We start from the raw sequence: 143,929 nt of genomic DNA, 5'->3' as shown, positions 1-143,929 counted from the left end.
CAATTGAGAGCCAGTTTGGTGCAGTGGTTAAGAGCCTGGCCTGGAAATTGGGAGACTCTGGGTTTTAATCTTGCTTTAGACATGACTAACTTTGGGCCAGTCATTCTTTCTCAGCCCAAACCACCTAACAGGGTTGTTGTGGGGAAAACAGGAGGAGGAGGGAGCATTGGTGTGCTTGCTGCCTTGAGCTGTATATGAGAAAAAAAGGCGATATAAAACTCAAAAAAATTGCTTGACAGTCATAGTGTCAGAGTTCAGTTGTGTCTGTCAGAGGTGGAATTGGAACTGGAAGTTCTATCGAGTTCTATCAATGCCTGCAATGAGAACTTTGGAATTCGTTGTCCTCTTTTCAGTTAACATAAAATTCTTCCCACTAAATAAACATGCCTTAGTTGTTGTATGTGCCATTTATCCTCAACACATTTAAGTCATTTAAGACAACTAGATCCACCATTTAAGTTTGGATGGCAAGATGCCTTTGCCTATCAAAAGCATGTTTTTAGTCTTCTGTCTGAATATCTGCTGTTTCTAGCCCTTGAGAAATGAGGAGCTGGAATATTTCCAAATCACAACAAGTGGGAAAGCTACATTGTCTGAAATAAATAATGGGATGGGTCAGAGGTTAAAGAGACTTTGTGTCAAGCAAATGTTGTTGGTGCCTTGGGGAAACAACTGCTTGGTCTTTTCCCTTCTTGGCTCTACCTAATGGCATAAACTCTCTATCTTTTGCTTAACTTTTCAGTCACCATTGCTTTCTCCAGATGTTGAGACTTCTGGAACTTTTGGAATAGGTCCAATTTAGAATAACCCCACTAGTGTGTGTGTGTGTGTGTGTGTGTGTGTGTGTGTGTGTGTGTGCGTGTGTGTGCGTGCGTGTGTGTGTATCAGTGGTGGGTTTCAAATTTTTTAGAACCTCTTCTGTAGGTGTGGCCACTTTATGGGAGTGGCTTGTCAGCCATGTGACTGGGTGGGCATGGCCAACTTGTAAAATGTTGATGAAACTCACTTAACAACGCTCTTGCTTAGCATCCAAAATGTTGGTTCAGAAACTCTGGCATTTGAAGCACGCAAGTCTTAAAGCTGTCAAGTTACAAGACCCTTGCACCCCTAACCCTTTAGGGGAAAAAACCCCAGGGGTGTTCAAACTTGACAGCTTTAAGACTTGTGGACTTCAACTCCCAGAATTCCTCCTCTCGCTCTTCATGTTGATGATGTGCGGACGGGCAGGGGGAGGGAGCTGGAACCGGTTCTAAACGGCACTGTAGATTTGTGAAACCTCTTCTATAGAAGAGGTTACAACTGGTAGGAACCCCCCCTAAGATATACACACACACACACACACACACACACACACATATATATATACACACACACACACACACACACATATACATATACATATATATACACACACACATATATACATATACATATACATACACTACAGTTTAAAATGAATTCCTATAAGTCCCAAATCTAACTGAAGCTATTTGCAAGCTTCGTATGGGATGAATTTGCCTTTTGACAATGACTTCCTGTATTTCAGAGCTAGATTTGTAATTAGTTTATGGCTCAGCAGCTCTATTATTCCTCCAGAAACAAAACAAGGTGGAATAATGAGGGTCACAAGATGGATCCACTCCAATAGAAGTGTATCTGTTCCTCCAGTTTTCTTTTTAACAGTTTGTAAGCACCAGAACTCTGCATGAAAATAGAGTGGTTGGGAGGAGGATTTACTTCTCTCCAATCCACTTGTACAGCTTTGACCCTGTCTGAGCAACCATGCAGTTTTTGTTTTGTTTGCAAAAATCCAGAATAGAATAAAATAAACAGGAAGTGTTGGAAAACAAACCCTGCAAAGTTTGCTGGGACAGCTGCCAAAAAGGAACCAGACTTGCAAATTGCTGTCAGTCAGAGTTTGCAGTGTCATCTGTGGCCTGTGCAAGTGCCTTAATTATTTTCATGCTAGGCCATGTGTAACGGCTGCAGTCTCCTGTTTTCTAATTGCTGTTTCTGGTGGTTAATTGCTTGTGATGCTAATCTCTCACATCTTGACCAGTTGCAATAGCAAAGAACCTTCGTGTAAAAAAATCTTAGAAATGTATTGATTAGTTTATGCCCAGCAGTAAGCCATAACATAGTTTGTTTGAATAGGGTTAGAACAAACCAGTGGTGGGATTCAAATAATTTAACAACCGGTTCTCTGCCCTAATGACCAGCTGGGTAGGTGTGGCCCAGTGGTCATGTGACCATGTGGGCGTAGCCAACTCAAAGTCACTCACATCGATGGATGCTTTGCTTTAGCTGTTCTAATGTAATAAGGGTTAACCAGAGAGGCAGTTTCTGTGAGCAGGGCAATAAAGATTAGGCTAGAAACAATGCCAGAATGTTTCCTTCCTGCCTTCCTTACAGGATTAGCCCTGTAAAAGTGGAAAAAACCAAAAGGAGATTTCTTCCAACAACCGTTTCTCCAAACTGCTTAGAAAGTTAACAACCGGTTCTCCCGAATAGGTGCGAACTAGCTGAATCCCACCACTGGAACAAACAATGTACAATTCTTTCAATACATAAATAAATCATATTTTAGTGTGATTGTCAATTAAGTTATTAAACCAATACAATCCATACAGATAGATGCATCTGGATTCCAGTAAACTCCTTTGTTTTTGTGTGTCACTGTTTTCTTTTGAAACTTAATCCAACCAACTTGGTTTAAATGAGCTAATCTAAAAACTTCTAACAATGTTTTTAAAACTGCAACTGTAATTCTTTATTACAGAGTAAATAGCAACTATAAGTAAGAACCTTCACTTTCAGACTGACTGAACTATAAATATTTAAACTGTGTTGTTCAGTGTGCAATCGATTCAGATAACATGCTGCACAAAAATGTGGTTGTCTGGTTGTGTATTATGTCAATGCCACCAATGTAGTAGTTTGCAGCTCAGTGTGTTGTGCAAAACCAGGTAATTTGACTAATGCAGCAATTACAAAGTTCCAGTGACCCGACAAAAGCGCACCTGACAACAGCGCACCGACAAAACCGTGGTGATAAAACCACAACGTCGACAGCATGCCCACAAAGGCGCGCCGACAAAAGAGCGCTGACAGAAGTGCCATTATGGTTAAGGTAAGGGTCGGTGAACCGGTTAAGGTAAGGGTAAGGGTAAGGGTAAGGATTAGGGTTAGGGTTAGGTTTAGGGTTCGGGTTAGGGTTAGGGTTAGGGTTAGGATTCAGGGTTAGGGTTAGGGTTAGGTTCAGGGTTAGGTTTAGGGTTAGGTTCAGGGTTAGGTTTAGGATTAGGTTTAGGGTTAAGTTTAGGGTTACGTTTAGGGTTAGGTTTAGGGTTAGGGTTAGGTTCAGGGTTAGGTTTAGGGTTACGTTCAGGGTTACCTTTAGGGTTAGGTTTAGAGCGTGCTTCTGTCGGCGCGCTGTTGTCGGCGTGCTTCTGTGTTCATTCTTCGGCACAATTTTGAACTCGCGCTTTTCTCCCCGTGGTTTTGTCGGCACGCTTTTGTCGAACGTGCATTTGTCGGTGAATCCAAAGTTCCAATAATTATGGTTAGTGGATTTATAAAGTGTCAATGTGGGAAGCAATTTGGATATTTTTATTCTTTTTAAATTTAGAAGAAAAAAACCTCGAAAGAATGGAGGAGCTAATAAAAAATTGAAAGGGGAATTCAATAAGACAGTACATATGTTTTAAAGACATTCTAAAAAAAGACATCACAATAAGAAAGGCAGGTTTAAATTCTGCTGAATTCAGACTTTATAGATAAATCAGAAAGGTTTAAACTAATGTTATCTTGTTAATATATTATATTTGATTACTTACAAATTATAAAAAATATGCTGACATTTTGTCTCACTAACAATTTTGATTTATTTGTTGATGGCTGCACACTCATTCCTTTGTTTATCTTAGTATAGATTTACACAAAATTTTCTCATCTAATTACTTCAATTTTGGTAGAAATGAAACAAGACTTAGACAGATGTTCTATAATTACTTTAAGTATTTGGAAATGAGATAAATATGATTATAATATATTGGAGGTTGACTTTTATTTTGAAAGATCTTCCTATTTTTATTCCCCCACATTATTTTAAGAAAAGCAATATGCGGTTAAATAACTTACTTTCACAGTGTTGGAAAGGACTATTTAAGTCACTGAGCCTAATCTCCTGCTCAGCGCAGAAATCCAATTTAAAACATTTCTGACAGATGGCTGTCTAGCCTCGTTTTGAATGCATTCAATGAAGGAGAGGCCATAACCTATCTGGGTAATTAATTCCACTGTCAAGCTGTTCTGTCAGTTTTCCCCCTAACATTCAATTGGGTTCTGTCTTTCTGCAGTGACTCCATGGCTTGCTCTCTCAGTTGAGAGGATAGGTCTTGGCCTTGTTCTGGGTGACACACTATCACAACCCAACAGGTACTGGTAATTGCAATTTGCAGAGGGAAAAACCTGGAAGTTGAAAAATAGAGGTTCTTGGCTGTTATAAAGAACTTAACGTGAACAATAGTTAACTCAGTGAATTTGTCCCAAATGACTCATCACACCATGGCTGCACACAGTTGCATCCTTGTTCCTTTAGGTAGGAGTCCCAGCAGTGACGTGCGGTGAGGATTACGGTTGGTGAGGCAAGAGCCCGGCAGTGGCAAGAACGTCCCCGCTGCTGCCACGCTCCCCCACCTCGCCTCCCACCTCTTTTCTTCAACTCCTGCCAACCTCCCTGCTTCCCCGCGTCTCCATTTGCATATGAATCGCGCCCACACGAAGCGATCCCGCTGCTGACAAAGCCATAAAGAAGCCGGAAAACAGCCGCCTCCATTCAGGGCTCAGCCAGTTGCAGGAAAGCCCCCGCCACACGCCCTCTCCCCATGAAACCCGCTCGGGGCGCCCTCGGTGCCAACCAAGAGCCAACCCAATTAATTCCCCTTCGCCTCCATAGCCCATTAAAACCTCAGTCGGTCTGGCATTTCCCCCTGGAACGTTGCTCTCCGCTTGGCAATGCCATCCTTTATTTAAAAAAAAATAAGTAAAAAGGGGGAAACTGGTTGGAAGTGGGAGGTTTTTTTGGAGGTAGTGGTTGAGAGGTGGAGAAGCGTGCCTCAAAAAGAAAAGCAGAGGTTGAATCATGCCGTGGCTGGTGGGAGCCCAATTCTTTGCTAGCGGCTGTTCATGAAATGGCTTGGGGGGGAGGGAACACCCGCAGCGGATGGGGACGGAGGAGGGGGGGTCTAGGTGGGGGAGCGCAGCAGTGGCAGGGACGTCCCTGCCTCTGTGTCCGCCAAGCGTCTCACATTTATGCCTGCCATAAATGCAAGACGCCTGTCGGACACAGCGGCAAGGGTGCTGCTTCTCGCCGCTGCCACGCTCTGCCGCCTCGCCCTCACCTCCTCCATCCCCCCTCTGTGTCCGCCAGGCATCTCACGTTTATGCCCATCATAAACGCAAGACGCCTGTCGGACACAGCGGCAAGGGTGCTGCTTCTCGCCTCTGCCACACTCTGCCACCTCGCCCCCACCTCCTCCGTCTCCCCTCTGTGTCCGCCAGGCGTCTCGCATTTATGGTGGGCATAAATGCGAGATGCCTGTCGGACACAGGGGTAGGAGTGCAGCTTCTCACCACTGCCGCGCTCTGCCGCCTTGCCCTCACCTCCTCCACCCCCCCTCTGTGTCCGCCAGGCGTCTCGCGTTTATGCCCACCATAAACGCAAGATGCCTGTCGGACACAGTGGCAAGGGTGCTGCTTCTCGCCGCTGCCGCGCTCTGCTGCCTCGCCCCCACCTCCTCCGTCCCCCCTCTGTGTCCACCAGTTGTCTCACATTTATGGCAGACATAAACGCGAGACGCCTGTCGGACACAGTACGGGGACGGAGGAGGCAGGCGGGGCAAGGTGGCAGCCGGTGAAGAAAGGGGAGAGGGGAGCAGGATGGGGCTCCTGGTGGGGGGGAGAGGGCTGCTCTCTTCTCAAACAAGGCTGCCCTCCCTGCCTCTGCCCCTTCCCTCTCTTCTCAAACAAACTCTCTCTCAAATTGAGAGAGAGTTTGTTTGAGTGAAGTGAAGAAAGAAAAATACACACACACAAAGAAATTACTCACAATAAAACATTACTTACAAATTACAATAACTTTGAATTCCTCCCCCGTGCCCCCTCCCTCTCACCCACATACCTTCCAGCTGCGTCAAAAATGCAAGATTTGGTTTAGCCAGGGCCAGGCAGGCTAGGATAGTTGCTGCTAGAATCACCATGTGGATGACTCTGCTTAAATGTTTTTAAAAAGCTTCTAAGCCCTCTGCAGGAGGAGGCGAGAGAATCACGTGCCTCATTTGCATAAGAAATTTTTCATTTTTTAACCCTTGCTTAACTCTTAAAAGGCGAAAAATTCCTTATGCAAAGGAGATCCATAGTTCTCTAGCCTCCACCTACAGTTAACACTAAGCAGACTCCAAGTCACTGTGACTTGGAGTCTGGCAGCAACTATCTTGGCCTTTTTAATTATTTTAAAAAAATCTTTCCTTTTCTTCCTGAGACTGGTGAGGCCCCGCCTCCCCTGCCTCCAGTGACTGCACGTCCCTGAGTCCCAGCAACCCTTTAATGCAGAGTTCCCTAACCTTTCAGGTTTTGTGGAACAGCGGGATGGGAGGAGGGGATGATTCAGGGGTGAGTTCCTGCCAGTTCTAACCTCTTCTATAGAAGAGGTTCCACAAATCTACAGTGCCGTTTAGAACCGGTTCCAGCTCCCTCCACCCTACCCGTCCGCACATCATCAAGATGAAGAGCAAGAGGAGGAATTCTGGGAGTTGAAGTCTACAAGTCTTAAAGCTGTCAAGTTTGAACACCCCTGGGGTTTCTTCCCCTAAAGGGTTAGGGGTGCAAGGGTCTTGTAACTTGACAGCTTTAAGACTTGCGTGCTTCAAATGCCAGAGTTTCTGAGCCAACATTTTGGTTGCTAAGCAAGAGTGTTGTTAAGTGAGCTTCACCACATTTTACAAGTTGGCCATGCCCACCCAGTCACATGGCTGGTAAGCCACTCCCACAATGCAGGCCACACCTACAGAAGAGGTTCTAACAAATTTTGAAACCCACCACTGGGATGATTTCACACGAGTGGTTGGCAAGTGCACACAACTCCATTTGCATGAATGGCGTGTGTGTGCACCCACCATTCATGCAAATGGAGCACATATGCATGCGCTCACCTGCTGTTTCTGCAACCCAGTTGCAAACTGCTCACGGCCCTCTAGTAGGCCATGGCCCAGAAGTTGGGGACCCCTACTTTAATAGATTGCTCTCCAGAATTTCCTCTTTATTTTATAAGTTTTGCAAACTTAAACAAAAGATTCTTACCATGTCTTAAATTGTCCTTCTAAAAGATGAAGAGGTTGGGATCCTGCTTTTATGAGACAAGGTTTCAGAATTTGTGTCTCTCTAGCTTATAAAAAGGATGAATCAGAAAAGTATAAGATAGAACTCTGAACAGTTAGTGCTGGATGAGAAGTAAATAGACAGAGAAAGGTTTTCTCCTTGAGTCATTATGACAGCTCAGAATCAGGCAATGGAAAAAGTTATGAGAAAATCCAAATAGATTAAAAGGAAGTGGATCTCCACACCATTAAACAATGGAATTCATTAACATATTATATGCTATGGTGATAGCCACCAAAAGGTGTAGAAATGGGATTATAATGTATATAGGATTATACATTCATAAAAAATAAGGCTAATCAGTGGTGGTTGGTCATGAAAGCTATATGCTAGCTCTCAACTCCAGGACAATATGATTCTGAATACTAATCAGAGCAATACCACATCAGGAGTCAGGTACTATTCTCCTGTCCTCATTTTAGAATTCCTGGAGGTTTTTGGCTAGGTACTGTGAATAACAAAAAGATGGGCTAAATATTATTTGGTTGCAGTCAGGATGCTCTGCTCTGAACCTTGTTTATGTTGTTAGGCATGTTTCTTCTCACATTAATAGATTTCTGCAGTTTACCTCCTCTATAGTGTTTTAATCATCAGATAAATTTGGTTGAGCAATTATCGAAGTTAATGTTCCTTGCATGTGAACTGCGGCGTTCTGAACAAATGTTAAAAAAAGGGTTCTACTGGTTTTATTTCAGTAAATTGCCTATGAATTATAAAGCTCTCTTCTTATAGAGCTAGTTTCCAGACTACATTTAGAACCCCTGGGGGAGACTCTGCAGACTGTATGTTCCTGGCACACCAATCCAATACAGAACAGTAAATGAAATAAATGGAAAGTACCTTTAAAATAATAACCAAATAACTAAGTAAAGTGTGTATTCCATGACCTGGGAAAAAATGAACAAAGAAAATTACAGGTAAACATTTCTCCTTTTTGAAGTATATGTTCTTTTATCTATGCTACCTGTGCACAATACCTAAAAAGATCATCTAATATATTTATCATTTATTATCCATTTGTTTGATAATACCCATTTTGAATGTTTAATTATTTTAGTGCAATTATATTAAAAGCAATAAGTTTTAATAACAATGATAGTGTACCTTAGTAGGTTATGTATTAAAAGCAGGAATGTAGGTGAAGATATTGTAAGATCTGCAAATGCTGATAGAAAGGAAGTAGGAAGTATGTGATATGTAGCAACAAATGTATGTTTGTTGAAATAAACAAAACTGGCTGTATATTACAGCATGCTTCTTCCCAGCTTCTTACATGGAAGTAACAAGTCACAGGAGTTGGGTTTGTCAGGAGAAACATAAAATGTAAATTAAATGCAAGTTATGTATATATTAAATGGGATGGTAAAGAAACGTGCATGCTAAAACAAAAAAGAGATAGCATCATGACTGGTACAAATATTGAGGCAGGTTAATCATAGTGGGAGGATAAAAGAGAAAGCGTGAATGGATGAATCAGAAGTGGAGGACTGAGAAATAATGGTTGTTGCTGATGAGATCCCCAAAGAGAGAGTTGAGAAACTTCTCAAAGGCAATAAATATTTTGATGTACGGATGTGAAAGAAAGGATAGTAGGAAAGGATGAAAAGGTATAGAGAATTATACTGAATCGTGTTAGTGCAAATAAGAGTTGCAGTTTTATTTTTTCCTTTTAGTTCATGCTTTAAGTTTATTTGGTTTATTTTTTACTCCCTTTTTGTGCCTTGCATACCATTGCTTACCTCCAAATGGAATAATGTGCATGTCGTATTATTCATTACCATTTTATCCCATAATCTTTTGCCACTCAGAAGCCATCTAACTAACACAATCTCACCACAAATGCACATTAAGTTCAAAGGCCTGAATCAGCTGAGGAGCTGTCCAGCAGGAACTAAGTTTATAGGGAGCTGTCTTCCCACAGCTCTTACAAAGCATCTAACCAGCTCAAATAGAAAACTTTCAGAGTGGGGAAGGTCTCTTTTTGAAGTTCAGATCCAACCCTTGTTTCCTTCAAGGTATGAGAGAAAATCCATCAGGGCAAGTGTAGGATATCAGTGATAGCTTTCAGATAAAAGTAAAAATTGTAGCAAACATTAAAATAAAATACAAAATAAAGAATAATAAAAATATAATCATATTTAAAAATTGTTCAATTGTCAATTAGGAGCATTTAAGTGATGGGCAGATTGTGCCAACATGCAGTAACTTACAGCAAGAAACAGCATCAAATATCATTAACGAATAAAAGCTTCAAAGAAAATTTAAAAAATAAATGATAGGAATAAAAAGCATACAGAAAATTGAGAACAGAAGTTATAAAGTGCTAAGATGAAAGAGGAAGTTCGTGATTATAAAAGTAGGCTCTCAATTTCTCATCTAATGAGGATGGAAATTCACTGCTCTGGGAAAAAATCCTGGACTTACCAGTAATTGTATCTAGATGGACATTCTTTCTAGGTGGCTCCCATATTAAGTGAATAGAGCTGGTACAGTATTCCCTGATGGCATATAATGGGAAATCGTTCCTTTAGGTAGGCAGGATGCCACCTGTAAAGGGGTTTTTATGTCAAAGCAAGTACTTGGAAAGGGACAGAAAACAATGGAAAGCCTATCCAATCTAGCAGGACTGTCAAGATATTTGATGGGAAATGCCCAACAGAATCCTAGTTGCTGCATTCTCGACCCAATTTTTGCAATATAAGTGCATATGCTTTAGATTTGTCCAGTTCCTTCTTAGCTAGATAAAAATAGTATGGTCAATGAGATTTGTAGGGGGAAAAATAAAGTTTAACAATGTTACTATGGTACCAAATTATATCAAATACTGGATTTTTTTCTATTTAGGAAATCAAATATATAGAATTGTCTGTTTAGGGAGTTCAGTCACCCTTGGTTTGTTGAGAAAAAAAATCATTATATATTTCTGGGATAAAGTACAGAATATATACCAGACTGTAAAAACTGCATTAGTAAAATTTGTTAACTTTTTCTATGAATAGAATGAATAGAAAAGCCAGATTAAATAATAAAATAGACTAGGTTTCATTTGCTGTTTAAAAACAAATGAATAGTAATAGTTTGTATGATCAAAAATTGTTATTTTCTTGTCATCGAAAAATAGTGACATTTGTAGAAGGTTTAATTATTGATTTTAAACTATTATTGTTGTTTTTTTCTATTTTCCTTTAAAATCTTTCTTCTATATAGTTTCTCCTTTAATAGGTTAAAATAAAGATTGTACTTAATTATTATTTTCACTGCTTAAACATTTCAACACTATTAAACTAGCAAGTTCCTGGATTCCTTTAAATAGATTTTAATAACCTATTCAGGAGGTAACTAGTGTGTAGATCATGGAGGCTACATCAGTTTTTGCCAGCAAAGGTCAAAGTTGATAGATAATGTACAGATGAAAGAAGGTGCCATCATTCTTGTGCTTAGCTGAGTTCTCGGGGTGTTAAGAAGCACTCCAAGCTGTGAATCCAGTCTTTGAGAAGGGAATGCATTCTCATTCAGAGTTGGTAAAGTCCTCTCCAGTCAGATAAAGCTATTGCTAACATCCAACACTTCTTCAGATTCAGTTTTAGTGTATTATCTCTTGTCCATATGGCAGTCTGCAACCAACACCTTGTGAAGATGGAAAAGAGAAATAGATCTTCGTATCACTCTTGTAAAGAGCCAGTTTGTTGTAGTAGTTAAGGCATCAGGATGGAAACTGGATCAGTCATATTCCCCCAGCCCTATGAAGGAACAATGGAAACCAATTAGGCACAAAGCCAGTAATCTGTCCTTGGGCCAGTCATATTTCTCAGCCCTAGGAAGGAGCCAACGGCAAACACTTCTGAAAAAACTTGCCAGAAAACTTCAGGAACTTCTCCAGGCACTCTCTATGAATTGGACACAATTGAACAGAAGGAAAAGAAGATGTTTCCAGCTGCACACTCCTTGTCAGTTACTCCGTGTAAATATTGAAATGTGGGATGGAACAGAATTCTACAATATCCACAGGCCAAAGATTTTAGGGAACAACTGCAATCTCCCAGTATTATCATCTAAAACCAGCTGATAGGTTTGGAGCAAAACCATCTGAAAGCAATGCTTCCCTGAACTACTTTGAGATGATTACATGGGTTGGTTGACTGATTCTATGAAAAGGCGCAAAATGAATCAAACAGAATACCCTCCTCTCCTACATTGTGATCTTCCAATAGATTGCCCTTTAGAACAGTCAAAGCTGCCTTTGTGCCATATCCTGGTAAGAAATTGACCTGCAATATACCAGTATTATCCAGGAGTGCTTTGAGTTGTTCAGCCATGCCCATTCAACCATCTTGAAAAAGAATGGTAGACTAGAAATTTGTGTATAACTTCTAAAAACATATTTTTTCCAGCGGGAGATAAAGAAATATGGCATCATCCCCTGGGAAAGGGAGCCATAGAAGATAACACCTCTCTCAATAGATCTTTCCCAGTTAGAACTAGCCAAACTGCACCAATAGCAACAGCACTTAGACTTATATACTGCTTTCACAGTGCATTTACAGCCCTCTCTAAATGGTTTACAGAGTCAGCATATTGCCCCCCACAATCTGGGTCCTCATTTTACCAACCTCAGAAGGATGGAAAGCTCAATCAACCCTGAGCCTGATGAGATTCGATCTGCCAAATTGCAGGCAGCTGGCAGTCAGCAGAAGTAGCCTGTAATACTGCACTCTAACCACTGGACCACCGCTTCTCCCCAGATCCAATAATAAAGTAATAGCCTGAATTTACTGAAGCACCTTATTTACTTTCAGGCAAAACCTAACCCAATAAGGCAATACATTGAAATCCACCCTACCATTTTCTCTAATGGTATCTTCAGTCTGCTTGTGAATGTAAATGACTTTAAGAATAATTTCAAACTTATCCAGTTTCCTGCTAAGGACACAAGACGGTCTTCTGTAACTGTGACTATATTAATCCCTGCAGCACAAGTGGCTCTCTTGGGTAAATTTCAGCAGATGAAATGATGGTAGAGAAGAATCTGTAAACCTGGTTAAGTGCTAAAGACCAGAAGAAAGCAAAGGTTGCCATTATCTTCAAAAAAGAGAAAGAAGAGGATCCAGAAAATGATAGAATGGTCAGCTAGATAACTTGAGAACATCCTTGAGTGGATTATTTGAAGCATGTTTGTGAGTACTTGCATAGAAACGAATCAATAACAATAGCCAACATGAATTTGTCAAAACAAGTTGTATCAGTCTAACCTCATCTCTTTTATTCATTCCCATTTGATGAAATCATTAACTTGACAGATCAGGCAGGGGGATGCCATGAAAATACTGTATTTTGAGTTCATCAAAACATTTCTCAAAGTCATCATACTGTAAATATTAATGAAATGGTAAAGTATGACAGGGATGGATTCATAACGGGCTAAATAGCCACATCCAGGGAATGCTCATAAATTATTTTATGTCAACAACACAACTATGGAAAGTGATATTAAGGGCAATGCCCTACATCCTGTGCTGCTTAAGATTTTAATTAATTAATGACCTGAATAAATTTCAGTAAGATTGAGATTAATTATCAGCTTTGCAGATCTTGGCAGGTTTCAACATGGCTGAAATGAACAGGATGACATTCAACAGGGATGTAATACAATACCGTATCTTGGAAGAAAATATAAAAGGGCTAACAAAGGATAGATGAGACTTTGTCTGACGATAGTACATATGAAAAAGATCTGGATATTTAGTAGCGCAGAAGTTAAACATGATACAATAGCATGATATAGAGATGAAAGAGACAAATGCTACTTTGGAATGTATTAACAGAAACACAAGAATCCAGATCATGGGAAATAATTGTCCCACTCTATTCGGTCTTATTCAGGTCCCACTTGCAATATTGTGTCCTTTTGTGGCAGAGTGGGTTCCTCCTGGTACGGTACACCAGAAGAGGTAGTAAAAAATTGGCATACTGGATAGGACCTGGCACGCCCCTGAGCTTCGTCAGAAACTTTTTTTAAAAGTTTTTTTCCCCTGCTGGTTCAGGCAAGGGAAAAAAAGCTTTAAAAATAAAAGAGGGAGAGCGGTGGAGGGAGGGAGAGAGGGAGGGAAGAAGGGAGGAAGGGAAGGGAAGGGAGAAAGAAAGAGAAAGAAAAACAGCACAGCAATTTAGGGCTAGAAGGCTACTCAGAAGTCATCTATTCCAACCCTCTGCTGCAGTAGGAAACCTTACATTGTCTGGATTATTTTGGTTCCTCTAATAGAGAGGAAAATTGCCAGAAAGGAAAAGGAGTTTACTAGGACAAGGCTGCCATGCAGAGGAAGGCAGAGATAGTCCTTGACTCATGACTACAATTGAGCCCACATTTTTGGTTGCTAGGCAAGGACGTTGTTAAGTGAGCTTCACCACATTTTACCCAATCCATGACATCTCTTGGTGAGTGACATCAAGTTGGCCATGCCCACCCAGTCACATGACCGCCAAGCCATGCCCACAAAATAGGTAGTAAAATTTTTTGAAACCCACCCCTATTTTGTGGTTATTGCACTCTAAAAGGGACATTGACAAACAGAAGTGATCTCAGAAGAAGGCTAATAAAATGGTTAGGGGAATGGGACATATATCTTTTTGGAAATAGATAAAGGATAAAGGAATGGATAAAATAAATGAATATGCAAAAGAAGAAGAAATAAAGGGTGGTATAAGCACACGTTCTACTACAACTTTTTTCAAATAATGTACCTCAACAACTTCATCCTAAAAGGGACATAATTTTACTTCTACTTACTTAGAGCAACTTAAAGATGCTGTAACTTTATTATTGCAGCAGCAATAAAACCATAGTAATGCTTGCCTATCCAACAGATACAGACTGCAACTCTCTTTAACCTGGTATTGATTGGCCAGGCCCTTAATTCTAGACAAGCTGCCGACTGCTATGTCTTTCCCTTTATGTCAAGTGATGTGCATTTGCCTACAATTAAACTGACTACTGCAGCTTACCTCATCATGTAGAAAGCTTTGTCCCGTATGTCTGAATCACAGGAATCATTAAATGTTCCTAAAACTAAAATGTTCAAAGCCTGCCAATCTTTATGTAGTCAAACTAAACAATTCACATTTAAAATGGTGTTATCTGTAGGTTCAGGGAAACCCTAAAGCAGTGTTTCTCAACCTTGGCAACTTGAAGATGTCCGGACTTCAACTTCAACCAGCTGGCTGGGGAATTCTGGGAGTTGAAGTCCGGACATCTTCAAGTTGCCAAGGTTGAGAAACACTGCCCTAAAGTTTATGCTCAAGAAATGAGGGATGCTGGAACAGGGGTGAAATCTAGCAGATTCTGACAGGTTCTGGAGAACCGGTAGCGGAAAGTTTGAGTAGTTCGGAGAACCGGTAGCAGAAATTTTGAGTAGTTCGGAGAACTGGCAAATGCCACCTCTGGATGGCCCCAGAGTGGGGTGGAAATGGAGATTTTGCAGTATCCCTCCCCTGCCACACCCACCAAGCCATGCCCACCAAACCACACCACGCCCACCAAGCTATGCCCATAGAACCCGTAGTAAAAAAAATTGAATTTCACCACTGTGCTGGATGGAACAGAAAAAAGAATGAAATAGGTGGAAGAGGACTTGGAATTAAGTGCAAACCAGATCGAAGCATTTCACACCACATATGGGCACCCTCAAAGGGGCAGACCTTTGATCATATTGGGTTTTTTTTGAACCCTTGTGCAGCTGCTTCTGACATTCCGAGTTTAAAGTGAGAGTGGAAATTGACTCCTGAAATTGTGCCAGATTTACTTTGCTGAACCATATAGATTAGTGAAGCCAGTTCCTTGTTGAAGAGGGGTAGGGGGAGCCAATGTTTATTCTCTCTTTCTTGCTTTATTTTATTTTTTAAAAAAACTGCTTTAATTGAATCCCGTATAACCAAAAAGCCTTCTTGATGGATCATTGAAAGCAAACTAGTTATTGATCTAGGCCATGTTTTATTTCTTAAAGCAAACATTTCTTTTTGGTTGTTTTGATTTACAAAAAATAATATTGTGGAGGGTTGGGAAAATTAAACCTGACAGCATTGGCACCCAGCACTCAACAAATGTTGAGAAATATTCTTGGCTGATAACAGGAGGGACAGGATCAAACAGGTGTCAGTTGAAGGCCACAAAAGCAGAGAGGGGGCACGTGACTGCTTAAGAGAAGATGGGGGGGCTCACCCACTAGAAGAATGCTTAATGAACTGCAATCTGTTAAAATGTCTGAGGTAGCCTTAACAATAGGACTATTCACCCATTATGTTCTCCGGCCTTCTGTGTCAACCTACAGAATAGGTTGAATAAGGGGAAAAGCAGACAAAGGGAGTTATTTGGGCTGACTCCCAATGCAGCAAGTGTTTGGGCCCTTTTAACAAGTCTCTCTGCATTTATAATATAAGAAGTAAGCAATCCCACCCTTTGAATAGATCCTTTACACATTATATTTGCACCCTTTATAAAATATTGTTGCAGAAAATGACAGGCTTTAGACTTCTCAGGATACAGAAGTTTATTTGACAGCTAGGTTCAGAAAGTTAGCGAAATAGCTAACATTGCAAATTCTGAACAACCTTCATTATTGAAGCACGCGTTCTTATACATTCTCAAAGGCAGCGTAACACGGAAACACTTAACTCATTTCTTATTGGTTACCTTGAGGAGAAAGCCTTATAAGGAGATGGGGTCTTATTTCTCCTTTTGTCTTGGGTCAAAGGTACTGAGTACGTGTCTCTAAGTGAACTTTAGCTGACCCTTGTGGTCTTGTGAGACAATTGAACTCTGCGGTTAGGCACTTGCTTCCTGTTCTTTTGCAAGCTGCAACTCTGCCTATGTGGCTTTTTAATATAGAAGTAAAGGGGGCCTGAGAGGCTGTCCAGCCTGACCCAGTAGGTTTCACACTTAATGTCCAAATCTCACTTTACACCATACTTTATCATCCCCAGACAAAACATCACTAAGTGAACTGGTTTCGTTATTTCTTTACTTCTCCTGAGTGCCCTGATCTACTTACTTCATTTTATTTTTTGTTAAAAATACTTAAGACTACAAGTTGTAATGAATAATAGACAGAGACTGGTTGTTCCATTGGCTGTTTTGAATCTAGAGTTAGGCAGAACTTGATTAACTTCTTTTGAATGGAGTGAACTTGGAGATTCCAGCTGCATCAGGTTTAGCTGTTGTAAACTTTGTAAACAGTAGCATAATGTTTCAGTTTATGTATTTTCCCTTTACATTTTGATGTGCAATTAAATAATATTGACATTTTCAGCCAAAGATAGACAGCAAATGCCTATAATATGTTTATTAGAGCTTATTTATTAAATGCATGTCTCCCCTGTCCTTCAGGAGTTCAAGACTCCCAAGGGAGTGGGCGGCATACAAATCTTATTAAAGTTGAAAGTAGTGCAGATGGCAATTCCATCCTTCAATGTTTCCTACTAAAAAGGCCTGTGAGGTAGGATGGGCTAAGAGAGAGAGAGGCTGGTCCAAAATAATGGAGTGAGCTTTAGTGAGCTTTTAAATTCAATAGACTTGAATTTGGGCTTTCAGATTCCTGTTCTAACACTTGAACAGCTGTCCTGACTTCTGGTTGGCTAAGAGTGTTATTTCTCTGCAAGTAGCATGGCTACACATTATCTACAGTGCTTAACTTTGAGGAGCCTTGGCACTGAAATTCACCACAGTGGTTTGTTCTTGCAAGAAGAAGCAAGCAAAAGGAAACTGAAACACAACTTGGGTTTCTGTACAGGCTTGTTCCAGGTGCAAAAAGTCATCCTGCCATATTCAAATGGTGCAACAACCTCCGAAGCCACAAGCAGTTGCAGCTTTTTCCCTCAGGAGGAGGCCAAACAAGCTGATCATGTCATCAGAATAAATATGACAAGTTGCAAAATGACGCTGAAACTGTGGCCTTTTACACATATTTAATTTTTATTAGTTTATCAAAATATAAAATACAAAGAGAATGAAAATGAAGGAATAGTAATGGGAAAAAAAAAGGGAAGAGGAAAAGTGTAGAATAAAAGGAGAAAAGGGAAGAAAAGCATAGACTTCTCTTTTTAGCGTAGTAGAATTAAATAATAATATACAGCATCAACATTTTGCTTTTACATCATAATATATACTAGCCATCTCTATAACAGCAAACCTCTTTAATCAGCAAAATCCAAAATTAAAGTTTTATTTTTTCTACCTCAATTACAAAATCCAGAAGCGGAGACTGTGATCTTGATTTTTTGTCAATTTTATGCACTGGCCAAATGCTAGATTTAGGATTTCTATTAGAATCTCTATCACTTGGAAATTGTTAGCTTCTAGAGCAGGTTCTAGTTATGGAAGAGAGCAGTGATTTCTGATGGAGAATAAAATTGAAAATACATTTGCCAAAGGATGCGGTTTATTCAGACTTATTTTTTATTTGGGTAAGCTTTAAGAAGAAAACCATATGGTATCATCAAGTAAAATTCTTTTCTTTGCTGTTTACAGGCTTTTGAGCTGTCCATGAATCAGGCAGATTCTTGATGACTCCAAATTCTGTAAATAGTTTACACAGGCTCATTTCAAGATTACAAACAGATTGTTTTCATCCCAAACAACCCTATTCTATTTGTCACATGAGTTAAACACTGAATAGCCTAAGTAGATAGTCTCATAGCTGCTGCCTTACAATTCATTCTGGACCAGGATAAAACAGATATAGTAATGAAAGTTAATGAAAGAAGTTCCTATTAAAAAAATAACAGTAGTAAGCTTAGCCTAATGTAAATCATGCTTATAAGAAAATAAGTTTCACTTATTGGGTATTGTGGATGTCATTCACATATTCAATGAAACATGATAATTTAATTAAAACTAACAGAAATTGCTAAAAATTTATATATCTTATATGTATGTTTCATTACTAAAATGCATATTTAGCCATTGATTAAATTTTATTAATGATCATGAGAGTATATTTAACAACCATTAGGTCATGGTAGAAATTACCGTATTTTTTGGAGTATAAGACACACCTTTTTCCCTTTAAAAAAAAGGGTAAAAATCTGGGTGCATCTTATACACTGAATACAGCATTTTTGGCCTCCTGGGACCCTGCCTCCTTTGCAAAAACGGCTGTGCATAGCCTTTACAAGGCTTCCAAAGTGCTCCTGAGGGCTGGGGCGAGCAAAAATGAGCAAAAAGCAGACCGTTTTTTGCTTGTTTTTGCCCCCCCCCCCCGAGCACCCTGGAGCACTCTACAAGCCTCCTAAAAGTTATTCATGCCATTTTTTGTCAAAAAACGGGCCTATTTTTGTGAAAATCTTCAGGTTTCTATGTAGAAAGAGATTATATAATTACAATACATTAAATTAGCACCATTAGATTAAATAATAATACAGACAGCAATAAACACTTTGCATTATACAAAATTCTTTTCAGAGAGATCTAGAAATGTAGATGCCTTTCAAAGAGGAGTAGACAATTCGTAGAAGATGAGTTAGCAATGGCCGTCCATTGTTATTTTCTTAATTAGTTTATTTATTGGGGCCCTCAATTGCTGATGCAATGTTATGCAGCATACAATGATACATAATTAAATCTCAGTTATTGGGGAGAAATAACAGGAAAGAACTACTCCTTACATGACTCTCCAAAGAAATAAATTGGCCACTCTGGGAAAGGATCCAGGACTTCAGTCTGATCCTTTAGCATTAACTGTTATTTTATTTAGGTAGGGGTAAAGGTTCCCCTCGCACATATGTCCTAGTCATTCCTGACTCTAAGGGGCAGTGCTCATCTCTATTTCATATCTGAAGAGCCTGCTCTGTCTGAAGACATCTCCGTGGTCATGTGGCCGGCATGACTAAACACCAAAGGCGCACAGAACACTGTTACCTTCCCACCAAAGATGGTCCCTATTTTTCTACTTGCATTTTTACATGCTTTCAAACTGCTAGGTTGGCAGAAGCTGGGACAAGTAACGGGAGCTCACTCCATTATGCGGCGGTAAGGATTCGAACTGCCGACCTTCTGATCGACAAGCTCAGCGTCTTAGCCACTGAGCTACCGCATCTCATGTTATGTTATTTTATTCATATTATATTTATATAGCTTTATATAGCTTCCTGTTCTTGCCATCACTATTTCTTCAACTGAAGTATATAGAACAAAATTTGAAACTCATTTTTTCCCTTATGTTTTTATACTTTGGTTTAGTTAGTTGTGGTTGTTTATTTGGTTGTTGATTACGGACACAGGATCTATTACCAGCAGGCATTTCCAAATTTAATTGAATTCAGCAGAAAAGAGATGAGACTCTGACGTATGTTTTCTTTCTTTCTCTCATTAAGATTACACTTTTTGAGCAAAATATTGTTTCTGGTGCATTCTAACATGACGAACGAAATTTACAAAGCCAAAACAAACTTCTACTCCTATTTTTTTTCCTGTTTACACATAAATATCCCATTATGTGATTAAACTGTTTTGTGACCCAGGAATGTGAAACAGTTGTATTCACAGCAGGGGGCAGTGCTATATGCACATTGCTAGTTTAACTGTATCAGACATTTTAGTCACAAGGATTCTCAAAGGCCAAATGCAGAAAATGAAAATGGATAAATCATTCCATTTTCACTGCCTTTTAACTTGCAGCGGTGAGAACAGTTGTGCTTTTAAATCAAAATTGATCTCAAGAAGCAAATCGCACTTCATCCACTAAAGTATTTTACATATATTTATAAGAATGTTCCCTCCTGAAGTGATGTTAGCTTCTCATATGCAATAGAAACTGTCAGTTAACATAAGGCACTGTGTTCATCTATGCTGGAAAAATTCCCATCACAAACCAGGGAGATGCAGCCTTTCACTGCTTGCAAACAGCTCTTAAAACAAATGATGAAGGACTGCAGCACAAAAGTGGTTACGTAATGAAATCCGGCACATGGTTGTAACTGGGATGTCTAGGATGTTTTGAGGATTTAAAGCATAGTGGCTGAGGAATTCTGGGAGTTGAAGTGCATACATCTTAAAATATGAAAAAAAGCATTGGTTTAGATTTTCTGAAAACAAGATTCCTCGAGTTTTGAAAGGAAAAAAAACAGACTATTTTATATATGGAATTTTTAAAAACTTTAAAAAGCAATGCTATTATGTACAGGTATAATGAACCACTCTACACAATTTTAAGCATCATACTGGTATAGGAAGTTATCACCCAGCCCTCTCCCAGAAAAATGAAATATCCTAGGAAATATTGAAAAGGCAGAATATTTCTCTGGATATGAAAAGGAAGAAACATGTTTTAAAAGACAGAATAGCTCCCTGTAGCTTCCTGCCCAGCCCCATTTTGTCAATGGGCCATTAAGAAGGCCAAGCCAGTCCCTTTACATAATAAAGACTTCTCCACTTCAGCTCCAGGGGATGGGATTAAGGCATGATAATATTGGCACTTTACCCAACTCACCACATGGCATCTGAGAACTCAACCAAACCTGGATTCAAAACGCAGCCTAGAGAGTTGCCCCTGCATGGCCCCATGGGAGTCTGACAATCCATCAGAATACAAGCTCAAGATCAAAGGCCAGAGAGGGCATAAAACCAGGGACTCAGCATCTCAGTTCTTCCTTCTCCTCTTCTCCACCAACATTGAAGCATGTGATCATCTTTTCTGTTCAGGGCTCAAGCCATGTGATCCTGTCCACCATTAAAACCATCTTTCCAAGCAGCCTCCATGTCTCCAGTGTCTTTTTCCACACTTGGAGCTGAACCCAGAAGGACATTTCTTTCATCACTGGAAAACAATGGGCAGATTTGGAAAAGGTGCAAAACAAAAAATAATTACAGGGCTAGAGCAGATCTACGTATATAAAGAAACATAGACAGGGGCTGAAGGGCAATAGTCATCCATTGTTCCATAGTATCTGGTATTTGTGGTGTTCTGTCTTTGGAGTATACAAAGACCAAAATAGCAATAGCACTTAGACTTTATAGTGCTTTACAGCTGTCTCTAAGTGGTGTTACAGAGTCAGTATATTGCTACCACAATCTTGGTCCTCATTTTACTAACCTTGGAAGGATGGAAGGCTGAGTCAACCTTAAGCGTGGTGGGAATTGGACTGCCAAATTGCAAGCAGCCAGCAGTTAACAGAAGTAGCCGGCAGTATTGCACTCTAACCACTGAGGCTCTAAATGAGTAGCTATTGATAGTCTGATCCTCCTTGCTTTGTTCAACTCTCTTTTAAGCCATCTAAGCTGGTGGCCATAATCACCTCTAATGGCACCAAATTATACTTTAGCTAGCCATTGTGTAAATAATTGTTTTCTGCATTTAGTTTTGAAATGAATGTCTAACCAAGGTCCTAAACTCTTCAGCTCATTGACATCTTTACAAAGTTCCAGATTGCTTGTCTACCCCATTTATGAGAATAATTTAATAAATACTACATTAACTATTAGCACTATGAATAAGAGTAACAGTAATAATAATTGTGTGACAGTGGTGAGTTCTGGATCCAGTTCCAACCAGGTTGGAATGGGCCCAGCAGTGTCCACATGGATGCGCGCGGTGCATGCGCATGCACACACATGCACACATGCATCTTAGCGCCTCTGCGAGCCTCCGCGATGCTCCAGCTTCTCAGCAGAGTGTTGCGCAGGTGCTTTACACGCCATGCGCATGCACGGAAGTGCCAAGTCTTAAAAGACCAGTGGCACAAAATGTATTTAAAGGGGGTTTATGGTGAAGGAAAGGTCGAGAATCAATGGCTCATGGCATTTCCCTTTTCTTAGCTCTACAACAGTAACCTTGTAGGCAAAGGCTTCTTTCAGACTAACCTCCTTCCCCCACACATACACATTATACCTTTATAAGGAAGTAAAGCAGACATACCCCAGCTCCAGACACCTTTCCCCTTGAAATTTTAAAGCAGCTTTGTCAGTGTTTGGTATTAAACACCATAGTGTGGTGGTTACTGGGTGTTTATAGATTTACAGATTCACAGATCTAATCCATGCATTGCTTTGCTGACTCTGTTATATTGCTTTACAGAGACCATGAGTAAAGAACCATTTATGTTGGTTTCCTGACATGACTGTGTTGTTCAGAGTGCCTCAGCAATGCCACAGAGTAAATGGTGTCTTTTGCAAAAATTTCTGGGAAAATATAGAAGAACTAATTGAAGGACCTATTTAACCAGCATAATTAGCTGTGAGACATGGCAGCACTTGAAGACTTTGATTAAACAGGTTTGGTCCTGGTTAGCATTTAGATGCAAGGTTACATGGAAATATCAGGGTTTTAGGCTAGAGTGGGAAGTCAAACAGCATATGGGGAAAAGGCATTTTCTGTACTGTTGCCAAAAATCTGCACAAATGTGCCCATGAAATTATAGTGTTGAGCCTAACATTAAGGAGACTACCTTATTAATTAACCTTTCAAAAAGCACCAGGACAGCCTTCCTCTTCCATCATAATTCATGGCTTGGAAGGGACTTGTTTCAAACAAATGACAGTGAAGAGTAATTACAAACGAGATGGGAAGTTGCACTTAATCAAAATTAAAAACAAACATTTTCTAGATCCCCCTTCTGACACAAAAAAGAGAGAAACAGTAAACTTTAGGTACAGTATGTATACATACATACATACATACATACATACATACATACATACATACACTCTTCTCCTGGTCTGGCAGAGATCTTCGCAGATGGAGAAAATGTTGGTTACAGTGCAGTTTGTTATCCTATCTAAATGTAACCATTTTAATTATGGTTAGTTTGTAACAAGCCATACTATGGACTAGGCAACAAGATTGCTGAAAGAGATGCTTCCTTAGTTTAGTTGATGACATGCTAAATCAGCCTTCCAAAATCTAGCACACTTGAAGATGAGTGAACTTCAAGGGCCATAATTTTGAAGTTTGAAAACGACTGATCAAGCATATGGTCTTCCAGATGCAGTTGGATTGCTACTCTCAGAACACATCACTAGCGGAAACTTCTTGTGCTGATGGTAACTTTTGGTAGTTGGAATCCCAATGTATCTAGATGGCATCAGGTTGGGAAAGACTGCATTAAATTGTGATGAACTGTGACTGGAATGGGAGGATTACCTTTTAAAAGACTAGAATCAAAGGGAAATGACCCACTTGTTTATTTCATCATGCTAAATAAGAGAAACACATTATTTTTCTCTTCAGAATCACAATCCTATAGGAATAATCTTTTGGGACAGCATTGCATGCCAATGGGGTTGGGCTGAAGGAAGTAGTCAGTGAGGCTACAGTAAAATGACTGAATAGCAACTGCTTCACAGTGCTTTACAGCCCTCTCTAAGTGGTTTACAGAGTCAGCATATTGCCCCCCCTTTTTTTTATTGTTAGCCGCCCTGAGTCTCTCGGGAATAGGGTGGCATACAAACCAAATAAATCAAATCATTTTATTGACCTCGGAAGGATGGAAGGCTGAGTCAACCTTGAGCCTGGTGGGATTCAAACTGCCAAATTGCAGGCAGCCGAGAGTCAGCAGAAGTAGCCTGCAGTACTGCACTCCAACCACTGCACTACTGTGGCTCTTATGTCCTATGTCTCCATGTCCTTTTTATCAGGTAATGTACAGATTCCTTCAAGTCAAATTTCAATGCAGGGAATTTTATAGACATTTATTTTTGACAACAACATGGAAATATCATTTTCTATCTAGTTGTCTTTGCACTGCTTCCTATGGTTTTCCACCGGAATATTCAATAATCTGATCCTTCTTAGTTATTCAACTTCTTTTAAGGTCAATCAGCTATTACCCCTTCACTGGCTATTTCTGATATAGCTTTTTTAAAAATTGTATTCTCTCTTTCAGTCACTCTCTTTTCTTTTTTTTTCTCGTCATATAGCAGGCTTTCAGGGAAGAGACAGATCAGTGTTGCTTAGTGGTCTGAATGGGGAAGAGCTTTTCAAATTAGTCTGAGACCAGAAATTTCCCACTGCCTATGCTAAATCGTAGTTTGCCTAAATGCAGCCGTTGATATGCATCAAGCTGGTATTGTCATAATCTCGCTGAAAATGTACTAAATAGTAAAAGATTTGTTTCACTAGCCGATGGATATTATGAAAGTTTCCAGAGATGGCCATTCTGAAAATGTCATACAGCATTCACAAGAATGGAAATGGAATGTTGTGAGGCTGAAGATGAAATGACTAATCAGAAAGACTGCTTCAGACTAGGAAGACAATAAGGAAAAAACAGCAAACCCAAATGGAAGATCATACTCATAAAAAGATCCATTAGGAAAAACCCTCACAGCTAGGTCATCTTAAAATAGAACATTTACTTCTGGAACACTGATACTTTGAAGGGAAATTGGTATTAAAATATGGGACGTTCTGGGAGAATGTCACTTAACCAGACATTATAGAATGCTACTTTCACCACAAACAGTCAAAGAGATCCATCAGGTTATGTTTGTCTGCAATCCTTCCGGACTAGAACCAATCTCATTTCTTGCTGTAATCTGGGCTGCTAGAATACAACAGATTACTCAGATAACAATGTCACTAGGCAGTTGGGCAAAGAAGGCAAGGTATAATTAGGCTCAACTCTTGCTGATCTCCATGGGAACAGTCCTCACTAAAACACTATGTAAAAGAAAACACTCTAAATGTCCATTGTACTCTTGACTCTAGTAAATCGTTAGTGATTTCTTTGGTAAACAAAGGGGAATTCACTGCAGGTAAAATCCTAACTTTTGTGGTCAAAGCCAAGGATAAGGAAGTAGAGGTCAAATGTTTGCTAGGACAACAGGACTTGGATATTACAAATAGTAATACCGTTTATGTGAGATAATTGCTTGGAAAATGAAAAAAATATATTTTGTGTTCTGCTAGGGGTCTCTGCAATCTGACTTCCTAAAGCTTCAATTATCAGAATAGTTGGGGAAAGGTCATGATAATTCAAACAATTTACCTTTTGAGAGGTGAAGATTATTGTTATTATTGAACAAAGATTCTCTGTTTCACTTCAGAAAATCAAAATGAGCTGTGGGCTTATGCTTTCTCTCCCCATTTTTGTTGAATGAGTATTTGCATTGCAGTTTATTCCTCCTTCGCCCTCCCCCAGTTTTTCAGCACAGTGTCAACTGAAATAGCAAGTAGCAGTTAGTGTTTGCCTTGGAACTCAATACTGGACACCACATTGGTGATTTGGACAGAATAAGGAATTCTGCTTAGCAACACCAACATCCCAAAAAAACCTCACCCAGTGTGATCCCATCATGCAAATAACATTGCTCTAGAGCATGAGCAAATAATAAAAAAAAAACTGTAGCTTGCCAAACACTGACATTCTCCAGATATTGTTTATTTGTGTAGTTGTTTATAAGCCATCCCTTTCTTTGACAGACTCAGGCTGTTTTATTGTACAGCACAAATAAAAACAGAAAAGATGAACAAAAAATTATACTACCAAATTATACTGCCAATTAACCAGATTAGATATATCACAAAACTCACCAACATAAACACAGCAAACAAGAAATGAATATAAGTAATCCCTATAAGATTTATAAAGATAGCCCAGGTGTACTTTTCTAGCTGAAAGCTTGCCAAAACAGGATTGTTTTTTTCACCCTGTGAAAAGTGGAAAAGGTAGAGGCATTCTATATCTATGGAAGCAAGTTGTTTTATAAAACGGGAATTGTCAACAAGAAGGCACATTTCCAGGCCCCCATTCACATCAGTCCACAAACGTTGAAGACCCTCTACAGATCCTCTTTTTATGAATACACAAGGCAGACCGAGTCTGGGTGGAAGAGACAGTTTATAAGAACACAAATGCCAAGCCATACTTCTTGAATGACAATTCCCATCTTCTTAAAAGATAGGGCTTTGCTGGAGAGAATAGCGGGCATTGGTGCCCCATAACAGGATGCCAACTTGAAAAGGGCTCTTCTAGTAGAAAGCCCAAGTAGTCATCTGAATAACTGAACATTCAGAGGAATAGCAGGCCATTCAGAGATTAAAGGTGGATCATAATAGGACTTTTGAAGCAGCAGCATATTAAACAGAGGATAAATAAAGGGAGAACTGCTTTTGTATAGGATAAAGCAATCTTCTTTATAGACAGGAACAATATTTTCGGTTATGTGTTATTTCTTAGTGTCTCGATCCAGAAGAGAGTTAGAAGTTTACAAAAATATATGTTTTGTTTCTTTTTTGTTTATAGAAGTACAGCCTATTTGAAGGAAAGTATAAATGATTTTTAGCAGCTGCCAATGAATTTCATGCAAAAATATGTGAAGTCCTTGTGGGTATTATGAAAAAGATTAGGAATCACATGGCAGCTATGAGCCATAGGTTGCCCATGTTAGTTCATTCTTGCTTTAGCATCAAGGCTGAATTTTACAACAAAGAAGAAACCATTAGATTCGATAACCACTTCCTTTTCTCCCCCCCCCCTCTTCCCTACACCTGAATACATAAACAGCTGAAATATATCTTCCAATAAAACTTTCCTTTTCATTAGCACATCTTAAAGCTAAGCAGTCCCTGGGATCCGACGTGAAATGAAAATTGATTTCTTCACACATTGCTGTCACAACATGAACAGCCCTGGAGGAGTTGAATGAGGTCATCCTGGCACATCTTCCCACTGCACACCTTTCCTCTCTAAAGCTAGATTAATATCTAGCTGTTTAGCAGGGAAGGATGGATTTAACCTTTATTCTCAGGGCTTGCACTGACACTAGGAGCATATTTACAGCTAGCCTATTATAAGGTGACCTGGACATTTATTAAAGTCTTCAACTGGCCTGTGCAGCTTGTGCCCTTCCAATTTGAAGGCAGGCCACCAAGTCAAAAATGCCACAAAGTTTGGGAAATTTTCCAACATGCTCCAGAGAACTAGCATGGCTGCCAGGCTCTTGTTTTATTCCTCCTCAGGGAATGAATATTAGTTGCTACCTGTTCTCTCCCAATAAGATGTCCATTGATTATCCCAGTTGGTCTACTGTACTGGAGTATGCATCACATTCTACTATGGAATGTAGTATTCAGAAGTGTTTCACGAGAAGAGTACTCCACTCCTCTGCTCACAATAGAATCCCTTACGCCACCAGGCTCGAAATTTTGGGCTTAGGCTATCTGGAACTATGCCACCTGCGGTCTGACCTAAGCATAGTACACAAAATTGTCTGGTACAACATCCTGTCAATGACTCCTTCAGCTTCAACCTCAATAATATGAAGAACAGTTGCAGGAACTGGGTATGTCTAGTTTAATAGAAAGAAGGACTAGGGGAGACATGATAGCAGTCTTCCAATATCTCAGGGGTTGCCACAAAGAAGAGGGAGTCCAGCTATTCTCCAAAGCACCTGAGGGTAGAACAAGAGGCAATGGGTGGAAACTAATCAAGGAGAAAAGCAACTTAGAACTGAAGAGAAATTTCCTGACAGTTAGAACAATTAATCAGTGGAACAGCTTGTCTCCAGAAGTTGTGAATGCCCCAACACTGGAAGTCTTTAAGAAGATGTTGGATAGCCATTTGTCTGAAATGGTATAGGCTTTCCTGCCTAGGCAGGGGGTTGGACTAGAAGACCTCCAAGGTCCCTTCCAACTCTGCTATTGTATTGTATTGTATTGTAATACACGGGAAAACAATAGATACAAATTCAAGGTAAATCGCTCCAAACTTGATTGCAGAAAATACGACTTCAGCAACAGAGTGGTCAACGCCTGGAATGCTCTATCTGACTCCGTTTTTACAATTTCAAATCCTCGCAGCTTCAACCTTGAACTGTCTACCATGGACTTCACCCCATTCCTAAGAGGTCCATAAGGGGAGTGTGCATAAGCGCACCATCGTACCTACCATCCCTGTCCTACTATCTCCACATATTTGTAGTCATTTCCTTTGTTCATGTCCATGTTTATACTTATACCTGTCATCTTGTACATGTTTGACAAACTAAATAAATAAATAAAATAAAAATAAAATAGAGTCATTGCATGAACCCAGGTCCCATTTTTCCAATCATTACATGGGATTGCTAGGGAAAAAAATGGGATCTATCTAATATAGAAAATCTTCTATGGAGATCTCTTCCATGGAGATTTTCAATTATCCAGATCTTGGTTGTCCCAAAAGTGCTTTTCAAAAGGTAACTGTACCTTCCTTTTTTCTTTCTTTTTAAAAACATTTTGCTTCTCCTCCAAGAATGAGAAGCAAAATGTTTTCAAGGAAAAAAACAACTAAAAAGTCTAGTTTCCTTTTAGAAAGCATCTTTGGGACAATCTATCTAACACGGTAAGTGTCAGGCATGCCTCCATCAATAACCAAGAAAGAAAACTCCCAACTCCATTGTTCGTGGAATTAAAATACTTTTACTGGTTATGAAAAGATAGCAGAGAAAGTAAAGCAAGATATGAGCCAGAAGGGCACGAACAAATACATATCAAATGATAACCCAGCCCCCTCCTTCCAATGACCCTACCCCAGTGTCCAATCTGCAACTCCCTTAGGTGTCATGTGGATTGCATCTCCAAAAGGCATCATCATGTTGGTATGCAGGACGGTTGGCCTTGACCAGGTCCAAACACCGGCCACCAGCATGCACAGAAGATGTTGAGAAGAAAACCCCCTTCCCCATATCACCTCCTGTACCCTTTATTCCCATCCCAAATACCATGCCCCCTCCCTGTTTCGATGGCAGCTGATAGCAAGTAAGCAAAGCAGAGGCTGACAGTAAGTTTCGAGCTTTCAGCTTGTCTCTTACAATAGCCTAAATACTGCAGAATTGTAAGCTGGCTAAATATTGCGTATGAATTCTTAATTTAGTTCAGGTTTGTTTCACATTATGCTCCAAATGCAGAAGATGCAGTTAACTTGCCACAGCTAATCTGGTTGGCAGCCCATCTGGTATTCTGTGTAAGTCATTCTGAGTTTTATGAATGAAGACAATAAATGGCACATCAAAAGGCAACCTATTATAATATCCAGTGGAGAAATTTGTTTTCAGCACTGTTTTAGTATAATTTTTATGTTTTAGCACATAATGTTTTAAAAAGCTACCATCAGCTATCATTTTCCTTTTGGCTAAATTCCTCTAAGTGCATTCTGACCATTTCCACTTGACTGCACTTTTTTCACTCTTGCTTCCTTCTGAGAGGGCAGAAAAGAATATGAGCCAAGAATGCATATGGTAGGCTGCCGCTCACGGCAGGCACCACAAGGCTCATTGTGCCAGTGCTGCCACTCGTGGAAGTATGCCACAAGGCTCATGGCAGTGGCGGCAGTGCAATGAGTCTTGCGGCATCCTGCCGCAAAAGGTGGCATTGATGTGATGAGCCTCATGGTGTCCTGCTGCGAGAGACAGCACTAGCATGATCCACCATGCAGCCGAAGCTAAGTGGGTGCGGGGCGCGTGGGGCAGCTCCACCCCTCACCCCCACCTTAGCGTTATTTTTATGCATATGCCTCACTCCACCTCATACAACTGGGCAGGGCTTAACTAGGGTTTATTTTTAGGGTAGAGCTTATACTAAGCGCATGCGTGAAAGTCAGGCTAGACTTGTTTTCAAGGTAGGTCATATTTTTGAGGAAACATGGGTACTATAAAAAAGATGCAGTATTTTATTGTCCTGTGTTCTTGGGACCTAAAAGCAAAGCTCCTTCATTAGGCTCCTAGAATAACATCTCCGACTATTTTTATATGTGCTGCATCCCTTAAATTGAAAATATGAAGGCAAGGGGTAGAATGAAATTGACTGAAGTAATGAAATTAACAACCCTTTACAGTCTCTGAAAAGTTAATTACTACCAGCAAATGATAGTAATTAACACATTCTGAAGGATACTGCAGCTAAAAAGCAATTAAGCAGTTTGCAGAGAAACATGTTATAAAAAGAACAGGGCTAGAGGGCTTTTTCATCTTTGTAAGGCTGTGTGAGCACTCTGAAGCAATCTTTTTTTCCACCAAGGACCCGCCAGACATATTGCATTGCAATTTCTATCATTTGCTGGTGCAGCCATCCTAACCCTGCAATTTCCTTTGATTTAAATTGGTCTGGTTCTCAATTCTCAGCAAAGGCCAGGGCTGGAAGAGCAGAGACCCAGTAATAGGTGCTATTTTATACAAAACATGCACCGTTCTCACTGAGTACTATGGGGCCAGTGCTTACAGTATACAGTAAGGCTTGAAAAACTTGTTGTACTGAGAAGGGTATATCCCTGAAGTGCTGAGGTCATTTGAGGTGACTAGCATTGTAAATCTTTCCAGCTACCTTGTTGTAACTTGTGATCTCTGAGGATTACATTTCTTAGAAGATTTCTCATTAGTGTTACTACTGTTGTGTTACTAGGGACTATTAACGTGGAAAAAAGTCAGGGTAGCATAGCTGTTTCCTGTTAATATCTGCACACAGCTTAAGTGAGAAAGAAAATAAATGAAACCATGGGCCTCATGGTCATTCCAGAGATACACTTTATGATTATGAATCAGTTTACAGAGAAAAATGTTATTCTGCAGTAAAGGAGAAGTAATTTATCAATCCAGTCCATAGGGATTAACTAAAAAGTTCTTTACTTTTCAGTATTTGCTGTTAAGCAAGTGACTGGGTAGAATACATTCAATTTTATATAGATTTATTCAGAAGAAGAAATTAGAACTCACACAGGCTTTTAAAATTAAAAGAAACCATACACATAGAAATATAAAGTAATCAACAGGTTTAAATGGACAATATATTTCTTTCTAGTTGGCAGAGTTCCTTTGTGTACTGTTATCTTAACAAATAACAGTATCTAGGATAGCAATGTTCAAGATTTTTATTAACTATAAAAGTTCTTCATTTATGTAGCAGATTGTAGAAAATATAAAACTATTGTTTTTTAACACAGCTATCTGAAAAATCTACAAATATTGTACCAATGTTTTAAAAAAACAGTTTTCTATTTTTTATACATAGGGTTCCTTCTCTAGAAGATACTAGATATGAAACATTCATGTATGTTTCTTGCTTAATAACTGTGCTTTTTAGCTAGAAATTAATACTTGTTAAAATATGTTTTTGAACTATTGATTTCATGTTTTACTTAATATGATGTCTGCCCCCATAATTATGAAAGAATCTTACCTTTCCAATGTATATTTATTCAATTAGTCCTACTCAGCAGTTAGCTCTGTTCCCTCTAAAATTGTCGTTTGAGAATTGGAAAGCAGTGTGCTATAACAGTTGATAAGGGTCTGATTTATGTTCAACCTATAAAAGCCAACATGAGTCATGTTGTTGATTTGAGATCCCTCCATACACCACCATGGGCTCTCAGAGGAAACCCAGGATAGAAATGGATGGACATGGATGGAAATTAATCAATGAGAGATACAACCTAGGAGGAATGTCCAGCTAGAACAATTAGTCAATGGAACAATTTGCCTCTAGAAGTTGTGAATGTTGCAACACTGGAGGTTTTCAAGAAGAGATTGGACAACCATTTGTCTGAAATGGTATAGGGTTTCCTGGTTGAGCAGGGGGCCAGACTGGAAGACTCCCAAGGTCCCTTCCAATTCTGTTATTCTGTTAAATATTTTAAAATAGTGGGATATCAGTATTTAAAGGTAGTTTTAGTGGCTGCTTCTTTGCCCTTTCATTTTAAAGTTATTTTGCTCTTCAGTTCCTTTTGCTTATTTATCATGGCCCTGGTGTTACTTAATGATTCTTAATAAAGAACTTGAACATTCTTATTTTATTGCATTTGGAATTGCAAAACTATATTCTTAAAATCATAAATTTATCAGCAATTAATAAAATGTCTGCTGATAACATGGGAGAAACAGGAATTAAATACCACCAAACTGACAATTAAAAGCTACCTTCAGAAGATATAGCAAGTGATCCAGAAGTAATCAATAACATATTCACAGGTCTGATTCTGCAATTACATTTTATCTTTAAAAGAGCCTTTTTTTTAAAGAATCAGGACCACACTGGAATTGAATGAATTGTCCACAGCATTGTCTGATAATGAAAGAAGGCTTTCATTTTAGGCTAAAGCTAAAGCTAACAAAGAATTAGTTAGTGGCACTGATCCAAAATAATATCTCATGTAAAGACTTGAGGAAGTGGAATAAGTAGAATAGGGGAGGGCAGAAATGCTAGTAGGATGTTCAGGCATATTGTTGTTTGCTAAAGACTGCAAACATATTGGCCATATGCAGGGATTTAATGGGACTGTTCATGTAAATTCATTTGGTAAGAGTCTTGAACTCTGTGGTTGTAGCCAGAGGAAATAAGTAGGACATGAAGGATTTTTCCACCATCCAATCCAAAATTAAACCAGCAAGGGGGAGTTGAATCACTCATTTTCAAATTAATTAATTAAAATGTAAATCCTCCTCTACGATCAAAGGAGGCTGCACAGACGTTGGTTGCTAAGCAGCCGTCCTTTGTCCAAAGTTATATTTGAATGCCCTTCTTGTGTCAGATGGATTTAGGAAAGCATTTTGAGTCTGACTCTTCCTATGCTTCTCCAGTGCATTTAAAGATCTCCGCCAACAATATTTCAGGCTATTATTTGGCTTGTAGTGTGGAAAATGCTACCCTTTGCAGGATTAAGATGCAGAGGCAAGTTTCTTTGTTGAAAAATCAAAATGAAAGACAAAGAAAAGCAAGGCTCTAATATTTGGAAAAATCACTGCTTTTTCCCATGAGGATTAGACCTTCCACTCAGGACAATCTGTTCCAGTATATCTGGCATACTTGTTGGGGTTTCTTTTTTCTGAAACTGTAAACGTGGCATAGTTTAAGAGCTGAAATGAGCAATGCAATTGCTTATGTAAAATCCCCAGGCATGAGCCATCTGCAATTCAATGTTTAAGTCCAGTTCATTTGCAATTGAGAGTTAGGCATAGTCTCTTGGTAATAAATGTAACTTCAGGTGCTGAACTTTGAGTAAAATATTTCAACTCTTTAAAAACTCTATAAAATATCCTAGTATATCCTATAGAAATATGTTGCTCAACTAAATATATGATATAATTACGGTTATCTAATCTAGGCTGAAAAATCCAGATATTCCCTAGATATCAGTATAGATTTATAGCTTTTAGTAGTCATTCAGATTTCTGTAGGTAAGATCTGGTTGCCTTAACTTATCAAGTTTCTAGAAAACAATGAATATTTGCACATATTCGTGCAGAGGGGATTTCAATTGTTTAGTGGCACTGAAAAAGTGCTGCAAAACCTTTGCAAAATGTAACCAGAAATAAGCATGTGTTTTCTTATGTAAGAAATGCAAACTTGTTCAAATCTGAAGTTTTGTAAGTTTCAAGGACAAACTTTCAGCCACCAAAGTGGATCTAGAATCTTAATTCAAGTAGACAAGAGAGAGAAGAGAGTTACTTTGGCAAAGATGGCAAAATTGACACCTTTGGTTAAAGAAAAAGCTTTGATTAATTTTGTTTCTACACAAAAATCATTTTTTGAAGAAAACTGAAAGAAATGAAATTTTGATTTTGAAATTTGATGATTATAATTCTATGGGATGATAAAAATATAGACAATTGTGAATTTAAAGTAAGAGCTTGATGGTTTTTACATGTAAAATTGGAGATTGGACCAAAATTGTCCAAGACTCTTTGGTCCAATGATGTTTTTTTTGATGAATGGATAGACTGCTGCCTCACTCAAAAACTAATTTATCACTGCCTAGACCCAAGCACATATTGTCTTTTGTGAAGCCTTGATTGGCCAAGAAAGATAGGGTCTAACAGGTGGCTAAATCTACAGCTCCACAGCCTCTGTCCATTTCTTGTCTCCTAGACAGCATGTTAGCAAAGGCTATGAAGACAGGAAGGCAAAGAACTAAAGAAAAAGAATATAATAAAACAGGAAGATGACTCTTACTTAGCAAGCTGGCCAGCTTAAGTCAAGGTCATAGTTAGGTCAGGAAAAGGATATCACATTGGAAATAGGGGGTGGCTTTTCTATTCATCATGGAAGCGTTTTAGATGTTTTGTTGTGAAATCCCATTCTTACTGGCTGTTATACATGCTTGCAGTACAGTCCAAGGCACACACTGGGATGCCTTCCTTGCCAGATCATTCATATTTGTGTTTTAAAAGACCGTCTTCTGTTTTTTTGAATAAAAATCCACTTGTATTTTTAAACAAACAAGAATCTCTTTCCCATGGCTCAAAGTAAAAGGGAATCTATTTATTAAGCCAGTGATACATGCAGTCCAACATTCCTCATCCATGGAAGGGGATATGATATAGTGGGCATCTGGAAGAGCTTTTATTTATTTCTCACATTTTGTACCCTGCCGTAATCCAGAGGCTTTTACTAGCTTCCAATTGGAGCCTTGGATTCATTGGTCTAAACCCCCCTCCCATTTCACCTCTTGTTTGGTTCAGATCCTATTCTTCTTTGGGGCTTTCCAAGGTTGGAATTTTCTGGATTTGGAAACAGTTTGCCAGGGGGAATTGACTGGGTGTATGCACTGATGCCGAATTCCTCTCTCTGAAATCAGATGTCCCTAACCCCAGAGAGAAAGTGGTCAGTCCTAAAGTATCTGTGTTGCAGATCAAATACTTAATCTGAAAACATTGGCAGAATTTTTATGACCTAATGTGATTAGGTTTTGTTTAACCAAACACAGCTTTAGTTGGAATCCACAATTAGTCTTTCTCCGTCTACATCCATGTTGCTTAGCCTGCATTGATCAATGCAAGCAGATATGCTTTTTATTTGCTTGTCATGTATCATGAATTAGATTTTCAGTCAACTCTTCCCACTCATGTCAGGAGGTACTGAATTGATATTCAAAATAGCTTTGGTCAGAAGGGGAGATCTGAATCACTGTATGAATCAGGCCTTTTATTTCTTAGTGAGGATGAACTGAGTTCATGCAAAATAATACTGTTCAGCTCCTTGGTAAGAAAAGCAAGAAAAATTGGAATATTCCTTTCAATCATGCCCAGTTCTGAAAGACCTCCTGGGCAAGTCCCTGCAGTTTTCTTGGCAGGGTTTTTCAGGAATGGTTTGCCTTTACTTCCTTCCTAGGGCTTAGAGAAAGTGCCTAGCCCAAGGTTACTAAGATGATTTCATGACTAAGGCGAGACTAGAACTCACCATCCCCTCATTTCAGTAAGAGCCGAGGTGGCGCAGTGGTTAAATGCAGCACTGCAGGCTACTTCAGCTGACTGCAGTTCTGCAGTTTGGCTGTTCAAATCTCACCGGCTCAGGGTTGACTCAGCCTTCCATCCTTCCGAGGTGGGTAAAATGAGGACCCGGATTGTTGTTGGGGGCAATATGCTGACTCTGTAAACCGCTTAGAGAGGGCTGAAAGCCCTATGAAGCGGTATATAAGTCTAACTGCTATTGCTATTTCTAACCAGATGTCTTTACCATAAAACAAGACTGACATTTGTTGTTGTTACGTACCAACTATTTACTGAGGATCAGCAGAGGTCAGAGTAAGGCCGTATATAAATGTAATCAATCAATCAAAAAAAAGAAAGTACACATTTTACATCAATGCAATGTACATTAATGCCTACATTTACATCAACAGAATGTTTAGAAACTTATATAGGTGAACCTGTTTTGAAAATAATTCAAAGATTGTTATTTTTAGATTAATTGACAATTTTTGGATTAAAGGATAGGCCAAATCTAGATCTAGTCCTCTCAGATCCAATTTAAAAGCGTTCTGGTTAAAACTATGATGGAATAGATTGACAGAGTGTGACTGATATTCTCAGTGGAATAGTAATAGGTGAAATAATTGAGACTAACCACAATCTTATTGGTTACTTGCACCTTCAGCACAACATGTTCCTAAACATAGCCTCATTACTTTTAACAGCCTGTCTTCTACTGAGAGGCTCAGTTTGCAGAGTTGCTTTTTTCTGATGTCTTTCTAGGCATAATTCAATGTACTGATTATTATTCTATATGAAAACTTTATGACGGAGGAACTGAACTATTTTTAAGGACCATTTTCCCTCCTCCGCAACCATTACCAATACATTCATTAGCAGAGGCTTTGTTCCATGTCCCTTTCATTTAGAGAATTGGCTATCCAGGACATTTTTATTTTAGGAATATAGGAAGACCATTAGTCTATCCAGCTCAGTATTATCTAATTTCTGAAAGTGACTCTTTAAGGCAAGGTGCCCTCTCGATTTTGAATCACAGTTTCCACAAATCCCATTTCAGTCAGCAGGGCCAATGTTTAAGAATTATAGAAGATGTGGTCAAAAACTGTACGAATTGTTAATTTATCACAGGATTTCAGAGGTTCTTTTTACTCTCTAGGTGCATATACAGGACAGGTAAACCCTACCTGAAACCAATCCTTTTGGCAGCTCCTATTTCATGTTGTCTGCCTTAATTCATTTTATTGTAATGAGCATGACATAAAATCTTCAACAGTTGCATTTAATACTTTCCCACTCTATCTTATTTCGTAATTCATTATATTTTGGGAAGTTTTAAAAAGACATATTTTCTTCCTAACCATTGCATGGGTCGTTTTTTTGACAGCAGCATTTGGGTTGCAAAAATAACTTTAAGAACTCTCTCTCTCTTTGTGCATGTTTGTTTGCTAAACCATGGCAGACTACCTCTTCTGACAATAAAAGTTCCATGTAGCCATGTGGTGTAGTGCTGACCTTACTGAAGCCGGTAGAAAACTCTCATTAGAAGGAACAGAATTGCAGAAGCCTTAATTAATTTTGGCCTTGACAATTCCCTATTTAGCTTGCATTACCACACTGAATGGCTCTTTGCCTCCTAGAATCACTTGAGAGGAAGAAAGTAGGATGGGTAAAAAGAGAGGAATGTGCATTACAAAGGATAATTCTGCTTAATATTGGCTAGCATTAAGGGAGCCAATACTTTCCCTCTGTACTTCCTGCTTGCCTTCTAGCCTGAGATGGACCTTTTGAATGTAGTCTTCCAAACACTGAACACAAAATATCTTACAAATATCTTACAGAGTACTTTGACAAGGGCTTAAAATATGTTCAATTGTCTGCTTTGCTTTACACCTTGAATTCTTGGTTCATATCTCAGAGTCCCTGAAAATCTTTAAGCTATTCTATAAAAATAATACCGTGTTTCCCCAAAAATAAGACAGGGTCTTATTTCCCTTCCCCTCTCGAATTGTGTGGCTGTTGGTTGTTTTAAATGCCCTGTATTTTTTGTTGTAGTTTTTGTGTTTCCCTTCCCCTCCTTGGGTTTGTGCGCCGCCCTGAGTCCCGCTGGGAATAGGGCGGCATATAAATAAAATGAACCTCGAACCTCGATTTTCTTTTAACCACCGAAATAAGCACTTGGCCTTATTTTTGTGTAGGTCTTATTATTTTTGAGGTGCGGGGAGCGGCGAGTGTGGTCACCTCATGGCTGCTGCTGTGTTGCAGTATTTTCGGGGAGGACTTATTTTAGCACAGGCACTCAAAAACAGGGTATTATTAAGGAGCTAAAAAAAAGACCAGAGAAATGAAGCCACTTCAATTGTCTTCAATTCCAAAACTGTCCTCTTTCATTCCAATGTAATGGTACAAAATGTGGGTGCCAGCTATGTCATCTGATTAAGTGTGTGCCATGTATTTAATTTCATGAAGTAAAAATTTAATGAAGCAGAAACACCAAACACATTTTTATATTCTAAAACCTCATGCTGCCAGTACATTCTACTTCATCACTTATTACAAGGATTCTTTCATTAAAAGCCCTTTTAAAAGCATGATAATAAATTGTGGGAAAAGAAAGAAAAATCAATTCCATCAATCACTTTCTTTCACTGGAGCTTTTAGTACTTTGCTGTTAATCAGTACAGGATTTTAAAAATCTAAATCTTTTCAAAAGGTTTGTGTTGAAAGTCCTTTAGTTGTTCAGTGGCCATAGCCATCGAGCATTTAAATATCTGGAAAACCACCACTTCCAGGAATGAGCTGTATCGATCGGTTCCTAGAGATCTATCAAATTCTGGTCCCCATCATCTCTTCTCAGCAGCAGTTCAGCGAGAGAAGATGGGAACTGCAGCCAAGAACCTCTGGATGACACATATTCTCCACCATGATGCTGTGGAATAGGATGCAGTGAACTTTCAGTTTATATAATCATTCCTCCATTCTTTCTTACGAGGAGTATAGAATTTTCCATTTTAAAAATCATTACTGATTCTTATGAAGTTCAGTTTTGGACAATTATGATTTGCTTGCTGAAACATTGGTATGGTCCAGGTTTGTAGTAATGAGTTAAAATGACCCGCCCCCAGTGGTGGGATTCAACTGGTTCTCACCGGTTTTGGGAGAACCAGTTGTTAAGTTTCTGAGCAGTTTGGTGAACTGGCTGTTGGAAAAAATCATAAGGGCAGAGAACCGATTGTTAAATTATTTGAATCCCACCACTGCCTGCTCCCAGATTCCCCCTCCCCCCAGGTAGATTTCCTTGGGAAATAGACTGTTTGAAGGGCATGATTTAACCTTCATCTTTGGAGGATGCAAGAGATGGAGATCAGTAATAAACCCAAGGCTTACTATGAGTAATTCATGAAACAGGAAACACATAATTTCCCATTATTAAATTAGGCTGGAGTGGTATACTATTGCAATATATTGCATCAGTTTTCCTCCTCTGAAAAGCACTTCTTATACACATGGCTAAAACTATGAGAATCTAACCAACCATTGCGTGGTTATTCCCACACTCTCTTATCTTGCCTCCAACTCTCTTCCCCAGTTGCTCTGTCCAGCTGGGGATCCAGTTGCATATTTGCTGCAATGTAAAAAAAAAACCAAGAGACCTCAAGGAAAACACGGTCAGTTCTTTGTCCCTATAAATTAAGTTTATGTGATGTGTTCATATAAACAAGATGATGTTTTATTGTGATTTGTTCTCTGCAAATAGAAGCATAACAACTTCTCAGAATATTCAGGAATTCGTAATTCGTGGTGCTGTGTGTGAGAGAGAGAGGGGGAGGGAGGGAGGGAGGGAGGGAGGGAGAAGCCATAGGTGCCAGTGGTGGGGAAGATGTCTATCTGCTCTTGCGTTATCATAGGATCCTTAGTAACACAAATGTTCAACTGAAAGACTATGAGACAAGAATTTAGGACAGCTCCTAATCTATATGCTAGATAGACCCTTGAGGCAAACCAAGGCCAAGTATATTTCCTACAGATTTCAGAACAATAACTCTAACTGAGAGTTGCAGCACTTGTTAAATAGAACCAATCTCTGGGAATAATTTATGGAGAAAGACAGTAATAACATTCTCAATGTTGCCTTGAGTGATCTGTGTACCTAGAATTACTTGCAGATACGTTAGCGGAAGGATGTGATATTTTCTCCATGACAGGGCCTCGTGGACAGAAACAGAGACACATTTTGTGAAAGAAGGACAATCCCGACTGATGACATTTCAGGAGAAAGCAATCCTTTTCTGAAGTTTAGGGCCTGTCCTCATGGCATAATTATTCACTGACAGCTATTTTCTCCCCTTAGCCAGGACTCCAAACTTATTGAAGTTCCATCCCCTGGATGAGACAGTCTTCAAATGTCATTAGCAGAACCAGTTTTAAAAAGTACCTTCTTCCTTAATTTGACACTGTTCAAACTCAGCCTTCTAATAGCTATTATCTTTCGCCACCCATTTGTCTAGGAGTGTGAAATCAGGTAACCAAGAACAGGTATAATCATAGGTGTGCTTAGGGGAATGGAAGGCCCCATCCTCCCACTGGTCACTACGTCACTACTATAGCAATTTTCCAGGTTTCAGAACAGAACAGAGCAGACCAAAGCAGATCTCGGCTATTTCACTTCTGGAAGAACAGGAAGTATGTTTGCATTTATTCACTTTAACAGTTTTCTTAAGAAGCACCAGCTATGCCATTTCCCCATTTCTCATTACAGTGTCCCCTCCCCAAAATAAAGAGGATGTTGAACTGAGGTTTTATTACTCATATTCTATGTTTTCCCCTATTTGTCAATTTTAATCACTCCTGCCTCCCTCATGATGAAGCAAATGAATATTTGCCGGCTGCTCAGCATTTTCAGTTTTTTTGACTCTACAGAACCAAGCTAATTGCAGGCTCTGCATCCCTTTTCTCTGGGTCTTGTTTTGGGCTAGTTCCCTCCCATCTGTTTCTTTCCTTCTTAGTATTTTTACTTGGAAAAGGATCAGGGACAAATGCATCATAGTACAAGAAGCAGACAATCTTGAAATCAGAATCTCCTATTTCCACTGCAGTACATGTTTTTGATGGACTTCTTTCCTGGCTGGGTGGTGGCTTGAGAGGGATGGCAGCAAAGCCAGAGGAGAAAAATCAATAATTTTGCTTGCATTTGTAGAAAATTAACACCCTTCAGCTCCTGGAAGAATGAAATGTTTTAGGAAATATTAAAAAGGCAGAATATTATATTCCCCCTAAAAGAGAAATAGAAATCTTAAGGGGAACAGAAGCTCAGAGCCTCAGCTCCCTGCCCCCAGCAGATATTTGGTGCCCATTGTGGAGGACTGGGCCAACCTATCTACAAAAAACCTTCAGCTGCAGGATGATGGGAGTAAGACATGACCCTCCAAGACATAATAGGATTATCTAGCATCAGGGCTCACTGAATTACAAAATCACCCGAGGGATATTGCATCAGTCCAAGGTTCAACCAAACTTGATTTAGACAAACATGACTCCACATGGCCCCATGGGAGTCTGACTACAGCCAATAGAATGCATGCTCTTGCCACAGGAACAGGAAGCTCAAAGGCAAGGCCCAAGAGGGTATAAATAACCCTCACTCTCCATTCCATGTGGTCAGCAACTCAGAATCATATGTGCTTGTTGGTTCTGCTTCACCATTAAACCATCTTTCCAACCAGCCTCTATGTTTCCAGTGTTTTTCTCCATACTTGGAACTGAACCAGATGGATATTTCTTCCAACACATCTACTAGTGGTCACAAATCAGGACAACATGACTCAAGAGGGACAGAGCAGGGACTAATGATTTGCCAGAGTAAATTTTGCACCAGCATTGTTTTGTACTGAATCAAGGTTGGGCAAACAGTTAAAAATGGGGCTGAGAGAAATATCCCATTAAAGACAATTGGGAAGTTATATTGAGAGCTATGTCAGCAACCAAAGTGTCTCCTAATCATCAGGTTGAGAAATGCAAAACAAAATATCCATTAAGCAATGGAAAAGAAATGCCAGATTTAAATTGCAAAGGTTACAGGAAGGAACTGCACTCTCATGTTGATAGAAAGCCATAAAGTGTTTACACAGGAATCATACTAGCACGCAATAAAATATTCTTATCTAACCTGCTATATGGAATGTCTGGATTACTGCTGTTGGGCTCACATTGGGGAGCCCGACAACTGGAGACATTAACCTTTAATGCAGTGGTGGGTTACAACTGGTACGCCCCGGTACGGGGCATCACAGAGCCCTGTCTCACGGAGGTGTCATGGAACGTCACAGGTAGTAAGTACGCATGCACATGCTACCCACGTTCATGTGGTGGGTGCCCGGCCCCATTGCACCGTACCAGTTGCAATGGGATCTGGAACCCAGCACTGTTCTAATGCCTCTTTCTCTATCACTGCTCTGACCTAGGCTTCCCAAGATCATGAAGCAGACTCCTCAACCCAACAAAACCTCTTTTATTTAGGTTAAAAGGAATTCTTCTCCAGCAAAGTCCCAGCAAATAGTCTTTCATGAGAAACAGTCTTTCATAAGAGTCGAGGTGGCGTAGTGGTTAGGGTGCAGTACTGCAGGCCACTTCAGCTGACTGTTATCTGCAGTTCAGCGGTTCTAATCTCACCGGCTCAAGGTTGACTCAGCCTTCCATCCTTCCGAGGTGGGTGAAATGAGGACCCAGACTGTGGGGTCGATATGCTGACTCTGTAAACCGCTTAGAGAGGGCTGAAAGCCCTATGAAGCGGTATATAAGTCTAACTGCTATTGCTACTGCTATTGCTATTTCACAATTACAGACCTTTATCAGGCTTGGAGAGTTGCCAGATATCTTCCGAATGCCACGCGGTAGCAGCAATTACTTGGCAAGAAATCAGGAACAGATCTTCACTTTAATGAATGGAACTAATTGTCTCCTGCAAACTCCCTTTCCCTTTCACTCCTCTTTATTCCTTAAGGGAGGGCCTTTCACCGTCGACCTGTGCCTTACTCCCGAGTTAGCCCTTATTCCTTAGCTGTTCCCGTCTCCTGGCAGCTCTGCACATGCACACATCGGGAATAGGCTCCAGCTGTTCTTCTGCCCCACTGATCTCTGACTCCGAAGGCAGCTGATAACTGCTCTGGCCCCATCTCTGCCTCCAACACAGAGTACTCATCAGAGCCTTCCCCAGACTCCAGGACTGGCCCATGTTCCTCCCCAACCTCCTCACTGTCTGAGTCTGCCACCAGCTTCACTGGCTGCTGGGAGGCCACAACAATCACAGTCTTGGCAGTACCATTAAGTCTTACCATGAATCAGTGTCTGTCCCATGCTGTCATTCCCCAAGATCATTTTTTCCCCCAGGAATCAGTATTTATTCATTTATTTAAACTATGAATAATGGAGACTTTTAAGTCTACATATAATTTTCAGAAATAATTTTATATGAACTATTCAATCAACAATTTATTGCCTTAATGATGTCACACAATAGAATCAATTGGTACTGTATACAAAACATAAATGATAAAATTTAATTGTCCTTACAAGACTTGTTCACATGAATGTCACACAGATTTGTCTTCACTGTACTACTTCAAGGAGAAATAAAACAACATTTTAATGACCACTAATTCAAGCAATTCTTCAATTCTAAGCTTATTGGCCAGGAATTAGAATTACCTCTCTGTCTTGTGAGTTTCTGTTTTGTTCTGTTCTGAATAACTATGATAAAAGCATTTTCAAACCCATACAGTATTTACCGAATTACTATGTTGATCTGTAGAGAAATATTTTTTCCAGAAAAATCCTTCCAATTACTCAGTCATAAATGAAAATAACCTGAACAGCTCATGGAATCATCTGAATTCAATTTTAACAGAATATTTAAAATATTGAGATTAGCAAATGTGACTGTGAATCTGTTTAAACTAAATGAATGGCTTGTTTTCCACAGCATCCTTAATGAAAGACAGATGCTTGAAAAGTGAAAGAAAAGAATATTTGCTTTTAACTTTCTAAAGGCAATGGAAATAAGTAAGGTCATACTTAGAATACTGCATCAAGTTTTGGTTGCCATGATGTAAAAAAAAGATGTTGAGACTCTAAAAAGAGTGCAGAGAAGAGCAACAAAGATTATTAGAGAACTGGTGGCTAAAACATATGAAGAATGGTTGCAGGAACTGGGTATGTCTAGTTTAATTAAAAGAAGGACTAGGGGAGACATGATAGCAGTGTTCCAATATCTCAGGGGTTGCCACAAAGAAGAGGGAGTTAAACTATTCTCCAAGGCAACTGAGGGTATAATAAGAAACAATGGATGGAAAGTAATCAAGGAGAGAAGCAACTTAGAACTGAGGAGAAATTTCCTGACAATTTGAACAATTAATCAACGGAACAACTGGTGTAGGGTTTCCTGCCTAAGAAGGGGTTGGAATGGAAGACCTCCAAGTTCCCTTTCAACTCTGTTATTCTATTCTATTCTATTCTAGTAAAAGGCCCAAAGCCAAATGGGATCTAAGGGAAAATAGGGAATGGATAAAAAAAGCAGATGGAGGAGCACACAGGAATGTTCTTATAGGATCTGTGGTGTAGCTAATCTGTACATGTGTTGTTGATGATGCTTGTTATACATGTACACCTGATCAGAAAACGCCTGTTTTGCTGTTCAGCCTATTTTCACAATTGATTCTTGTTCTGTTGTGAAACTGTGCTTTTCCATTCATATTATGGCAGACCGCCACATATCTACAGGAGTTCATCCCTGCTTTGTCAGGAGGCAGCTTGAAATGTTGCTAGTTTTATTTAATTCTTTTTGGTGCATGAGCTGTCATTCTCATTGGTGATACATAAGCTGCACCCGAGGGAAGAGAAGCCGCGAGTTTCTACAGGTAACTGTAACTGGGGTAGACAGCAGTGATAAATAGACATTGTATGCAAAATGCAAAATCTCTCCACTTCCTGGTTTATTTGCATGATGAGAGGAAGTATACATCACTAGGGGCTTTTTAAGAAATCTGACATTGATAGAAGTCCTCCTTTTTCAAAAAAACACTTTTGGGATAACTATGATCTGGATGACTGAGAATCTTCATAGACATAGATAGAAGACTTCTAATGGCCTTTGCCCCCATGTTTATAGGCTGAAAGGGAGAGTAGGTATGCACATAAGCCCTGTCTACAAAATCCTTCCTTACATGGCATTAAATTTGGTGCAAACCTTTAAAACACAGCTGTAATACATGATGCATCCAGATGAATATAGTCCTACCTGTGATTTGGAGTTGCTTTTGGACAGTTGTTCAAAGAGAAGCAGCAGAATTTACAATAGTTTGAAAGGCAAATGCAGAATCATCTTCATTGGAAGCCCAAATAGCAGTAGACTTATATACTGCTTCATAGGGCTTTCAGCCCTCTCTAAGCGGTTTACAGAGAGTCAGCATATTGCCCCCAACAATCTGGGTCCTCATTTTATCCACCTCGGAAGGATGGAAGGCTGAGTCAACCCTGAGCCGGTGAGATTTGAACCGCTGAACTGCTGATCTAGCAGTAGCCTGCAGTGCTGCATTTAACCACTGCGCCACCTCGGCTCTAAAACAAAGCAAGTTCCTTACCCCAGTAATTACCCAATTAAATCTGCTCCTGATCATTCATAGTAAATATATTTCATTACTTCATTGCACTGATGATGTTGTTACCTACTTTGGCTAGTAAACAAAGCTCAGAGAACACTAAGGACCCTTCATTTCAACCCTGAGCTACAGTAGTCTCCCCTATTGGTATATTTCATCTGTATAGCACCATTTTGATTTTCTATTGTCTGGCTATTATGAAATGTGACCAATATGATGATCACAGACTAATAGTAATGCAGAACATGCTACATCATCGATCCTTGTTTCATAATATGAGCATTAAAGCAGAAACGCATATCTATCTACGTGTGATTCATATCCCATTCCAGCCTAAGGCTCTACAGTTGACCTAATATTTAGTTGAAAAGGAAAACAGCCAATGCAGTAGAATTTCCTTAAATATGCCATTAAAAAACTCCACATTGTTATTGTCCAATTGCAGCAACTCCGTATTTAACTTCTTGGCATGTGTTAAGATAATTGATCCCTGGCTGGAATATTATGAACTTCCTTTCTGTTCTACAATCATGATGCTACTTCTATTGTTTTTCTAGACAAGAGGCAGCAAGAACTTGCTTGCAGCAATTTCCAGTTCTCTGGCCAGGGGCCAAACTAATCTCTATGTTCTTTCTGGAAGGAGAAAGTAATCTCTGCAATTCTTTTTTTTAAATTGATAACATCACAAAACTCTTTGTAGAATGCCATCTTGTCCTTTCTTTCACCTCTACAACTGCAGTGTAACTAAGTGACTAAGGTGAAAGGCCAAATGAGTAGAACTGTCACCACTGCTCTTGAGCCATTTGGCCAGAATGGCCGTAACTAGCTGCTGATGAGATTGGGTAACAGGTTGACCAAGAAATAATTATAACAAAGGTTTTCTAGATTTTTCATCTAGAAATTGTAATAAAATTGCCATTTTATTTTCTTCCAAAGGAAGGAAATATCACAACTAGTCTCAACTTGCACTTCACAGATTAATGTGACTCAAAGTTAGCTAAGGTATGATTGCAGTTGTATAGAATTACAAACCATATATCTGACTTCCTATTCTTGATGTCTTTATTGGTGTCAATGAAAACATTTTAAGCTAAGAATCACAATGTATTTATTTATAATAAGATACAGGACTGTACAGAACTGGGGAAGACTTATTTAGGTGACAGATCAAAGTAACAATTAGTTATCTCAAAAATTCTGCTATTTTTTTTCTCAAATCTTTATCCTATTTTGAATTAGATGAACTATAATTATTGTTTCCTTATTTCTAAGTTATACTGAGCATAAGACTGTTATTTCTCCAAAAGATAATCTTGAATTTAACGGATAGCTTCTGCCTTTAGGATCTACTATCAGCAGTAAAGAAATCAGCAGTCAAGGAATACAGCACAAACTAGAATAGCAGTGAAGACCTTGGAAAAGGTATTTAGAGGACAGGGTGTGTCTGTACCTAGAAAGATCAGAGTCATGCTGCCAGTGGCTTTTCCTGTGACACTATATGGAAGTGAATATTAGACTCTCAAGAAGTAGGATCAGAAGAGTATCAACACTTTTGGAGGTGGAGAAGTCTCCTGAGACTTCTACTGGAGAAGTCTCCTTGGACAGCCAAGAAACAATCCAAACCTGTATCAACCAACCAACCAGAGTTTTCACTCAAGACACAAATGACCAGGCTCAAATCTACTTCAGATACATTATGTAAACATCAAGTTCTCTAGAGAAGTTTCTAGTTCTGGGAAGGGTAAAATGAAAGAGAAGGACAACCAGTAGCAAGCAAGATGGATGGATTCAACTAACGTCCATTGGAAGAATTGAAGAATCAAGAGTATAATGGAGAAAACCACTTGGCCGAAAATTGCCCTGAGGCACTAATAAACAGGCTCAAATGAACACAGTTTGGACATATTATCTGAAAACCTAGGTCTCTAGAGAGGTCCATGATGCAGAAAAAGAGAAAAGGAAAGAGAAAAAGAGGACTGTCAGCACGAAAAGGTGAACTATTGGAAGGTCAGAAGAACCAAGTTGGGGACAGGTTGTCCTGGAGAAAATCCATCTATGCGGTCACTAAGAATTAACACTGATTTGATTATACTGTACATGCTAAGTCAAGCTAATCAAGCTTTCCTTTAATGAAATATTTCTGTTTCCCCTTTGTATCCAGCCTACAAATAATATGCAAAGATCAAACAAAGCCATTATGTTGTATGCAGATAAGATATCTTCCAATCTGTCACCTGAATTAAAGTGAACTTTGCCTCTACAGGTACATTTTCTTTATTTGCATATAACCCTTTGCACATTGCAAAGCAAATGACTAAGCTTCAGAGTTCTTTTAAACTTAGCCATGTCAAAGCTAAGCAAATGTCTTACTCGTATTGTTCTTGCCTTAGTCTATAGCTACTTCGATGCTTTAACCTTCAAATATTATTTCTAAAGTTTTTTTTCTTAGTCACCTACCTCTATGCTTTCATTAATAACCTTTTCAAAAATACTGATTAATCATCTAGTAGTTCTTTCTCATGAGACTATGCCTAGAATAATTTCAGTTTAAGTCACCATAGTTTTAAGGTCCTCAGCTAATTCTGGATATTTTTGTACAAGACAGGTTGTCATAAAAATAATTTGCGGTGTCTTCAAAAAATATGGAAATATTTAAAAAGCATTTACAAAAAAAGAATCCATTCATTCGTAATTCATACCATGCATCCCTCCCCTAAGTATATTTACTATTAGCCCATAGACGTTTTCCCAAATTTTTCCCTTTTGTCCTATATTTTTAAGGTAGTTTCATATCATTTAGAATCAAAGAATAAGCATATTTCAATATAATTCATTAAATGAGTCCATCTATTTTATTTGTTTGATACATTTTATAATTCTGCCCAGTTCACTCTTCTAAGTTATGTATTAAATTATTACATAAAACAAAACTTTAATTTGTTGTGTCTATTATATGCAGTAGTTCACCACCCAGGCACACTTCAGACAAACTTTAAAATATGTTCAGCCACAGCAATAATATTAACATTGTGAATCTCTGAACATTAATGCCTATAATATAAAAACTGTCATTGCTGTATGGTTTCATATACCTTCCATAAAGCAACTTTGACTGTACAGAGTTCTTGCTGGAAAATTGGCAAGACATGGGAGAGACATCTATTTAGCTACCAAGTCTCCAAAGGTATGTATCAGCTCCATGCAACTGATGGCTAAAGAGTGAGCCTCCCACACAGTTGTGGGTTGCAGGCAGTACTTCCCAGTACGGGCGTACCGGAGCCTGCCTGGAGCACCAGATACCGTTCCGGTAAGGTGCTCTGGAGGGCCCACCCACAAGCCCGAGCTCCTTACCAGTATTTTAAGTCTTCAGGGCTTCCGCACATGTGCACAGCACATACAGTACCTGCGCAACGCTCCGCTGAGCAGCTGGAGTGTCGCAGAGGCTTGCGGAGATGCTAAGACTCATGCATGTGTGTGTGCGCCCATGTGGATGCCACTGGGCCCATTCCAACTGTATTGGTTGGAACGAGATATGGAACCCACCACTGCTCCCACCTCGTTCTTTACCACCCCTATTTGTTCTGAGATCTGATTCTGAGGTTACCAGCACTGCAAGGGAGGGTCAAGAGAATTGGCATTTCTCATAACTGTCCTCAACCACCACTTTTCTTGTTATCACTTTCCAAGTCTAGAAATCTGGAGAGCAGCTGCTAAGTGGAAGCAGTGGCTGAAGAAGGGGGGAAAGGGGGAAGAGATGACTCTTTGATCATCAGAGTTAAGCTACCTCACGGGTATGTTCTACAGGATCAGGGATTGTCAAGTACAGAGGAACAGCTCAATTTCAAAGAACTGGACTCTTTCATTGCCAAGAACAGCATGGTCCTCAGAAACAATGTCTGCTTAATAAGATTACCATTGGACAGCTGACATATGCAAATCTATCCATCCTCAAGTGGGCAATTATTGTATTGTCCTCCCAAGCATTCTGGCAAGGCGCAGTATTGTTACTACTGTTGCTCAGTGTTAAATCATCTGCTTTTCATTAAAATGGCTATAGGTTCAATGTCAATCTTTAGTATCATCTTTAGGATATGCCTCTTTTTTTTGAGAAAAGTTTTTTTATTTTTTTTAACATACATATAATATAATCCAAAACATACCTATACATTTTAACAAACATTTTTGAGTGTTCAATAGTGTATCAATTCTCACCTTCCCTCTCTCCTGCTAGGAAAGAAACGTCTCTGATACCCTGGAGAAATATTGTCCATTAAGAAAGAGCAGCCTTCTCCAACACTTGTGCCCTCCATACATCTGGATCACAATCCTAGAATTGTCTACAGCTTCCATTCTGGATGAGGAATTCTGGGAATAAAGTTTCTTAGTCAAATGCATAACTATTTCCAGCCTTTAACTCCATAACTTGAAATATATGGAGAAAAATAAGGATCTATTTCAAGTTTCTACTTAGCATATAATTGAATGGACTGTAGCTATTGTCATTACTACATTTTAGCTCCATTTTTTTCACCATGTTCCTTGATTTTCATTCCTAGAGCTTATAGATACAATACAATACAATACAATACAATACAATACAATACAATACAATGCAATGCAATGCAATGCAATGCAATGCAATGCAATGCAATGCAATACAATACAATACAATACAGTAGCAGAGTTGAAAGGGACCTTGGAGTTCTTCTAGTCCAACCCCCTACCTAGGCAGGAAACCCTGTACCGTTTCAGGCAAATGTCTATCCAGCATCTTCTTAAAGACTTCCAGTGTTGGGGCATTCACAACTTCTGGAGGCAAGCTGTTCCACTGATTAATTGATCTAACTGTCAGGAAATTTCTCCTTAGTTGTAAGTTGCTTCTCTCCTTGATTACTTTCCACCCATTGCTTCTTGTTCTGCCCTCAGGTGCCTTGGAGAATAGTTTGGCTCCTTCTTCTTTGTGGCAACTCTTGAGATATTGGAACATTGCTATCATGTCTCCCCTAGTCCTTCTTTCTATTAAACTAGACATATCCAGTTCCTGCACCCGTTCTTCATATGTTTTAGTCTCCAGTCCCCTAATCATTTTTGTTGTTCTTCTCTGCACTCTTTCAACATCTTTTCTAACATCGTGGCAGCAAAAACTGAATGCAGTATTCCAAGTGTGGTCTTACCAAGGCATTATAAAGTGGTATTAATACTTCACGTGATCTTGATGTTTATGCAGCCTACAACTGTGTTGGCCTTTTTGGCAGCTGCTGCACACTGCTGGTTCATATTTAAATGGTCATCCACTAGGACTCCACGATCCCTCTCACAGTTATTACTATTGAGCAAGGTTCCACCTATACTCTACCTGTGCATTTCGTTTTTGTTGCCTAAATGTACAACCTTACTCTTTGCACCATTGAATTTCATTTTATTAGATAGTGCCCAATGTTCAAGTTTGTCAAGATCCTTCTGTATCTTAAGCCTGTCTTCTGGAGTGTTGGCTATTCCTGCCAGCTTGGTGTCATCTGCATATTTGATGAGTTCCCCATTTATTCCCTCATCCAAATCATAGGCCATAATCCCAAGGTCTATAGGATGCTGTAGAAGCAACCTATCCACTTGTGCAAATAGAAGACCTGGCTTTTATATTGTTCTACTCTTGGTACCCCAGAATACGTATTGAGTTTCAGGAGGGGAGTGGGAGTTGCTAATGCTAAAGTGGTAAAAAATTTCCCTTCCAATATTTTCACCAACCATTCATCCTTTGCAATACTCCTAAAAGAGAATTTCTTTTAACTTTTTTGTTGCCATTAATTCATTCTCCGCCTTTGCTTTGCTCCTTTTCAAGAAAGGGATGCTTTCTTTTCTATTCTTGATTTTGTTCTAGGCAGCAAGCAGAAAATTGAAATTATTGTCTCCAAATCCCTGTACTCATAGTCATTTAACTACTTAACTTAACTGCCAAGAAGCTCTAGAGAGATTAAAGAAAGTTATAGAGCTATGACAAGCAAGCAATAAATAGCCTGAAAAACTAATTCACAAAATAACACAACTCACAGAGTTCTTTGTCCCAAATATATTATTTCTGCATTGGTGGTTTTGTTTGGGAACCATTGCATAAAGCTAATAGTACAATAACTTCTTACAGATGTCTTAAAAATTAGACTCTGTGGGGTTTCCAGCTAGTCTTTTCTCCTCAATTTATACCTGATTCTTTTAACTACAGATCCTAAGGATTGAATACAGAGCATTTTGCATACAAGCTATGTGTTCCATCACCAAGTTATGCTTTCTCTGACAAAACAGTTTTTCATCTGCAAAACAGGAATGCTAGGTTTTGTTTTGAGATATATACTGGCAATGTATATGTAAATACATACTTAGTTTGCAGAAGAAGCCATTTCCTTTCCCCTTTCTTCTTTTCTCCTGATTAAAATAATAACAATTTTAAAAATGTTTTTGAAAACACGTTTCCCCTACAATTCAGGTCTTTAAAAATGGCTTTAAAATCAATTTAAACCACACAGAATAATAATAATAGTAGCCCCCCCAAAAAAACTTTCTAAAATTGACACTGAAACAGCCATGTTACTTTTCTAAGGGAAAGAGTTTCAAAGGGCCATCCCTCATCACCAGAAGCTTTTGAACCAGTGTCTTCAAATTTGGCAAATTCAGCATGTGTGGATTTCTACTTCTAGCATTTTCCAGCCAGCATAATCTAAAATGATACTCAGTTTGCATCTCTGGCTGCATTTAGCATTCTGGGGGAATAGTGAGGGGAAATAAAAAGAAGTTTAGCTGGACTCCACATATTCAGTTTTGTGCTAAAAGGCCGTTTCTGATTATTAGCTACAGTTCTTCTGAAAGCCCTAATAATTCCTAGTAATTCTCAAGTTCAGACAAGCCTCGTTTCAGCCGCCCTGTCAGTCATGTGCCTTTTGGACCAAGTTGCAGAAAGAGGTCATTGCAGCCTTGGTTACATGCCAGGCACCTGCTTGGAGGCTGGAGAAATTCCTTGCAGCCAGGAAGGACAAAAGAGACACTTTGCTCTAAAGGAGACATGTTGAGACTTGTGTGAGGAATGGCATTTTGCTATTCTCTACCTTCAGACCTCCCTTCATGGATTACTGCCTTGCTATGGCGAAGGGGTTTGCGTAGCTCAATGAAGCTATGCCATGCAGGGCCACCCAAGAGAGACAGGTCATAGCAGAGAGCTCTGAAAAAATGTGACCCACTGGAGAAGGAAATGGCAACCCACTCCAGTATCTTTGCCATGAAAACCCCAAAAAGGCAAAAAGATATGATGCTGGAAGATGAGCCCCTCCGGTCGGAAGGTGTCCAATATGTTACAAGGGAAGAGCAGTAGGCTAGTATTAGTAGCACCAGAAAGAGTGAAGCGGCTGGGCCGAAAGGACACTCAGCTGTAGATTTATCTGGTGGTGAAAGGAAAGTCCGTTGCTGTAAAGATCTATATTCCATAGGAACCTGGAATGTAAGATCCATGAATCAAGCCAAGCTGGACGTGGTCCAACAAGAGATGGAGTCACTGAAGCAGTAGGCGTGAGCTTAAATGGACTCTGGGGGTGGGTGGGTGGTAGAGGACAGAAAGTCTTGGAGGAACATTGTCCGTGGGGTCACAATGGGTCATACATGACTTTGCAACTAACAACAGTACCTTCAGACCATATTAAAGAAAGAAGGCAACCCAGCCGAACAACATGAATCCCAAATTGCCTTTCAGTAATTGAGCTCTTGGTTTTAACTCTTTCAAGGTCAAACATCTGGTACCTTCAATGTAGTGGAAAGGGAAAAAAAATTGGCGGAAGAACAGTCCTTGAAACAGTGTTTTTCAAACCTAGCAACTTTAAGATGTCTGGGGAATTCTGGGAACTGGGAAGTCCACATATCTTAAAGTTGATTGGAAACAAATACTGCTCCTATCCAGTGCTCCTTCCCCAATCAGTATGTATTGTGTCTGGATAGGGACATTGGGAAGTACAGTCAAGCAACTTAACTGCCATTCACCTGAAAGCCTATTATAAATCTCTCTCTCTCTCTCTCTCTCTCTCTCTCTCTCTCTCTCTCTCACACACACACACACACACACACACACACACACACACACACACACACACACGAGCTGACCTGGCCAGCGGAAACTTACCTGGAGTTTTAAAGCTGATGTCATAACATAGCCAACCACAATTTATAATCAAAGGGCAGCTACTATTGAGCAGATGATGCTGTTTCGTTGTTCTTCAGATCAAACAGGGACACTACCGTTTGTCAGAGCAAAAATGGAAACCTATAGCAATTTCATTTTGCAAAAGCTTTAGGTTTTGGGAAGACCAAAGAATCTAATGTTCAGGAGAGCTGTGCAGATGATTCTGTGCAGTAGAGCTCTGAAAATAATACAGAAGGGGCTATTTGGAGCATGCAAAAGTGCAAATAACCCCACTTTAAAAATGTTATTTCTCTTTAGGTTTTTATATTGTCTAAAAAAACATGTGGCTGCATTAAAGAGAGCTCCTTAAACAGTAATGTCCAGTGTTTTTAATTTTTTAAAGTGACCTTTATTTACAGGATCTTTGGAAGCCTGAAAATCGGGATAGCTTTTGAAAAAGCAATGCTCCCCTGCTTCTGTTTTGCTCTATCCAGACTCCAAATAAAGGGAGGGAAAATTTCCCCAAGCAAGAACAGAAGTTCTCAGCTTAACCACCCACACCAGGCAGAATGTTCGCCCTGGAAAACTGCTAGTCTAACATTTTGTTCTTTCAGATTGACAAATTAGAAATTCAACAGCAGGACAGTTGCTGGGCAGTTGCAACCTTGTGCTTAGTTTCTTAGAGTGACCCTTATTACTGTCATAGCTTGCATTAGCCTCAGGCATGTAATTCAGGGACATCTGCAACAGACGGCAAAGGATGAGGCAAATTCTTTCTTTCCTGAAGCAGGAGTGGGAGATCACCTTTTAGGCTTGGCTGACTGCTCTGGGCAGATTCCAGCTTGTTTAGGAAGAAATTTGCTCCAGAAAGGTCTTGTTATTTTGCAAGCATGTGCTAGGTTCAAATGACCCTTTAGGGCATTTTCTCAAGAAATGAGAAGTCATTTGTTAAAAAAAAAAAAAGGAGTCTTTGACCCAAACTATTTGGGGAAGTTAATACTGGTAGTAAAACTATAAAATTGCTGTAGGTATTATTGGTAATGCTGCAAAGCTAGGAAACCATACTTTCAGAATTGTTAAGCAGTATTGTAAACGATAGGTATTAGAATTAGGCCAATGTGAATATGTGACATCCCAGACTTGGAAGAGAGGAGATGCAAAGATTTGAAGAACTGGCTGACTGAAGACAATTCTTTTGGCTGTTGTTGTGACAATGAGACATGACCTTTAGTACTAATCTATCAGAATTCCTTCCACTTCTTTTTTATTTTTATTCTGAGTGTCCCACCATTTCTTACAATAATTATATTTCCTTCAAGATGCATTGCGTCTTTAGCGTTGTGACGTTCTTAATATTTACCTGGATGGTTATATAAAGGTTCCACTTGCACATATGTGCTAGTTGTTCCTGACTCTAAGGAGCGGTGCTCATCGCCATTTCAAAGCTGAAGAGCCAGCGCTGTCCAAAGATGTCTCTGTGATCATGTGGCTAGCATGACTAGGTGTCAGTATCAGAATGATTGGTCTGTAACTTCCTTTAAAAAATCTCTTCTTTTTGAAGATAAAAGAATTTTGCCTTCTTCCACTCTCCTGGATTTTTCAAAGACATTACATAAAGATTTGGCTAAACCACAGCGGGTGGGTAAAACCAGTTTGTGTTCCAGTTGAATGAATGACATAAAACTATGTAATAAAGTTCTTACAGGAAAACAAGCAGGTTGCCAAGATGGAAGATCCCCTAAGAAAGGCATTTGTTTTTCTTATATGAAAAGCAGGGTATGTGTGACTAGATGCTGTTGCACAGCTTAGACAATTGTGTAATATTGCCCAATTTATTGTGTTGGAACCCCCCCCCCCTCATTTTTTGTGTTTAGGAATGGATGTTGCCTGTTTCTTTCTTTTTTTTTTTTTTGAGACTTACCTTTCTTCTTGAAAAAAATGTATTTTGCAGTTATTTACAATGTGCAACTTGGCAGAATTTAAGTGAACCTTGCCTGATCTTGGAAGCCATGAAGAGTTCCCTTGGTTATGTTGGAAGAAATGTCCATCTGGGTTCAGTTCCAAGTGGGGAGAAAGACAATGGAAACATGGTGGCCTCTTGGAAAGATGGTTTTAATGGTGGACAGGATCACATGCCTTCAAAATTTGGGCGAAGGAAAAAAAGGGAAGAGGTGTTGGGAGTGCCTGAATGTTGTACCCTCTCTGGGCTTTTGAATTTGAGCTTGTATTCTGATTGGTTGTCAGACTCCATGGTGCCATGCAGGGGGAACTTTGTACGCTGTGTTTTTGAGTCCTAGGTTTGATTGGCTCTTGCTGGGTGATGATGTAATGAAAGGGCTTTGGGATTCCTATTATGGCTCTGCATGGAGATAGGTCTTTGTTATGTAGAAGGAACATTGGTCTTACCTGACACATTTATTCTCTGTGTGCTGTGGGAGAATAGACTGACCCAGGCCTTAATGGCCCATTGATAAAGGTGGGGGGTGTGAGTTTTTGCCTCCCTTTTAGGGAAAATATTTTGACTTTTAATATTTCCTAAAATATATCATTTTTCGAGGAGAGGGGTGGGTGCTAACTTCCTACAGTTAATACTTGAATGTGGAACAACCTGAAATCCAGGTTTTTGCTAGACCAGGAAGTAAAAGAATCTCAGAACATGGCAAACACAAAGAACTTGTTGCCAAAATGTAGTTCCTTGAACCTAAGATCAATTCAGTGGAAACTTTTCTTAGTCACCCCATGTCAATCAAGTTGTCTCCTGCTCATGAGATTTTTCTCGAATTCTGAAATGGGCTCGAGAGCTCAAATATTCGGCAAACTTTCCATTTACAGAAAGGCAGTTGGACTTTGGAAAGTTAGCTAACGATTTCTAAGCAAAAACAAAGCAGCCATGGGAGCAAATTGTGAAGTAGGCTCCGTTCAAACTTCCATTGTCCTATGTGCCCTTAGTTATTTGCCCCCCAAATAAAATACTTAAAAGTAAAAATTGTATTAAGTGCTAAAAGACAATACGTTCAGCATCCTTATATTTCACTGATACAATGGATGCCCCCTCAGCAATCAGATTCCACCCTCCGGAATAAGGCATTCCAAGAAAGAACCTATAGCATTAGTCCAGGTTGAGCAGCGTCTTCCTTCCATTTCTAATTCACCTGGCCTAGCCATTAAACAAATGTGAGCCTTCCCTTTCTTTGCAGGGAAACCCTTGCACTACCCCATTAATGATGCAAGAGCTTTTGCCCTACTTTCCCACAAGAAGTATTTGGTATTAGAGCACGCCATAAAGATTTTCACCTCTTCTGAGGGGAAAAGCAGTCATAAGGCCAATTACGTAACAGCCTCTTCTTAGACAGTTTGCTTTCCTGGCTTTTAATCTGCTCAGCCGTCCTTTAAGTCTTATCTTTGCTACCCACTGTGGTTAAACTGTTACAGATTAGCACCAGAGCCGTAACCTGCCTGTTTCAGGATTCATTACATTTTTTTCCTTGTCAAGGGCAAAATCAATTTCATATTTCAGGCAGATATATTAAGCAGCCTGTACCTGGAGCGGATATATCTTGTACAGTTCATTGTACTATCTGCAGAGATAAAACTCTTCAATGCAAGAAGGTACCAAGAATAATGTAATCTTAAAACATTTGTGGTGATAAATAAATCTTGTATGTAAGAATGATCAAGCAAAGACAGAATTTGATGATGGAGAGTAAGAGATGAGACTATTGCAAATATAGCCTTTTATTTATGACCACCTTATTTGCAGCAAATGTGTTGAATTCCACTGATTTGATAAAATTTTCTCTGATGGAAAGTATGTCTGAAGATAAGCCTTAAGTGACTTATTCCAAGACGTAGCCCCAATGATTTATACTGACTTGTTCCAGATTATAAAGTGTGAGGATGACAACAACAACAAAAAAATCAGCACTCCAAAATTACCACCGACATCCAGAGGATTCTTCAGCATGACTTTGGCATAATTGTACTCCATACATATTCTGCATTCACAGAGCTATGATAAGTTCAGAACATAGTTTCTTGAACAAGTCACAATGGCTTGAATAGGCTCATGTATTGTGTTAAATCAAAAATAGACAAACCATGGATGGATTGAGCCACACTGTTGCTTCATTCTGAAGGGCTTCTCCATTCATTCCAGGGAAAAGACACAAATGCTAAACAGTGTGCCCAATGATATCCACCAAGTGAAGTAAACGAGAAAGTGATTGTATTTATAAGCTGTGCGTGCAAATGGAGGTGTTATACTTTGTATCTAGGGAATGTCCCCATTCATTGGAATTACATGTAATATCTGTTGCCTGATAAATTGTACCTTTAAGCAATTTCAGCGTAAGTAAAGGTAAAGGTTTCCTTTGCACATATGTGCTAGTCATTCCCGACTCTAAGAGGCGTTTCAAAGCTGAAGAGCCACTGCTGTCCAAAGATGTCTCCGTGGTCATGTAGTTGGCATGATAAACACCGAAGATGCACAGAATGCTGTTACCTTCCACGAAAGGTGGTTCCTATTTTTCTACTTGTACTTTTTCATGCTTTTGAACTGCTAGGTTGGCAGAAGCTGGGATAAGTAACGGGAGCTCACTCCGTTACATGGCCCCAGGAATTCAAACCACCAATCTGCTGACCTTTCTGGTTGACAAGTTCAGCGTCTTAGCCACTGCATCCCTTAATTTCAGCATATTTCTATACAAATAGACTCTATTGAATCCACACTTTATTCAAAGCTCCTGTTCTTTACAAGTGAGGGCCAAAGCCAACACCCTCATGTATCAGAACTGCACCACACTGGATTGAAAGATCAACAGGTACTTTGGGGTGCCATGTTGTAACCCCTTCAATTAACAATTAACTGAAAGCAGTTTTGTCCTATCACAGGATTGGGCTCCAAAGCAGAGCAAGGCAGTTGTACATTCCAAGAGAAAGATGCATTCCTTTTAAGGACAAGAGCTTGGCACATGTGTCTCCACACTCTGAAGCTCTTTTGGGGTTATGAATAAAATACATGTTTCCTCCATATGATGTGGTTTTTAATGGCCTTAACTGAAAGCCACACTAGACATGTTTCATATTCTTATTTTTAAAAAATGAAATTAATTTCTAAAGCAAATATTCAGGCATGAAAAAAAATCTTTATGGCAAACCCTCTTTGAGAAAAATGTCAAATACAAACACACACACACACACACACTCCTGTGACTTTCACCCTGTAAATTCCAAACCGGACCTATTAGCTATTGGCCATCTTCCGTACCTGACAACTAGGCAAGCACTGTTTACTACAACAGCACATTGCCAAGACCGATTCGGTTAGTGCGCCTGCCTAGCTATTTAAACAAAATATCAATCTGACTATATATAGAATTGCTCTGGAAGCAAGAGAGCTGGGAAAGTTATATTCAGAGGGTATACAGCAGAAACACTCCCCAGCCCGTATTTAAAATAGGTTTTTAGTAGCAAAGGTCAAATAACCGGTGTGACCCACCATCTCCTTAAGTGGCACACCGCTCTTAAATTGTATAGTTTCCTGCTGAAGATTTGGACACAAGGCATCTTCATTTGATAGGCTGCCTCCATCAACCCCGGTGCTGGAATTGCCATCTGCTGTTTTTCCAAGATCGGGGATTTGCAAACTAATTGTTCGAACGTTGTACACTCTGAGCAGGATCTCTGAAGTAGTGATTTCAGTGAAGCCGTGTTCCTCCAAAGCTAAGCAGGTCCTTTGAACTTGCTCGATGCAAGGGGAAAAGGAACATATGCGTCCACCTACAACAGAAAAAGGAAGGTTGTGAATGGAAAACCAGCAATGTTAAGAATTTCATCTCAGTCTGAGTTCCTATAATGCTATTTAAAAGCACATTTCTGTGAGCCATTTATTTCCATTCAAAGCCAGTGGGATCATTCTTCTGAAGTAAATTATATAATGACTGTAGTTGCTGGTTTATATAAAAGGAGAGGGAACCTTGAATCTTATACACTGCAGATGGTTGCAGGAATAAGTTATGTGAAATGTACAATTTTATGCATGAAAAAACTTCAACGAATATGCAGGATTTAAATATTTATTTTAAACTGCAAGCCTACACCATTGATCTGGTTAAAGGCTCCACAGAACCTAATGGTGCTTGCTGTTGAAAAGATACTTGTATGTGCAGTATTGAACCATCAATATATTTCTGCATCAACTCTATGCCTTGTGTACCTGACTGCCACAAAACTAGAACAGTCTGTAGCTTATTCTTATGCCTTGTCCTTGATTTCTGCTCCAATTCTTAAATTCTTCACACAGATGTTAGCAGCTCATTAGAGGCAGTGACTTTCTCACAATGCTCTGTTGTGTTTTTCTGAGAAGCTCCTAATATCAAGTTTGGAAAAAACAGTGACAATATATTTCAACATGTACAACTCTTTTCTGCTGGGTAAATTTCTTGGAACATCTTGGAAAATGTTAAATTTGGCTCTTTGTTTGCAGTGCTTATTGACAATAGAATCCCTTCAACTATCCTCTCCAACTAAACAAAACGTTTGCATTTCCATCAATCTAATACGACATTTTTGTTTTTCCTTGGCAGGAAGAACAGGACTGCATAACTTTCTTTGCCTTTGTGCAAATCTGACACTCTTTTATAGAACTTTCAAAGCTGCCTGTTTTATTATCAGTGCATATATTTTGTGTTAAATAAAAATTCTTCTTTAAGTCAAGGGTGACTTCTGCTAACAGACTGGACCGGGTACTTTTTCTTGACAACAATCCAGATGTTGTTTGCTACTGCTATTTGCAAGATGTTTCTTTGTCTTCCCAGGTTTTTTTGGGGGGTGGGTGGGGAGATGTCTCCTATCAAATATCACCAACTCTGTTCTAACTCTATACTTTCATGGAACTGGATGTTCAAACAATCCAATCAAACTTTCCATCCCTTTTGATGACAGGCTAGATGTAACTGCATTCTGCTTAACATAGATGTATAGAAGAAATTATTATGTCACTCTAGAATGCACTTAAGGGCTCTTTTAATATAAATAATATAAGATATTTTAGGTTTGTTCATTTTCAAAGAAAAAACAGGCAGCCAAGACTGGATTCAACTATTATATTAGTTTTATTTGCTTTGAGACAGCACAGCTTTTAAAGATATGTTCCTCCCAACTCCCAGTCTAAATCAGATTAGACCAATATAGTACTCCAGGATTCTATAATTTTATGACTTGGCTGGAGACAGGATATTTCAAGTATGACAAGCAATAGAGCAGAAAGGCCAAAGTATAAGAAAAGCAAATAAAGATAATGTACTTTATGGAAGGGGATTTATTTCTAACATTTAAGGAGCCACAACACAGAATAGATTTATTCTGGCTTAAAGTTTCACAATTTAAATTTTGCCTTATCAAATTAGATTTAAAACTGATTGTTCCACAGACAAATGTACTCAGATATGGATATCATCTTTTCATCCAAGAGTAAACAAAATGACTAAAAATATTAAGACAGAAAGACACAAGAAATATCAGAAGATTAATTATGGGACTCCAAAGATTGGTCTAATCCTTTACTTTGTCTCACACAATAGGTAGCCCTGGATGGACCATAAGCAGCATGTGAAGTAAAGGAACCTCAACTTTGCTCAAACAAATGGAAATTTTGACCCATGCTCTTTATTTAGTCCAGAATTTTCTCCTATCTTCAAACTTTCATTTTCCCACTTTTCATTAGCTTATGCAAAATGATACTTTGATTTTAGATTTTTTTATAAAGAGGTGTGTGTGTGTGTGTGTGTGTGTGTGTGTGTGTGTGTGTGTGTGTGTGTGTAATTTCTGGAAAATTCCATAAAAAAGAATATGATTTCACACTAAAAACTTTTTCATTTCCTTCTTCAGAATACGCTATAGTTCATTCTAAACTTTCCATTTGCTTTGGAGAATTGTGTCATTATAAAAATGTCAACGTCCATTTTATTGAAAATAAATATACGCCTGTTCTCATAGTGGGGGAGGAGTATCCAGGATGGGTTGACCTTGTCCTCTCTTGATTGGACTGAGTCAGATAAGCTCTTTGTGGCCATGCCCTAGTCACCAGGTACCACCCAGGTATCGGCGAAGAACTCTATCCCACTCGCTGTGTCATCCACTCTAGACTTTATTTGATCTCTGGAGAGCCAGAGATGGAGGCCACGCGTCCATCCTGGTTCTCCTTGACCTCTCAGCGGCTTTCGATACCATCGACCATGGTATCCTTCTGCGACGACTGCGGGAGGTGGGGGTGGGCGGCACTGTTCTGCAGTGGTTCTCCTCCTACCTCTCGGACAGGTCGCAGTCGGTGTTGGTGGGGGGGGGAGAGATCGTCCCCGAGGCCCCTAACTTATGGGGTGCCGCAGGGCTCGGTCTTATCCCCCCTGCTATTCAACATATACATGAAACCGCTGGGCGAGATCATTCGGAGGCACGGGATTAAATACCATCAATACGCGGACGATACACAGTTGTATCTGTCCGCCCCGTGCCAACTCAATGAAGCGGTGGATGTGATGAACCGGGGCCTCGAGGCTGTTAAAGACTGGATGAGAGCTAACAAACTGGTACTCAACCCGGAAAAGACCGAGTGGCTGTTGTGTTTCCCTCCCAACAATTTGGCTAATGTTCCATCAATCAGGCTGGGGGGGCAAAATTTATACCCCTCAGACAGGGTCCGCAACTTGGGAGTCCTCCTGGACCCACAGCTGAGTTTCGACCATCACTTGTCAGCTGTGACCAGGGGGGCATTTGCCCAGGTTCGCCTGGTGCGCCAGTTGCGGCCCTACCTGAACCGGGAGGCCCTCACAACAGTCACTCGAGCCCTTGTGATCTCTAGGCTGGAATACTGCAATGTGCTCTACATGGGGCTGCCCTTGAAGAGCATCCGGCGACTTCAGCTAGTCCAGAATGCGGCCGCGCGAGTGATCGTGGGCGCACCGCGGTTCGCTCACATAACACCGATCCTCCGTGAGCTGCGCTGGCTACCTGTTGATCGCCGGGTGCACTTCAAGGTCCTACTTACCATCCATAAAGCGCTCCATGGTAGTGGATCTGGCTATTTGAGAGACCGCCTTCTGCCAATTACCTCCCTGCGTCCCATCAGATCGCACAGGGTAGGCCTCCTCCGAATCCCATCCGCCAGTCAGTGCCGACTGGCGACTACGCGGAGGAGAGCCTTCTCAGTTGCAGCTCCGACGCTATGGAACAATCTCCCCGTGGAGATCCGTACCCTCACCACCGTCCAGGCCTTCCGCACGGCCCTCAAGATCTGGCTATCCCGTCAGGCCTGGGGATAGGACTTTACTCTCTCCCCACCCGAATGCTGAGTGAATGTTGTGCTTTTATGGTTAATTATTTTTTTACTCACGTTTTCTTTTATGTCTCGTCTTGCACCCCCTTCCCTCATTATTGTAAGCCGCCCTGAGTCCCCTCAGGGAAAAGGGCGGCCTATAAGTGTTCAATAAATAAATAAATAAATAAATATTTTAGTTTCAAACCTTTATTTATTGCTTCAACAGAACAGTTCAACAACCACATAATGAACGCTACATAACCATATCAGGGAGGGGCTGGATGCTCCTCCCCCACTATGAGAAGAGGTGTATCAGGTAAGTACCAACACCCTTTCTCCATAGTGAGGGGAGGAGTATTCAGGATGGGATGTACCAAAACCTACATGTCCCTAGGGAGGGCTACACATTTGAGTATATGCCCAAACTTATTCCTGGTGAGACGTCACCCCCGCCCTGTGAACAGCTTGCAATACTTCCACGAAAGCAAAGGGGTCCAACTTGTAGTTACTCATGAATGGTAAGAGGGAAGACCACGTGTGGCTGCCCTACAGATCTCAGTCAATGAGACCTGCGTGGCCCAGGCTGTCGATGTGGCGGGGCTTCGTGTAGAATGTGCTGTGATAGAGCTCGCGTTTGCAGACCCGGTGCTTGATAGGCCATAGCAATACAGGTTCACAACCACCTGCCTATAGTGGTGGATGTCCCCTTTTCCCCAGGGAGCCTGGCTGGAAGGAGACAAATAGGGCTTCCGACTTCCTGTTCGGCCTGGTTCTTCTGAGGTAAATCCTCAGAGCCCTCCTCACGTCCAAGGTGTGCCTGCAGGGCACCCTTAAAGGAGGATGACTGTAACAGCAGGTCATCTAAATAACATTGAATATGCACAGGTACCTGCCTCAGGTGCGCTGCCAATGCTGCCATTACCTTAGTGAAATCCTGAGGGGCAGAAGACAACCCGAAGGGCAGGGCCCTATACTGGAAATGGTGCCCTGGGTAGCAGAACCTGAGATATTAACGGTGTTCCGGGGCTATAGGTATATGCAGGTAGGCTTCTGTGAGGTCTATTGAGGTGAGAAAATCCCCCTGCCTGTCCCCCTCCAAGATGGACTGCAGTGAATGCATCTTGAATCTCCAATAGCGTATAAATCGGTTCAGGCGTTTCAAGTCAAGGATTGCTCTCCAGTCGCCTGAGGCCTTAGGGATCTCTGATGGGGCAGGAGGAGCCACTGCAACTCTCTGGAGTGAAGTCGTGCCCAGAGAACGACCGAGATGCAGGAGATCATCTTCCCCAACAGTTGTGATAGGAGTAGCACGGAGACCTGCCTCAACCCCAGAACCTTGCGGGTAAGGGATACTAAACTGTCTATCCTGTCCTGGGAAAGGAACACCCTGCAAGCTGAGGTGTCTATCACCACCCCCAGATGGATGAGTTTGGTGGTTGGGATGAGATGACTCTTTTCCAGGTTCAGGGAAAACCCGTGACTCCTGAGGGACCTCATTGTAATGTGGAGGTCCCGTAAGGCCTGTTTCCTGGATGCCGATTGGATGAGAATGTTGTTCAGGTAACATTGAAGTCTTATGGGCTGCGCCTGAGTTGCGCTGCAACCACTGACAGAACTTTGGTGAAGGTTCTGGGTGCCGACGACAGGCCGAATGGAAGGGCCCTGTACTGATAGTGTTGGCCAGCATAGAAAAGCCACAGAAACCTTTGGTGTTGTGGCCGAATAGGAATGTGTAGATAAGCCTCCTTCAAGTCGATGGATGTGAGGAGGTCCCCCTGGCGAATCCCCGCTAGGATAGTCTGCAGGGATTGCATCTTGAACCTCCTGTATGCAATGTGACGGTGAAGCAAAAAGGGGAGACAATTAGCTATGGGAAACAACAAATTAAGGAAAAAGAAAAGGGGGAAAAACTAGAAGGAGAATCCAAGGCTAGATAAATTACGCCGGAGCTCACAAATATAAGTCCTGAACGGGCAGACTGAGGAAAAATTCTGGTGCCAAGTAACACCAGGAGGCGTGACCAAGGAAAAAGATTCTTCAGTCCCAGGGCAACCAGACTGATTTAACCCATCGCTTGGATTCTCCAAGCGGTGCACAGGAAAATAATAATGATGACTGTTCATAGATGTTTTGTTATAATCTATAATTCATTTTACTTAATCTACTACAGGGGTCTCAAACGGGATTTCTTCAAGGGCCAGATTAGCATTGTACTTCTCTGTGGCTGCCAGGGGGGCTCTTGAAATTCTTTTTCTGAATCGATACCTTAGGATATCACTGGCTAATACTTTTTTTTTAACTAAAGAAAAATTTAAATAATATAAATCACGTAGGTAAAACATATTAATGGGAAATAACTGAATAGAAAATATATCTTTACTTCAAAATTTGGATTATCTTAACAGGTGCTGGTGCTTTCTTCCAAAACAAGCAGGAAATAAAATCTAATCAATAAGGAAAATAACAGTAGTGACATCTAAAAGATTATTCTGACATAAGCTGTTTTGGATCACATTTTACATCGCTAGATATAACCTCATTAAAAATGGAAGAAGGAATAGTAAGGCCTGGAAATCCTGAAGAAGAGGCAGGATCTACATATAATAAACAAAGAAACTGGATGCTGTTGGCTGGTGGACTGGAACAGCAAAGAAGGAAACAAGAAAGACCAGAACACATGTCCTCCAGCAGTAACCCCCAGAGAAGCAGGGTTTAACACCAGACAAACAAGCAGAAAATAATATCCTAATCAAGCAACTCCAAGGACAAAATTATATCCATAACAACATTGGCTGTGCAAGCTACTGAATACAAACAGGGAGTAAATGCTACATTGATGATGTCACCTAGTTGGGTAATTAAATGTCCACAAAAACCAACCAAGGATTCAGCAGATTACTGTGCATTTGGAGGACTGTGTTAATTTAAGAGAATGTATGTATACATTATACAGAATAATCTAGTGTCCTTAGATGAAGACTTCAGGAGACTTTAGCTTTCTAGCCAAGAGTCCTCACATTTTTCTGAAGATATAAACTGACAAGAGATAGCAACTGAAAATCCCTCCCAAGTTTAACAGATCAAGCAGATAAAATAGAAGTTTAGCGCAAACATTGTTCAGCCACAAATATTTACAGAGTTTATTTTATTCATCATTGTAAGGGTCAGAATCTTTTAATCAGAAGGAAACTTGCTTGTAAATAATTCAGCTTTCTCTGGAATTCTCTCTCAGTTTATCCCAATGTCACCTCTGCAGGACGGAATAGCATGCTGCAGATTTACTCAGGAAAGGCATGTGGCCAACCAAATCACATGACAGAATTAAAAGAGATGCTGTCCTGCCAGAAAGGCAGCCTAGCACGATCTTGGTTATGATGTAGCATCTCTGCAATACAGGCCTTTTGACACAGTGGGTTTTAATGGTGGGGGGGACCCAAAAGGAAAAGGAAAATAACAGAAGGTGTGGTGTACATTGTTTTGCTGCTCTTCCCAACTCTCTGCCTTGCTTCTGAAGCCTCTAAGGGAGCAAAATCCCTTACAAAAGACTGTTATGTAATCCAAGATAATAATACAACCTGCCTGCTAAAAATAAAGTATAATAGGGGCACTATATTGGTTTATATCTAATTCCTTCTTTAAAACAGGAAGGGAAAGATAAGCTCTACATCTAAAAATGCCATGGAAAAAGCAGAATGATTCACCAGTTAGGCAGAATAAGGAAGCACATTTTGGGACCCACAATTTTGAATCCTCCTTACCAAAAAAAGTACATGACAAAATGAGAGTGCAGGGTGAAACAATTCTGGCTAATAGTTTGGTTTTCTCTAAACTACTGCACTTCGGATGAATTGGAATCAGTTTAACTTGCAGAATTCCTCGGCAGTCCATTAGATGCAGGTCTGCCAATGTGAGGAAGCCCGTTAAATAAAAGTCAGGAAAAATGCGTAGGTGTACCCGTGTTTATGTGTTTATATGTACAGAAATATTTGCTTTCTTTTTTAAAAATGGCATCCATAATGTAGAAGCAACACATCTAATTCATTTATCTGTATCAGAACGGCAGAGTAACTCAGTCTTCTGAGAATACCAAATATCAAATACCAGTACTTTTATATCTTGGTCCTCAAATCAAGGATTATACATATACAATTTCTGAGACCGCACTATTTTTTTTTTAATAAAATTTTTATTTTCAAACAAACACAAACACAACACACAAAACATATAACATAAAAACCTCTTCATGAGACCGCACTATTGTTAATGAATGATTTAATTAATTAATTTTAACCCTTCCCTTCTTTAAGGAACAGACAACAGTGTTCTTTGTCTTCCATGTGTTGTCTTCACAACAATCCTTTGAAGTCCATTAAAATGAAGGATGGGCCACTGGTCCAAGATCATCTGGAGAACTTAGCTAAAGGAGGATTTGACTCTAAGCTCCAATGGTAGTCTAGTATTCAACCGATAAATAAATTTAAAAAATGTCTACTTTACATTTTTATTTGGGATTAATTTTTTTTATAAAATATTAGCAGAACAAACAAACCTTACCAACTGAGCTATAATTCACAAACATACTTCAGATTGTTTTTAAAAATGTATTTTTTAAATAAAAATAATTAAACAGGAAGTGGAAATGCAAAAGTATCAGCTTCAACATTACATTTTGTTTAAGGGAATGGCTCTGATCCACCTAAATATTCCACTGAATTAACTAACATCCAAGAAGGCTGGTTCACTATGTGGTATAATTGTTTTTTAAACTATCAAGCCCAACATAGCCATTTTTTTTAAAAATTGCACCCAACAAAATGCCAATTCTGTCCCTCCCCAGAAGACCGCCTAACTCCATGACATAAGATGCGGAAGGTTATGTAACATCTTCAATGTCTACTCAAAGATGCAATGAAGATGCACTTAAAGCGAAAGAAAGGCATTCTCAGAAGACAAAGGCTTCTTGGTTCTACCAGGAAAAGGTACTAGAAAAGAGATTGTTAAATGGAGATTATCGGTAAAAAAACAATGAATGTCTGAGAAACATTATGGAATTCAGCCCTGTATAGAGCTGAATAATTAATTCCATTACTGCTCACTTGGTTATAAATGATTCCACATATGCAATGCTTAGATCTACTTAAAAATTAAAACAGACAGCAACATGGAATGCTTATCATGTATCTTTATATCCAATGATGCCCCCGCTTCCCCTTTAAATATTAAATCTGTTTCCCACCTCCTTCATCCTTTGCTCTAATACACCGTAGAGGCCATTGGTTAAATTTTTATATCCAGAAGAGAGGATGCATGTCACTGACTACAGACATTAAAATCACCGAACATCTGGAACAGATATTTCTTGCCAACCCAAACTGTTTGTGCCCGGTGCATTTGAAAGCAGCACAGAGGGTCGGGAATCTAATTAACAAATCACAGCTAACAGATAATATATTCAGGAGATTTGTCCACAAACTGATGGTGGTTGTTGCTTTTAAAGCAGACGCTATAAAAAGCAAGGGGCGGGGAGAAGGAGATGCTCTAATTCTCGGCATTTACGGAAGCAAGGGGTGGGGGGGGGGAAGCATTGTGAAATGTCACCTCACAATAAAGGCTTTGTGCTCAAAGAAAGCTCTAGGGAGACATGAGAGCAACTTACAATTGTTTCCAACAGGCTTTTAAAGCGTTTTGTGTTCTATGGTTTATCCTAGAATGCCATGCACTGTTGAACATAAAATGGTGTCTGGTGATATATGCCACCCTCAAGATAAGGAAAACATAGACATTTCCAATCTTTCAAAACAAAGAAAAACACCAAGGAGCTGTTGAGATGCTCTTCCTAGGCTAGGCTGCACGAATCATCTGTTATCACCATAGGGTTGTTTTAAAAAAAAAATTTGGGTGAATCTAGAAAACCTAGTACATCACTATAGCTATCAGATTTCCCAGCTGGGAACTGATTTTTAACAGTATTAAGCAATCTCGGAAAAAGAACTGTAGTTTTCATTTCTGAATCACATGCCAGAGAGTTCTCAAGTTTAAAAAATATAGAGGAATTTAGTTTGCACATGTATTGTTATTAAAATAGAATTAAATGGATATTTTAATATTGTCAAATATTGTCTGTCAGCATTATAAGGATGCTCCAGGCACATTTTGATGCAGTTTTATATTAAAATATAAAATATTCTTAAGGATTTGTGAATTTAAATATTTATCATTATGTATTATTAATAATGACAACTATTTTGTTCTTCAATGATATTTCCCAACAATTCTCAACATTACATTACACATCTATATCTTACAGGGTGCTAATAGAATCATAAAATGTTCTAAAACAGTGGCCCCCAACCTTTTTATCGCCGCGGACCAGTCAGCCTTTGATAATTTTACCGTGGCCCGCTGAGCGCGCGCAGGGGTGGGGGGGCGTTGTTCGCGACGACACATTGATTGTTTATATATCACGTGCGTACCAGCGCGGGGCTCTCTTCCCTGGAGCCTTTGCGCACGGCCCAGGAGCTTTTGCGCACGGCCCAGGAGCCTTTGCGCTGCAGCGATCATGTCCCCCGGCCGCTGCAGCGATCATGTCCCCCGGCCGCTGCAGCGATCATGGCCCCTGGCCGCTGCGCGGCCCGGTGCAAGGTACTCCACGGCCCGGCACCGGTCCGCGGACCGGGGGTTGGGGACCACTGTTCTAAAAGAATGAATAGAGAGAATGAAACATCTAGAACAGAGGTCCCCAAACTTGGCAACTTTAACACTTGTGGACTTCAACTCCCAGCCGGCTGGAGAATTCTGGGAGTTGAAGTCCAGAAGTCTTAAAGTTGCCAAGTTTGGGGACCTCTGATCTAGAAAGAACGTTGGTCTTACCTGAACGTGTCTTTTCAGTAGAATAGAGGGAGGGGTTACGCATGGGTATTGTCACAGCCTGATTGCTCCATAGACTGAGGGCCTTGTAATGGTGGATCCTGGGGGGCTAACCCTGCAGAGGTGTGCTATGACCTAGAAGGGCCCTCCAAGGGGTCTGCATCCCTACTCCCCAACGGTTCTGGGACAGATAGAAGGGAAAGGGGAAACTCCTTGCCTGGAATACCTATGGGATCTAGATGGGGAAACTGAAGGGGAAGAAGGACTAAACCCTCTAGGAGGAGAGCCCAAATGGGTGGGTGAAGGCCTCATGGGGGACCTGGATCTGCTGGCTGGACAGGGCCTGGTGGTCTGGGCCTGCATTTCTGCTCTGGCTATGGTCTTCTCCAGAGTTTGTCCAGAACTCTCCAGAGTCTCCTAAGTTCATCCCTTGTTGCTGCTCTGGAAGGGCTCTGAGCTTCCATAGGTTTGGAAGCCACAGCACTGGTTCTGGGCCTATCTGTTTGGTTTTTCCTGCCTTCGTTGGAGGCCTCTAATGGGGCCTGCGGAGGCTCAGATCTTTCTGCCATCGCAACACTCACGTGTCTGGATTCAAAGGCCACTGTAGGTTCCATTGGTGTTTGGGCCTGCGGGAGCTGCAAATCTGTATTCAGGTCAATGTCCTGCTGGCCTCGATTAGTAGCCGCAATGCAGGAATTTGAGGGCGGCCATGTCGTTGGGCGGCCTTCCGCATGTGGTGCAGCGTAAATGGCCACTGGGACCTCCAAAAGCACTGCCGAGAAGTCTGGAACGATCGCGGCTTGCCTTTTAAGAGCCGCAGCTTGTCCTTTAATCACCTCGACCAGCGCAGGACAGCGCGGCAGAAGGCAGCAATTGAGTTAAGGAGGAACGGCATGCTGGGGAATCTCCGTGCGTTCTCACGAGGCTCTCAGCACCAGAAAAAAAGCCGTAGAGTCTCTTTTTACATTTTGCGGCTTGCAGCAAGCTCCCAGGAGCTGTGCTTTAAAGCCCGTTACCCCAACTGGCGCGGGGATCAGAGCAGAGCTTCTGACCCGCAGAGTGGGAGGGCAATGCCCCAAAGGGCTCTCTGGTCACACGAAGCAGAAAGGACTGCTCCTGGGGCCGCAGCTGATATAATTTGGAATTTAGAGAAACCAATCAATCGAATCAAATAATCAATTATAATGAATTTATAAATTTTTCCTACCTAAGAGCCAAAACAACAGTTCGTGGACCAAAAGACTGAGAGGAAATTGGGAGCCAATGGGAAAGAAGTAATATTAAAGAAATTTCCCTCAGTCTATGGACCAATCAGGCTGTGACAATACCCACGCGTAACCCCTCCCTCGATTCTACTGGAAAACAACACTATTTCTTGTCAAAAATTAAGAATTTAAATAACCCGACAAATGTCTAAGGTAAAGGTAAAGGTTCCCCTCACACATATGTGCTAATCATTCCTGACTCTAGCTGGGACAAGTAATGGGAGCTCACTCCATTAGGAGTGCTAGGATTCGAACCACCAATCTTCTGATTGACAAGCTCAGTGTCTTAGCCACTGAGCCACCACGTCCCTCTGACAAATGTCTAGCCAATCTTTTATTTCCGTTTCCAAACGGGAAAATCCACCCTTCTTCTAATTAATTAATATAAATCCTGAGCTGTTCTAATCAACTAGAAGTATCTCCTAAAGTTCTACTGATATTTATCTCCCTCTAAGTCTTAAAATTTGAGCTTTGGAACAGAAACAAAAACAAATGCTTGGTCTGTATTATGAGTAAGCCCTTAAGTTATTTGAATAGGAGGGCTATAAACAAAATCAACAAAAAAATACGGAGCATAAATCTACTTTTTGCTTAAAAGGAAAAAAAAATTCCACTAACATTTCCAAGACAGTCAAGGAAAACTTCTGTCCTTGAGAATGTTGGTGTACAGTTCCTGCAGGACTAATTTCCACAACAGAGATTCTCTAGGGAATTCTATCATGGGAACAAATGCCTAATGAAAGCTATGTGTGTTGTGTGAATGCCAACCTACCTTTTCCTCAAGTGGCTCCTTTGAGTGTTTTTTTCCTCCCTTCCCTAAAAGCTACCACCATGCAATTTGTTTAATGAGATCTGTATGTCAGCCCAAGTTGATATAGTAATTATCCCAGATTAGTCCTGCTCACATTGGAAGCTGCGTGAGCCTTTTGATCTGAGGGTGCTGCCTTTAAGAATAAATGCTCTATCTAGAACCGTTGTGATGGAAAGACAGAAAAAACAATAAGACAGTCTGAAGAAATTCTTCCCTCCCACATCCATTCAATGCAGGGGGCAAATTGTTTTTGATGGAAATGACTAAACTGTCAAGCTTCCTATTCCTTAGGCTGCAGAAAGAGGTTAGGCAGGAGGCCAGCAGACATTTTGATTTTGAGTTTGTGCAGATCAAAGCAGGGAACCAAGAAGGTGAAGAAAGAGGAAGCAGCACAAGAAAAATACTATCTGTTTGGATAGTCTGCTATATATAAAAACTGTATCAGAGCCTCTTGGTAATTCATGAATTCCCATACGCTCGTTGTTTCTTTCACAAAGCAAAGAGAATGCTGTTTTGAAATTGCTATGGTTGTGCTATTGTACTATCAACATTTTGCTTCAACACTTCCACCAGAAGAAAAACCTGGACTTTCGAAAGGATTTATCATTTTATGTTTAGTAAGTATTTATTGAATATAATTTTAAAAACCACTCTTTTCCTCTTCATTTTTTATCACTTGTAAGTCTGGGGCTTTGCTTTCCCAGTTTTTCAAAAACTCACAACCTGAAATGAAACATGGCTAAATATTTACATGGTGAAGTTCAAAGAAAGAAACATATACAGGTAGTCCTTGACCTATAACCACAATTGATCCCAAAAATTCTGCTGCTAAGCAAGACAGATGTTAAAGGAGTTTTGCCCCATTTACCACCTTTTTTGCCACAACTGTTCTGTGAATCACTGCAGTTGTTAAATTAGTAACATGGTTGTTAAGTGAATCTGGTTTTCTCATGGACTTTGCTTGTCAAAAGGTCACAGAAGGTGATTACATGACCCCTGGATATTGCAACCATCATAACTACATACCAGTTGCCATGTGTCCAAATTTTGATCACTTGACCTTGGGAATGCTACAACAGTCATAAGTGTGAAAAGCAGTCATAAGTAACTTTTTTCAGTGCCATTGTAACTTTGAATGTTCACAAAATGAACTCTTGTAAGTCGAGGACTGCCTGTACAATATATTTGGCTTTTGGATATGGTCAGATGGCAATGCCACTTTTTCTTCAAGTCGTACGAAGATTTCAGGAGGAACAATAAACACATATCCAGGATCACCATATACCTTATACAAGGCCTAGGATCCTATTTCAAGAATATGAATCTCATGGGCAATGCTGTAAGAGATCATCTCACCCTATTTTCAAGAGTGGCCTTCAGCACCTCGCATGTTTGTTTTGTGTGGTTGTCACCGATTGTCTAGACTCTAGACCTTTGCAATCAAGGAGGGCTTTTATAATTGGTATATGGAACTCACAGAAAATCATCAGATTCAAGAGTTTGAAAGCATGCAGTGCTTTCATTCCCAAAGAAAGGTAAGATATTTTATTAAGGATTTAATGCTATAAAAACAAGACTATCTCAACAGATATAACTAGATATTGCCTTCAGTGGACAAATACATTTTCCCATTCCAAGTAAATTTCCCAGAAGAGCTACATGAAGTAACTTCTAAACTTTAATCCCTGTTATTTCTGAGTTGTGCTGGGAAATATTCACTCTGGGGAACCAACGTCTATTGATATGGAGCAAGGATAAAGATTTGACATTTTTCAAATGGGGTGGACTTCATTTCCCATCAGGTCCAGCTAGCAAAGTAAGAAATTGTGGAAGCTGTGATGCAAATCACATGGAAAGTTGCCTGCCCTTTCTGAGTAGGCAAAACTGAGTTACAAGTCAGCTAGAATACATATGATGCAGCATATGGCAATTTATTGTGTTTTTTATACTTTACTTTCATACTAATTTTCCCAAATATTAAGAGTGGGCAACCCTCTGGATTTTCTTTCAGGGAATTCAGTATGCTTCAAAATGTCATTGCAGCATCACAACCACAACAGTAAATTACTAGGATCTCAATGTGGGGGTGGGGGTGGGAAGCACTGATGGTTTGTGGGAGTGAGGCAGCAGTATCCGACAACATCCTATCCGCATTTGCTCAATGTTTTGAGCACACTAAAAATACTGCCTTGGCAAAGAGGGGACAGAATGTCCTTTAAGTGAGAAAGTATGTGGGCAAACTGACATTTTGCTGACAAGGAAAACTGCAGGATTTAGCTCCCAGAGGAAATTCTGTGTGTTGCGTGTGTGTGTATTCGCATGCAGGTGACTGTACTCCTGCTCCTGATTCATTACAATGTGCATTCATTATCAACAAGTTTATTATGATTAATATTTTTAATATTAAATACAAGGGACAGGTTAGCTTTTCTGGGGGAAACAAACAGTAGATCAGCCTTCCTTTTGCACAAGCAATAGGATGCAAGATAAACACTTAAGTCAATGGTGAATGGCATTGCATTGCTTTTATCATCATTTTAACAAAATAAAATGAGATTCTGGTATTCATTGTTATACAAATATGGGCAGTATTTCCATAGGTATACATCCATTAGATTGAGAAGGTGCTAATAATTCTTATCTTAAAATTCCTGTTCTTTGTAAAGAAGCAGTTGTTCTACGCACTTTTTGGGAGAGAGAGAAAAGATTTATGAAGCTTTTCACATATATCCATCTGATGGGAGGTGTACATTCTCACATTTGTATAATTTCCTTTCTAATGCTGTGCCTTCCTGGCTGTTTGCCTCTTCTTCTGCTTTGTTCTCTGCCTTCTTTTTCAGTGCAAAGCAATTGTTAATTATTCAAGACTGTTAATGCTGCAGTCAGAACATTGTGCAGATTAAAATGTGTATAGCTTGTTCTAACACAACACCTAGATACTTTAGTACAGAAGAAACTTGACCTGGTACCAGTATTTATTTATCAAAAAAAACCTTCCCAATTGCTTCCCATTTGTTAGAGGTACTTATTATGAGACAGAGAAAGAGGGTACCCTTGTCCTCAAATGTAGCAACTATCAAGCTACCAACGGCGAAAGACAGATGTACGTGCATATGTATGTGTGTAAAATGCTACATGTGAGCATCTAACATTTCTCCTCATTACATTTCTCATTATGTTGTCCTATGAAAGTGATATCTGGATGCTCTTTTTCAAACCTGGCAATGTTAAGATGTGTAGACTTCAACTCTAGAGTTCCTGAGCCAGCATCTTAAAGATGCCAAACTTGAAAAGCACAGCTATAGAGCAAGACGCTTAGCTCAAAGTTCCTTCTAAGACTTCCATTCTGTTAACCCACTCAACTGGACTTGAACTCACTGGAAGGGGAAAGAGCGTATGGAAAATGAAGTCCAAAACTTTGGAGGGCACCAGGTATGGAAGGCCAGCATGGAGGATGTTCACCATAGAAACCCAATTATCTTGTATGCTATACAGCAGTGAGAACCTTTTCGGCGCCAAGTGCAAAAAGGGAGTATGTGCAACCTGGAAGAGGAGCTGCCCAGGGAACATGCTTGCCCCAAAAATGAACTTCCGGTTTCCGAAGCGTGCCAGCCAGCTAGTCTTCCAAGTTTTCTGGCACCCATGATCAGCTGACTGGCACGCACGCTCACACAGGAAAACAGAAGACTAGTACTTCCAGTTTCTGGCACTGCTGCACGCACAAAGACCAGCTGATCATTGAGTATCAAAATCTAGCTCTGTACTAGAAATGTTTGGAGTTAATTAAAGCAATATAGCAGTAGACTTATATACCGCTTCATAGGCCTTTCAGGCCTCTCTAAGCGGTTTACAGAGAGTCAGCATATTGCCCCCAACAATCTGGGTCCTCATTTTACCCACCTTGGAAGGATGGAAGGCTGAGTCAACCCTGAGCCGGTGAGATTTGAACCGCTGACCTGCTGATCTAGCAGTAGCCTGCAGTGCTGCATTTAACCACTGCGCCACCTTGGCTCTTAATTAATATATATGGAGTTGTGTAAAACATATATGCTATCACAGAAGTGCAATTTTTCCTGCTGTATTAACTGTTTCTAGCAGTGTGTTTCTAAGATAATAACAATAGTGGTCTACTCTACAAAGTTCTGATAAATCCTATTACCATAAGTAGATAGTATGAAATCTTATCAATAAAAAATCACTAAATATTATTATTAAAATGGTATAACCCCAGATGCATTCATCCCCCTCCCCAATTATTTAGAGTAATCCTACATTTCAGGCAAATTCAGAATCATACTCTTAAGCTCCACCTACTAGATACAACAAAACTCACTATTGTTTTTCCGAACAAAACGGCCCTTGATCTCCCCTGGGATAAGCAATGATCATGGACTTCAGTTCAACATCACATCCATTTGTTAGAAATGTGAATGAATCAGGAACTGAAATGAATCTAGGGTTGTCATTGATGAAACACATAGCAACAAATCTCCATGACAATTCAGTCAAACATTGTGTCTCTATCTTCTACATATAATTGCAAGCTGGTCCTTTGCTATTTCCAGGGCAGACCCATGCACCAGATCTAAGCACCCAGTGGGCCGGATCTGGCCCACAGGTCTTGAGTTTGACAACCTTGCTCTACTGTATATTGATAGCCCAAAGAAGTTTTTTAACATTGAGTTAGATTTTATTATTAGATTTTATTAATATTTGTAGGCCGCCCTTTTCCCTGAGGGGACTCAGGGCGGCTCACATAAAATCAGGGAAGGGAATACAAACAGTAACATAGACACATATAATAAAAGTAATAAGCAACATACATTCATCATTCGGGAGGGGCGGCTATCCTTGTCCCCAGGCCTGACGGGCTAGCCAGTTCTTCAAGGCTGTGCGGAAGGCCTGGGCGGTGGTGAGGGTACGAATCTCCACGGGGAGTTCGTTCCAAAGGGTTGGGGCTACTACTGAGAAGGCCCTCCTCCTTGTGGTTGCCAGCCGGCACTGGCTGGCCGATGGAATACGGAGGAGGCCCAATCTATGTGATCTAATTGGTCGCAGGGAGGTAATTGGCAGGAGGCGGTCTCTCAAGTATCCAGATCCACTACCATGCAGGGCTTTATGGGTGACTAATAGCACCTTGAAGCGCATCCGGAGATCGACAGGTAGCCAGCGCAGCTCGCGGAGGATAGGTGTTATGTGGGTGAACCGCGGTGCACCCACAATCACTCGCGCGGCCGCGTTCTGTACCAACTGAAGTCGCCGGATGCTCTTCAAGGGCAGCCCCATGTAGAGCACATTGCAGTATTCCAGCCTAGAGGTCACAAGGGCCCGAGTGACTGTTGTGAGTGCCTCCCGATTCAGGTAGGGTCGCAACTGGCGCACCAGGCGAACCTGGGCGAATGCCCCCCTGGTCACAGCCGTCAAGTGGTGGTCAAACGATAGCTGTGGATCCAGGAGGACTCCCAAGTTGCGAACCCTCTCTGAGGGGTATAGAATTTGACCCCCCAGCCTGAGTGATGGAATATTGATCGAATCTTTGGGAGGGAAGCACAACAGCCACTCGGTCTTTTCTGGGTTGAGCACAAGCTTGTTAACCCTCATCCAGTCCATAACGGCCTCAAGGCCTCGGTTCATCACGTCTGCCGCTTCATTGAGTTGGCACGGGGCGGACAGATACAACTGGGTATCGTCCGCATATTGGTGGTATCTGATCCCGTGCCTGCGGATGATCTCTCCCAGCGGTTTCATGTAGATGTTGAATAGTAGGGGGGATAAGACCGAGCCCTGAGGCACCCCATATGTTAGGGGCCTAGGGGACGATCTCTGCCCCCCCACTAACACCGACTGCGACCTGTCCGAGAGGTAGGAGGAGAACCACCGCAACACGGTGCCTCCCACTCCCACCTCCCGCAGTCGTCGCAGAAGGATACCATGGTCGATGGTATCGAAAGCCAGTGGTATCGATGGTATCGAGTTGAAACTAAAAACAAGGTACTGTAATGAATGTAATGAAAAAAATATTTATCAGCAAATGCTAAAAAAGGGATGAAGAGAACAGAGAGACTATGCAAGTTCAGCAAGGAAGCAAAATCTGCACTGCAACATTTTCGGGATCTTCCAAAATTCCAAAAATGAAAAGCACCGTTGGCAGAAAATAAGGACCTGTAAAAAGGCACGGCAAGCCTTTTATTTCTATTTCTTCCAGCTCTTTGCAATATAATAGGTTGGGAGGGAGGTCAAAGCATTCTGAGGACAGGAATAGAAGCAAAAGAAGTAAGCTTAACAGACCATTAACTCTCAGCCTATTAAAATAATGAGCAAAGCTTTTCAGAGCTCAGGACTGAATCATAGCAATGGATGAAAATTCACTCTTCCTTCTTACCTCTTTGTTAGGGATTTGTGGAATGTGTAAAATAAAAATTAACATCCTCTGTCAAATAGAATGGCGTATGTGTAGATCACAGTTAACATTTAGCTTAGAGTAGCGTTCTCCAATTTGTTCCTTTCTAGATTAGTGATGGACGTATAAGAGCATGACTTGGTATTTACTTTCTAAACTCCATCCACACAATTCCTAATGACATGAATTCTCATACAGTTTGGTCCTAAGAATTCTGATGAATAAGTACAAAATACTCACTGGTATTTTCCCTCTGAGAACTAACAATCAAGAACTAATTTTGGAAATAGTTGGCAAGATTTGCTGAATTATTCAGACTATAATACTTCAACACAGTACAATTTGCTCATTTAAGAAAGCAGTTGCATCTTAAGGCCATTAAGCACGAAACATTAGGATATAGGGTTTTATTTTGATGATCTAGACTGTGTAAATTAATTATTTACCCAAGAGGCAATGGGAATTGGGTTACATGTCCAGCTGCCAACATAATCTACTTAAGATAAAGTCCCAGCAATCTCAATGATGTGATTCCATGGACATTGACATGACCTGATGCCACAAGACTAGAGCAGAGGTGTCAAACTGGGAGCCTGCGTGCCAGATGCATCATCCACGAAGAGAAAAGCCATCATGAAATATATCACCTGATGGCAATGTGACGCAGCAAGTTTGACATCCGTGGACTACAGCCTCTCCCATATAAATATCACTGTCCACTGTAAAGTTGAATTGAAAGGAAAAAGAGCCCTCTCCTCTATAATAGCACCATTGGTCTCCTCCCATTACAAAATCTGCCTGGATTTACTTCAACAGGGCCAATCAATTAACATTCTATCCAGATACATGCAAAGTTGTGGACGAGGAAACAACAACATTATGTCCAAATCACAAACCTAGTATAAGTGGAAGCTGTCAAGTATCCTCATCATACCCAAAGCAACAAAGTGATTCAATTCAGCTGAATCTGGGAAATTAATTAATTAGCAAGCTATGAACATTTTATTCAAGCTTAACTGATAACATAGGCATTTTGCTTGAAATTAAAACATGGGTGACCTTTAACAGATCCAATGTTCTAGCCTTCATGGGATGATGGGAGCGTCCTTCTATAGCTCCAAAATCTTGTTATGCTCAAATTATTCCAAATAAAAAATCAACACAATTTAAGCTAGGTTCAGGAAATCAGGTGGTTTTTAGAACAAAAAAAAAAAAGAGAGAGCTAATGGAGCCATTCCAAGACATCCGCTATGAAACAACACAAGATTTAAAATACGTTAGCAGTATTTATTCTTTACAAAGGGATTTATTCCCAGCTGTAAGATTATAGAATTCCCCAAAAGTCACTCATCCATGACTGGTTATATAAATATGTTTGGAATCAGGAGAACTGGATAGAAGAGAATAATAAATTTTTAGTCTCCATTTGGCATGAGACATCGGTTAGTTTGTCTTGTATTTAAGGTAGCTAAATGTGGGAACAATAATAGAAAGGAAATGTTCTGCCATTTTTTTATGCAAAGGGTGACTTCCATACCTCAAGATAACTATTTGATAACTGTGCTAAAGAAAATGACATTGCAAAATCCTGTCCTCAGAGGGAACAATGCCAAAGGCCACCTAAAGGGTTACTATGAAGAATATGCTGAGCATCTGCAAACCAAATTGGTCGCATTCATTCTATGTTGGACTTCAGCCTTATAGCAGAGTCAATGGAGGTGGCGGTGGCTACATATGGCAAGGTGATCTGAAGAGAGTTTGAGGCCATGGAACCGGAGGAAGTGGAGGAAGTGGGCTGCTAGTTTTACCACTTGCGTCTTAGATCCATGTTCCTCCTAGCTAATTAAGGCTTCACAGGAGGGGATGAATGAGTAAGTTCGGGCAATAGTTAACTTCTCCTTGAGAGATAGAATGATTTCTACCCTCCTCAAAAGACCATTGCTCGACCCAGCTAGTCTAGGCAGCTTTTGTTTGGTTTCCAATCTCCCCTTTCTGGGGAAAGTTATGGAGCAAGTGGTCACAAAGCAGCTTCAGAGAACCCTAGGTGAAACATATTATCTAGATTCCTTTCAGTGGGGGGTCCAGACCAGGGTTTAGGACTGAATTGGCATAGTTCGCTCTCATGGATAACCTCTAACAAGAGTAGGATAGTTCATACATCCTGGCTCTTCTTGACTTTTCAGTGGTGTTTGATATCATTGATCATGATATCCTTCTGGGCAGGCTCTGATCACTAGAGGTAGGCAGCAGTGGTGGGATTCAAAAAATTTTACTACTGGTTTTGTGGGCATGGCTTGGTGGGCTGGCATGATTTGGTTGGCATGGCAGGGGAAGGATACTATAAAATCTCCATTCCCACCTCACTCCAGAAGAAGGATGTTGTAAAATCCCCATCCCCTCCCCACTCTAGGGGAAGGTTACTGCAAAATCCCCATTCCCTCCCAATCAGCTGGGACTCGGGAGGCAGAGAATAGATGGGGGTGGGGTTAGTCTGAGGTAATATTTACTGGTTCTCTGAACTACTCAAAATTTCCTCTACCAGTTCTCCATAACTGGTCAGAACCTGCTGAATACCACCTCTGGTAGACAGCAGAGGTGGTTCCTCTTTCTTTGGGGCCAGTTCCAGTCAATGCTGATAGAAGGAGAGATATCCAGCCCGTCGATCCTACTTTGCGAGATGCCTCATAGTTCTGATCTTTCTCCTATTTAACATTTATATGACACCGCTGGGTGATCCATCGGTTTGGAATGAGATATCATCAATATATGACAATCAGCTTTTATATCTAGCTTAGGCCCCTTAAGTCCTGTGTCTGGAGACTATTGGGGAGTGAATGAGGTAAAATGGGCTCTGACTCAACTTTAGCAAGCTGTGGGTATTTGGACACCCCAGAGACAAGCTTCTTTCACCTTTGGTTCTGGATTGGTTGCACTGTCGCAGACAGACCTGAGAGTCTTCCTGGACTCACGGCTCCTGCTTGAAGAGCAGGTGACAGTCGTGGCTAGGAGGGCCCTTGCACACTTTCAGGTGGTGCACCAATTGTGCCCATACTGTGATCAGGAGGCCCTGTTCATGGCCTTGAACCTCTAGGTTACACTACATATAGTCTATACATGGGACCACCCTTCAGAAACTTCATCTGATGCAGAATGCATCTGTTCAAGTAGTAAACGGTGCCAGATATATAGCACGTGTAACAACACTTTTGTGTGAGCTGCGCTGGTTACCAGTGTGTCAATGCCCTACATCACTTGGGACTGGGGTAAATGAGGGGTTGCCTTTTTCCAACATTCTCTACCTGTCCAACCAGATCGAGCAGGTCCCTGAAAATGTTGGCTGGCAGTAACCAGAAATCAAACATTTTTCCTCAGAACATTCTCTCTTTAGACCAGGTATCCCCAAACCTAGCAACTTTAAAACTTGTAGACTTCAACTTGAAGTCCACAAGTCTTAAAGTTGCCAAGTTTGAAGACCTCTGCTTTAGAAGTTAGGATGGCCCCAATCCTTTTAGCCTTTCATAAACCCCTAAAATCTGAATGTGTTAAGGACCCTGTTTCCTGGTTGAATTGCTAACAGGTCAAGAATCTTGCTCCCATGTCCATATTTAATCTCGACATTTTTAGCGGTTTACTCGTTTTATTGTTTTAAAATATTTTTAGTGTTTTTAATTGTAATTAAATTTTTTAGTTGTAAGCTGCTCAGAGCCACTGACAGAGATGGGTGGCTACAGAAATCGAACAAATAAATTAATAATGTATGCTGATCTGGACTAAAGCTATAAAGGTTCATAAGAAATAGAAACAAAAGCGCCATTGAATCTCAGATTTATTAGAAGAAAGTAATTGTGTGTGTGTGTATGCAAGTCACACGTACGAATGCTATTAACAAAATGTCAGAGAACATTTACATTCAGCAATTTATGCTACTATGTCTTCCCACACACTTGTAGTTCAACTAGAATACGCTTGACAGAAGTTCAAGAGCGTTTTCTATTATGCATAAGCCAGCTACAATTGGTAATCAAAGACAAACCAGTGGGAGAAAGTTGTTCTCTTTCTCTTGCTGCTTGTTGAAAAGCCCGAAGCATTTTTATTATGGTTATTTAAATTAATTAACAGTCTCTAAAGTAAGGCATCCAATTTGTGAAATTAACTGATCTCTCACAGACAGGTACCAATCATTCTAACACAAGCAGCTGATGATTTTCTGGTTTCACTGTCTCCTTTGACATAATCCTAGGAATGTCTGGCCAGATATATCTTCTGTAGTTCATAAGACTTAGTTATACATGCCATTGCAGCCTTATCATTAAACAAATGGTTAGCATTCATGATTGACTCAAGAGAAATGCCGGAGAAAGCAGGTTTGAGAAACTTTTTCTGCTCTCTGGAATAGATAGAATATACTATCTATTGAAAATTGACAGCTGCACATTTGATAAAACTTTACTGTGTGTATCCAATGATCACCACCAGCTCAAAATTCAAAAAGCTCCTCTTTGCTGGAGCACATGGAAATGGCTTGTGCCTTTCTTTGTAGGCTGCCATGTGGCTTCCGCTGCCTCTGGGGGCTCTCTCTCTCACCCCCCCCCCTCACCTCCCGCAGCTCTTTCTGAGCCTCTCCGGCTCTCACCTTGTTCTCTGGTGATCCCCTCCGGGGCGTTTTAACAAGTCACAGTTCGTTGCTCAACCCCTGAAGGGAGCAGGGGAGCGCTCCTGCACCTGAGAAGCGTCTGCGGCAGGGCTTGCCTCCAGGAGACTTATGCACTCTCCTCCTGCTTGCCCGGCAAAGGTCCTCACTGAGTGACTCCGTCTCACTCAGTGGCCAGGGCAGCATGCTGTCCCAGGGGGCTTGTGGCAGCCCTGTCCTTTCAGGAGGAGGCTGCGCGGTACAGGGAGGCAAAATTCGTTGGGTCCAAATATTTTTTCCTTTTAATTCTTGCTATTTGCTGGAGATCCAGAATGGTGCAACCTCCACTGAGTGGATTGAGTCGATAATTGGGGTCTTCCTGGTGGCCAAGGGGCGTAGCCCAAAGAGCTTATCTGACTCAATCCAATCATGAGAGGACAAGGTCAACCCAATCTGGATACTCCTCCCCACTCACTATGGAGAAATACACTTTGGATTTTATAAGGATAAGAGTACATTTATCTTCTCTGAAAACATTTCAGATCAGGAAAAGAAGCCAAAAATGCTTCCTCTCCATTACTGTCTGCAAGCAAGATATAAGTTAGTGCTATGGCACTTTTATCTGATCCATAACAAATAAATGCATGCCTCAGATGACTATAAATTGGAGGGATCACATCTAAAATACAAGTCTATAAGTTGCCTTTCACATTAAGGAGCATGTACTTGTTCACTTACATACTCAAATAAGCATTCATGCTCATAGGTGCCCAAAATAGCAAACAGTATGGAGGTCCAGTTTTCTTTTCCAAAGTAATTTGTGACCTAAGAAAAATCTTTCTCCCTTCCTCCTTTTATCTACAAAATGTCAGCCAATTGGGGCTGATGAGGAGGGGTTAGGAAAATATCCTCTGACTGAAGGTAAGACAGGTTTGGGAAAATCTGAAATCACCTAGACTCTAAATCTTGCAAAACACGAATCAAATCATAGTGATACCCTTCCTAGACTGTTTTTCTCCAATCTATTGTCTTCCAAATGTATTGGAATATAATTCCCATCATAGCTATCCAGCAAGATAGCCATGCTCAGTTGCATGATAAAAGTAATAATCCAACATATCTGGAAAGTAACAGGTTGGAATAAACTATCCAGCAAGTAGTTTTGAAAAAGAAACATACCTTCATGTTTTAATGCTAATTTGGCATGGCCTACAGCTTCCCATGGGGATGGAATGTCCAGAAACACTGCGTCTGCGATGTTGGTGACCCCAAAGCCATTTTTGCAGACATCTTGGGTCTTGACTGTCACCAAATGCCCCACTTTGTGCTCTTCAAACTCTTCTATAGCTTTTTCAGCTCTCTGTTGGTGGAACTCCACTGTATACAGATGCCCTGTTGGGGCAATTGTCCTGATGATGGCATGAGAGAGAGAAGCACTTCCAGTTCCTGGGAAGACAAAACAAACAAACAGATAAGATAAATTAAAAGCAAAAGCAAAAATAGGCAACTATTGAGAGAGTCAAAGGCAGATGCAATTTGGAGAAAATTAACTTAGTTAATTTGCTAAGATGGAAAGAGAAGGATTCTAGATGTTGTTTGTCTCATATGATTAGTGAGAGGCTGTTGCATCAACTACTTGTCACACATGAATCAGGTATAAAAGGAAAGTCTGCAGCCAGATTCTGAATTAGGCAGGCAACAACAAAATCACAAAATTTCAGCCCCACAACCTATGGAAAGTGTTCACTTGGGAATTCATAATTATGCCCAAACCAAAAATAATTGGGAAATAATTAACCTCTATTTGCATCTTCACAGGGGATGTAATGATTATCCAATAACAGAATATCAGATATGGAATTTGGTTGTTTGGTTTTTAAAAATCTTCAAAGCATCCTCTTTCCCTCCAAGGTTCAAGTTCTTACATGGAAAATAAAGTTCTCTCAGTAACTGAGCTTCGTAACTACCCACATTGTCCAAACGTAGGACAGCCTTCCAAAGGTTAAGAAATCTCATTTTTTCTCTCTCCAAATTATGCCTTGCCCCTGTTCTGAACCGCTTTCATCCTGAATTACTAGCCATGTTGGCTATAGCTGATGCAAGTTGCCATTCAATTTGAGAAAAATACAAATGGCAAAAGGATGGGTCACCACCACCTTCTAAAGCAGGGGTCTCTAACCTTGGCAACTTTATGACTTGTGGACTTCAACTTCCAGAATTCCTCAGCCAGCGCATGCTGGCATGCTGGCTGAGGAATTCTAGGAGTTGAAGTCCACAAGTCATAAAGTTGCCAAGGTTGGAGACACCTGTTCTAAAGTTCTTCTTCTCCACAATCAGCTGCTCATAAAATCTTATTAACCTTTCTATCAAACTTTTCTATATTTTCTTCTTTCATACTTTTTATACGCAAAAGAGGGACCCAACACTTGATCTTCGGGATGGTAAATAACCCAATCAAGTTTCTAACCTTTACTGAAATAAAAACATGCTTGATCGTCTATATTGGCAGTGCCCACAAATTTCTAAAAAGGGATAAAATTCTGACAAAAGCAATCAAATATTTGAAACAAAAGCTTCAGTGCTCTGACTTATACATGCTATGTTCCCTAGCAAAGAAAACAAGACATGTAAGAATGCATCTCACCTCTGATATGTTTTAGAATAGCATATTGTCTATTTTAGTGTTTGGCACGTTAAGATCACATGTAAGATAATACTGGCTGAGAAATTCTAGGAGTTGAAGTCCACACATCTGAAATTGGCCAGGTTTGAAACATACCAGCCTATCCACTCTGTCAAAGACCTTGCCCAAATCTTCTTATCCAGTAACTTTTTGCAACATCTCAAAGCATCTTGTCATATCTAAAAGGTACTTCTCTTGCCTTCAGCACATTTGCTGTAGCGGTGTGTCCACAGGTTCTTTGTCATTTTACCATAGATCCTACTCTTACTTTTGCAGATAAAAATACTGCACCAAGAGCTCATAAGGCCAACATGCTTTGTTGAGTTTCTTGCCAGAGGGCACAACTGTACTGGGAGGGAGCTGTGCATCTCACTGATGTAATGATTCCCTCGCTCCCACCCCGAGTTACCTTTGACCTCGCTTTGGATGTGTTTCCATTCATCCCTAGAAGTAGCAGCAGAGATAGAAAGCCGAGAGGGCAGCTGCTTGGTTTACCGGTCTCAGTTTTCCACACTGCAGTCTTTTACATTTTTAATCAACTGCCTTTTACAATCAGCTGTTGAGCCATAGAAGATACTGTCCTCGTTTTCTTTCTAGAACCCACAGTAAAACTGGCTGGTTGCCTGGCTCTTGAGATTAATCAAACCTCCGGTTTATGCCAAATCCGGAATCAGATGATACTTTCTGGTTGATTTTATTTTTTTGCCAAGCACTTGTGGTTCTTGCCAACAGAACAATCCCCTGTGGTAGCAGGAAGCAATCTGCTAAATTATCATTAAAAATCTTCCTTGGAAATACGTAGCAGTATGGGGGGGCTGGGGGGGGGCAGAATGGGGGGAAGAAGAAGTTATTGTACTTAGCCCTTAAAGAAAGAAACAGCTTTTTTTTCAAAAACAAAATTCTATAAAGTCCAAAGTTATTCATGGTCGCCATAAAGGTAAAAATTCCCCTTGCACATATGTGCTAATTGTTCCCAACTCTAGGGGGCAGTGCTCATCTCCATTTTAAAGCCAGCTCTGTCCAAAGACATCTCCATGGCCATGTGGTCGGCATGACTAAATGCTAAGGGTGCATAGAACGCTGTTACCTTCCCACCAAAAGTGGTCCCTATTTTTCTACTTGCATTTTTACATGCTTTCGAACTGCTAGATTGGCAGAAGCTGGGGCAAGTAATGGGAGCTCATTCCGTTACGTGGCGCTAGGGATTCGAACCACCAAACTGCCGACCTTTCTCATTGACAAGCTCAGCGTCTTAGCCACTGAGCCACCGCGTCCCCATGGTTGCCATAGAGAGCCCTTTTATTTGACCCGTGCATCAGGCTTCCACAGACATGTTTACCTCTATAGGTAGTTCTCAACTTACAACAGTTCATTTAGAACAATGGCATTGAAAAAGTGACTTATGATCATTTCCCATACTAACGACCACTGCAGCATCCCCATGGTCACATGTTCAAAATGCAGATGCTTGGCAACTGATTCGTATTTATGATGGGTGCACTGTCCCAGAATCATATGATTACCTTTTGCAACCTTCCGACAAGCCAAGTTAATCTGGAAGGCAGATTCACTTTAACAACCGTATTTAGTCACTTAACCACTTGCCACAGTTGATTTAACAACTTAATGGTGCAAAACACACTTAACAACTGTCTAGCTTAGCAAAAGACACTTTGGGCTCAATTGTGGTCATAAATCGAGGACCCTATCCCTCAAACTGTGCGAGTGGGAGGAGCATTTCTCAACCATGACAATGTTAAAATGTGTGGACTTCAAGTCCCAGAATTCTCCATCCTGTTTAATGTTGCCAAGGTTGAGAAACCCTGCTCAAGTGAATGTCAATTAATTAACACATTTGCTGACAGGTAATGGTCCTGCCAATTTTTAAAACCTTTTCAGAAACCTCACCCAAGCAAAACAAAAACCCACAAAGCCACCCTGAGGTAAATCCAAGCAACCATACTGGAGATCTCTCGAGACAGACTCTACAAATGTTCCAGCTCCATTTGCTGAAACGCCCTCTCTGCTTTAATTGCTCCCTATCCTGCCACATTACAGATTACAATGACCACATTTTCTTGGAAAAATAAAACAGAAGCCTGAAAAGAGGCCAACTCTGAAACAGGTTCATAAGGATTTTTTTTTAAGTATGTTTATAACTTTGCTTCACAAAGGAAAATTCAAAAGCAAAATCAAGGAAATAAATAATGAAGCTGAATAAATCTAAAGGGCAGGTTACTGAAATAAAAGTCTGACCCTTATAATAAAGGGCATATGGTCACTGTGTTTATAAAATACGAATAAGCATTCCAGTTTATCAAAGCACTATTAAAACCTCTTTCGGCATACTAAATGTAGAGATTAAATAGAAGTAAAGCAAAACATCATATAGAATGTTAGGGAGTATAGCACAACGTTTCTGGGAATCATTGTTTGATTACAGTGGTAGATAACATGGTCGACAGACAGGTAGATAATAAGACAGCACATCATTATGCACACATGAGTTTGACAATAGCATCAAACAGGATGCAAAAGAACAGAGAATGAATTTCAAACGAAAAAAAGACTCCAGCATACTACGCATTCTTGATTTCCCAAGGCTTGGAGTAGTAACAAACAGGGTTATCCACAGAGTATAGTCAAAACTCAAAAGTAAGGTTTTATACATTTAGGTAAGAAAAACCAAGTGTGTAGGTACAGACGAGGTGAAACTTGACTTAATGCCACTGACTGTGAGAAGGATCTTGGAGTCCCACTGGAAAATCACTTAAATATGAGCCAACCATGTGCGGCAGCAGCCAAAATAGCCAAGGCAATCCTAGGCTGCATTAAAAGAGGGATAGAATCAAGATCACATGAAGTCCTAATACCACTTTACAAAGCTAGACTTAACTGAAATGGTATAGGTTCTCCTGCTTGAACAGGGGGCTGGACTAGAAGCCATACAAGGTCCCTTCCGACTCATTCTATTCTATTCTAAGACCATACTTAGAATACTGCATCTAGTTCTGGTCACAATATAAAAAGGTGTTGAGACTCTGGAAAGAATGCAGAGAAGAGCAACAATAATGATGGGGCGGGGGGTAGGCTAAAACAGGCAAAGAACGGTTTCAGGAATTGGATTTGACTCTAGTCTAATGAAAAGAAGGACTAGGGGAGACATGTTAGCAATGTTCCAGTAACCCCCTTATAAAGACAAGGGGATAATACCACTTTATAATGCCTTGGTAAGGCCACACTTGGAATACTGCATCCAGTATTGGTCGCCACGATGTAAAAAAGATGTGGAGACTCTAGAAAGAATGCAGAGAAGAGCAACTAAGATTATTAGGGGACTGGAGAGTAAAACATATGAAGAACGGTTGCAGGAACTGGGTATGTCTAGTTTAATAGAAAGAAGGACTAGGGAAGACATGATAGCAGTGTTCCAATATCTCAGGGGCTGCCACAAAGAAGAGTCAAACTATTCTCCAAAGCACCTGAGGGCAGGATAAGAAGCAATGGGTCAAAACTAATCAAGAAGAGAAGCAACTTAGAACTAAGGAGAAATTTCCTGACAGAACAATTAATCAGTGGAACAACTTGCCTCCAGAAGTTGTGAATGCTCCAACACTGGAAGTTTTTAAGATGTTGGATAACCATTTGTCTGAAGTGGTGTAGGGTTTCCTGCCTGAGCAGGGAGTTGGACTAGAAGACCTCCAAGGTCCCTTCCAACTCTGTTATTCTATGGCTTCTATGAATCAAACTATTTTCCAAAGCCCCAAAAGGCAAGAGAAAAAACAATGGAGAGAAACTAACGAAGGAGAGAAGCAACCTAGAACGAAGGAGAAATTTCCTAACGGGGGTGCTGTATCACTGGAAGCTTTCAAAAAGAGACTGGACAATCATTTTTCTGAAATGGTATAGGGTCTCCTGCTCGAGCAGAGGGTTGGACTAGATGACCTCCAAGGTCCCTTCCAACTCTATTATTCTATGTTCTAAAAAAAGTCAAGATGGTGACATGACAGTAAAGACAAAGAACCCTCTGTTTTTTTATGTGTGGCATACCTGAAGAAACCCTGTAAAATAAAAACAAGTCAAATTAAGTTCTTTCAGTGTGCTGGCTGGGGAATTCTGGGAGTTGAAGTCCATATCTTCAAATTGACAAGTCTGAAAATAGTGTATAGAATTTATTTTGGGGAGACATCTTCAAATAGCTCAGTTTCCAGGCTCTGGGATTATTTTTGCTAGTGTGCCAGTTGTTATGAGAACAAAATACCTGAAGTCTATGTGCCAAATTTTACAAACCACTATTCTCTGAACAACATCTGACATAATGAAACTTAGAAGTGCTACAGAGTGCCAGATGGATTGCTGTTGTGCATCACCAGTTAGCTTTATTTTGTCCGCTTTCTCCAGAGTTAAAATAGCTCGAGACTCCAATTTATTTATGCACAGATGCCATACGAACTTTTAAAATGTAAACACTCTTTGACCAATCCATCTTCCATCCTGGTCTCTATAGGATTCAGTTGACTCAGACTTCTTTATTTAAATCAGAACAATTTTACATCTCCAAAATAAATACAATGGCATGTTTACTGGAAGTTGAGTCATGGCAATATATATGAGTAGGCAGAGTTGCTGGGATCAGAGGTGGTATTCAGCAGGTTCTGACCAGTCCTGGAGAACCGGTAGTGGAAATTTTCAGTAGTTCGGAGAATCGGTAAATACTACCTCTCACTGGCCCCACCCCCATCTATTATCTGCCTCCCGAGCCCCAACTGATCGGGAGGGAATGGGGATTTTGCAGTAATCTTCCCCTGGAGTGGGGAGGGAATGGAGATTTTACAGTATGCCTTGGTAAGGCCACACTTGGAATACTGCATTCAGTTTTTGTCACCACGATGTAGAAAAGATGTGGAGACTCTAGAAAGAGTGCAGAGAAGAGCAACAAAGATTATGATTAGGGGACTGGAGACTAAAACATATGAAGAACGGTTGCAAGAACTGGGTATGTCTAGTTTAATAGAAAGAAGGACTAGGGAAGACATGATAGCAGTGTTCCAATATCTCAGAGGCTGCCACAAAGAAGAGGGAGTCAAACTATTCTCCAAGGCACCTGAGGGTAGAACAAGAAGCAATGGGGGGAAACTAATCAAGGAGAGAAGCAACTTAGAACTGAGAAGAAATTTCCTGACAGTTAGAACAATTAATCAGTGGAACAGCTTGCCTCCAGAAGTTGTGAATGCCTCAACACTGGAAGTCTTTAAGAAGATGTTGGACAGCCATTTGTCTGAAACAGTATAGGGTTTCCTGCCTAGGCAGGGGGTTGGACTAGAAGACCTCCATGGTCCCTTCCAACTCTGCTATTGTATTGTATTGTACACCCGGAAGAAAGCAAATCAAGAGCAAAAACAAAGAGATAAAAACAAAATAGACAAATCACCCAGGAAGAGCATTTGTTGCCCCCAACAAGTTAGAGATTGGTCAAGAATCCCTGAAGAGGGATTCTGGCTTGAGGAGAAGTGTATAGTTTCTCGGCAAATGGTGACTTAGGTGGATCCCACTATATGTCGTCCTCAGCTATTGGGACAGGAGACAACATGCAAACTATTCAGGGTTGTAGCTCACTGTAGAAAGGAATGTGCAATTTTCCCTGGGCTGAAGGCTGCCCCAGCCTTTGAATCTGACAAAATTCAGAAGAATACAGAAAGAATAGGCCCATATAAAATGGCTCTGAAATTCTGGGTAGTGAAAATTAAAATCCAACACAAATTTACTTTGAGTATGTTTAATTATATTAATTAACACTACATTCTATCTGGAGTTAGAGTGATCCCCAGGTCCTCATATCTCAGATTTTAAATCTCTTGATTTAAAATTAAGAGGAATGTGCATAAAGAAAATACTTCATTTTCTTTTTGTGTAAGTTTATGATTGTAATAATGCATTTATTAGAACAAAACTCAAAAGAAAACAAATCTTCTGTTTTGCAAATATACTTATGACCTTCCTAAACGCAGAGGTTGTGGGCTTGGTTAATACACTTGAGAGGAGACACTTAGAGTTCCTTGACAGGCTTCATGCACCTCCTACGCTGCAGGTTAGGCCTCTATGCTGCAAGACTGTTTTGCAGGCATCAGCTTTGCTCACGGAATACGTGCTTTACATGCAGAAGACTCTAGTTGCAGTCCCTGGCACTTCCTTTAAAACACCACCAGCAAAATCCAGCAATATGAAAAGTACCTCCTGAACCGTGCAGGATTTTTAAAGACCACTAGTAACTGGGCTAGCTGGACCTAAAGTAAGATTTGGAATAGGACAGCTTCCTGTTCTTTCTGGTGGAAAGCAATCTGTTTTCTTCACAGATTAGAATAATACAGCAAGTAAAATTCCAATATAGCTATTTCTGTTCCTTAAGCACCTTGCTATTATATATCTCTGCATACTGATCTGAGAATGGTTTTTTTTTTAATTGCTTAGCAATTGCATGCCTTAATCAATATTTTTTGGGGGGTGAAACCTTGGAGTAATTCCAGATCAATCAAAAGAATGCAAGAACTGTGCCAAACAGAAAAAAAGGAGACTATCAGATTTTGTAGTCCCAAAATTTCTCTTGATGCACCTGGTCCCTTACTATTCACACAGGCCAGTATAACTGTCAACATCCAACACAGAAGGTGCACCATGCAGAGTAGATGCCCATGATTCAGTGCGAGCAAAGTGCAAATCCTAACGCTGATTCTCTTAGTCTTAGTGTCACTGTGCCAGATGCACTTCCTAAAATGGCAAGGAAATCCAGCCCTTTGCTAAGTTGCCCTGATTACAATCTCTTTAAAAAGTACAGCTGTCCATTCTTTAGCTTAACCAGAACACACTAATCATGGATGTGACTGGGCTACAAATGGGAGCAAAATTCTAGGTTGCTTCACTGTTGTCCTTAAGGATTGTCCTCAGCTGCCTCCTTCCTATTTCAGGAGTCTGCACTGCATACAAATGCCATCTGCAGACCACACACACTTTAGACCCATCCATATCCATAAGCCGCTCTGCTACAGCACAGCAGATTAAATATTTAATAATCTTATAATGTGGTGCTCATGAAAATTAAATTGCTTGTATCTTAGATTCATGATTCATCGTCCAGCAGGGAGGGAGGAATTCCACCTGCACTACATGAAACGCTTTGTGCCTCTTGAGGCCTATGTCCAAAGCAGAGGCTTGGCTGCATTTTCCAGGAACTGTGAGGAATGATTCATCATTCCATACAAGGAAGAGCAATTCTACCTACTCAGAAATGTCTATCTGATTAATGTTAACAAAACGGCATGCTTCTCCCTCCTGCACTTGCTTTACGGAGCTGTCAGCAGCTTCAGCAGTCCTGGGGGCTGACTCTTCCCAGGTCTCCAAAGACTTTGCGGGTGTCTCTGGATCCCCCGGATATTCCCCTTCCTCTCACCGTCTCTTCGGGACGACTTGGGTCCAGATAGGACCGTCTAGACGATCTGGATTCAACGGCTAATCTGGAGTAACCAGAAAAGCCACAGTACCGCTGTGATGCGTAGCTCCTCCCCTTTTGTCTCCCTATATAAACATAATTTGTTTTGCATCTATGTTCTTTTTCTTTCTGTTGAACAATCTTGAATCAGTCAACTGGTTTCCATCTGCCTTTCTTGCATATTTTAAATGGCTTGTGGTTGTTCACATTTTACATCTTTTCCCCACTTTCTATTTATGACTTTCAGCTGACGGTCTTCTTTCCACCTTTCTGCTCACTCCTTTTCCCTACCGCTATGTGCATCTTAAAGACTAGTTTGATGCAGGAGTTAAGATACTGAACTGGAAACCAGGAGACTGTAAGTCCTAGTCCTGCCTTAGGCAATGGGTGACTTCAAGCCAGGCCCTCTCGGTCTTAGCGGAATCCACTTCACAGGGCTGTTGTTGTGGGGAGAGGAGGAGGAGGAGGAATAATAATATACTGGCTTGAACTATACAAAATAAATATGAACTATAGGTTTATTTCTGTTCTATTGCATTTTTTTTAATGAGTGGGCAGCTTAATTCCAATTACTGAAATCCTAAAACTTGTGGCCTTGCATAGGCTCTTTTGCTTAGATTTTACCATATCTACTCCTTTTACTTTATTTTTTAAATTTCAATTTATTTTCCATCATCAGATTATTCCATCATCAGATTCTTGATCATTTTTTAAATCTTTACATGTTCATATCTTTCTTTTTCCTCTTCCTTTTCTTTTCATTGTAAACCTGCATATCCTGGCACTTTTAATAAGGTTGATCATCAAAATATTTAATACATTCAATATCAAGACATGTGGCTTTCCACAGCCTTAGCTGTGGCATCGAATAGCTGTAAAAACTACACATTTTAGTTTTTAATACAGCTGAAAGATAAATAAAACATATCATGGGTGAGTAATTATATTAACTGCACATAATCAAATTTATTTTTTGGTTCCATCTATTATTTTTACTCATAGGCATAATACTGGGAAAAATCCAAGAATATTTAGAAGAAAATAATATCCTTCCAATAGAACAGAAAAGAAATAAAAAGTAAAGCAGAGATACAAAAGATTAACTTCTGATTATAAAATATTTTGGAGAATTGCAAAAACCAGAAAACCAATTTACATAAGATCAGGATTATTTTTATTTATTTATTCTTATTGTGTGTTTCTAGATCACCCATCTCCTTCAGGGATTATAAAAAGGTGCTTGATTCATTACCACATAGTTGGTTTATTAAATGTTTGGAAACAATTGGTGTCAATGAAAACATTAGAATGTTTATAGAAAAAATAATGAAAATGTGGCAGAAATGGAGGTTGGAAATGAAAAAAATGAGCTTGTCAACATTAGGAGAGGCATCTTCCAGGTGACTGGTTATCATTTTTATTATTTGTCATTGCCATATTCCCGTTTTCAGTGATTTTGAAGAAATCTTGACTATCAAACATCAAAATGTGCTAATAAATCTCACTTTGGCTTCATATGGATGATCTGATTTATGGAAAATCAGAAATCAAAATCCAGTCATTGACATAGTCTAGGGCGTGTCAAATTTTTCAACTTTCAATTTCAAAACTTTAGGGGTGCTCAAAAGTTGTGGCATGCCTTGAGGATGGTAAAGATATTTTGATTACTTTAATACTTTACAATTTATATTGCTTTATTTAGTTTCCTAGTATGATGTTGATTGCTTATTTAGTATCCTATGACTATCACTAAGTGTTATATCTTAGGATTTATGATGAATGTATTTTTATAATGACTATGATCATGATTTATCACAGATAGCTTTTATGTACACTGAGAGCTTATGCATCAAAGACAAATTCCTTGTGTGTCCAATCACACTTGGCCAATAAAGAATTCTATTCTATAATTTAAACCTGCTTGGTAAGCAACTACATAAATATCATAGCTTTTTAACGTTTGGTTTATTTGTTTCATTCATACACTATAAGAATTTTTAGCAGATATAGCAATGGAATTTGACCTAGGGAAATGCGCTGCAGTAGCAATAAAGTAGGGTAAAATCAAAAACAGTAATGGAACTGAAATGCCGAACGGCCAAATCCATCGGGAGCCATTAGGACAAAGTATCAGTATCTGGGCATTTTATAATTGGATAACATCAAGCAGGATCAAGCTAAAAATGTGATTACCAAAGAATGCATCCAAAGAGTGCAAAAAGTGCTAAAGACAAAATTGAATTGTAGAAACACCATCAAAACTATCCATACCTGGGTCATATCTGTGAAACAATATACTATTGGAACTATTAACCAGACAAAAGCTCAACTGGACAATTTGGACTGAAAAACAAGAGAACTAATGACTTCATGATGTATTACATCCATGTAATGATACTGACAGCTTATACTTGGCCTGCAGAAATGAAGACGGTCAAACTGACTGTCAAAGAAGAAAAGCATGCATTGGCTGATTATATAAAAGATAACCAACAAGCATTGATATAAATTAAAAATTCAAACTTAAAGTACAGGGGGAAAAAACATGAATATTGAAATAATAAAATAAAAACCTATACAGAATATTGGTAAGGAAAAGCATTACATGGTTACCGTCTACAAAAGATCAAGCAGAAAGTGGATAAAGATAAAACCTGACAATCGTTTAAATTGAAAAGTTCAAAAAAAGAAATTGAAGGCTGGATGTTGACTACTTAAGAACAAGCTATTTGATCAAAATCAAAATTGAAAAAAAATTATCTCATGATTCAAACTGCAGATTGCGCAAAGAAGTAGAAAAAATAGATCACACACTTAGCTCTTGCAAGAAAGTTGCACAACCTTATTATAAACAATGACATAAAACAGTTGCCAAAATGATTCACTGGAACATCTTTAAAATTATCATGTACCACTAATGAAAAATTGGGGAGAAGAGTTGAATAGTCAAAAATGAGCAGGTTAAAATATTGCAGGATTTCCTAATACAAATTGATAAAGTCTTGATTCATAACACACCAGATTTAACTGTGGTTGAAAAGAAAAAGTGTGGATAATTGATGACACAATAGCAGGAAAATAGTGGAATAGAAGAACTGGAGAAAATCACAACATAACAATATCTGAAAATCAAAGTTAAAAGACTGTGGCATAAATCAGTCGTGGTGATCCCAGGGGTTAACCACAAATTGGGCGCCATACCAAAAAAATTTGGACAGCACTGAGAAGATTTATTTTATGTATTTAAATCATTTATATAGCTCCCCATCTTTTAACCATCTCTAGGCAGCTCCCAAGATCTGGGCATTTAGAAAACATATTGACAAAACTTTCATTTTTCAATTAAAAAGGCCATACTGCTGGGACTGCACATATACTACGCTGATACATTACAAAATCCTATGTTCTTGGAAAGGGAAGATATGAAGGCCAACACCAGCTAAAGAATTGGCTGCTGTGACTTCATATTGTTGTGTATATAACAACAACAACAACAAATATTTGCTATTACAAATCAATTTCAATGAGAAGAGATATCTGGGGAAAATATACTGGTTCTGGAAAGAACTATATTCAGAATCAGAAATTCTGGACCTAGAATACAGATCAACATCAATTTATAATATGAAATAAAAGCATTCACAGAAGTAGAATTGGAAGAACTGTAAAGGCCTATCCAGTGCATATCCAGGGCAAAGAAATTGAAACCTTGCCAGAAGTAGCTCAGACAGTAGAGACAAATCAGAGATTATATACGCATGCATGCATGGTTTGGTTATATTTCCAACAAATATTTGAAATTTCCTCATGCATTCCTGTCTTTGTCCACTATCATATATGAGTGGCACATTATTTTATAAAAAAATATCTTTAAGGTTTATAATTTAATGTAAATTTCAACTCTTTCTTTCACATATTCTCCCATTGGTCTAACTGTATATTGTAACCAATATTTTTTGTCCATTTTATCATACACCTTTGAACTCTGTTCCCATTTTCAATAAAAGTTTGTAATTCGTACAAATACGGCCATCATTTGTATACAATTCCACATCATGTAGCAAAAGAAAGCAATTATACTTTTAATATTATTAACATGGTCTGCCTATTCCTGGTCCTTAAGAAGACAAAAATCCCAAATCCAGTCTAAACATCTGGCTGACTGTGTCAGCAACCCCAACAATAATGGAATAAAGATCAGTAAACATTGTGGGATTTTCTCCTTAGGATGTATGCATGAGATTATAGTTAGTCTCTTGTGTTAAATAAGGTCAAGGTTAAAATCCTACATGTTCAATCCAGAAATGTTCGCCCACATGTAAACTATATTTTCTTACTACAAGATTCCTCACAAGAAAAGAAAGTTAGGAGTGTTTCCATTTATGCAAGATGTTGCACAATGTTTTGCATAAAGCCTCAAGACGCAGGCTAGCACAGGCTCTCAAGAGTATTTCCCATTAATGGATCACAGAACAGCACTGTTATTAAAATATCATGGGAATTAGCCCATGACGTTCATCACAAGGTAGGACATTTTTAAGATTGAATGTTTACCAATAACAAAATAAAATACCCAATGGCAGAACTTTCATCTCTAGATTACCATTTACCAACCACACAAAACTGTAATATTACATCCTGCTGAAATAATGTAAATGAGTTACCCCCTCATATCCCAAACATGGATGTATTTTATCAGACAAATTGTCTGCCTCCTTTTCACAGGCAAGACGGTTGAGTGTTTTAAATCAGAAAAGCATCCAACATCCAACCAGCTGGAGCACCACATTTTCTCATCTGCTCATAATCTGTTCAAAAACAAACATAAATCTGCAAGCCTTAATAACATATGATTATAAATCTTGCCCATCAAGCTGTCAATTAAGCTCAGTAGTTTCAAGTCAGAATCAATGTCTCAAGTTCTTGGCAGAAACATAGAAATGCATACTTGCAATAGTGATTTATTCCAAATGGAACTACATTAAGCATCTCTTTTAAAAAAAAGGCTCAGCCAAGGACAAAGTCCAAAAAGGCAAAAAAGGGGGTTCGGGAAAAGAGAGGTTAAGGGGAAAACCAAAATCTAGGGAACAAAAGGAAAGAAAAAAAGGGGAAAAAGATAAATAACTTCCAACTTTTTTTTCTGTACAAATATAAAATACTTTAACCTCTTACTCTAAAACCAGCAATAATGTACAGCATTTCTATAATTATCAACAGTTCTAATAGTCAGAACCCAAAATTATGCTTTCATTTCCTTCATAGAAATGTTGGCGCAGTGGTTAGAGTGCAGTACTGCAGGCTACTTCTGCTGCCTGCTGGCTGCCTGCAATTTGGCAGTTCAAATCTCACCAGGCTAAAGATTGACTCAGCCTGCCATCCTTCCGAAATCAGTAAAATGAGGACCCAAACTGTTGGGGGCAATATGCTGACTCTGTAAATCGCTTAGAGAAGGCTATAAAGTAGTATATAAGCCTAAGTGCTAATGCTATTTTCTAGCAAGAATGGTTTTCAAGTTTTAAATAGTGGTTTTTAAGTAGAAACCAAGTTAGATAGGGACCTTTCTTCAATCAGAATAATCAGTTTTGCCATCTTAACCAATTCCACTAGCTTCACCATCTATTCTTCCACTCAGAAAATTTGAAAGTCCTTCCCTCTATGGGCATTCAAGAGTCTCACTGTTGTTGTCAATTAAAGAAACGAAGTCCCATATTTCCTTTCAATCTATTTATCCATCAAGTCTAGAAGGAAAACCTCTGGTTTCATCTGTATATTTATCTGAAGCATTAACAACAGCATCCTAGATAAAACATCCATCTTAATTACTAAAAATCTACCCAAAAATGATAGTTGAAATTTGTTCGATAAATCGTTTAATATCATTCCATACCTTAGTAATACTTATTCTGAAACAACAACATACAATTCATATTTTTCAATGTGATCTCTGGATATTTAATCTTAAACTTTAAAGCCAGCCTTTTCTACAACAAGCAGCTCCTGCCAACTACTGTCTAGTGCAGTGTTTTTCAACCTTTTTTGTGCAAAGGCACACTTTTTTCATGAAAAAAATCACGAGGCACACCACCATTAGAAAATGTTAAAAAAAATTAACTCTGTGCCTATATTGACTATATATAAAGTAATTCTCCCACGGCACACCTTATACTATGTCACGGCACACTAGTGTGCCGTGGCACAGTGGTTGAAAAACACTGGTCTAGTGTAGAGAAATCCAACACGAAGTCCTGGGGTCACATATAGGTAAATAAAGGTTTTGATTCAGTTCCCAAAAACTGCCAAAGATTTTAAATCTTGTTATCATTTTTAAAAATGAGATAGAAAGGGGAAAATAGTAAACACATAATTGGAATTAATACTTCATTTCAGATGCTACATTGAGCAATGAGTCCAATTCTAGACACTGCACTTTAAGAATTCAAAGAAATTGGAACAGGTTCAGATAAGCATCATGAAAATGATTGGATATATCTTTGCTTCAAACATTTTTCTCCCCTAATGCTGCTCTTAGTCTTCAACAGTTAAACAAGATCTCAATTCAAAACAGGCAAGGACACACCATTTTTAGTCATTCAACTGGATGCTGGAATGAAATAATTTAAAGTCCAGAGAATGAAGGAAAATCCAAATACTTTTAGACTGTAATTTAGTAATGATTTGACTGGTCAAAAAAATTAAAAACCTTTTTTGGCTAACAAATCTTAAACCATGCTTGCAAATAAATCTGAAAAATGTATGGAGCCTATAAAAAAAAGCACTAGGCTACGCATATAAATGTATAAAGAGAGAAACTTATTTGGTCTGTGGCACATTCTTTGAATAAGTAAAACACCTTCCTAGATTCCCAGGGTGAATCAGCTATTTCAAGGCTGAGTGCATCTATTTCAAGGATGCTGAGATTTTATAAGGTTTCATATGCATGCCTACAAATCCTTCCACCAGAACAATTATCTCGACAGAAAGATCCCGTGACATGCATTCTTATGAAGACCTCAGGAAAGAGGAAGAAGCTGTGGCTGCTTTTTGCTGCAAATACAGAGAAGCACTTTACTTAGGAAGGTCCGTACAGCCCTGATACTTGTAATAAGTTCTTGTGACACATGGAAAAAGAAACAATTCCCCTTTCCACCCACAGATGCTTCCTGTTTGCTTCTCTAAATGGAATCTTTATTTATTCAAGTTTTAATAAAGTAGCTACTTACAAGACATGAGATTAAATCTGCCATCTTGAATTTCTCAAACTAACCTGAGGGAGAGAAACTAATGAAATGAGCATGGCAAAATTTCATAGGGTTTCCTAGTTTCAAAGTTAGCATATCAGAGGGTATTCAATCCATAACTGTTAGTTTCCCACAGAGAGGGGGAGAGAAAGAGAAACATCCTGCCAAATAAGGAAGCGTAGCTACAGATGGCACTAGTGTAGTCCAAGAAAGATACCATCATATCAGAAGCCTGCCAAGATTATGCAATTGCATTACTTTCAAGCAAAATTTATATGTGTCCTTCTAATAAAGTTCCAGTAAAGAATTGGCTAGGATAGGCCCTAGCATTACAACACACAAGCAAAATCATAGAAAGGGGGTTTCTTGGGAATTTGGTTTGACTTATCCAGGCCAGGACTATCTTAGCATTGCAGGCCTATGTGCATGATTCCATTTTTTCAATGATTTCAAACCTATTGAATATGCATTCATATTCCTCATATATGAACTGTTATATACAATGTTTTATTTAATTATTGATGAGACTTCTAAATCACTTTGGTCTTACAAACCTAAACTCTTTACACAAACTAATAGAACATAAGTAAGTAAGTAAGTAAGTAAGTAAGTAAGTAAGTAAGTAAGTAAGTATAGATGATAGATAGATAGATAGATAGATAGATAGATAGATAGATAGATAGATAGATAGATAGATAGATAGATAGATAGATAGATAGAGAGGGGGGGGAAGAGAGAGAGAGAGAGAGATAATGACTACCAACATCCATAAATGTTGAATAATCCTATATTTCACAGAGCATTGTCCTTACCTGAAAACCCATGGGAATCCCGACCCACTCCTTTAAATATTAAATCCTCAGTCCCCAAAACATCTGCAACGAAGTTTTTACTATTTTTTACTTCTTAAAAAACTTTAAAGATTTGTGGCCATTTTACGTAGCAAACTGATCCAAAGAACCCTACCAAAGAATATCCATTGCTGGGTCCCTACTATTGTATCTACCAGGGTGGAGATTCTTAGGGTGCCTCTCTGTTACAGGTTACCCAGATCCAAGCTATTTGGGTTGTTATAATTATATCTAGCATCTTGAATAGCACCCAGAAGCAAACTGATCATCATTGCATCTCCTCCAGAAAAGTGGTACATGACTATAACAGTGCTCATCCATTTCCAAGGAAGCTGCTACATTTTGTACCAGTGGAAGCTTTTGAATGGTCTACAAGACAGCCTAATTAGAGGTAGTTATTACAGTCCCAACATGAAGTGACAACAGTATACAGGATATTATGTGCTCCCAAAATTCTGGGAGAGTTTATAGCTGCTACTGCAGTCAATGCTGAGCCAAACCCCTCAAGTTCATGGTTCGCTTTTATTATTCTAGGAAGAACCCAGATTCTGAACTTACTTTTTCAATAGGTCCACAGTTCAGTTTGGACTTATTCTGAGGTCAGTCAGCTTCTAAACAGCCAGCTATTTTCTATTTCAAGGATTAAACACGACTTTATTTTCTCAACCCAGACTCCAATATCTTTCAAGGACCAGATCAAGACTTCTGCAAATTTCCTGGGTGCAGAAATACAACTGGATATCTTGAACTTAATGATACTGCAACCCACACTGGTTGATGATCTCTTCTAGAAGTTTCAGGTAAAGGTTAAAATAGAGAGGATCAAGCTCTGGATCATTCCAAAGTAGACTCAAAAAAAGGCAGAATCAATCCAGCACAATCTCTTTTGCTTTTTCAAAAGGCAACTGGTTTGTTTTTTCCTTGAGGAAGAAGATGACATTTTTCCTTCTCATACAAAAAGCTTCATTGGTTCTGGCAGGATGGTAGGGGCAATGGAAGGATTGGTTCTGATACGATGGAAACATATTTCTTTGTAGTCATCTGGTTGTTAGTGTTCCCCTGAGAGCTCTTGGAGCCACTTGGAGGGTTTAATCTGTGCCCTCAGGATCACTTGTAACAGAGTGGAAATGGGGGGGCGGGGGGTAAATCTTTTTAGAATTGCTGAAAGTGTTGTAGACAGAAGAGAGATGATGTCTTATCTCTCTCTGTTTAGAGAGGGCTGCTCAGTGTTAACATAAATGGCCTCTTCCAAATGAATAGAATAGAATAACAGAGTTGGAAGGGACCTTGGAGGTCTTCTAGTCTAACTCCCTGGTCAAGCAGGAAACCCTACACCACTTCAGACAAATGGTTATCCAACATCTTCTTAAAAACTTCCAGTGTTGGAGCATTCACAACTTCTAGAGGCAACTTGTTCAACTGATTAATTGTTCTAACTGTCAGGAAATTTCTCCTTAGTTCTAAGTTGCTTCTCTCCTTGATTAGTTTCCGCCCATTGCTTCTTGTCCTACCCTCAGGTGCTTGGGAGAATAGTTTGGAGACTCCCTCTTCTTTGTGGAAACCCCTGAGATATTGGAACACTGCTATTATGTCTCCCCTAGTCCTTCTTTTCACTAAACTAGACCTACCCAGTTCCTGCAACTGTTTTTCATGTTTTAGCCTCCTGCCCCCTAATCATCTTTGTTGCTCTTCTCTGCATTCTTTCTAGAGTCTCAACATCTTTTTTACATCGTGGCGAACAAAAATGAATGCAGTATTCCAAGTGTGGCCTTACCAAGGCATTATAAAGTTATTATTATTAACACTTCACATGATCTTGATTCTATCCCTCTGTTTATGCAGCCTAGAACTGTGTTGGCTTTTTTGGCAGCTGAAGCACACTGCTGGCTCATATTTAAATGGTTGTCCACTAGGACTCCTAGATCCCTCCAAGATTCCAAGATCAATGGTCCTCTCTATCCAGAATGTGGACTTTATAGCATATATTGCAGTAGCTGAGCAGTGAGATGGCATAGGTGTAAGTGGCAGGAGGGCTGATATATTAATGTGAAAGGGTGCACAGGCACAACAAATGAAGCTATAAAAGATCCTTTTGGCCGTAGCTACCACTTACTCTTTGCCTCAGCTTGCCCCTAGTGCACCCCTGATTTCTAATTTGTACTGGTTGCCAATGTGTTTCTGTATATGATTGGACCAGGCTATCTGAGGGACTGCCTATCTCTTGTCCTTTCTTTCCTATCCAGGACAATCTGACAGTGTGCGCATACTCTTGGTCCCCATGTTCATACAGTCTCATCTTTTGGGACCCACTTTCCCTGTAGTAGAGCTGCCCTCTGGAATGAGGTCCCCCATGAGAGCATTCCAAAAAGCCATGAAGACCTGGCTATTCTTGTAGGCTTTAAGGTGGATTGTATGGGACTTCTCTGACTGTTTTTTTTTTGTTTTGTTTTGTTTTGTTATCTGGGTTGCTTGTCTATGGAAACTCTCAATCATCCAGGTCATGGTTATTCCAAGGGCGCTTTTTAAAAGACAACTGGGCTGCCCTTGAAGAGTGTTCGAAGACTTCAGCTAGTCGAGAACGCAGCCGCGCGAGCGATTGTGGGTGCACCCAGGTACACCTATCCTCCGCGAGCTGCACTGGCTACCTATTAGTCTCCGGACTCGCTTCAAGGTGCTAGTCGTTACTTATAAAGCCCTACATGGCATTGGACCTGGGTACCTGAGAGACCGCCTCCTGCCAATTACCTCCCATTGACCAATCAGATCGCACAGACTAGGCCTCCTCCGGATCCCATCTGCCAGCCAATGTCGGCTGGCGACTCCCCGGGGGAGAGCCTTCTCTGTTGCATCTCCAGCCCTCTGGAACGAGCTCTCCGTCGAGATCCGGACCCTTACTACTCTCCCGGCCTTCCGCAAAGCCACGAAGACTTGGCTGCTCCGGCAGGCTGGGGAGCTGTTGAAATAGTCAGCCCCATGGGAACTATGAATGTTGTGTATTTTAAATTGTTGTTTGTCTATTTGTCTATTTATCCCCTTCCTTGTTTATTGTAAGCCGCCCGGAGTCCTTTGGGAGTGGGCAGCATACAAGACCAATACATTCAATTCAATTCAATTCAGTTTCTTGGTTTGTTCTTAGTGTGCTAAAGAAGCTTCTTACATGAGAAGTGAAATGTTCTCAAGGGAAACAAAAAACAAAAAAGTCCAGTTGCCTTTTGAAAAGCACCTTTGGGAGTATTGTCCGAGTTGCCTTCTTGTACTTATTTTTGTATTTTGTTCCCATCTACTTTGTTGTAGGTTTTTTTGTGTGTTGTGTGTTCTTTATTTTGGGGGACAACCCCCTCCCCCCAAGTAATTTGGAGTTGGATACCATCCAAATTGAATACATAAAAATGAACACCTGTCATTTGTAGCAGAAACCTCTGATAGAAAAGTACAAAAAGAAGCAACAACATTGCAGCGAGTCGTGTCCCATTACCTGATTCACACACTATACTTCCTGGTTTCAGCTCAAGCATCATGGTGATTAAAGAGATATCCGTTGAATACAGGATTTGAGTTCTGTGGCGTAAGTTCAGAGTCCATAACTCTGGAGTTGGATAAAGGATGTACACCCAACCTCCCTTGCTGCAGGTCACCTTGGAACCATACTCCTTTCCAATGAGATCAGTTGAGTGTCTAATAACACCATACTTAGTCTGAGTTTTACCACCATGTTGCACCTTCACTGGAAACATCGATTCATGTCCCAAGAAGACAATTGCCGTGTCTCCTTCTTTTATTGTATCTCCATACTCAATAAAACTCATCACGACAATGTTGTCATCGGCAGGTTATTGGCAGCTAAGGAAAAAGGAAACAAACACACTTCAGAATCTCTCCTTGCTTCTCCTTATGTTAGCCTATCATTCTTTTTTCTTCTTCAAAACTACTCTTTCTCATTTAAGTTCCCCATCACCACCACCCCAAAAAAGCATCATTCCATATTTCCAAGTCATGATCTAAAGATGACCTACAATCCTAAATAGCTTTTTAACACAAGCAACTCACAAGAGAAATCGGTAATCTTACAGCTGGAATGGTTCAAGTTTAGTTTGATAGCATAAAGAAGTCCAAAATTCAGTCTTTTCCACTGTAAGAACTAGGCACAGGATGCAGCAGTCTCTAGCAGGCTATCTAATATTGATACTTATATAATATTCAGGGAGTCCAAAGTCTGTGAAATGCATATTTAAACCCCAGTTCTTCTTTACATGTGAGTCAGGTTCCCATGAAATAGCAATTTTAGATAATTGTCCTGCAGAAGCCCATATTCTCCAGTTGAACACCTTGCAAACTGGTTCCATAAAATAGCAGATTCCTAGGAAGAGACTTGAACAGAAAGCTTTCAACTATCCAGCAAGGTCTAGCAATTCTGAACAAGATTCTTTTTTAAAAAAATTTAAATTAAATTAAACATTCCATCTTCCATTAAACAGTGTGTCTGGGTACAAATATTTCTGTGCAATAACAATCAAAATTTACAACAGTATTCATTATATTGATATTGATTCTCTAACCTTACAATAGTAATAATGGGCATAATGTATCTATTTATTTCTCTCTCTTAATGTATCTTCTAATAAGAATATAATAATATTAAATATAATAATCTTAATACTCATATTAGTAAGAAACATATTGTTTACTTCTCTGTGCCGGCTGGCAACTACAAGGAGGAGGGCCTTTTCAGTAGTAGCTCCGACCCTTTGGAACGAGCTCCCTGTGGAGATCCGTACTCTCACCACCGTCCAGGCCTTCCGCATAGCCCTTAAGACCTGGCTAGCCCGTCAGGCCCGGGGACAAAGATAGCCGCCCCTCCCGAATGATGAATGAATGTTGCCTATTATTTTTACTTATGTGTGTCTATGTCATTGTTTGTATTCCCCTTCCTGATTTTATGTGAGCCGCCCTGAGTCCCCTCAGGGAAAAGGGCGGCCTATAAATGTTAATAAACTCAAACTCAAACTCTCTTAACATGTTTTCTATATTTCACTGATCTCCATTTATTTCTAACTTCTATTTTTATTTTCCAACCATTCATAAAATAACTCCCATGTCATATAATATTCAGTTTGTTCTTTCTCCTTTATAGCAAGCGTGCACATTCTAATATTTTCCTAATCACATTCTCATCCGTAGGGATCACTCCCCTTTTCCAGTTTTGTGCAAATACAATGCTAGCTGAGGTTAATACATGTATAATTAAATTTGCATTCCCTTTACTATAGGTTTCAGGTAAAATCCCCAACAAAAATATTTCTGGTTTTAAGTCAATGTGCTGCTTTATCATCTTTTCCAGCCACATTTGCATTTTTGTCCAATGTTTGTTTGCTTCTACACATGTCCACCACATATGCTAATATGACCCAGGTATCTGGTGGCATTTCCAACATTTAGCTGACTTAACTTTAAACATCTTTGCCAACCTTGCTGGTGCAAGGTGCCATATATAAAACATCTTATACAGATTTTCTTTATATGCAGTTGACATTCTTAATTTATAATTCCTGCCCCACAAATTCTGCCATTATCTAACTCTATTGTATAACCAAAGTTTTTTGCCTGTGCTATCATACTGAGATACTGTTGGTTGTGGGCGCGGGGGCTGGCAGCGGTAATGGAGAATTACATCACTCCAGGCTGCTAGCCCGAGAAGTCACCGAACAGTTGTTGAGCTCTGGAGGAAGCTTTGGAGGAAGCGGAGCTACGGAACGGCGGAATTGCGGGAGACGCTGAACTCTGAGGGCCGAGGGAAACGCTGAGGGGTTTTTACGGGCATTTCTGAACATCGCTAAACGCCGAACGCTACCAACATTGTTGTTTAACGGTAGGAACTGGGTGAGAACTATAAGACCGCTGTGGACTATTTGAGAGAACTGGTGTTTTGAGAGAGAGTCTGGGAAGCGACGCAGATGCTGGAAAGCATTTCCCCTCCCACTGCCGCTGGTGCTGGCATATTGCTGGCCTCCGACATTGTTGGTTAGGGAGGCTGTCTAGCATCGACGAACACCACGTCGTAACCAAAAGAAGAGAACTGGTGAGGGAGGAAACTGCTCGAGGGGACGTAATTGAAGGAGAGCGTGATTGGTGACCAGAACAACTCCCCCCTACCCTTTTCCATCAGAGATAGATATTCTTTTCCCCACCCCAGGACTTAACCGGGAAATAACATCAAGGGGATGGCTGGAACTGAACTTAACCATCAGACTTTCTTCGCTATGATTAGCCCCCTGACTCCCCCTGTTACAGCTGCTGCCCAGATCCACCTTGTCCCCCATTCTCCCCCCCCTTGGACGATATTGGTCTCCTTAGTGGAGCTCCCATTAAGGTGCTACCCTCCTCAGGAGAGGTGGAAGGCACCTCCGGATTATCACGAACTTAACACAGACGCTGTGAACCTGCGCGACTTCTTCCTATATTTCTTTTAATCGGTATGTTGAGTGCATGGGATTGTTTGAGATGATATGAATGATCTCACTTTTATTATTATATAGTTGTATTGGTGTTTTAACTTTTTCAGTGAGGACTGTTTGTGTGAGAGTTTGGGTATGAGTGATTCGGAGGACCTGGCGGGGTATGCGGGGGCCACTGGGGTGGTTGGGGGGGCTATATCCACGGGAGAGGGTCGGAGCATTGCGGTCATAACAGGGAGAGGCAGATATGGCGGGGACTTTAGGGCAGGCCATCATCGGGGAAGGAGGGCTCGCTGTGTTATAGAGATCCCTCCTTCCGGCCCTAGGAGTCCCACTCCAAGGTCAGATGGCGCGAGTAATCAGGACCCTGGTCTCAGGCTGCTGTTGCTAAATGCCAGGTCTGTCGTTCATAAGGCCCCCCTCATCCGGGACTTGATAACTGATGAGGGCGCAGACCTGGCATGTATTACTGAAACATGGCTGGGCACGGAGGGAGGAGTCCCCCTCGTTGAGATGTGCCCAGCCGGATTTCAGGTGCTGCATCAGCCGAGAGCCCAGGGAAGGGGTGGCGGTGTGGCTATTGTAGTCCGGGAGTCTTTAGTACCTCGTAGGATCCCTGCTCCGGAGCTTGTCGGGTGTGAGTCCCTGCTGGTGAAGCTGGACCTCAAGGGTCAAGTGGGTTTGCTGCTTACGTACCGGCCTCCCAACTGCGTTGCAGCAGCCCTCCCCTCGCTCCTCGAGTCAGTAGCCGAGCTAGCAGTTGAGTTCCCTAGACTTATGGTTCTGGGGGACTTCAACTTGCCTTCGCTCGGTGAACACTCTGATGGAGCGCAGGAGTTCATGGCTTCCATGACAGCCATGGGCTTGACTCAGGTAATCCGAGGCCCAACTCACTCAGCGGGTCAAACGCTTGACCTCGTATTCCTCTCGGAGCAGTGGAGTTACGATCTTGGTCTGAGGGGTAATGAGACCATACCCCTGTCGTGGTCAGACCACTACCTACTGAGGCTAGACTTCCGGAGGCCAAACCCCCACCGTAGGGAGGAGGAACCGACCAACTGGTTCCGCCCCAAGCGACTGATGGATCCTGTCAGGTTCCAGACGGAGCTTGGGGTTATTCCTGATACCCTCGCCCACAGTTCGGCGGAGACCCTCGTCGCTGCCTGGCACTCGGCAGCTTCGGAGTCTCTAGACCGGATTGCGCCACTACGGCCCCTCCAGGTCAGCGGCCCCCGGAGGCCTCCTTGGTTCACTGAGGAGCTCTGGGAGATAAAGCGCCGGAGGAGACGCCTAGAGCACTCGTGGAGGTCCGATAGGTCCGAGTCGAAGCGGGCACTTTTAACAGCATGCACCAAGGAGTATATTCGGACTCTAAGAACAGCAAAAAGAACATATATAGCCTCCTTGGTAGTGTCCGCCGAGTCCCGCCCAGCCGCCCTGTTTAGGATAACCCGCTCCCTCCTAAATAGGAGGGAGACGGGGGACCCCTTACAGGGTAAGGCTGAGGAGTATGTCCAGTTCTTGGCGGACAAAGTTGCCCAGTTTCGAGCGGACCTGGACTCCACCCCAGTAGATCCAGCCGGGACACAAGGGGAAGACTTGGCAAACCATCTCTGGGTTGAGTTTCAGGAAGTTGCCTCTGGGGATGTGGACAAGGCTATGCAAGCTGTGAGTGCCTCCACCTGCATACTGGACCCGTGTCCCTCCTGGCTGGTTGCCAACAGCAGTGAGGTGACACGAGGCTGGATCCAGGCGGTTGTTACCGCCTCTCTTCGGGAGGGGTACTTCCCCACCGCGCTTAAGACAGCGGTGGTGAGACCCCTCCTGAAGAAACCGTCGTTGGATCCAGCTGTCCTTAATAACTATCGTCCAGTCTCCAACCTCCCCTTTGTGGGGAAGGTTGTTGAGAAGGTGGTGGCTCTCCAGCTTCAGCGTACCTTGGAGGAAGCTAACTATCTTGACCCCTTCCAGTCTGGCTTCAGACCCGGTTACAGCACAGAAACCGCTTTGGTCGCATTGACCGATGATCTCTGGAGAGCTAGGGATGGAGGCTATGCTTCCATCCTAGTTCTCCTGGACCTCTCAGCGGCTTTCGATACCATCGACCATGGTATCCTTCTGCGACGACTGCGGGAGATAGGGGTGGGCGGCACTGTTTTGCAGTGGTTCTCCTCCTATCTCTCGGACAGGTCGCAGTCGGTGTTGGTAGGGGGGCAGAGATCGTCCCTGAGGCCCCAACTTATGGGGTGCCGCAGGGGTCGGTCCTATCCCCCCTACTATTTAACATTTACATGAAACCACTGGGCGAGATCATTCGGAGGCACGGGATAAAATACCACCAATATGCGGACGATACACAGTTGTATCTGTCCGCCCCGTGCCAACTCAATGAAGCGGTGGACGTGATGAACCGGGGTCTTGAGGCCGTTAAAGACTGGATGAGAGCAAACAAGCTGATACTCAACCCAGACAAGACCGAGTGGCTGTTGTGTTTTCCTCCCAAAAATTTGACCAACATACCATCACTCAGGCTGGGGGGACAAAACTTACACCCCTCAGAAAGGGCCCGCAACTTGGGAGTCCTCCTGGACCCACAGCTGACTTTTGACCACCATCTCTCAGCTGTGACCAGGGGGGCATTTGCCCAGGTTCGCCTGGTGCGCCAGTTGCGGCCCTACCTGAATCAGGAGGTCCTCACAACAGTCACTCGAGCCCTTGTGATCTCCAGGCTGGAATACTGCAATGTGCTCTACATGGGGCTGCCCTTGAAGAGCATCCGGAGACTTCAGCTAGTCCAGAATGCGGCCGCGCGAGTGATCGTGGGCGCACCACGGTTCGCCCACATAACACCGATCCTCCGTGAGCTGCACTGGCTACCTGTTGATCTCCGGGTGCACTTCAAGGTCCTACTCACCACCTATAAAGCGCTCCATGGTAGTGGATCTGGCTATTTGAGAGACCGCCTTCTGCCAATTACCTCCCTGCGTCCCATCAGATCGCATAGAGTTGGCCTCCTCCGTATTCCATCCGCCAGTCAGTGCCGACTGGCGACTACTCGGAGGAGAGCCTTCTCTGTTGCGGCTCCGACACTATGGAACAATCTCCCCGTGGAGATTCGTACCCTCACCACCGTCCAGGCCTTCCGCACAGCCCTCAAGAACTGGCTAGCCCGGCAGGCCTGGGGATAAGTCTACTTTCGCCCCTCCCGAATGCCGAGTGAATGTTGAGTTTTACTGTTTAATTTACTTTTGTTCACATCTTTTTTTGTATTGTCCTACACTCCCCTTCCCCTTTGATTGTAAGCCGCCCTGAGTCCCCTCAGGGAAAAGGGCGGCCTATAAATGTGCAATAAATACGAAAAATACGAAATCATTATCTCCTTTGTTTGCTGAAAAAAATTCTTGACACCCAACATAGATTCATACAGGAAGGTGATTTCACATTTCGGAGAAGGAAGGACAAGAACTGTACTTGAAGAAAATGGGACCAGACCAAACATAATGTGGCAAAATCTGAATTTACTTTGCTGGGGAACTTTTTTTCCCTTTTTTCATTGAAGCATATTTCCCACCTCAAATTGGTTAGAATGCAACCCATTTTCAATAACTGCAAATGGAAGTGAGAGCAAATGTTGCACAAAATGGTTAAGAAAGTCACATAAGTGCAGTGTGGAGGGGGGAACAGTATCTCAAGTTACCTAGTCTGATTAGGTAGACAAGGAGAAGCTGCTTCTTCATATACATATGAAAATTGGAGAGGAGTACATTTTGAATTTTAACAAGCTTTTTAAAAAGCTTATTATGGGATAGAGCAAAAATTATATTTGTGTTTATTTATTCATTTTCACTTGTTAAATATCTAAGGCCCCATGACACTGTTATACAATTTTAATAGGAGGAGAAGAAGAAGAATTAATAATGCAAGAGTGTTATGCCTGACTGGACATTGTACCTTACAAATCACCGTGTCTATTCCAAAGGTTTAGAGCATTGCAATTACTTGACAAAAAGTTATTTGAGGTCTTGTGCCAGCATCACCATTTGATCTTTTATCGCAGCACGTAACTGCTGACCACCAAAATGAAGTCATAATTTCATATGGCTCCTATGCTTAATCAAGTAATCATTAAATTACACTCGACTTATATTTGATCTTTGTAGATAGGGACAGGAGTACTCTCATAAGTAGAGTTGTATTTCCAACACAAAAGTAATCAGAATTATAGCCAAATGCAGTTTAGAGTTGGAAAGCTAATGCAAGACTATGAATCTGCATTCTGACTTTATTAACTTATGTTTTGATTCTACATGTTAATGGAAATGTTTTAAAAATGAGAAAAAAGTAAACAATAGGACAAGACTAATTGGTAGGTAACATGAAGGCATTCTTTGAATGAGAAGATTCTGCTAGAGTATTAAAGGAATGCCAATTTTTAAAAGGCTTTGTTCTTATACTACTAAGAACTTCTTGACCACAGTTATAAAGCATTTCTTGGCATTGAAACAACTGGGAGGAAAAATATTAATTTGCCAGCTACTAAACAACAGGAACAAGAACCTTTTTTTTGTTTTTAAAGAGAAAGAAAAAATGGCAATTCTAGGATATAATGTACCTTGCAGTACTTTGAACAATGTCACTGAAAATATAAGAGTGATTCCTGGATTATTTCCTCTTGCTAAAGATTCTATACAGTGCCAGGAAAGAAAAAACTGTCAGAAAGAGAATCCCATTAGTCTAATGAAATAAAACTATACTTGAAAAAAATTAAGACATCAATGTCTTTCAAATTTCTCCTGATACACACCCTTGGAATTATGGGCCATTTTATCAAGAGATAAAATTAGATGCTTAGAATGATGCAAAGTGCAGAAACCAACCAACCAACCAACTTTCCCCTTGATTCACTGTAGAAGTAAAGGACATTGTACAATAGTTTGCTGAATATATATTTAAAGGGAAGCTGGACTGGAAAAAGATAAACACAGTTTTGAAAATGGAGGAAGAAACACTAATAGTCTATGTTATGCTGATGGGATTAAGATTATTTATTTATTTATTTATTTATTGATTGATTGATTGATTGATTGATTGATTGATTGATTGATTTGGCTTATATACCGCTTCATAGGGCTTTCAGCCCTCTCTAAGCTGTTTACAATTTTTTTAGCAAATTGAGTCAGCAACTTGCCCCCACAGTCCGGGTCCTCATTTCACCCACCTCGGAAGGATGGAAGGCTGAGTCGACCTTGAGCCGGTGAGATTTGAACCGCTGAACTGCAGATCACAGTCAGCTAAAGTGGCCTGCAGTACTGCACCCTAACCACTGCGCCACCTCGGCTCTTTTTACATATAAAAGACTAACCCAATGAAAATAGGCTTTAGATTTGACAATAAAGATATTGAAGTGGTACACATCTTCTGCCTTTTAGGAGTAATCTTCTACACAACGGGTGTCAAACTTGATCACCTCACGGGGCAGGATCATGATGTATCGTGATGTTTTGTGCCTTTGCAGAGACAGGTTGAACATGGCCTGCGCTTGACGTATCCGGCCTGCGAGCTGCCAGTTTGACAAGCTTATTCTACACTAAAGAAACAAGCAGCAAAGAAATACACTACAGACCAGTACTTGCTAGAGTAGTTCTTGAAGGCCTGGAAAATATATTTAAATGCCATGATGTGTCTATACGTACAAATATCAGAATTGTGCAAGCAATGGTATGACACATTATAGAAGGAAAAGTTGGACTTGGAAGAAACAGGATAGAAAGAGTATTTGTCCTTATGGTCTTTTGTGGTGGAGAAAACACCTAAGAATAAAATTACAAAAACAAACAATGGATCATAAAAACAAATCACAGTTCTCACTTGAAGCCCAAATGACCAGGCTCAAATGATCTTACTTTAGAAACGCTATGTAAAGACCTAGCTCTATGGAAAAGGTTAATAATGCTAGGAAAGGTGGAAGGAAAGAAAAGAGGACATCTAGAAGAAGGTGGGCAGAATCAGTTACACTGCTGAAAGACTAGATTAGGAACAGATTGTCATGGAGAAAATCTATTTATGTTGTCCCTAAGAGTCAACACCAACTTGATGGCACATAATCTATCAGTCAATTAACCTTGCTAAAGAGTCTTTTTCTCCTTTTTGTTCTCCAAGAGAGAACATACCATTTATAGCAGATGAAATAGCTAGACTCATCTTTATAGCATTAACATTGGCTAAGCCATGCATAAAATTGTCTGGCATTCGTCGTCTTCTGCTGTGTCCATATATAATATTCCTATTTCAGCACTATACTCTTGTGCATCTGATGAACCCGATAGCAGTTCACAAAGATTACGCAGTAATAATTCCTGAAGTGATCAAAACTTTTTTCCTCCATCGTAAGAATTATTTCAATGTCTCTAAGACAACTGGAAAAACTGCTTTGCTAAATTTCCAGGCTGAATTCTGCGGAGTATTTGTTTGAAACCAATTGCTATATTGGAATATGATTTTTTTGGGGGGAATACCAATAAACTGGGCTTTTTAAGGAGCAACTGTTCGATATGTCCAGCCCACAACCCACACACCACATGCAACCCTGGACAGTTAGTAATGTAGCCCCACAAGATAAATTTTAAAAAGAACTAAAAACAAATGTTATTTATATGCATTAATTATATTATATATATTTATATACAGCCCAAGACAATTCCTCTTCACTCAGTATGGCTCAGGTAAGCCAAAAGATTGGACAACCAGGTGTTAGATAGAAGCAGCTGGAACATATGTTGTTTCTTTTGTGAGTTTCAGCAGACCAGGTACAACATTTTACACATGCACTTTTAATATGCAATTGTTATATAGAAGTTTTAAAAACTAAAGACATTTTTAAAACCCCAGACTGAATTGTAAGCATGGGATTTTCATATTTTATCCACCTCTTGCTTTAAAAAATACCCAATCCTTCACTTTCACGTTTCATGTTCCATTTTCCAGCCTGTTTTGCACTTGTGACCTACAAAGGACTTGTCCCTGTTTATCTTTTCAATAGAAGATGCTTCCGGAGGGGGGGGGAAATAGGCACAAGATAATGCTTCTGTGATGATCAGACCATCATTTGCGCTCATGATTTCCCCCCTGCTGACTTCCCCTGCTCTTTAAAATTAATGAAATCGCAGGAGCCCTGCTTTCCTTTGGAGATCTTTGGAGATTGTAAACTTTCCCCTTTGTAAAGCTTAAAGTGGTCAATGCCTGGAACGCACCACCTAACTCTGTTGTTACATCCCCAATCCCCCCCCTAATGTTAACCTTAACCTAACCCTAACCCTAACCTTAGACTGTCTACTGTTGACCTCACCCCATTCCTAAGAGGTCTGTAAGGGGCGTGCCTAAGTGCACCAGCGGGCCTACCGCTCCTGTCCTACGGTCTCCATTTATTCATACCCATTTATTGTGTTCATATTTATGTTTATACTTATACCGGTTATCTTTTACATGTTTGACCAACTAAATAAAATAAATGTCTACTCAAAAGAAGGTCCCGGAGTGGCGAATGGAGTGGCCTCTCTTGCAAAGAGGGGACCAAAGGGCAGTCATGGAACTGAAAGGGTGTCGTTTCTCGGTCCTCGGCTTCTTAAACAGCCGTTTTGCTTTAATCTCACTTTACTCTTACCTTTCCGACTCCCTACTTGCATTCAGGCAAGCAGCATCAGATCAAGAGCAGAGAGCACAGCCTTGGCCGCTGGCAGACACGTGTTTCCAGTACTTCCTCTCTCTTGCTCGTCGCAGCCTGTGACGTTTGGTCCTCCCCTCCCTCGCCCTGGCATCGCCGGTCTCGAGTGGGAGGAAGCTCTTCCCCGTTTCCAGCTTGGTCGGAGCGTTTTTGCTTCCTTTTGCGGCGATGCAATTCTCCTCCAGTCTCTTCTGTCCCTGGCTTCCCATTAGTTGCGTGGTGCAATCGGTGCATCGCTGAGGGGTGTTCGCTCTTACTCTTTTAAATGACCGAGAGTCGCAAATGCGCTCTTACGCGAGCTTCTCCTGGTTCGGGTTTAGGCGGCAGCTCCATCCCTGCTTCTCAATTGAGACTAAACTTCCCTTTGAATTGAAAAGGACTTCTGAATAGAGCAGTGTTTCTCAACCTTGGCAACTTGAAGATGTTTGGACTTCAACTCCCAGAATTCCTCAGCCAGCGAATGCTGGCTGGGGGATTCTGGGAGTTGAAGTCCAGACATCTTCAAGTTGCCAAGGTTGAGAAACACTGGAGTAGAGCGTAGGATCGCTCTAATAAAATCGGCCTCTTTCGTGAATACACTGCGAACCACTGTTATTTTGGCAAGATCAGCCCTGTCAAGGAAGGCTTGCATTGATTAAAGCTGGCACTTCGTTTCTCCTTTACCGTCACTGTAATGCGATTATAGTATTAATCTGTGACATATGTTCCTGGTTTTGAGATTGCATATATTCCTATACCTACTTAATCTGGGTGCCCATACTTACCAGGCTGTTAGTTATTGTTTCACATTTTCAAAAATGTGATCAACCCTATAATTATTTTTAAAGGAAGCAGATACTTTAAAGAAATAACTATGAGGAGTGAGAGAAAATGCTGTGGGCCTTCCTTAAATGTAAATTTCCATAAGCTCAAATAACACGTCTTACAGAATGCAGAAGATCCACCCATCACCTTTCTTATTTTGTGTCCATGATTGAAACTGTTGCCTACCCAATATTTATTATACGTTTTAAATCAGATCTGATTCCTTGAAAATACAGTAAGCCCTACTTTCTTCAATGGAATGTGTTGTCTGATATTGTAAATTTGGATTTTTTTTTCCCCAGAGGCTTACTTAACATTGGTTAGATGTCATTCTCACGGCACCCTGTAAGGTAAAGGTCTACAGTCACCCCCATGTTGCTCTCTGTGTTGCTAAGATGAGGACTGAAATTAAGAGAAAGTGGATTTTTGTAAGTGGAGAATCACAGAATTCACGAGGATGTCATGCCAGGTTAGTATGTACAGTGTAGAATTTCAGTTTAACTTTCTCTACTACTATGCCAGTTCCCTAGCAATGTGTGCAGGATTGCAGCCTTGAGTCATGACTGAGGAACAAGCTAAACAAGCTCCAGAAAGAAGAAAGGGGCGGGCATGACTCTAATGTATACTTTATATGGTAGTGAATTCTTTTTTGTTAGTGTATGGAGTTTGCCAAGAAATAGCTCCAAAGCAATGTAAAATGCTCTTCCCAGAGCACATAGTGTAAACAAAATTAACATGACAAACATAAGAACAGCTTTGTCAATGCAAATTATTATTTTGCTCCTATAATGTTTCTCTCTGTTTTTTCAGCCTTTTAAAGAAAAACTCTTGGCATAAGAGTTGGGAAATAGTATGAAGAATAGCTCTTAGTTCACCCAGCAATTCAGTTCAAAGATTCTGCACATACTTTGTTTTTTAAAAAGGGATTTTGTTGTTGGGAACAAAGCCATAAAAACAGCCTTTATCCTTGTAAAACCGATTCCTGCCATTTGATTTATGCAGAATATGTGAGTGAACCTTTCTGTCTTCTAATTGCCACAGATCCCATTATCTCTGTGAAAAATAACTCCTTTCATCTTCAAAGCATCTTATTGATTAAATACAGTGTTTTTCAACCTTTTTTGTGCAAAGGCACAGTTTTTCATGAAAAAAATCACGAGGCACACCACCATTAGAAAATGTTAAAAAAAATTAACTCTGTGCCTATATTGACTATATATAAAGTAATTTTCCCACGGCACACCTTACACTATGTCACGGCACACTAGTGTGCCGCGGCACAGTGGTTGAAAAACACTGGATTAAATAACAGAGGCCGAGAAACACTGATAGTGAACCCGCTTTTAAAAAAACCTCCAAACATTCAGGGAAAATTACAACATATTTTTCTTACAAGAGCTTTAATATAATTATAATAAAAGAAAGCATCCTGACCAAAAAAACTCATAATAAGTTTTACATCTTCAGATATTACATTCTTACATGATTGCAGCATTCATCGGCTTTAGAGAGAAGTTAGCTTACAAATAAATAAGAGGGTGGCAGCCTGGGAACTAAATCTTATCTATTTAATTTAGGTATGTGCTGTATTGTTATACTGTCATATTTCCTAAGGACTCTCATTGTACAGTTAAATTCAATGCTCATTAAAATAACTGAAGAAAGTCCACCTAATAAACCATATAAAATTATATACATGAATAGTGTATAATTTATTGGTCATGTGTTTTCTTAGTGGTATGGAAATGATGATTGATAATTGGAGATGGTGGTTGGTAATTCCTTCATTTCCCAGGTTCAATCTAACACCTTCATAAACAGAAGTTTTATCCTTACCTGTAGAAGGGAGTTGCCATGATGAAAATTGTATTTTTGCTAAGGAATTGTGGCCCATTACTGTTAAGGAGCAGAGAATATTAAGAGACAAGATTAGCACGCTATTCAAGAGTATAAGATACTACAGATCTAGGATACTAATAGGCCTGGTAAGTTTTCAATTGCTCTTTGTAGCCCTTCATTGTCCTGCATTTTTATGTCATTATGGCTTTTTCTGATTTTTTTTATTTTATTTTTGCAGATCACACCTATAAGGAGTTAGTGGAAAAGTTGGCAATGGCTGTCTTCATGTAGGTATTTTTAAAATTAGATCTATGTCTGTGATTTCACAGCATTCTGACATGTAGGTATGAATCAGATGCTTTGCTTGTGCTTTTCCCTTTTTGCCAGAAAAAGCTCCACTTGCTAAAATAACTTCAAAAAGTTCCACCTACTATATGCACCTACTAAATAACAAATGCATGAAGAAAGTTGATAAAAAGTGGACCTAAGCTTTGTTAATAATTATTTTTAAGATAAGCAGTATTATCATTGGCCATTTGATAAGTATAAGGAAAATGCTGAAATGTAAATCATTTTGCTATTTTTGTAGCAACCAGACTTTCATTATATTTCTTGGTCTCAAAAATATAACTTCAGCATGATTGCATAACAGATGCAGCTCTCCTGGTATAACTGAACCGTAGCTCCTAACAATTCCACTCAGCATGGCTAATAATGAGGGATGCTGGGAAGTTTGTCAACATCTGAGGATAAATTGTGCATTCATGTGACACAATTAAATGTGTTAGGTTCATGTCCCCAAGCTGTGACATTCGTTCTGTGCAAAGACATGTCCTAAATCCATTAACATTCAGGGGCAATATCGGATAGACTGTTAGATTCTCTCACAACATTTCAGAAATGTAATCTTCTTTTCCCATAACAGTTTGTAGCATTTATAATTAAGCCCCTGGGGAAACTCCTTGCATGGCCCTAGAGTAAATTCTCCTCTGCTTCCTTGATCTACATCCTGGAAATCTTTGCAGCAATTGCTTCTGAAGCCTCGGTATTTGCTTTTTGCTTGGGCCTCTCTGCTATGTAATATCACAAGGTGTTTAAAAACCTAGCCATGGCAGTATGTAATGCTTACCTTCTCCTCCAGAGTGGTTGTTTACAAAGTTTCAGAGATGGTGAGATGGTGGAAGTGTCATTTATCCGCAAACTCCCCAAATATAGTGGTCTGCATCACACTGTGCTTGAAGCAAAGAACAACAGTGGTAATTAATCCACAGGGGAAATTGAGATGGGCTGATGTAAGAGAAAGTAGGCAGATCCTTTTATCTGTTCATGATCTCAAGGATAAAGTTGCCAGTTTGCATTCACAAGGGTGCCATTAGAACTTTACTCTGGGTACTCTGAGTGGAGTCCCCATTTGGCAAATACTGTATGAGCAACACAGCCTCACCAATAAACTTATCTGCTGTATCTAAAAACTGCCAGTATTAAATTATTCAAGCAGATGCTAAAATTACATAACTGCACACTGAATTGTAGCTAAAGCATTAGTATATTTAAAATGCTGGCACGTGCATGCAATGCCAAAAACATAGATCTAAAGGGTGCTATATTTAATAGCTGTAAGGCAGACTTTAAATGAGACATCACTTTTATTTGCTGATAATTGACTGCCCAAATTCTGACTGTTGAAAGTTTGCCTCTTTTTTATTTTTTCCTCGGTCATCCTATTTTGTTCCTTGTGTTTCATGGAGCAGAATAGAAGGCTTGAATTTAGCTTTCTTCACGCAGTACTTACATCTGAGGATCCTTTTAATGTTTCCCAGCCATTTATATCTTAAATGAACAGGAAGATTATATCTTTTCCTCTCTTGCAATTTGAATTTAAAAAAAGAGATGGTAACTCTGCTATTAAAGAGAGAGAAGGTTTTAGGAGAATAAGTTGACACTGTGATTAACGCAGCCATCAAGTCCATCAATTTTAAGTTAACCATGACTAAACATGTTATGCAAACACAGCTACTGACTACTTTATTTGAAGCTGCATTCGGATATCCATTTAAAGAAGAAAATAATTGGGGGGTGTGGAATGTGTGAGAGAGAGAGAGGTAGCCAGAGTTTAGTTCCTCATTTCTATTAAAATTGTCATTCCACACTAAGTTAAAGTATAGTGTCTTTGCTTTGAACTTACCTTTTGTGTCTCCAATCTGCTGCAGATAATTTAATAAATCATGGTTCAGCCAATATCGGCTAACAAGATGTGTCTAATAATAAAACCTTGTATGCATTATGTCATTTTTATTATATCACCAATAAAAATGGTGAAGAAAGGATAATCTAAGGTTATACTTAGGAGGCTTGTTGTGAATTATTTATTGTGATGGTCACAGCTATTAGGGAGGTTTGGCTTGAAATCCCGAGGATGTGTTCTGGGTGGACCCAAGGCCCATCACTCTTGGACAACAGCTCACCAAAAGAGATGCATTCAGCTATCCCAAATACAAAATTACTACTGCTTAGAACCATTGATAATTTGTATCCTCCACATAGCAGGTCTTATACTTTTTAAAATAATTTCACAGCCAGAAATTAAGCTGGTGAAGAATTATTTGCATGGAACAAGTAGTAGGATTTATTTATTACAAGTTAAGGACACATTACATGTAGTCCTGTAATTGTGGTTATGACCACAGTTGATCCAAAAATGTATGTTAAGTAAGAAATTTGTCGGTTTTATGACCTTTTTGGCCACTTTTGTTAAGTGAATTACTGAAGTTGTTAAATTAGTAACACCGTTGTTAAGTGAATCTTGTTTCGCCATTGGATTTTGCTTGTCAGAAAGTTGCAAAAGGCAATCAGTCCGGGACACTGCAACCGTCATAAATGTGAGTCAGCTGTCAAGCATCTGGATGTAAATCACATGATTATGGAGATGCTACAATTGTCATAAGTGTGAAAAGCAGTCATAAGTCACTTTTTCAGTGAAGTTATAACTTTGAACAGTCACTAAATGAACTGTTGTAACTTGAAGACTTCCTGTACTTTCAAAATCACTCCTAAAAAGAGAAGAAATGTTTTGAGTTGCCTTAGAGAGAAAACCGAATTGTCAGAGGCATCAAGACTTTATGGTAAAGCAAACACACAAAAGGAAAGGTCCAGGAGCACAATGCTTTACTTTAGTATAAAATTAATGTAATTTAAGATAAAACTAGGCCTCTAAGGCTGGAATTAAAGGAAATTATGATGGCAGGAGCTACACTAATGAGATAGGGTCTATTTGTGTTCCTTTGATGAAAGAAAAGTTGTGGGAAAATTCTTCAGCTTGGTCTGTATTTGTTACAGACCTCAACATTCTTGAAGTTAAGAGTTAAGAGTTAATAGAAGAGTGGCTATTACTGGATTTTTCCCCTTAATGGAGGAGAGTCTCTACAGTAGCTTAGCTCCTCTATCATGGGCTGAAAACACTGTATAAACTTTTTTCCTGCCTGAGAATGTATTAATGGATGATGTTTCACCTCTGCTGGCATTTTTTCTTCTGCTCGAATAAGAAAGAGCTACTTTATTTCAACACATCTTACATTCAAATAGTCATTCTGCCCTTTTTTTCCATACAGGTTTCTATTAATGGCAGATAGAGAAGTCTTGAGTATTCCATTGGTATTCTTTATTTTTCATCTTAGTATGCCCATCTGATTGGACTCTTAATTTAACACAAACCAAATCTGGTGTGTGTGTGTGTGTGTGTGTGTGTGTGTGTGTGCTTCTCATATGCTGTGTTCCCATGATATAGTTTACCCATATTTAACAGAGTCACAGTTTAATCAAATAAACCCTATGTTATGGATTCACATAACACGTTGACTATAATGTGGCTATGTATGGATGTGACCCCAGTAGGTCTTTTGCATGTTTTACAAATCCAGATTAATTAGGCAATGATTAGAGAAAGTACCCCAATGTCACCTAGGGAGCTCTTTAGCTAAAGCTTTTGGCCCTGATACTGCAGAAGACGTGGAGATGGATGTAGCTGTAATCTCATCAGCCAGCTTGCATTTTAGAGTAACTTCGCTGCAACACACATGAAATGATTCATTAGAGTTGTTGACAATATAATGCCATATCCTGGTCTACATCTTGGACAAAGAACTAGTTGTACAAACATTTACTAATTTATTGCCCTGATAAAATTAATGCAGCTGCCTATTTCATGTTCTTATACAGCATAAGGTAAGCTTTTCCTTGAGTGTCCTCAAGCCATTTTAGGGAGCTACATGAATGGAGGGTTCAAAGTTTCTCCTTCCTTTTTTCCTTTTGTAGTCTCTTGCTATTTCCAGTCAAATTCTAGTCTCTTAACTAAGGGTAGGGCAGGTTAGCAATAATCCAGATTTTACCTGCTCTAAGGAGCAATGACAAGAAAAACAGCATTGATTGAATTTCTCTGATGTTTAAAGAAACAGAACTCTGTCATAACTTAAAAATTGCAAACTTACATATTCACTCCATAGTACCTTGAATAGGTTCCAGGGCTAGTATTATGAAATTTAATATCTCTTCAATAAAAGAGTGGCAAAGACTGATGGTGTTTATGCAAAGTATTTTATTTACAATTATGCAAACATAGTGTAATACAAAAAAAAAACCCTAGGAAAATCTAGAGGTCCATGATCCAATGGAAGCAACCTGTTAGTTGAGATAACAGAATGAGAGTCATGGATCTTTAAAATCCTTACAATCCTGCCAAATGCACACACTGTAAGCAGAGTGTAAGATTGGCCACAGCACTGGTTGGTTTTTCCTAGGAATCAATGGCTTTTTCACTACTATCTTCTGCCAGCAGCAATGAAGATTTTAATAATTGAGTAGAAGAGGAATTTCAGCATCTGTTCTGGTCAGGTTACAGAAACATTGCTCCTTTTAAAATCTATATTAGTCTCCAAGACTCAACAACAACAATAAATATTTTGGATTAAGTCCTGGTTTTATTATCCACTGATTAAAATCAATTTACAGTATCATTGCATGAATGTAACTACTAAGCAATTTTTGCAAAATGCTGTGATCCACATTTTGTTCACTATGGTTTTCTTTTGCTCATATGAAAGGGAACTTTAGTTGCATACTCCAGAACCAAAAGTACCTGTAACTTTGTATATGGTGAGATTGCTTTCTAAGCTAAACTTTGCTTAGAAAGCTGAAAGCACAGTTGTCAGAGTACGTTCAATATTATTACTATGAGCCAGCCAGAGTTATAGGTTGGATTTGGCATTTTTATTCACCTATCCAGTCCTTCCCAAAGACTTTGATATTTGATAGTGTTAAAGGTATTGCTTTTAAAATGTGCTAAAACTTTATCCTGAAAAATAAGATTACTTCACAATTATTGGCTCATTTTCTTTCCCTGTCCCTGCCAAAAAATCATAAGTAGAGCAGGTAAGAATTTGGATAGGAGACCACTAGGTAATACCCAGGATTTAGCTACACTGAGAAGTTTTTAAACAATACAGAAGACAAACTGTTTCTGCATTATTAAAAAAAACACCACAAGGTTATCTGTTTGAATCTCAAGGAACCTGTATATTAATTTTTAATTTTAATTATTTTTCCTTCACATGGGTGAGTCTCACATTCCACTTGCCCTTTATCTGCAGTCTTCCTCCTACTTTTTGTTTTCATGACTTGATTGCAAAAACTCAACCTGGCAGCCACAACTACAAATGATGCACAACCAAAAAATGAGGCAGAACATTGTATGTTTTCAACCACCATCTTAGCTTGACATGGCATGGATTTCCGTCACTTCAAATATCAGTACAGGATGCAGATACTTATGTGTTGAAAAGAATGCCTATGTAATATCTGAAGGGGGTAGGAAATTAATACCCACCCCTCTACTAGAAGATGAAATATTTTGGGAAATATTAAAAGGGCAGACTATTTCCCCCCAAAGGGTGGAAGAAACTCAGCTCCCCCCCACATCTTTGTCAATGAGCCATTAAGGACTGAGCCACTCTACTCTACATAACAAAGGTAGGATTAACCCTCTACTGATCTCACCACATGAAACCTGGGAAGAAGCAATGCTCAATCAAACAATCAAAACACAGTCTACAGAGTTGCCCCTGTGTGGTCCCATGGGAGTCTGACAACCAACCAGAATACAAGCTCAAGTTCAAAGCCCAGAGAGGGGATAAAACCAGGGATTTTCAGCATCTCTGCTCTTTTTCTTCTTTACCCAACATCTGGAAGCATGTGATTCCCCCTTTTCTGTTCAGGAGCTCAAGCCATGTGATCCTGTCCACCATTAAGCCATCTTTCCAAGCAACCTCCATTTTTCCAGTGTTTTTCCCCCACTTGGAACTGAACCCAGAAGGACATTTCTTCCAACAATACAATAAAGAACTATCCAAAACTCTAATTTTTGTGGGATACTGGCTCTTTTTTTTTCCTTTTGCCTTCCTTCTGTGTAAAAAACCCCCAAAATCTAAGGACTTGATGAGGCTCTTCTGCGCTTCAAAATAGGTTTGTATTTTTTTTTCCCAGTGGTATTTTTAAATGGTTGTATTATGTGTGAAAATTAGGTGAAGTTGCTTGCATCATGAAGAGAAAGACTGCTGTATGTGCCCTCATTCCTGCCTCTTGTAACTGCTGTTGCCCTGGTCCCAAGAGTCCCATAATGCACCTTGATTGCTCTCTCCTTTTTCAGAGGCTGCAACCATCACGGGGAATTGTCAACTCCATGGCCTGATCTGTTATAATTTATTAAAGTGTTTCATGCTACTTTTCAGCCCTGATAAGGTCCCCGCAGCAATTTATGAAACACAGAAAAGCCAGAAAGCAAGCAAGGCAATATTATAACAACATTTGAATAAGATGAATTAAAACTTCAGTTTTATTTTTAAAGAAAAATTAAGAAGCAGTGGAATAATATCTCTGCTGGCTTATATCCCTATTAATTACCTCCTTTTTGATTCTACCATGATTTTGCTGTGTAGCTACTAAGGTGTTTCTACTGTTTTCTTATGCTATTATCATTCTGGTTTCTGACTTTTATCTCTACATTTTAAATAAAAAGGTTCTAATAAGTTACATCATAATTGTATATACATATTTGTGCTGAAGTGTGCCCTGTGGATTGTATTATCATAACATACTGAATCAAAAACTACCCAGTTACATTTTAGATTAGTATATTGCAAAAGCTCAGCCCAGCTTTAGTATAACACTGAAAATTGTGTTGATAAGATATTAGGTACAAAGCCATAACATTTCCCTCAGATATCTTAGTTAAGACTTGCAAACTAACTAGATTTTGGCTGTGACCTGTTTCACGCACATTGACTTGAACCGCAAACGAATTTATTTAGTTTTGTCTTCGGACAGATTAGATAGCCAATGTCTCAAGGAGTTTCCATTTTATGTAAATGGGATTATTCCCCAACCTTCTGACCCAGCAGAGTTTTCCATAATTTTAATAACTCTGATACTGAATCACAGTTTGAGGGGAAAAAAGAAGTAAATCCTCAAATTCCACTCAGAACATAAATCCAGCCACTTTGTGGCTCTCAACAAAAATATAAATGTTAAGCATGACTCTTGGCCATTAAAGGTCTATCACTGATTTAGCATGTTGCATCAATTTGGTTAGTGGTTTGTGGAATCTGTTTTCCCATTTTGAAACTTTCATCTGTATGTGACTATCGCATGTGTTACTGTTTTGAACTTCTCAAAAAGGCTAGATATACAGCATATGTTTTACATAAAATAGAATCAATAACAATAAAATACTCAGTGACCCACTGTTATCTCACGCAGTATGATAAACTAGTTGAATTCAAAAGTGGTCATAAGTTGATACTGTCTCTTTAAAATAAGATGGGTATAATTTAAAAAAAAAATCCTTTTCCTAGCCAGTATACATGCTATCTGCCACAATATCTATATCTAAGGTTGAACCAGCCATTCTCTCTCAGACTATCCCACCTCATAGAGTTGTTGTTATGGGGAAAAGAAGAGGAGGAAGATGTGTTCACTGGCTTGAGTTATTTGTAAAAATAATAAGTGGGATATAAATAAACTGTACTCAGCCTTATGTTTAAATTCAGTTAAAACCTAGACTAGAAAATACCTAGTTTAGTCTATTTTTTGACCTACTTCCCCCCCCCTGTAATTTATTATGCATGGAAGTAGTAAAACTAAGAAGAACAAAAAACTTTGAGCATTTTAAGCAGAGTTCAGACAAGGGCAAAGGGGCTGGATTTCTTTTCTATAGGGAAAACCTGCAAAGGAAATTCTGTTAGGAATAACAAGGCTTGACTGCTTTTCACACAGCATATAAAGAGTTAAAAGAATGTTTTGTCTGCCTTTTTAGTTGAGTTGATGACAGCATCCATGGAGCCCCCAGCAATCTGGAGCTTGTTAAAAATTATTGCTGAAGGACTTTGTAGCGGAACCTGTTGAAATGCTGTTTTTCTCATTTGCATTTGTCCATCTCTGATAGAATTTCATTTTCTGTTCCAATACATAAAGACAAATAAGCAATATAAGCATAAGCAAAAAGGAAATAAAAATTCTGCTCTTGTAGGGCTGTCTTCCAAACGGTCTTTAGAAATAAATTCAAGACTTCACCGAATTAAATTTAGGGATGAAGGACCCATGGCATTCCTGATGTTGCTAAATTATGGCATCAGTGTGGCCAATGGCAATTGGCAATTGTTCAACAACAGGATGGGCACATGTTCCATTCTACTTGACAATCTTTGTAGATTTAAAATATCTTAGACTCATGAAAGGGTTCATCCTGTTGTAATTAACCTCATTTACTCCTATGCATATTTATTTCCTGTGGTACTAAGCCTTAATATTCAATCAAACATGAAATGGGTTTAGAGTGGATCTGCAGAACTCAATTTAGAATTGTTTGGAATCTCCTACATTGAGGCTGCAGTTCTTAAACTTCTCCAGGGCCTAGAATCTAGGAAGCTACAGTCTCCATGTATCTGCTGAGTAGCAGATAAGTCTATGGGCAGTTGCTAAACTAATACAGTGCAGAACAATCCTATCGAAAACTTAGAAATTGTAACAGTTTTCTTTACTATGGGATGAAAATCCAACAAAGTAATGAATCGCGGTTAAACAAAGTCTGCCTTAGCACAGCTGTTATGTAAATCCAATCGCAGAGAATTTACAATCAACCAAGCACCAAATCTTCAAAGCTCTTGGCTTGCATTTCTCTCCATTGTACTGACTGCTCTTGTGTTCATTTCCACCGGGTGCAGAAGAAAAAACAGCGAATTAAGGGAGAAAAAAAGCACCTAGACTCAAACAGGTATGCATCGCACCTATCTGCGAGTCTCAATTCGCCCTTTACAAATAAAACACATTTGCAAAGCTTTATTCCGAAGAATTGCATCAGCAGCCGTTTCCTGATTCCCAGGCATTTGGTGTTCCATTCCCTTTTGATGAGGAGAAGGGGGGGGGGAGATGCTGGCGACGGCATCCTTCGTCTTTCCCTATAGTTAAAGCCTTCAAAAGTGACTCCCCTTTTGTTGAAAGCCTTTTGTGGCTGTCTGAGCCTCCACTCCACGGCCGGGCATCTAACAAGGAGAGGCCCCACAGCAAAGTGGGGGGACCAGAGCACTAACTATCAAACAAGGCGAGAAGTCTTCCCCACCCTGGGAGCAAATCTCCAATGGAATGAATGGAATATAAATACCAGCCAATAAGCAGCCGGCTTAGGCTGTATATAAAAGGGATGGGAAGGTGGAGGGAAAGGCTTCGTTTCAGGCAGGTCTTTCGGGCGGAACTTGCAAGAGGCGAAGAGCGCTTTCCTTTCGCGGTTCCTCTGAAAGTCTCGGTAAGTGCGCAGGGCAAGCGGTGCCGGGCACCCTTCGGATTAGAGCTTGAAGTTGGCGAGCTGGACGCCCGGCTCTGCGGCGTCTTCTTGCTTTTCGGAGTCAAAAGCCAGCAGGCATTTTTTTTTACGGCACGAAAGACCAGGGTGATTTTTTTCTCCCCCACCCCCTCTCTGTCTGCGAACGCGCGTTCTTTTAAAGCCAGCATCTCGCCCCGGCGAGAGGAAAGGAGACTCGGGTTCTAGTCTCAAGCCGCAACGTTTGTAGCTTCTTTCTGGACCGAGAGAGAGACAGAGACAGACGGAACCGACACGTCCAAGGATGTGGAGGTGTCCCAAGGCGAGCGCGAGCTTGGAGAGAAGGCTTCGCTCTTGCAGGGGGTCCTGGGGTTTTACCCCCTTCAAAAATAGGACTCCTTTCGCTGGGGGCGCGATGCTCGGACGGCTCCTAGCATCAGAGTAACTGGGGTTTTTTTCCGCGCAAACGCTTAGCTACATTCATCTTAGTTTGTTACGTAATGCTGGCCCGTTTCATTTTCGAGTGGCTGCTTCTCCTTAGGCGACGTTGCCCAAAGAAAGCCCGTTTCTCGGGAGGGAGGGAGGGAGGCAAAGCCCGCCCGTTCTAAAGCAGGGCTTGTAGGGGAAGAGGGGTGGTCCCGTCTCGCGGCGGGGGGGGGGGAGCTACAGAGGGAAGCCCGTTGCGGCAAGCCAGGCATCCCAACTCGCTGCTGCCTCCGGGCCATTTGCTCCCCAGATAGCCAGCCTTGCCGGAGCCGTCGCGCACTGCAGCTCGCCCGCTCAAGCGAGGCTGCTACTGCCAACGGGACCTTCGCGGCTCCCTTCCCGGATCGAAGCTTGAGCAAGCAAGGAAAGAGCGCGGGGTGGGGGGGGGAGGTCGGCTGCGATGCATCGCAGCCAGCGCCCTGTTTGCGATCCACTTAAAAAGCCTCCCTCCCCCTTTCCCTCCGCCGCGGCCGCCACCTGCTCCTTCCGAAGCGCCTCTCCCGGAGAGCCGATGGAGGAGCCGTAGGTAGAGCAGAGCCCCGCGGCCCTTTCTTCCTACGGTTGTTTGTGCCAAAGCGCTGCGCATCCCTAACCGGCTTCTCTTCTCTTTTGCAACAGAGAAGGTGCCTGGGGCGCGGAAGGAGGCAGCCCCGATGAAGTGGGAGGCTAGAATGGAGGGCTGGCTGGCTGCCTCCTTCGGCTTGCTTTGCAGGGATCTCTCTCTGCTCTCCCGGCAGCCGGCGGATGGCTTCGCAAAGCCCGTAGCTGAAAAAACCCACCGGGAGGGAATTAGGTTTCTTTCTGCCTTTGCAGCAAAATGTCTGCTATCTCGAGGCGAAGGTGACCTCCTGGGAGGGAGGCGTTCTTAGCGAAGCCCTTAGGAGCTCCTGGGCAGGGAGGGAGGGAAGTTAGGTGGCTGGCTTCCTATTCCTGGTTGCTCGGCCCCACTTAGAGCACCTTGACCTTGGGGCAAGCCTCTTAGTACTGGCCCAGCTTGCGTGCCAGCGGTGTGGGGAGGATTTGAGTAATATTTGGCAACCCTCCACAATTGCAGGTGCTCTGCAGACAAAGTGTTGAATGGAGCAGGTCAGGAAGAGACTGCAAGGTGACCTTGCTCCCCACCTGCCATTTTTCCCCTGTACAATTGAAGCTAAGGGAAGACCTTGCAGGAGGCAAAATGATGTTTTCCCTCTCCTTTTTCTTTCTGTCCCTTCCTTAGCTCCTTTCGGACAGGCCAGTTATGCCCTTCTCAAACAGCCACAATCTTTCCAAGATGAATTACTCTGCAGAAGATGAATATCCAGACCTGAGTCTCCATAACAATCACATGGCTTCCATTCTGACCTTGGAGTTATATACAAAGCTGAGGGGTAAACAGACTTCTAGTGGATTTACCGTGGATGATTGTATTCAGACCGGAGTGGACAACCCAGGTAAAGGAAAATGGCTGCTCATTTAATTTCTGCCTGTTCCTCATTTAACAAGGAAGTGCCGTGCTGCTTTAAAAAAAAAACCACTGCTATCTGTGAGAATCTCCTTGCAACCTCAAGAGTATTACATTTTTTTAAAAATTGCACAAAGTGTTTGTGCAGAATCTTGATTGCAACCAGAATGACTTTATTTACTGACAAATACAAACCTATTGATTTCTTCTGCCAGTTTCCCTCCACCCTTAAATATTGTTGAATGAGAAACTCCCTTCCTCTCCCAGGGAGCCCTACTTCTAAATGAATATAATTTACAACTGTAGTTGTTAAAATGAATCTGATTAAAAAATCTAGCTTCTCTTTGGCAAATAAAGTAGGAGCAGATCTTAATAGTAGGGATATTACTGCATGTTTCCTGTTGCTCTCTAGCAGTATTGAACTGGCACCTTTAATAATTAAAAAAATTGCCTTGCAGTGAGAACATCCATAGTCAAGTTCCTCCAAGAGCCATGTAGCTGATGGTCTAATCCTGAATCTGAGATAGAAATTGTGAGATAGACAGTCCTTTTTCTTGTAAGACGTCATTTGGATAACAGGGTTGATAATCCTGCCAAAGCCCTGAGCTGGTGAACGTGGCTAATGCAGATACAGACTTTTTGCTCAGGCATGAAATCAGCTGTGGCTAGGAAAATGCAAAATGGCTGAAACAAGCCTGGTTTAGATGAAATGGTGGTTAATTGAGGTTAACTGTAGTGTATAATAGAGCTTTTAAAATTGCTTTTATGCCCTTTGTTCCTTGGAAACATTCGGAACTGTTAGATGTGATGAAGGTAACACTAGCATTAACAAGATGGTTGAATTAAGTGATAAGGTCTCTCATAGTCGTGATAGCTGCTATGGGCTACTTCTAGAAATAGGCTGCTGAATACATGTGAATGAAAACAATAGGGATAAATGGAGTCTCTGTGGTCAACAGTCTTACATTTTAGAGATGACTCTAGTCTTGACGTTTTGTTTGCAAGTTTTATGGAGTCACTTGGGAAGCCATTTGTTGTGGACCAGATAGGAAACTTGTGAATGTTATAAAATCCGTGACTGCATCCGTGACTGATGAATTATAATTTGATAATGATCTCTGATGAAAATGTGACCATCTTCAGAGATGCTTAGTCTCTATGTGATAATGAGAGTGAGATGGATGGTATTTAAATTTGATAAATAATGATTGCATTAATTTTAGTGATTTCTGAGCATTAGGCAACTTTCCTGTAGGCCTGAAATTGGTCCATTAAGGGATGGCATTGCCAGAAGAGAAGTATCTGGTTTATTATGAAATTGATTGGTGATTTTTTTTCAGAGATTATTACAATCTTCCTCAACCTGGTACCCTCCAGACAGATTACTTTAAAATGCCCATGGGAACCATTGGCTAGCAGATTAAGGATAATGGTAGTTTCACACTTGGAGGGTTGGTAGGTTAGAGAAATTAGCCCTGCTTGAAATCTCAGAATTTCAAAGTCTAAAGAATATTTCTCTGGTGAGAAAATGGAGTTGCTTTCACCCCATCTTGGTGCTTATTTTCCTGTGATTCTATTTTGCAAAAGTATGTGTTGCAGAATGGTTTTTGCCAAAAAGAACCATTTTCAGTTTGACTAATGTGTGTGCTGGTTGTAGAATTTGGACCCACCTGTGTAGATGTTTGATACCTACACAGAAAATATATAGTTCTATGCATTTTTATAATAATAAAACACAGATTAATGGAAACTAAGGTTTTAGGTTTGCCTAATTCTGGAGCATTCAGGGAAAACCAATTATTCAAAGCAGCAATCCTTTACACACACACACACACACACACACACACACACACACACACACACACGAAAGAGAGTTTAAATGTGCTGCATTCACACAAACCTATGAGCAAACTACAAAGTCTAATTAAACAGAGAACTCATGGTGCATCAAAAATGTCTTTATATTTTATAAAGCTAATGACATGCAAAATCTAATATGTTTGAGTGGACATGCCAAATGCTAGAATGGAACTGAAGCATTATCCAAACCAAAGCTCACCTGGCTTGTTAATTCCTGTAGGCCATCCCTTCATTAAGACAGTAGGATGCGTAGCTGGTGATGAGGAATCGTATGACACATTCTGTGACCTCTTTGACCCAGTTATTGAAGATCGACATGGAGGCTACAAACCTACGGATCAACATAAGACTGACTTGAATGCTGATAACCTGGAGGTAGATAAGTCTTTTAAAAAGAAGCAGATATTTATGGAGGGATCCTTGGTTATCTCTCAGCTTTCTTGTTTTCTTGCAGATGTTTCATTACCCTAACTAGGTACCATCACCAGTGCTGGTCAACTAGTACTGATAATGTACCTAGTTAGAGTAATGAAACATCTGCAAGAAAACAAGCTGAAAGAGCATCAGAGACCCCTCATTTCAACCCTGAACTATACATATTCCCCTTTATTGGCAAATATTACAAAATTGCTAACTTATTCTTTTGATGCTGTACCGTCTTATTCACATCTGGAAGGGCATGTTAAAAACTATCCTTACCTAGAATTATTTCTGCAGCAATGGAATATGTTTACTGAATGACATTTATGAAGGCTGCAATTTATATTGCCAGTTTCAAGATGTTAATAGATTCCTGTTGTTAAAGAGTTATAATAGAAATTGCACAGGCATGTTTAGGATTGGCTTAAGCCCCACTATTAGGTTTCTTTCTCATGTGTAAAAAGATCAAATTCTTCAGGAAAGAATGAGAGGAAATTGGAGTCTTAGTGGACAACCAATTAAAAATTGAGTCAGCAGTGTGCAGCGGCAGTCAAAAAAGCCAATGCAATCCTAAATTGCATTAACAGAGGGATACAATCAAGATCAAGTGAGGTACCAAAATACCACTTTATAAAGCCTTTGAGTACTGCATCCATTTTTGGTCACCGCACTATAAAAAAGAAGTTGGGACTCTAGAAAGAGTGCAGAAAAGAGCAATTAAGATGATTAGGGATCAAATGACTAAAATATATAAAGAACATTTACAAGAACTGGGCATGGCTAGTTAATGAAGGAAAGAACCAGGGGGGACGTGATACTACTCTTCTAATATTTGAGGGGCTGCCACAGAGAGGAGGGGGTCAAACTATTTTCCAAAGTACCTGAAGGCCAGACAAGGAATAATGGAAACTGAACAAGGAGAGATTCAACCTGGAAATGAAAACTTTTCCGACAGTGAAAACAATCAGCCAATGGAGCGGAAGTTGCCTTCAGAAGTTGTGGGAGCTCATCATTTCGAGAAGAGACTGGGCTGCCATCTGTCAGAAATGGTGTAGGGTCTCTTGCTTGGATGGGTGGGTGGTTGGACTAGATGACTTACAAGGTCCCTTTCAACTCTATTAGTCTGAGTGTGAATGTTTGTCTGGACCCTGAACATTCATTTAGAATCCTTTGGGCAATGAACATGATAAATTGACTTATTCAGTCCTTTATTCCTAGTAGTGGAGATGGATAAGTCACTTTCATCATGGAATGTAGGATTGAAGAGTATTCTAACACTGTGTCAGTATAAAAAAGTAATTGGCCATGGCTAATGAGCTGAGCTTTCCTGTTCATGGAAGAAAGTCCGGAGAGATTAATGAATTGATGCTCTGATTTTCCTCCAGTGCCCTCCAGATGTATTAAGACTCAATTCAAGGACAGGACTAATAGTAAGGAAGCAAATTGAAACTTTACCTGTTTTCAAGCCCCTGCAGCACACTTATGGCACATTTTTGCCTCTAAAGTAAGCCCTTGATTGCCAGTATCCCATTTCCAGAATGGAGATGCTCCCTAAAAATGGGCTTTTCTCTCTACATAACAATATCTCACACTTCCTTTATCTGTAGGAATGACAAGAGTTGGTTTAAAATGCTTCTTTCAGCATAAGTACTGAACTTGCTTAATGCATCTGCTAGGAAAATTATGGAATGGTGCTGTTTATCAGCAGCAAGGCTGGTTGTAATAAAAGACTGAAGTAGAAGCAGTTGGGAACAGGGTATTGGCTGCAATTTGTACAGGGAAATCAATAAACCAATCTGAATAGAGCCAGAGGAGACTTTGGAGGTCTTCTAGTCCATCCCCCAGCTCAAGCAGGAGACCATTTAAGAAAAATGGCTGTCCAGTCTCCTCTTAAAAACCTCAGTGATTAAACATCCACAACTTCTGAAGGCAAAGCTGTTCCACCAGTTATTGTCCTCACTGTTGGGAAGTTACTCCTTAATTCTAGGTTACTTCTCTCCTTGATTAAATTTAAATTGATTAAATTTTAATTAAAGGGTATGGAAGGACAATGAAAGTACAGATTTAATAGCACTTGCCTTTAAAAATAAGGTGTACAATGTAACTCTGAGTTTGCCTTTCATTTGCAGAGTAAGTCTAGATGGAATTTGCTATTGGATTTCTTACTACTATGATGAAGCTCTTTCCTTTTATTAGGGTGGTGATGATTTGGACCCCAACTATGTTCTGAGTTCACGTGTCCGAACTGGTAGGAGCATTCGTGGCTTCTGTCTGCCTCCCCACTGTAGCAGAGGAGAGAGACGTGCAATTGAAAAACTTTCTGTGGAAGGTAAAATTCAGCATTGCTTGTGTACAAACCCCAAAACAGGTAGAATTGGTCTCAATCCTGATGACAATTTGATAATCAAAAAGAACAGGTAGCTATATAATAGGATAGAACTACCCTTGCCTTTTGCATTGTTGGTAGTCCTTAACTTACAAAGTGTTTGTTTTAACAATGATCTGGAATTATGGCTTCCGAAAGGGTGCTTTATGGCCATACAGCACATCCAGACATCACAAAATGTTGCATCACCGCTCCTGCTGAGAGGACTCCCTCTAGCTCCAGGTGAGGGGCTGGCTGAAAGGGCTGCCTCCCGAAGAGCTGAACTCTTTTATTGGGGTTCAGAAATGGAGCTAAAATCCTATAGATTTCAGCCCCGTCTTTGCATACCACTGAATGAATTCTCTTCTGCACATGGAGGAGAGCTGAACTCCTTTGGTAGATAGATTTTTCAGCCAGAGACAAGATGGAGCTGAAAACTAAGCAAAGTGCATGGTATGGTAGGAAGCATGAGATGCCCCAGATAAGGGAGGGAGGCCTAGTGCATAACATATGTAAGCATCACTGTACTTGGGTTGAAAATCCTGTTTGGATATGGGCAGGGAGGATTTTCAGCTCCTGAGCAAAGCCTCCCATGGCTTCCCTATTCCCCAAGCACTCCACACTCTTTATTTGGGATACTATCTACTTAATCACCTGTGCAATCACTTAACAATCCCAACCATGAGTGTTGGGATTGCAGTCATTGAGCAAAGCAGTCATGTGGGCAGTCCCATGATATCTCACTTAACTCCTTCGCTTAACAACCAAGATTTTTGTCTCAATTGTCATAAATTAAGGACTACCTGCTTTGTTTAACAATTCACTTGGTGAGTATAATTGAACTATCTCTTGGTTGTTTCATATTAAGCTCTTTTGGGTCAGCTAGAAAGCTGTACCATACCTGTAGCTCAATGCACCTTTGAAAAGTCTTGCCTGCAGCAGAAAATTGAACTGTAGTTACTCTGTTTCCCTTTATTCAAGTAAACGCAAGGGAAACAGAGTAACTACAGTTACAACTCCTCCAGGTTTTTAAAGTGTTCTCATGTGTGGAGCTTTAAACACATTGTTGCAGCCACCATCTTAACATGAGCATGCTTTGCAGATAATCCTGCTGGAAGAAGTTCCTGAAAATAAATACTACTTCATGAGTATCAAATAACTGCACTTTAATTAATGGAGCAGCTAAAAAGCAGATACATTGAGCGAAGGGTGCATTCTTCCTCCCATTCCTGCCACAAGACTCTGGAAAACAGCCAGTGCCTTGCTCTGCTAGAGAATTGTTAAAAGTTAGCATGTCTGGCTGAAACTACCTATTTTGCTGTCTTGGCATTAATGAATGGTAGGCCAGAATATGCATATTCTATTAAATAGGATCATTTAAAACCATCTCAATGCTACAAGCCTTGCTATTCTTCCTTCAGCTTTGGCCAGCCTGGAAGGGGACTTCAGTGGGAAGTACTATGCTTTGAAGAATATGACAGACGCCGAACAGCAGCAGCTCATTGATGATCACTTCCTTTTTGATAAACCTGTTTCCCCTTTGCTCTTGGCTTCTGGAATGGCCCGTGACTGGCCTGATGGAAGGGGCATCTGGTGAGTGTTGCCAAGCAAAGTTGCATCTTGAATATTGAGCCATTCATTTAACCTTGATATTGTGATTTATAAATTCTTATAGCCATCCAGTTGTGACTTATTCAAAGGTGACTTCACAATATTGTGGATTACAACTATACGTGAAACTGGTCAATGAGTTGATCAGCAAGATGTATCATTTAACATACTAGAGGCTTGCTGGAAGACAGAAGTGCTTTTAACTTAAGATGCAGCTCATGTTACCTGATAAGATAACATGCAGAATGCTGATAAGATGCAGAATTAACTTGAATTATCTCTCTTGGCCCATTTTTTTTGATGAAATTGGTTTTTAAAAAAAATAAAAATCCTAACAGTGCAAAATAACATATACTTGTCACTATAACTTGGCGTTAACCAAAGAAGTTAAGGGCATGATATAAGGAAACATAATTAAAGCTAGCTTATATTAACATCATTAATTATTTCTCTTCTTTCCTTTCTGTCCTTGTAAACAATCCTTTCACGCTTTAAAGAACCTTTTGTTCTTTAAACTTCTTACCTGTTGCTTTCTCAAGACCTCATTTATTCTATCCAACCATGACTTTTTCAGGTTCTTTACCCTAACCTGTTCGTTCTTTCTTCTCATGTTTGTTTTCCAGTTCAGGTTTCATTCATTATGTATTAAATTCAAATCATTCAGTGTGGGCAGAAAAGTATAGTGTTTGAGCGGCACATTTTCATGCCTGAGCACCTGAATTTTTTTCACAGATGTCACCCAAGACAACAACGAAATCAGTGTTATATCAAGTCAAACTAATTTTTTTTTAAAACGAATAAAATTGTAAACAAATAAATTTAGAAATATTTGTTCAAAAGCAAACTCGCTACAATTATCTTTTCAAATTCATTTTGGATTAAATAAAAAAGAGCTTTGAAATGAATATATAAATGGCACTTAATACTGGTAATATTAAAATAGTAAATGTTTGATATACTTCATTTTAATGAATTTCACTTGATATACTTCATTTTAATGTATTATATGCAATTTGCTATTTTAAATGAGTAAAATGATTAAAATCCCCATGCATAAAGTCTCATTCACATCTAACAGTTTTCTTCCATCATTAATTTGTAAACTCAAGGATTTATTGTCTGTCTGTTCAACAATGCTTGTTGATTGTTTAAAAAATTGTGGCAATTTGTTCCTCTATATAGGTGGTTTCAGTAACCTACTACTACTGAGCTCTGGGAGACAATTATAACTAGTGATAGTAACTAGTGACCCAAAATATCCAACAAATTTGAAAGAGACTAGTATAGATCTATTTCAAGCTATTTAGCTCTCATCAGCTAGCCATACCCTTACTGGGAATTGAACCTGGGCTGTATTATTATTTTCCCATTTTCTCTATTCCTTGGAACATTACATGCAAATATCACCACACTATGCACACCTTTATCAATGTAGATAATGTTGTTTCACTGACAGTTAATGTATACCTTCATTTGTTGTATGTATTCATGATCTCCTAATGGATTGATTTTACATTCTGATGAAAGAATTGTTTGATGACTGATTATTCTTGGGCAGCGTAACATTCCAAGGAGCAATGGTGGCACAGCAGTTAGAATGTAGTGTTGCAGGCTAATTCTGCTGACTGTCAGGGGTTCAATTCTCACCTGCTCAAGGTTGACTCAGCCTTCCATCCTTCCAACGTCGGTAAAATGAGGACCGAGATTGTTGGGAGCAATATGCTGACTCTAAACCGCTTAGAGCTGTAAAGTATATAAGTGCTATTGCTATACCTCACTATTGGTATACTCATTTCTGAACAAATGCATACTTGTAGCGAGTGCAGATTTCCCATTTATAGTTACAAGCTTGGAAGTGCTTGGTATATTTTGTTAATCTACTAGGCAACTTTGTGCCCTATTGAATCAGTGTTTCAGAGATATTTCCTTACCTTTCAGAGAAACAGAAGGATCCAAGTGTGGGCAAAAATGCAATGGGAGCAGGAGGGACTTCTGAATTCCTGCTAGCTTCCCCATTGAGATTCCTAGTGGGAATCTAGCAAGAAGTATTTGAAATCCCCTTCCCTTCCAGCAAGCAGGTGTCTGATGTTGGGTGGGGAAAGAAGAAGGGATTGCAAGACTGGCTGGGAAACTGTCATGGGACATTGAAACTGCAACAGCAGCAGCAACCAATAACACTGAAGCAGCCATAACTTCCCCAAATTTCATTGTCTTGGGAGTCATGGGTCCTGGATTTTGTAGTCCATTTGAGGTATCTTGGTTCAAAAATTATTCCCTGTGATGTAGCATTTTGTTCAGTTAAAAATCATAGCAATGAGTATACAGTAGTTGTAATATATATATATGGCCACAGCAGAGCAACTATATGAGCTCAATCAGAAGGTACAAAATATCATTTGGAAGCTTTTTTGGTATGTAATATATGTTTATTCTATGCTTGAGTTAAAGGAGTGTGGAGCTTACTTGTTTTTTTGTCTTCTTAGGCATAATGACAATAAGACTTTCCTTGTGTGGATCAATGAGGAAGATCACCTTAGAATTATTTCCATGCAAAAAGGTGGAAATATGAAAGAGGTTTTTGCTCGTTTCTGTTCTGGGCTAACCCAGGTAAATATAATTGGTAATGGAGGCATGTGAACTTTGCCCCAGGATCTAAGTTGGTGCAACCTTCTCTACAATATCCAACTCAAAGTGCTGATTTAAATACAGTACAGACTTTAGGGCAAACATATATCAGGATGTAGTGATGATAATGGTTTCGAATTATCTGTTTAGGCAGAAGTAGCAGTACAGTGAGCTTGAAAGTAAAAATACAGATCCTTCCTGTCCTGGAGACTTCTTGAATATCACTCTCCCTGTTTATTGAAAAAATAGAGGCCAAATAATAGTGATGTATAATGTATATATTCCCTTATGTCTCTGGCCAGAAATCTTGAATGACTTGCAGATTTAAGCCATTCTCCAACTCAGTTGCCTGTCTTGTACTAAAAGATAGTTATATGCAACTTCAGAAATGAGTTTCCAATAGCAGAGAGGGCTAGTCCCAGCATATCTCCAGTCCCAGCATAGCTTATAATGAGGTTTGGCCATTGCTCTTTCGAACATTTCTAACATAATGGTGTCAGTGCTGTAGTATGCCACCATAGTTGAGGTCTCTTTAATAGAAATCTCTTTAATTATTTTAATCTATACAGTAATTTCCTGTATCCTCTGGGCACATTAGGGTGCCCAAAATGATAATACAAATAGTAAAGAAATAGCAATAAGTGAATCTCAGAATCAAAATTTCATCTTTCATTCATTTAAGATGAAAGTATATTAGCCCTATCCATCTATTAGGGATAAAACAAGAAGCTCTAAATTGTATTTGCTTTGTATGTATGTGCTCTGTTTACTTTCTAGTATACTGGGAACTGCATTTCTAGTATAATGGGAACTGCATTTCAGCAAATGGTCAGACAGAAAGGAGGGAAAATAGTACTTTTGATCATTTAAGTTCAGAAATAATGTGATATAATTTACTTCCCATACATATTATTCTATATATGGCATATATAATATGGCATATTAAAAGGGTTACATTTTGGTGGCAGTCTTTGAATCAACTCTGCAGGTTGCACCAAATATTTGACGTCTTCATATAACCCAGAGACCTTAATTTGGGCCATCCTATGCCAATAGTGTTACTTTCCATCAAGTTGAGGTTCTACTTTGAAGAAATGCAGAGTGGGAGACCTACTTTTCATGAAGAACCTTGCTGCATGTCTCACTCTTAGTGTATAGTGCTGGCTCCACTTATGTATGGGAACTGAAAGAACTAAACTACCTTCACCCAAGGGGTTAACAATCTCATTCAGCAATCTTTTATATGATCATGGCAATCCCACTGCTGAGCCACTGATTGTTGTATATGAATGCCAAAGATTCAATTATTTTTACCTTGATTCTTGTCTGAGCTCATATAAATGTGCTGGCCATAATTTGTCAGGGTTCCAAGTAACATACCCTTAGCAAACAAAACTACTGAATTCCTCAAAGCATAAGTCTATTGGATATATCATATACGGCTGGTGAAAACCTATTCTGACAATTCCCACAGTTTTCACCTAATTAAAAGTAAAAGTTTTTCACTTTCTCAAAACAGTCACGTGGTCCAATCAGGATACTGTCCAGTTGCTAGGTGATGACTCCAGTCCCCTCCTCCTGAGCATCTGCAGGAATGTCCTTGGTTCCTAAGAGAAAGTATTTTGTTTTGACTACAAACCCCAACTATCTCCCCTCCCTGTCCCTCCTCTACAATACGTCAGTGCTGAAGTCTCAAAATGGCCTCAGTCAGGCCAGCTTTAGAGCTGACATTATTTAACATCAGAATCTGCAGATGTCTTTAAGTTGTGTTGTTCAGTTTTCTTCAACTTGTGAAATGAAGCTTTTTATAACTATCTGTATTTCTCTCTAGCTTGAATCACTCTTCAAATCCCAAAACTATGAATATATGTGGAATTCCCATCTGGGATATATCTTGACTTGCCCATCCAACCTTGGCACAGGTCTCCGAGCGGGAGTTCATGTTAAATTGCCGAATCTTAGCAAACATGAGAAATTTGGAGATGTCCTCAAGAGGCTTAGGCTGCAGAAACGTGGTACAGGTGAGAAAGGAAGCATGGGTGGTGCTTGTTTTATTTGTTTGAAATTGGTCAATCATTCTGTCCAGGATTCATGGGCCAGATTATATATAAATGATAAAACGTACAATAAAACCCATTTAAACAACTTCTGAAAGGCATTTTAAAATGTAACAAAAAGTTTAAACAAAATGGTTGGGGGAAGGCCATAGTACAAAGAAATGAGTCTTTGATACAGATTTTTTAAAGATAAATATTCCCTTTCAATCTTGCTTTTATATGCAGGGAATATTTTTTTCATGAAAAAGCTACTAAGTGCAAGATCCTAGCATCACTTTGAGTTATAATCAGTTTCTTTTTCTCTAACAATTAGAATTTGGCTTTGGGCGACATTCCTAATTTTGAAAAATGTCATACCTCTATCTGTATTTAAAAAACATTTCTGCCCCTCCAGTTGGCAAATGCCATCTGACTGATACTTATTCAGCAGAGCCAAGATATTAATAGTTAAGCACAGATTGTCCTAGAATCTCATTGCAACAGTCCTCAACTTTGAAGACTTAGCAGACATTAGGCAGATTTTTGGCCAAGAATTCTGGGGATTCTGTAGCCTCAATGTAGCTGCCCAAAGGAATTTGCTCTCTGAGTCCATGGGGCTGAATCCCCACTCAAGACAGGAAGATGATTTTTTTTGCCTTCCTGAGTTGTTAGCAGTGCTGTTCACCAGAGGTCGGTTGCTACCATGTAGTCACCCATGCCATTGTCAGCATGTTTTTTACTCCTATTTTACTCCTATTTTAATGTTCTGCGCATACGCAGAACAGTTTATAGGCACATGCGTACGGTGAACTGGCAGTAACGCCGGCAGCAACCCACCCCTGCTGTTCACACTAGTTAGGCATCAGGATCTGTTTATCACTATCTTTATACCTAGTTTGTCAAGAGTCAACTCCCAATGACTCTTGGTGGCTTACAAATAAACACTAAAACAGTTAAGAATAAGAAATAAAAGATAGCAAGATGACAGAAACTGACTGGAATGGAAAGAAAGAGTCCAGGGGCTTCCACCCACTCTTGGGTGAAGACCCATTGAAACACTAGTAGCGCAAGAGCCATCCAGATCTCAGGGGCAACCTTATTCTGCAGAGCAAGTGCTGCTACAAAGCTTCTGGCATCCTGATACTGTTTAACTGAAGGAATCTGTAATGCTGGACACCCCAGCCAGATTAAATTAGCCAGGCAGATAGTAAGCAGTGGTATCAAAGGTAAACAGGCAACTAGGCTCTATGCCATGTTGCGAGGTAGTTTTGATGGCTACATTATTCAGGGAGCCTCTGTGGGTTCTTTCACGGTGTCCTTCATTCTGAGAAATCACTCCAGTGATGCATGAAGGGTGGCTGTTTAGGACTGGACCTCAGAACTGCTACAAAACCCAAATACTTTAGGCTCTGCTGGTGGTAGATTGTGATAATACAAGAAAAAGGAACCTGATCCAATTTATAGTGTTGCATTCTTTCTCATAGCAGGGATGACCCTATCTGGCAAGTAGAGTCTACTAAAAAAACCTGACTTTTCAAGACCATTGTGCTATATTGTTGTGGAGGTGAGATGGTCTTGTCTAAGGCAGTTTAGTTTTGATGTCTGATATTTCAAAGGCATGGCCCAAATGATATCAGACACTCCCTTAGTGCCCGATAGCTCACATGCCCAATTGACTTCTGGAATTTAGGCACTACATGCTGCTTTTTCTTACTAGAAGCTGTTTGAAAGGAGGCACATCCAGATAAGCAGTTTAATTGGATTTAATCCTCATTTTGTGATGTTAAGACAATCCTGCAGAATTTTTAAGATAAACATGCTGACTGGATGCTTGTAAAGTAGCGCTGTTCAAACATGCTGGAATAAAGTGTGTGTGTGTGTGTGTGTGTGTGTGTTTGTTTGTTTGTTTACCGTAATTATTTGAATTTGAATTCTTATCCCAACTTAACAATGTATTCCTTGTATCCTAGAGCGTTTAATTTGGGTTCCTAACTTCTGTTTTGGTTTGTTTTAGGTGGTGTGGACACAGCAGCTGTGGGAGGAGTCTTTGATATCTCCAACGCTGACCGTCTGGGCTTCTCTGAAGTAGAGCTGGTGCAGATGGTAGTGGATGGAGTAAAGCTGTTGATTGAAATGGAGAAACGCCTTGAAAAGGGCCAGTGCATTAATGATTTGATTCCAGCTCAGAAATGAAAAGCACTTTAATGTTCTAGCTCCTCATGCTTCTTCCTAACTTATTGGATGAATTATATATACACACAAAATAAGATGACGCTCCGATCAAAATCATGGAGTCAAAAGAGATTTTCCCACTTAGTAACATTGTAGAAAGTCTTCCATCCACATGTGTTAGAGTTTATTTTTTTGATGGCTGAAATATCACTGAGAAACTGAAATAAAACTTCATTTGGCCTGAAAAGTATCTTGATTTTGTTATTGGGTTAAAAAAGAATAATAAGGTAGCTAAAGCTACAATCGTAAAGTTGCCTTAAAGCTGCAGGAGCTGTAAGAAGATTCTAAGAAACAGCAGAGACTACGCGATATGTCAAATGACCACCATGAGTGGGGCCAACGTCTAGAGAGAGAGAGCTTCTTTAAAAAAAAACTTGACAGCTTTAAGATGTGTGAACGTAAACTCCCAGAACTTCCTAGTCAGCATGTCTGTCTTAAGAATTCTGCAGGCTAATCTTAGGATCACAAAAACATCTGTGGTATTTGTGTGAGTTGTTGTTTTGGTCTATTTCCAGTCAGAAAATGTTCATCATTGAAGGGTTCTGAACTGAAGGATTTTTCCTATTGCTCTCCACACACCCCGTATAGGATGGACACCATGTATACCATGTTTATCCAATATTCTTTTACTCTGTGGTGACCAGTCCCATTATAGAGGTGGGGGGAGAAGAATAGGAGAAATAGCTCCTGTCTGCATTCCTTAAAACAGATGCTTTTTTTCTTGTTCTCCTGTGTCAGAAAAACTTTCTGCAGATAGAGTCGAATGTTGCACAAACAATATTTCTATTTGGTGAGCTGAGAAGAGGACAAGGCCTAAACTCATGCAACCAGTTTACTAAATGATTATATGAATATTTGTTACATTTGTATTTGCTGCCTATCTCACTGGATGTATTACATAAGCATATCTATAGCTGCTGGATTTTTCTTCCAACTATCTTCTATTTCTTGCTCATGTCTAATGAGTGCCAAGGGATTGACTTTTTAACAAAGATGGTGCAATTATGTCATTGATCATTGCTGATGGTTAGCATCCTGGGAATATCCCCCACTGTCCATTTGGTGTCTCTTAGAAGAAATTCTGAGTCATATGGATTGCTCAAATGGATCAGAAGGGAGGCTGTAAAGACCCATGGCTGATACAAGACTTCCAAAGAAGTAGAATTGATTTAAAAAGGGCACTAGTCCAAACCTTGCATCTCTTACACTGGATCCACTTAAACTCTTA

General features: G+C 40.2%; 2 protein-coding genes across 2 annotated transcripts; one reads left to right on the top strand and one right to left on the bottom strand.

The window, feature by feature from the left end:
* Positions 1 to 58,020: 58,020 nt before the first annotated feature.
* TRMT61A (tRNA methyltransferase 61A) lies at positions 58,021 to 115,165 on the bottom strand. The gene is made up of 4 exons (XM_032237700.1): positions 115,058 to 115,165; positions 104,421 to 104,785; positions 83,870 to 84,136; positions 58,021 to 59,182 (listed from the first exon to the last, which is right to left on the bottom strand). The coding sequence occupies exons 2-4, from the start codon at positions 104,749 to 104,751 to the stop codon at positions 58,854 to 58,856; spliced, it is 927 nt and encodes a 308-aa protein (XP_032093591.1). The 5' UTR covers positions 104,752 to 104,785; positions 115,058 to 115,165; the 3' UTR covers positions 58,021 to 58,853.
* Positions 115,166 to 127,530: 12,365 nt separating this feature from the next.
* On the top strand, positions 127,531 to 142,876 carry CKB (creatine kinase B). The gene is made up of 8 exons (XM_032237395.1): positions 127,531 to 127,607; positions 129,328 to 129,541; positions 131,633 to 131,787; positions 134,029 to 134,161; positions 135,619 to 135,790; positions 138,292 to 138,415; positions 140,265 to 140,454; positions 142,484 to 142,876. Exons 2-8 carry the CDS (start codon positions 129,349 to 129,351, stop codon positions 142,660 to 142,662), a joined length of 1,146 nt encoding a protein of 381 aa, XP_032093286.1. The 5' UTR covers positions 127,531 to 127,607; positions 129,328 to 129,348; the 3' UTR covers positions 142,663 to 142,876.
* Positions 142,877 to 143,929: the final 1,053 nt, after the last annotated feature.

Source organism: Thamnophis elegans, chromosome 1 (genome assembly GCF_009769535.1).
Source record: "Thamnophis elegans isolate rThaEle1 chromosome 1, rThaEle1.pri, whole genome shotgun sequence".
NCBI classification, from domain to species: Eukaryota; Metazoa; Chordata; class Lepidosauria; order Squamata; family Colubridae; genus Thamnophis; species Thamnophis elegans.
Note: the sequence above shows the minus strand (reverse complement) of the source record. Positions and strands in the feature narration are given on the sequence as shown.

What these genes read in the sequence shown, in the direction of transcription:
- TRMT61A (XM_032237700.1), bottom strand. Translation starts at nt 104,751, where the DNA reads ATGAGTTTTATTGAGTATGGAGATACAATAAAAGAAGGAGACACGGCA. An exon ending in AAGTATAGTGTGTGAATCAG is followed by an intron (nt 84,137 to 104,420) that starts GTAATGGGACAC and finishes TTGTCTTCCCAG; the next exon opens with GAACTGGAAGTGCTTCTCTC. An exon ending in ATTAGCATTAAAACATGAAG is followed by an intron (nt 59,183 to 83,869) that starts GTATGTTTCTTT and finishes TTTCTGTTGTAG; the next exon opens with GTGGACGCATATGTTCCTTT.
- CKB (XM_032237395.1), top strand. Translation starts at nt 129,349, where the DNA reads ATGCCCTTCTCAAACAGCCACAATCTTTCCAAGATGAATTACTCTGCA. An exon ending in TGAAAAACTTTCTGTGGAAG is followed by an intron (nt 134,162 to 135,618) that starts GTAAAATTCAGC and finishes TTCTTCCTTCAG; the next exon opens with CTTTGGCCAGCCTGGAAGGG. An exon ending in TCTGTTCTGGGCTAACCCAG is followed by an intron (nt 138,416 to 140,264) that starts GTAAATATAATT and finishes ATTTCTCTCTAG; the next exon opens with CTTGAATCACTCTTCAAATC.